Source organism: Barbus barbus (assembly GCF_936440315.1).
Source record: "Barbus barbus genome assembly, chromosome: 20".
Lineage (NCBI taxonomy): Eukaryota > Metazoa > Chordata > Actinopteri > Cypriniformes > Cyprinidae > Barbus > Barbus barbus.
The window spans coordinates 4,459,983-4,587,328 of NC_136748.1; the positions used below are offsets into that span (position 1 = coordinate 4,459,983).

At 38.8% G+C, this 127,346-nt stretch overlaps 4 protein-coding genes across 16 annotated transcripts; 2 read left to right on the forward strand and 2 right to left on the reverse strand.

Moving 5' to 3' along the window:
- Nucleotides 1-396: 396 nt before the first annotated feature.
- On the forward strand, nt 397-72,178 carry LOC306886697 (protein numb homolog). Of its 9 annotated transcripts, none has more exons than XM_079444016.1 (11): nt 397-631; nt 33,252-33,391; nt 45,802-45,876; nt 54,466-54,498; nt 56,166-56,240; nt 57,238-57,378; nt 58,319-58,523; nt 60,793-61,098; nt 63,880-64,023; nt 65,123-65,269; nt 69,698-72,178. In XM_079444016.1, exons 2-11 carry the CDS (start codon nt 33,266-33,268, stop codon nt 70,483-70,485), a joined length of 2,040 nt encoding a protein of 679 aa, XP_079300142.1. In that variant the 5' UTR covers nt 397-631; nt 33,252-33,265; the 3' UTR covers nt 70,486-72,178. The 9 variants fall into 9 exon arrangements, with proteins under 9 accessions (XP_079300142.1, XP_079300140.1, XP_079300145.1 ...); XM_079444014.1 differs by having other exon boundaries at nt 60,790-61,098; nt 69,698-72,172; XM_079444015.1 differs by lacking the exon at nt 397-631 and adding an exon at nt 17,280-17,306 and having other exon boundaries at nt 33,164-33,391; nt 60,790-61,098; nt 69,698-72,172.
- A 971-nt stretch (nt 72,179-73,149) lies between these two features.
- LOC306885932 (exonuclease 3'-5' domain-containing protein 2-like) lies at nt 73,150-82,437 on the forward strand. Of its 2 annotated transcripts, none has more exons than XM_079442756.1 (9): nt 73,150-73,257; nt 74,515-74,892; nt 74,974-75,230; nt 76,823-76,949; nt 77,631-77,929; nt 78,128-78,234; nt 78,861-78,996; nt 79,094-79,459; nt 81,154-82,437. In XM_079442756.1, exons 2-9 carry the CDS (start codon nt 74,545-74,547, stop codon nt 81,368-81,370), a joined length of 1,857 nt encoding a protein of 618 aa, XP_079298882.1. In that variant the 5' UTR covers nt 73,150-73,257; nt 74,515-74,544; the 3' UTR covers nt 81,371-82,437. The 2 variants fall into 2 exon arrangements, with proteins under 2 accessions (XP_079298882.1, XP_079298883.1); XM_079442757.1 differs by having other exon boundaries at nt 73,164-73,257; nt 74,515-74,877.
- Nucleotides 82,438-84,946: 2,509 nt separating this feature from the next.
- LOC306886354 (BRD4-interacting chromatin-remodeling complex-associated protein-like) lies at nt 84,947-100,524 on the reverse strand (the record flags this gene model as incomplete). Its single annotated transcript, XM_079443394.1, has 12 exons — nt 84,947-85,668; nt 86,031-86,133; nt 86,256-86,350; nt 86,463-86,611; nt 96,743-96,804; nt 96,944-97,071; nt 97,317-97,806; nt 97,913-98,143; nt 98,293-99,750; nt 99,970-100,035; nt 100,317-100,359; nt 100,484-100,524. 12 exons carry the CDS (start codon nt 100,522-100,524, stop codon nt 84,947-84,949), a joined length of 3,588 nt encoding a protein of 1,195 aa, XP_079299520.1.
- Nucleotides 100,525-108,209: 7,685 nt separating this feature from the next.
- LOC306886096 (ornithine decarboxylase-like) lies at nt 108,210-114,008 on the reverse strand. Of its 4 annotated transcripts, none has more exons than XM_079442974.1 (11): nt 113,804-114,008; nt 112,944-113,078; nt 112,035-112,168; nt 111,725-111,898; nt 111,402-111,574; nt 110,643-110,859; nt 110,472-110,555; nt 110,224-110,386; nt 109,912-110,027; nt 109,613-109,827; nt 108,210-109,059 (listed from the first exon to the last, which is right to left on the reverse strand). In XM_079442974.1, the coding sequence occupies exons 3-11, from the start codon at nt 112,134-112,136 to the stop codon at nt 108,921-108,923; spliced, it is 1,383 nt and encodes a 460-aa protein (XP_079299100.1). In that variant the 5' UTR covers nt 112,137-112,168; nt 112,944-113,078; nt 113,804-114,008; the 3' UTR covers nt 108,210-108,920. The 4 variants fall into 4 exon arrangements, with proteins under 4 accessions (XP_079299100.1, XP_079299101.1, XP_079299102.1 ...); XM_079442975.1 differs by lacking the exon at nt 113,804-114,008 and adding an exon at nt 113,190-113,303; XM_079442976.1 differs by lacking the exon at nt 113,804-114,008 and adding an exon at nt 113,176-113,266.
- Between the last annotated feature and the right edge of the window lie 13,338 nt (nt 114,009-127,346).

The following is a 127,346-nucleotide window of genomic DNA, read 5'->3' on the forward strand; positions in this document are numbered from 1 at the left end:
ATTTAAATCAATAAACAACATACATTTTTTTAAAATTATTGTTTAAATAGCATGCATGCAGTTTTTATCACTTCTTTCATATTCATGGTGAATCTTCTCCTGTTCATTAAGGTTGTAGAAATTGTCACTATAGGGTTTCATCATAAGTCAAATTTTTTTAGAGCTATACTGTCTGCCTTATAATATGCTTAACTGTACTTTTGTACAAACAAACACACACACACACACACACACACACACACACATATATATATGTGTGTGTGTACATATACACATAATTAATATGCATATAAATCTATTCAATTATCTGTGTCTCTCGCTCTATATTAATTGGCTGGTGTTGTGAATGCTCCTCCCAGACAGATTGTGGATGTTGTGAATAATTAATGAGCGCTCGTGTCAGACTGTGACCCCGCCCAGCGCAGATCAGCGGCGGACGGCTGCTTGAACCCGGCGAACAGTCACTCAGGAGCGGGACACACACACACAGCCCGCTGAAGAGCTGCAGCGGGATCCAGTCATATCTTGGGGAATATAATATTTTATTTTCCTGATCGTGTAAATCTCCGCATCTCTCTGATCGGGTTCACTCACTTCATCTGTGGATATCTGAGCCGCCGCCGCTGAACAGGTGAGTCGGTTCACCTTTACCTTTCCATCTGAACGAGACGCCGATGAGGATGACGATCGGGTTCATGATTTTACAAACATAATAGTAATAATTATTATAACGACGGTTGATGATGTTGTTGTTAGCCAGCTAACGAGCTAACTGACTGTTTGACTTTGAGTTCATAACGTAGCATCCGGCTAAGTCAGCTGCTAACCAGAACCTAGCGAGATAACGTGACTCAAACGGATGTTTTGTGTGAGGTAAACAGTTTGCTGACTCTCGTGTGTTTCGTGTCCAGGGTCAAGCTTTGGTTAAGCGGTTTGTTGGCTCGGGCAGTTTTCTGAAGAGTTGCTAGCTCAGCTAGCCGGTTAGCAGCTCACCTGCCACTGGTTCACAACACTCAAACACTAAATACTCCACAACACTGTCGTGTATTCTGTTATTATGAGCAGCAGACTACAGGAATGTCTTTACGTTAGGAGTTCACGACTGGGCTATTGACATGTACCGCGCTGTAATTTCTTCTGCACAAGCTGCTTGTTCATGATTAGTGCTGCTGATGTTAAAGCTGGAGTTACTCAGCTTAGAGTGACATAAATCAGAAACTTAATGTCATTTTATGACTTTGTAATCCTCAGTTTGCTGCTACACCACAGCATCCCAGTGACTCTAAACAAGCAGTGTTTGCAGGTGTCACACTCCAGAATGATGGTCTGATTAGTGATGATTATATCTACAACAAATTAGTCACTTATATCTCCTACCAGCATCATGGGTCAGCCTGTCATTAACCCTGACATATGAAACAACACTCAGAAGATTTAAGTGTTTTTTTTTTTAATGGAACTGTTTATTGAATCTTTAGTGTCCTGCAGAGTTTAGCTCCAATTGCCTCAACACACCTGCTGGGAAGTTTCTAGTATGCCTAGTAAGAGCTTGATTAGCTGATTCAGGTGTGTTTAATTGGGGTTGGAGCTAAACTCTGCAGGACACCGGCCCTCCAGGACCGAGTTTGGACATAATATAAAATAAAAATGCATATGTGGTTTGTTATTGTTTAATATTTGAAACATTAGGCTTTTATGGCTCATATAGTAAGATGCATTAAGAATAAGTTGGAAAAAAACTAAATATGCAATTTGGTGCAGATGCTGATATTTTAGTAATATAAATCAGTGAGATCTTTATAACAGTATAGAAGATACTTAGCCTACATTAAATCATGTAAATATTGGTCGTCACTCTATCTCCAATAGTATGTCTCGGTCAGTAGGATGATATTCAGATGCTTAGTTTAATGATCAAAAGATGAAATGCAATGAAGATTGAGAGATGAACAATTAAATGTTCCTCCAAAGCCTGATGATCATATTTGAAACTCACTGATTCATCTAGAAAATGACGTCTGGATAATCAATTAAAGCAGACTTGCTTCCGTCTAGTAAGTGTTTGAAATATTACTAACAATATCAAAGTTATTCTTCAAGCTGTAAAAATCAGTAAAGGTTTCACAGCAAAAAAGGCACGAGCTGAAGATTTAAATTAACGTTTGTACAAGTATATTAAAAGATCTTTTACTTGCTAATAAAGTTTAAACTATAAATCAGACGAAAGAAGGCATGTAGTAGATCATGTTGATCATTTAGAGGCATTGGTGGACCAGTGTTGGATTTCCATTTGAAAACGAGCAGGTTTTGTTGTACCATACATGTTCACCTAGACTGGCATGAGGGTTTGGCTTTTCTTAAAAGTGTGGTGACAATCGGAAACGAATGCATCCGGTTGATGAGTCAGCAGAATGGGAGTCGCTGTCAAACTACACGCTTATGAAGGGGTTTCTTGCAAGATGAAGTCATTTGTCATTTCCTTATAGTGCTAGGCTTTGCCAAGATAGAAATCAAGAGGCAGCTCTTATCTGTTTACTCAGCTACCTTTGGTTCCAGCTCAGCGGTTAATCATTATTATGTCCAAAACTCTGTACCCTGACCGGCCTGGTTCATTCGGGTTATGTTTTGATATGATTGTGCTCAAGGTTGTACAGTTTTGCATGTGTAACCCTAATAAAATATGACACTGCAACTCATTTATTTAGTTATAAGGCTTTTTGAAGAAGGCCGTACACCGCTCTCTCTGTTGTGGATGATTAGGTTTTCCCTCCATTCCTGTAATTTATGAGAACTGCGTCCGCTCCGTTTCAGATTCTCTGTTTTATAGCTGCGTGTAAAGAGAGTGACGTGAGATATTACTGCTGTTTCTGCACATGGACTTTGGCCTGGTATGTGTCCAGTTCTCTTACTTAGTGCTGACATCACTTTCAATGACCGCACATTCATGAAATGTTATCTGGGAATCCAGCCATAGCCCTTTTTCACCAAAATGGTGCTGGTGCTTGGCCAGGGATCTGCGAATCTCCTTCAGAAGCAGCTCGCTTCAACTTTTGAGTAGTTTAATTCAGTGTATTTGAAGTCAAAAGTTATTTAAAATCAGGATGAAACCATGACAGATGGTTACTTCCATAGTGTGATGCAAAAAAATGTTGGTTTGAACATCGGTTGTTGATTGGATGGAGGTAGATGTGAATGTGAGCATACAGTCGATTGTAAGAAAGGGTGGAGTTTAAGTGAGCTAAATGATTGGAGAGGTCTGGTGTACGTCACCAGAGAGAAGTCTGCCATTTTGCAGGAAGATCCAGTTATGAAAGACAAAAAAAGACAAGGTCCAAAACAATAAGGCATGGATAAATTGTGCACAATACAATCAATGATTAAAAAAAAACAGAAAAGTGAATTTTCATTTAATGCCGACTTAAAATACTGTACATATTCACTAAAAAACCCACAAGGGTTTACATTAAACTTTTTCAGCTATGACAGCTTTTAATTAATTTATATTCAACCAGAGGAACTTATTTTGTTGCATAAACATGATTTATTTTGTAATGTACAAAAAATATAATGTAATATTATGTCAACAGAACAGAAAATAATGTTTGCAATGCATTTTCCCCGTAGTTGCATGAATGTCTATTTGAGAGGACTCATGTTGTAGCTTTGAAATGAACCATCACTGCACTTGGAGCCTTATCAAATTGCAGAATAATGCAATGAAGTCTCAAGCATCGTTAATGCTTATGCTAATAGAGACATTTTTTTCTTAAGGTATTATGCAGATCATCTGCATTCAGACCCAGGATTTGGCTTTACAGGAACACTATGCTGGTGTTAATGAGAACTCTTGACTTGAACGGTGTGTTGAAATCCCTGCCAGCCTCACCCATCAGCATGTCGCAAGAGCAAGAACGATCCACTCGCACACTGAAGAAATTCACATTCCTGTGAAGCTCGTCACTGCTGATGTCATTACTAACCAATTCATGTTACTAAAACTACACCTGACGGCAGTCCTGCTGCTTTTTGAATTTGAAGATCAAGGTCAATTTAACTTCATTTGTCTTCTGGAAATCATGTAAGTATCTTCTGTAGCTTCTGAAGGGCAGTACTAAATGAAAAAATATGATATTTAGGCTAAACATTTCAGAGACATGTTCTTAATGTAACTCATAACATATTACATGCACGCACAGTTTTAAGGCAGCTTTAATCGCCTTTTTGGTAACTTCATGCCTTAACTTGTAGTTCATTTATTAGTTAATTATCATTTTGACTTAATCCTTTTCTTTATTTGAAGGCTGAAATGTGAGGTTAGGGTTAGTGATATCTTCTCAATAACCTGCACACGTAACGTCCTGTGGCAAGGCTTTGACGCTGGTTTCCTGGTAAGAGCGGCGGGGAAGCCGCTCACATTTTGGCTCCGTGTCAGAAGCAGGCTTGATCCTGACGGAGGCCAGAGAGCTTACCGAAGGCTCCTCGCTGTCATGAAATCTGTTCTGTTTGCTGCATCACGGTTCGCTTGGAATTTCAGCAGGACTGGTTGTGTAACACGAGGCTTGCTAGTGTTGCTTTTGACGTTACTGCAGAGCGTTGCTTTTGCAACTGAGGTGAAGTCAGGATGTTTCCTGTGGTTTGTTTACTGGCAGAGTGTTTCTATTTACAGGTTTTGTCGTTTGAGCTTCATTTGGTCTTTTCCTGCCTGTAGTCACTAGCAATTTTGTCAGATTTGTTGCAAAACATGCTTATTTTTTTTATTCTTGGCTACATTGTAAAAATGCAGCTCTGCGTTGTTGGCTGAAGATTGCTGATGCAGACGTTTGTTTCAACACTGATGACTCAAATGTGAACGCGCGCACAAGCACATATTGTACTTTCCAAGAACTCGCTCCCTCTCTCCCTCCCTCATATAAGACTAGAGTAACGTGGGAAGAATGTGCATTCCTTTCCTGAGGAGGTGGAGAAGTAGGAAGAGGAGGGGATGGCAGTCTGGAGACGAGTGTGTTTCCTCTGCCTCGCATCAGTGGACTGTCTTCAGCCGTTCAGTCTTTTATCAGAGATCCAGGCCTGTGAGATGAGTCACATCGCTTCTCTCACACCCTTTCCACTGAAATGGTGATGGTGCAGAACTTTCCCAGGAACGGCCAGTGTTTAAACTAATACTTTTAAAAGTATTTTACTTTATAAATTGACCACAAACTAGTTTTGAGAACAGCCAAAGTAATTGAATTCAATGAATTTGTGATTTTAGCTGGCTTTGATCTCAAGTGGTAGTTTAAATAAATTAGAATCTGTTTTGCTCACCAAGGCTGGACTTATTTGATTTAAAAATACAGTAAAATATATATTAATATTTTGAAATATTATTACGGTTTAAAATAAGTGTGTTGTGTTTGAATGCATTTTAAATGTAATTTATTTCATGTGATCAAAACTGAATTTCGGCATCATTACTCCAGTCTTCAATGCCACATAATCCTTCATAAATCAGTCTATCAGACCTGCCAACCTTTACACATTATGCGTATCGGCTACACATTTTGACCTCAAAGTACACGATTTGTCACTCTAAACTACGCAAAAACCTGGTGACGCCTCTGTCCACGCACAGTATTCAGAACAAGCAACAGAAAAAGATGGAGTATACAGAAGTGTACTGGAGTTAAAAAAAAAAAAATAGCATTTAAAAATAGCAAAAAAAAAAATAAACTGTGGTTAAAAAAACTGCGATATTTATTGAACTGTGTGCTAACTGTATTGTTGCCTCCCTACTGTTTACTCTAAAATACTGTATAGCTGGAATATCACAAAGCCTGCATAGCACTTCATTTTTTATAACAAGGGATTTTTGACCAAATATATTTCATCTTGATTTTTGTAAAATGTTTCAAGATGTAAAAAAAAATTTTTTTGTGTGAAAAATTACAGTTTTGGACCTATAAGGCAAAACAATTTATTTTAACTACAAATGAGCATGTAAAACAAATATCTTTTAAAAGAAATTCCGCATGGAGCATGCCCCTGATTCGTGCAATATTCGTGCACGGGGAAGTCGTGGCCTAATGGTTAGAGAATTGGACTCGTAATCGAAAGGTTGCGGGTTCGAGTCCCCGGAGTGAATGTCCAGCGCTCTCTCCACCCTCAATACCACGACTGAGGTGCCCTTGAGCAAGGCACCGAACCCCCAACTGCTCCCCGGGCGCAGTAGCATAAATGGCTGCCCACTGCTCCGGGTGTGTGTTCACGGTGTGTGTGTGTGTGTGTGCATTTGTTCACTACTCACTGCTGTGTGTGTGCACTTGGATGGGTTAAACGCAGAGCACCAATTTCGAGTATGGGTCACCATACTTGACAATACGTCACGACTTTTCTTTTTTACTTCTCACCTTTCTCCCCTTTACCTGTTTGCATCTCTGACTAAATCTCGCAACCTTGCAACAATAGAAATGTCATTTACCATCACTTTTGATTAGCTAATTTAATGGAATGCATTTTTTTTTTCTCTCAAATAAAATCATACTGACCCCAAATTTTTTACGTAGTGAAAAAAAAAAAAAGTCTTGGCATTCAATTCACACGTGTGATATTTGAAATGTTTTTAGATGTGGATGGAGTAAATGCAGTCAGTAATAGAAACAGGGCATCGATTAACTGAATGCATGTGACCTCAGGCTGCTGCAGTGTAAACAGTTACACCGATTATACTGGGAGTGATCGAATTTAGCTTTACATTTGTTTTAGTATTTATTAACTTTTTTCATTTTTTTATTTTAAGTAATGTTGCTATGTGCATTTTTGTTTTTTAAATATTTCTATTTAGCTATTTCTTTTTTATTTCAGGTTCAGTAGTTTTTAGTACTCCAGCTTATTTCATTTCAGCTAGTTGCCAAGCCAATATTTTCTCAATTAAGTTTTTCCCATCTTTCAGTTTTATTTTAATTAAAGAAAACAATTTCCGTGAGGAAATTATTCCCACACCCATTTGGTGGGAATGGGGCCAGCTTGGGCACTCTGCCGGTAGAAAAGGGTGCACGGGACCTGATAGAGGCATTGTGAGCTCGCTGCATTCTTCAGTCGACTGAACACAAGCCCTCGCTGTGCTTCAGCAGCAATCACCTGCCCTCGGTAAGCGATCGGTGTCGGGCGGCTGCAGCTCTTCTGGAGTCCTGATCAGAGCTGCTATTTACGGAGCGCACTGCTTCAAAGCAATCAAACCTCTGCGGTCTGTGCTGCTGGGTAATTTTCCATTATTTGGACTTCTTTTGCTCTGCTGGACGCATTTGTCCGTGGAACGGCGATCTCTCCGTGGCTTCTCATGCAATACAGTCTCCATTGTTTTGGATGACAGACAATGAGTTCTTTCAGTTTGTTCAATTGAAGTTGTGAGCCTAGAGGGAGAGAGATGGCTGGATTGGTGGCTTCAGGTGTCACTCAGGCGCAGCGCAGTCACCCAGAAGGAGAATGTTAAATCCCACAGGCCTCGCCGGGCCTCCTTGAGTGGACGGACTGGTCGGACGGGGTGTGATGAAATCTTCTCTCTGGTTTGAACCGGCACACTATGAGTCACACAGGCTCCGGTTACCTGTTCTTTCAATATTGTCTGTCTGTCTTGCACCCCAGAGCATTTCCTATCTGTTTTGGTTGAGTTTGATTTGGACACTTTAAAATAACCTAAACTCTTTGAGGAACCGAACGAGGCTTTAACAAACGCTTAGTGCTTACATCAAATAGGACTTTGTGAAGCTGTTGCTGTTGAAGTCGTAGGACAATCTTAATACTATTACTATTAATAAAATGATTAAAACTAGATTTTTTTAAAGATTTATCACGTTTTTTCATCCATGCTTTAACTGTAAACCTCTGTCATGCAGCGCTTTGTTTGCCTAACTAAAAGAAATGGTTAAATTTTCACTTGATTAACAATTTAATCTTTTAAAATGTAATGTTTTTGAAAATAAATTTGTATTAAATCATAAATCCATAAACGTCAGGGAAAAAAAATAAAAGATTTTGACCCAATTGTTGTAAAATGTTCATTAAATTGTTAAAACGTGAAAATGTGAATTGAATGGATTAAAAAAAATGCTTTTTGATTTTTTAAATATAATTAAATCATTAAAATGGAATCCAGAAATATTAAAAGATTAAAAAAATTGTTAATTCCTAAAATTAAATAAATTTAGGGAAAAAAAAGTCCCTATAAAAATTAATTTTTTTGGTTAAACATTTAATAAATTCTTGCTAAATTGTAAGTCTAATTATTGAAATAAATTAGGCATGCTTTTTGATGAATAAAATCCTGAAAAATTAAATTGTGAAAAACTGAATTTGGGGAAAAAAATAATATGAAGGAAAAAGAAGCATGTTTAAAAAATATATTAAAGTTTTTTCATTATGACATTATTTTAATTGACAGTTATACATGTTTCCCCCCCAAAAATGTTTTTTTTTTACTTCCCAATGGTACAAAATATATAGTGTATTTCCTTAATTGTATTTTGTGAAATATGACCCAAACATGTTCCTTACATTTGTGTAATATTCAGAAATGTAGGTTTTTCAGTCTGGTGAATGGTCTTAAGGCTTGTTGGTTTCATTCGGGATGGATGGGTTGTGTGATTTTAGTCTCAGGTTTGAGATGTATTTGTTGCTGGACTGGCAGAGCCTGAATTAAACATGAGTACAGCCTTCAGAGAGGCTCTGGTTTCAGTAGGGCATTTAACAAACACAGTTTACTCTGACAAGACCTGCTTGAGCTCCCTTAAGATAATCAACATAACTTTTGTAAAATGACCTGCCTCTGACTAGCACTATCAACAGCAGACACAGGCTTGGTGTGTACCGGCCACTGTAACAATTAAAAAAAAAATAGTTTATATGCATTCAAATAATTAGACATGCTAAAACACAGAATTTGGTAACAATAAAACGTAAGGTGAGAATTTCATATGACCCTAAACTTAATTTTTGTTACATGTATACAATTTAACATTAATTTAGTAAAAGCTTCATGATTTTAATTAATTACATTTTGATTAATAAAATTTAATTTGACCATTAAAAAGGAGTCCAGAAAAATTAAAACTAAAAATAAAAAACGGAATCCAGAAAAATTTTAACGGAAAATCTAAAATCTACTGAATTTGGGGAAAAATAAAACTGATTTCAAAGGGCCCTATTTTACTGCAATTCTTTTTTTATTGATGTCAACACAACGAGGATGTAAGAAAATTGTACAAGACTGTAAGAACATTAGACTAATGTGACTCATTCACACATACTGATATAAACTTAACAGCATTTTTCTATTTCCAGACATTAGGGAGTTTCAACTGTATGTGTGACTGGCTGTGAGAGGATTCAGTCGTATTAGATCTCGGCTGCTGTTACCCCAGAGTCATGTCAGATACTCATTATTAATTTATAGGAAGATTCCATCATCTGATAAAACCAAAAAACTATCAGTCTCATTTACGAGTTTGTATGTGTGTTTAAGCCATGCTTCCTGAACAGAGTCTGTGTCAGCTTTTTAAAGTATCAGGAGTGAGGAAACTGGCTCATCTACGTGAGTTCCTGATGGAATGGGGATCAACCAGACCGTCTGGTTATATTTTTGAGAATACTGAATTTGACTCTTTTTGTCTGTTTTCTTAACAACTTAATTTCATAATGCGCTCAGTTGAATGATTAAGTGATTCGTTTAGATTTATTATTTCATATTAGAGTTGACTATTTTTTTTAAAGAAAAATCTCATAGCGTTAATTGAAAATCAGTTAATTGCTGTGTAATAGTATGTAGGGGCCTATGGTTTTCATGATGTGGAGAACACAGACAGAATCGCAAAATATATTCATAAAAACGGAGCTTAGTGCACAACAAAGAATATCATAATTTGGTAAAATTTTATAATAAACATAAAAATCAGTTGGTGATATGGACTAGTTTCTATGAATATGAAAGCACAAAAAGACTGTTATTGAAATCTGAAACCTGCATGCATGTAGGACTAGGTAAAAAATATTGATTTCTCGATTTTTTTTTTTTTTAATGGATTCTCGTATTTACTAAATTTATATTGATTCTTAAATCCCTCAGAATCGATTAGTCCAGCTTGTTTTCAGTTAACCCCGTTGGGTCTGAGGGTGTTTTGGGGGCCTGGAGAAGTTTTGACATGCCCTGACATTTGTGCTTTTTTCAGTTGCTTATAAAAAATATAAATGGCTAAAGTCTAATAACACTGTAAACAGCACAAACTGGGCTACAATAATATGTTAGCAGCATTTATGTACATCATTGTGTTTTTGAGAAATCAACGTTTATGCGTGGTTAGTGAAAAACTAAAATTTTGAAGTCACTGAAATAAGACCATAAAACACATACAGAACAATTGTTCACAAGAACTGGATCTTGTAGCCTAGAATTTTTGCTTCAAAATTATGTGAAAATCATCTCATTTGCTCACAGAAAACAATACATTGATTTAAATTTTTAAAGACATGTTTTGTGATTGAAAGCCAATATGCGAGGGAGTGGTAATGGTCTTGAATATTAAGTGGTTTTCACCTGAGAGACAAAGGGCCCTCCCCTAAAGGCTAGGGGCCCATCAGTGTGACTGTGACTTTGAGGCAGGCAAGAGAGAATGTGAGGAGATTGAAAAAATGGGTTTTTAAAATTATTTGTATTTTATTTACAACACAGTATAATCAAAGCATACATAATGAAGGTCAAAGACCCATTATTGTGCACACTGATCTAACCACAGAGATGTGAACAGACTTTGAGTCATTCCTGCAACAGATTCTGTTCAACAAGTGAAACAAATAACACAAATATCAGGTATGATTTATTTAAGTGTTTCTGCTACTTTCCATTGATTCAAGAAGAAAAAAACATTATCAGTAGTCAAGGATCTTGTTTTACCAAAGAATATCAGTGTAGTTGAACTTCTGATGTTGGTGCAGCGCTCTCAGAGGAAAACTGTTGGAAGAGACTGAAAGTCAGCAGGATTCATCATCTGTGGTGAAGGTGTCTGATTCAATAAAATACAAACAACCAAAAAAAGAGAAAAAAACATTTGTGAGCATGTTTATATCAGGAGCATATACATATATATACAGTGGGTACGGAAAGTATTCAGACCCCCTTAAATTTTTCACTCTGTTACATTGCAGCCATTTCCTCATTAATGTACACACAGCACCCCATATTGACAGAATTGTTGACATTTTTGCAGATTTATTAAAATAGAAAAACTGAAATATCACATGGTCCTAAGTATTCAGACCCTTTGCTGTGACACTCATATATTTAACTCAGGTGCTGTCCATTTCTTCTGATCATCCTTGAGATGGTTCTACACCTTCATTTGAGTCCAGCTGTGTTTGATTATACTGACTGGACTTGATTAGGAAAGCCACACACCTGTCTATATAAGACCTTACAGCTCACAGTGCATGTCAGAGCAAATGAGAATCATGAGGTCAAAGGAACTGCCTGAAGAGCTCAGAGACAGAATTGTGGCAAGGCACAGATCTGGCCAAGGTTACAAAAAAATTTCTGCTGCACTTAAGGTTCCTAAGAGCACAGTGGCCTCTATAATCCTTAAATGGAAGACGTTTGGAATGACCAGAACCCTTCCTAGAGCTGGCCGTCCGGCCAAACTGCGCTATCGGGGGAGAAGAGCCTTGGTGAGAGAGGTAAAGAAGAACCCAAAGATCACTGTGGCTGAGCTCCAGAGATGCAGTCGGGAGATGGGAGAAAGTTGTAGAAAGTCAACCATCACTGCAGCCCTCCACCAGTCGGGGCTTTATGGCAGAGTGGCCCGACGGAAGCCTCTCCTCAGTGCAAGACACATGAAAGCCCGCATGGAGTTTGCTAAAAAACACCTGAAGATTCTCTGGTCTGATGAGACCAAGATAGAACTTTTTGGCTTTAATTCTAAGCGGTATGTGTGGAGAAAACCAGGCACTGCTCATCACCTGTCCAATACAGTCCCAACAGTGAAGCATGGTGGTGGCAGCATCATGCTGTGGGGGTGTTTTTCAGCTGCAGGGACAGGACGACCGGTTGTAATCGAGGGAAAGAGGAATGCGGCCAAGTACAGGGATATCCTGGACGAAAACCTTCTCCAGAGTGCTCAGGACCTCAGACTGGGCCGAAGGTTTACCTTCCAACAAGACAATGACCCTAAGCACACAGCTAAAATAACGAAGGAGTGGCTTCACAACAACTCCGTGACTGTTCTTGAATGGCCCAGCCAGAGCCCTGACTTAAACCCAATTGAGCATCTCTGGAGAGACCTAAAAATGGCTGTCCACCAACGTTTACCATCCAACCTGACAGAACTGGAGAGGATCTGCAAGGAGGAATGGCAGAGGATCCCCAAATCCAGGTGTGAAAAACTTGTTGCATCTTTCCCAAAAGACTCATGGCTGTATTAGATCAAAAGGGTGCTTCTACTAAATACTGAGCAAAGGGTCTGAATACTTAGGACCATGTGATATTTCAGTTTTTCTTTTTTAATAAATCTGCAAAAATGTCAACAATTCTGTGTTTTTCTGTCAATATGGGGTGCTGTGTGTACATTTAATGAGGGAAAAAAAATGAACTTAAATGATTTTAGCAAATGGCTGCAATATAACAAAGAGTGAAAAATTTAAGGGGGTCTGAATACTTTCCGTACCCACTATATATATGTATATGTTTTGTAGCCATAGACTCATGCATGCTTTATATTATCGTAAAAAAAAGGCATTTTATTTTTGAGAAACTAATTATTATTGTTTAGCACACTTAAAATCAATTTTTGAAAAGAGTAGGCTATTAATAATAAATATGTTCTAAACATACTTAGACTCGTAGCATTCATCATGTTACAATGTACTCTCATATTACTTTTATTGTTTTATATGGAGCAAGAAAACATACTCGTGCCGTAAGAAATTTAAATACAATTAATTGCCCATCATATTCAAAATGGTTTACTGGATTTCAAACATTTTAGTCAGGAATTATAGTTTGGGGAAAACCCAACTATGATTTTGTAGACGCATAGCCATCCTGAACATAATGTATGATTTTATAGTAAAGAAGATATGATTCTGCAGTCATAGACTCACGCATGCTTTGTACTATAAAAGGATGTACTTCGTACTATAAAAAATATATTTTATATCTGAGAACTAATTGTTATCGTTTAGCATGCTAATAAAATATATTTGTGAACAGATTATTAATAATAAACATGGTCTAAACTTTCTTAGATGCGTAGCATTCATCCTGTTGTAGTTTGGGAAAACCCCAACTAGTAATGTTCAAGTTTGTCACAATAATACGTTAACTAATGCAAAACATAAACATCGATCTTCTCTACTTGATGAACTCTTGTTCTTATTTTGAGGGAAATCCAGTCTTTACTCAGCGCGTCTTCTTCCAGAAACGAACAGTATTGCAGAACTCTTCACTCCTGACTCTTTGTTTATGTTGGGCGTCTCCATGCGCGCGCGGATCACGTGGTTATTTACTAAAAATCTTTGTAAAAATTATTTGATTATCTATTAATATTAATTAATGTGTTTATTATTATTAATGTTTTATTTATTGATTTTTTTAAGTCTACCAAGGGGTGGGTTTTACATTTGTACAGCTGATTTTTGTTTTGCACTACTGTTCGACAAAATAAAACTCAATAAACAGTTGTTAACAAAAAAAAGAAAACAGTTTCAGCACGAAATAAACATGAATGAACATCCGAAGGAATGTTAAAAGAAAGAGTGCAGCTTACCGAAATCCGTATCCTGTCTCATGTAATCGCTCAATCAGTGATTCAACCGCGGAAATGCATCAATGTAGCAGCTTGTAAACAATGTCACGTAACGTCGGCAATCAAATCGAAATCTTGTGAGATGGAATCGTGAATTTGTCTCAATCTAGCGGATCAGATCTGTCTTATTCTAACTAAATTTTTCATTAAAAGTAAGAATTTGATAGAAAAGATGTTGCATGCATAAATGCACTTATAAAGGTAAAATATTGCCCTGGAAATCAATTAAAAGGGACAGATATCACCCCTTAATTAAAAAAAATAAATAAAAAATCACTGTGGGGAATTGACCACTGCACAGAATATGAAGATCTTTGGGAGTCAGCTGTCCACGACAGGCCTAAACCAGCCAACATACCAGCACAAAAACACACTCCGCTAAACACTGTCCAATAATCTGTATCAACAAAATTTCAGAAAAATATATCGCACAGCCCTACTGTGATCTAGACCCTAATCTGCTGATACAGAGAGTGTGCAGGAACACTTTCATCACACCTCCCACAACACCAGAGTACAGCAATGTTACTGTATGGATCAACCTAAATTCAGAGTCTAAAGTCAGAAATCACAAAGCGGGAAATCACAAAGCGGGGTTTATATATTGTCAGGCCATTATTATTATTGATGCATGCATACATGGTCGACTTTTTAGGAAGAAACCTTTAGCAATCCTGCGATTTCTTCAGGCTGTGTTTTCTATCCCAAATGCTTCCTCTTTCTGTTTCCTTCTCTCTGACTCTCTTCATGAATGTCTTTCCTGTCAGCATTGAGGAACTGGCAGTGACTGGATAGTAGGGCTGTGCGATAAATCAAATAGCAATTGCGATTTGAGACGTTGCGATTTGCTAATCACAAAGCCTGTGATGTGGACGCGATATTACTCTGTTCCATAGCATATGACTGCCAGCCTTGAGTGACAGACTTATTAACCAATAGAATGAGCGCACCTCTGTTCTCCCCAATCAGCACTGCTCTAGCCAACTGCGTAAACACCCACCATTTAAAAAGGGTCAGATCGAAAGTTAGGCAAATTAAAACGAAAGAAAAACGTATGTAACTACAGCTTCGAAATGACAGAGAACAAACAAAAAAGGTAATTTACAAGAGCTCCCTTATCGGTTCTGCGTTCAGTACTGGAGAATAAAAGATACATTTTTATATGTTTTTATTAGTAGGCTACATGAACCTTATCTTACACATTTTATCTCCCCAACAGATTCATTTGAAATAAGTTTATAATGCATTTTCTCTGAATGCTTCTCATACTCGCTCCGCTCTGCCCCACGCTGCGCGTCTCACGGACGAGCCGTTTACACGCAGCCTGTCTCGTAATGCTCTTTTATACTTTTATACTCGCGGTCTCGCGCCCGGTTCTATGGAAAGCCAAAGTGGTCATAAACGCCTGCTCGGGCATCTGATTGCACACTGACACGTCAAAAGTATACGATTTGACCACAAACCGTGCGTTCTTAGCACGTGCTTTGGGTTTTGTGTATCAAAACGTGTGTCCTCGACGTGTGATTTCCTATAAAACGCACGTTCTTGACGCGCGCTTTGGAGTCACCAAAAATTCGTGTTTTTGACGTGCGTTTATCATAACAGGAAATGGGTGTCAAAAATGCCCGTTTTTGGTGACTTCAAACCGTGCGTCTACACCGTCGCTTTTGACGTGTCAGTGTGCAATCATACGCCCGAGCAGGCGTTTATGACCACTTTGGTTCTGCTCCGCAAGTCTCTCACGAGCGCATCTGGCAATATGGACGAGGCCTGACGCACGCGCGCAACCTGAGTCAACTCGCGCCTGGCTCCGCGTTTAAAATTAATGTAAATTAATTCTAACTGCTTGCCAATTTCACTCGGATCAAATTAAACTTTCAGCACATTTCCCACTTGTTCTTAAAATCCCAAATACTTAAAAATGAATGAATCAGCCCGTGTAACATGTAATACTTTAGTAATTGACTAAAGAAATACAGTTCTTTATTTATAAAACATAAACAAATCTTTCCTGTGAAATTCAGTAATTCTGTAAAAGTAGTAATACCATTATAATCTTCCCTGCAGGACAAACAAAACAAACAAAAAAACAGTAGAATCCCTCCCAAAACACAATAGAAAATGTAAAGGATTTAAGGGTTATAATGGGAATTGTATTGGTTTTAATGTAAACTATAATGCATTCTATTGGTGGGATGTAATCAAAGTCTCTTTATATAGTCTTTCATGTAATCTAGCAGATGGCAACCAATAGAACAACAGTAATTCCTATTGGAATAATGCCCAAAACAAAAAGGAATTTTGTATTGGTTTTTATGGAAACTGTAAGAATTTCTGTGATGGTTTCTATTGTTTTGGGGTTTTTTTCAGCAGGGTAACGATACTCATACTGTCCTGCACATTATTGACAATATTGAGCTGAAGCTTGACTTTGCAAATTTAAAATCGCAAATCAAATCGTAATATCTGTCAAAAGAAATGCAATTAGATATTTTCCCCAAATCGCACAGCCCTACTGGATAGGCTTGTGCATGTTTTAAATGAGATCAAATTCACTGTACTCTTTCTCTCATACAAACACATTAGGCCGACCTTTCCAATACATCACTTATTAACTACAGTGTTTTGCTTCTTTAACAGGAATGTCCTGCGGCCTTGTGCTTCAAAGTTTGCATTTCTACCAAACATTTACATATTGCATGGTTTTAATGAAACTGTACATATATCATGTTTTCTGCTCAAGTTGAGCAGAAAAAGCATATTACATTCAAATTGAGTTGTAGAACAAGAACTGCAAATCCTTGATTTCATTAGATATCAAAGTCTACTTTCTATTATTTGATGTTGTCCTGAGGAGTTCAAGTTTATTTGTATAGTGCTTTTTACGATACAAATCGTTGCAAAGCAGCTCTACAGGAAATTAAGTTTCCACAATATATTTATATATTGCAGAACCTTAATATATTTATCTTATGGCAAAATTTGGTAATTCTGTATGTTGTCTGAGCATTGGCATCCTCTGACGTCCTCTGAGGGGTTGGCATTATCTTTTCTCAGGTGTTCGGTCATCTCAGATCATGTAATGGTTAGATCCAGACTGAAGCTTCTATAATTCCTAGTTACCACGGGATGTTAATCCCGTGACAGAAACAGAGAAACAAATAGAGACATAAATAGCGTAGCTGCTGTTCCATCTAAGCAAAAATGATTTGTTCAACCCAAGCTAAAGAATAATAATAATGCACATTTGATCAGATATAACTGCAGTACAAGATTATAAGAATGCTTGGCTAAAGAGATGTGTCTTTAAACTAGATTTAAACCGAGAGAGTGTGTCTGAACCCCGAATGTTATCAGGAAGGCTATTCCAGAGTTTGGGAGCCAAATGTGAAAAAGCTCTACCTCCTTTAGTGGACTTTGCTATCCTAGGTACTGCGACCTTAGGGAGCGGGTTGGATTGTAGCGTGGTAGAAGACAAGTTAGGTACGTAGGAGCTAAACCAATTTGGGGCCTTATAGGCAAGTAATAATATTTTGTAAATGATACGTAACTTAATAGGTAGCCAGTGCAGAGACTGTAAAATTGGGGTAATATGATCATATTTTCTTGACCTGGTAAGAACTCTAGCCGCTGCATTCTGGACTATCTGTAGCTTGTTTATTGAAGATGCAGGACAACCAGCTAGCAGTGCATTACAATAGTCCAGTCTAGAGGTCATGAATGCATGAACTAGCTTTTCTGCATCAGAAACAGGTAGCATGTTTCGAAGCTTGGCAATGTTTCTTAGATGGAAGAATGCTGTTTTTGTAACATGGGAAATATGATTTTCAAAGGACAAGTTGCTGTCTAATATAACACCCAGATTTTTTACTTTAGAGGATGTAACAGTGTATCCGTCTAGTTGCAAATTATAATCCAAGAGATTCTGTGTACTGTTTTTTTTTTTTTTTTTTTTTTTTTTTTTTTTGGTCCAATAAGTAATATCTCTGTCTTATCTGAATTTAATAGGAGGAAATTATTGTCTTATTAATCTTTTATATTTTTTACACAATCTATTAGCTTAGTTTAGAAGTTTCATCTGGTCTTGTTAAGATATATAGTTGAGTATCATCAGCATAACAATGAAAACTAATCCCGTATTTTCTCATAATATTACCAAGAGGCAACATGTATATTGAAAATAGCAGAGGACCTAGGACAGATCCTTGTGGTATTCCATACTTTACTGGTGATAATTGAGATGACTCCCCATTTAAATGAACAAAGTGGTAGCGATCGGACAGGTAGGATCTAAACCACCTTAAAGCCTGCCCTTGAATACCAGTATAGTTTTGTAATCGATCTATGAGTGTGTCATGGTCTATAGTGTCGAATGCAGCACTAAGATCAAGTAATACTAGCAATGAGATGCAGCCTTGATCTGAAGCAAGAAGCAAGTCATTTGTAATTTCAACAAGTGCAGTTTCTGTACTATGGTGAGGCCTGAAACCTGACTGAAATTCTTCATACAGATAATTTTTTGCAAGAAGGAGCACAATTGAGCAGACACAACTTTTTCTAAAATTTTTTTACATAAACGGAAGATTTGAAATGGGTCTGTAATTTGCCAGGTCATTAGAATCTAGTTGTGGTTTCTTAATAAGAGGCTTAATAACCGCCAGCTTGAATGGTTTTGGGACGTGACCTAAAGATAACGATGAGTGAATAATATTGAGAAGCGGTTCTTCTGCTACAGGTAACAACTCTTTCAGTAGTTTAGTGGGTACAGGATCTAATAAACATGTTGTTGGTTTAGATGCACTGATAAGTTTATTTAGCTCTTCCTGTCCTATAGTTGTAAAGCACTGCAGTTTTTCTTTGGGTGCGATGAGTGAAGCTGAAATACTAGACGCAGTAGAATTTACATTTGTTATTGTATTTCTGATGTTATCTATTTTATCAGTAAAGAAATTCATAAATTCATTGAGGGAATATTTAGATCGAGTGGCGTCTGTTTATTTGTTAATCTAGCCACTGTGCTAAATAAGAACCTTGGACTGTTTTGGTTATTATCTATGAGTTTGCGGATATGCTCTGCCCTGGCAGCTTTCAGAGCCTGTCTATAGCTGGACATACTGTTTTTCCACGCAATTCTAAAAACTTCCAAGTTAGTTTTTCTGCATTTGCGCTCAAGATTACGAGTTTCTTTCTTGAGAGAATGGGTATAACTGTTGTACCATGGCGCAGTACGTTTTTCTCTAACCTTTTTCAATTTGAGGGGGGCAACAGCTTCTAATGTATTAGAGAAGATAGTGCCCATGTTGCTAGTCATTTCGTCTAGTTCATGTGTATTTATGGGTACACAGAGCAGTTGAGATAAATCAGGCAGGTTATTTGTGAATCTGTCTTTGGTGGCTGGAACAATAGTTCTGCTCGGACGATAACGCAGAGCCATATAATTAATATAAGTAATGCGCAGCATGCACGATACAAGGAAATGATCAGTAACATCATCACTTTGAGGTACGATATCTATATCGGTAAAATCAATTCCATGCGATATAATTAAATCTAGTGTTAAAATGAAAGAGTTAAACCCCTCGAATGATTCAATGACAAATAAAATTTTTACAGTCACTTGTCACCACCTAGTGGCGAAACGATGCAATCGACACAAACGTTATTTAAAGCGCCACTTACTTTCAAAAGATGAGTGGCTCTATTTTGATCGCTACCATAGACATCAATGTTTGTAGCCGAACTATAAACTTTTATCCCACTATTTCTATGAATGACTGTAAGACAGAAATAATACTGTGTAGTTGAAAAGACTGTCTGTGAAACCTAAACACGTTAACTGTCTGCTCTCTGGATCCGCAGCAGCACGAATGCAGATTTAAATGTTCCGGTATGATTTTTCCATGTTTTAATAGACACGGGCGAATCGTTGTCATTTAGAAATTAGATCGTGTGGGTATTTGAATCGAGATCACGATCTTTTAACGATTAATCGTGCAGCTCCTAAAAGGTAGACACAAATCTGCCATTTAAGCAAGTAACAGTGAAACAATGGTAATGTGTGTGTGAATAGAGTATTAGCAAGCTAAGCGAGATTAGCGGCAGCCATGCTGCCGATGCTAATGGGCTATAAGCTAATAGCAGACTCGAGAAATCAAAATAAAATTTGTGATAACAAGGCGCTCTGATTGGTTTTGTTTTAGACTGCTATAGGGGATATATTCACACGTTATAGAAACGGAAACGATAGTGTATAAAATTGTTTTTAAGATAGAAAATAGACGATAAAGAATCAACTTGGAGCTCAAACTCAAAACAGGCAGTCACAAATCAGCGCATGCGTAGTATTGACTTAAGCCTTGGTGTCTGTCCGAGGGCTTTGTCAAGTGAAGGTATGCAGACCTGCCCTTCACAGATAACACGGAACCGTGACAGAGCCATAAACACGTGCTTACTTTCATTTAGATATGCAAATGGTGGTGCCTTTGTGTGCATTTCTTGCTCTGCTCTCATAAATGGTTTATCTGTGGTACCGTATACTTCACAGTGGTCATTGATGATGGTGGATACACAGTGGTCAAGCATCTGGACTGTCTCCTGTAGAGACTCCAGTACTGTTAGTGGTGACCTGTGAAGTACGGAGATATACTTTCATCGGCGCTTTTCATCCTTACAATGAAGCAGATAAGTTAAGCAGAGTACTCGATGGCAAAACCAGCTAAATCTCGTGATTCCCACAGCAAAATACTTTTAATTTCATAATACTTTTATTCCACTTGGACTTAAATTGATCAAAAGTGACAGCAAATGCATTTATGTGATTACAAAAAAAATCTTAAATGTTGTTCTTTTGCACTTTCTATTCATCAGATAATCCTAAAATATACCACGGTATGAAGCAGCGCATGGTTCAACAGTGATAATAACAAATGTTTCTTGAGTTTCATGAGAGAAGAGACTGGACTGAACAGCTGCTACCATTAATATTGTTTGCTCAGGAATTTTTTAATATAGATATTGGCATTCTAAACCACCTTGCAACCTGTGCTGTTATTTTACTTGCCTGATGGAGACTCAAGCTTTTCATATTTGTGTTTTCCTTAATGGTTATTCTCTAATATGAGGTAGGAATTTTTAGGCACCTCACATTTTTATCCAGTTTTGTTTCAGTGAGCCGCAATCTGATTCCAGAATAATCTAGAAATAGTTTCTTTTAGACGTTTGACTGTTGTTGACATCCACTGAATGTTCAGCATTCGAAATATAACATCTATGTAATACTGCACTTTCTTTCACGCTTCTTGATGTCCAGTAATGTTATGTCAGGAGGCACCTCAGCGGGTTTTGGTTGCCAGCCAAAGCTCAGTGATCAGTTTCAGCAGCTTACAGAGCGTTATTCCATCGTGAGACTGACGGCACCAGAGAGATCTGCCTCTGCACCTGTCTGTGTGTGATTCTGTCTCATGCAGCGGTGACTGCACACAGACACACAGTTTATTAACAAGAAGTGTCAGTTAGTTTCTTTGCATTTGCCAGAGTCATTAAAGGAATTAACCATGCCCAGAGCCCCACTGATTCTCCCTCCCTTTTTGTCCATCCCTCCTGCTCTTTCACTTGCTCCTGTTCTTTCTCCATTCTGGTATGCAGTTTTTCAGGGTGAAGGGCATATCTGAACTCCGGGAGTCATCAACTTTTGGACAACTAATAGCTCATCTAGTCATTTCTAGTACTACATTCATCTTTTTGGACTGTTTGATTTAGATCTTGGATAAGACTTTGGTCATGACTGGCAGCACTTCAATTTTGAACTTAAATAGTGCCAAAACACCTCAAACTGTCTCTGAAATATATATCTATGCAATATGAAATATTAGGGCTGGGTAAAAAATCTCGAATCTTAATCGATTCTCATTTTTACGAAAGATATCGATTCTTAAATCCCAAGAATCGATTAGTCTAGCTTGTTTTCATTTTTCAGTTAATCTATGGAACATTGAAGCGCACCTCCCATCCAAAAATCGCAATAAGCATTGTGCGTTGGAACTTTTAATATGAAACAAAGTCTTAGATTTCAATTTATGTCCAATGTATTGCAGTATTCAAACAATAAATGCCGTTTTGGTGCTGTTTAATGTGGAGTGACCGATCGCTGTAGCGCTTTAGTGAACTGATCATCTCCTCCGATTTAATACCAGTTACAGCACAAAATAAACATGACTAAACATCCTAAGGTAAGTTAAAAGAAAGAGTACAACTTTACAATCCGTATCCTGTCTCATCTTATCGCTCAATCGGTGTTTCACAGAAAAATAAACTGTAGAGAGGGGCATTTTGTTTTTATGACAACCACTATTTAAATGTGTATATTTAAAAAAAAAAAAAAAAAAACTAACTGAAATAATTGTAACTTAATAATTATAAAAACTTCATTAAATGCAATTCGAGCAGTTGTACAGCACAAATCAGTCAATTTTATTTTTCATACAGAAGCGCGCGTGAAGCTTGCAGTGATATTAACATCTGCCGCCTCACTAAATGAGGACATAAATACATGAACTGCTCAGAGTCACTTCATGAGCATTTGTCCGTTTCATTTGAGTAAAACTATCCTCATCATATACACACAGAAATGTAAAGGCATTTACGGCAACCTGTCAAAATAAAACTTCGGGTTTCAATTGTAGACATTGCGGCCTTCTAAAATGATTAAAACCTTATTTTTAAGGAATACTCATAAAATGTCTTCAATGTTTTAATTGTAATATTAAATCACCTTTATTTTCCAAAAAAATAAGATTTAATTTTCATTCATTAAAAGATAAATGAAATGAATGTTTTTATGCCGGGAAAAAAACGGAACAACTTGTTTCTTGAGACATTCGCTGAATCCAGGTGCCACTTTGGAAACTTTAGTGTAATGGCACTAGGGTTGGGCATCGAGAACCGGTTCCAACTTGGAACCGTTAAAAAAATAACGATGCCATTGGAATTGTTTATAAAATTTGTTTTCGATTCCGATCATATGTGGTAATTTTCTCCTAACTTACATGGGCTGCAGCTCCTAAAACTAAAACTCATATTGAATCAAAATAAAATTATCCTCTGTGAAATCAAATGAGCCTGTGACATGTTTTGACTCCAGCCCACAAAGAATCGGAATTGAGAATCGAAAAGAACCGAAATCGAAAGGAAGAATCGGAATCCGAATCGTTCAAATCAAAACGATGCCCAACCCTAAATGGCACTTTACAGTCGTAGTGCAGATCACCACCTAGTAGTGTTATCTAAAGTACAGGTACATTGGCACTAAATTGATACTTCAATTTGAAATTTGTAACAATACCAGCCTTTCCGCAGGATGGTAGTCCCAAGTACCTGCTCAATTCTTGATTTATGAATTGCTTTGCTATAACCAACAAATTATAAACACAATGTAAAGAGCAATAGACCTGCCTCATATTCTGTTTCCTGTAATGCATTTCTATGTTTTTCAGTTTTCTTACCCTTACATTTACCTCATAGAACCGAAAGTTGAGGTTCTCTGTTTACTGAGCAAGGTGTGTCACATTATCTGCTTTCTGGAAGTTTGATTATAAACAATGAGGACAACCACATCTGAATTTTTAGGACCATTCAATTGACAGAGTTTAGAAAGCTTGTGTGTGTCAGGCCTGCACATACACTGCTCTTCTGTGTGTGTGTGTGTGTGTGTGTTAATGTGGGTTGTTGGTTACTGATATGAGCAGCGTGTCATCTGAAGGCTTTGGATGAGATCCCTGTCTGACAGCAGAGCTGATCCCATCAGTTTTGTGGTCTGTGTTTTAGGGGAAGTGGTGTGTGGCCAAGTATGGTGACCCATACTTGGAATTTGTGCTCTGCATTTAACCCGTCCAAGTACACACAGTAGTGAACATACACCCGGAGCAGAGGGCAGCCGATGCTGTGGCACCCGGGGAGCAGTTGGGGGTTCGGTGCCTTGCTCAAGGGTCTCACCTCAGTCGTGGTATTGAGGGTGGAAAGAGTATTGGTTATTCACTCCCCCACCTACAATCCCTGCCGGACCTGAGACTCGAACCCATGACCCATGACCCAGATGTCCTACACACACAGAAACAAAAGAGCTGTCAGTTCAGTCAGATACTTAGACAATTAGAGACCTTTCACTCTTTTAATCTATATGATGATAAACTGTTTAATTTATTTAAAGATAGGCTATTTTAACTCAAGCCATATAATGATTGTAACATGCTAAAACATATTAATATAATAAACGTCACAGAATGACTGCACTTATTAACATAGCAGTCCATTCATTAGCATAAATCAGCTGCTCATAAGGTATTAAACTGCTCAAAAATATATTCCAATACTTTCTCTCGCAATTATATCGTTGGATAATTATACTGTATATTAACTGTGGGCATCAGTGAGCCGCTATTAATATGCGGGTCATTGAAAACGCTTTTGAATTCGTGTGCACGCGACCGTTTTACTTTCACTTTGGAGATTCGCTTTCACATATTTATACTATGGAGCGGCAGTATTTACCACACATTTTACAAGATTAGATGTTTGTCAGTGGTGCTCAGGATCTGCAAAGCATTCGCCATAATTCTACTCTGTTGCTGGTAAGTGAAACCGCATGTACTGTAATGTAACAGACTATCTCTAGCATGCGGCTAACCATATGTCCCTTTAGTGGCCCCATAGAACACGTTATTAATTTTCCGTGCATTTCCCAGTACGGATTCAGCGCACCTCTAACCCAGTCGGGGATATTTGTGGTCCACACAGAACTCTTATTTGACATCATTCTTAGTTGCAAGTCTACAGCGTTCACGTAAGATAGTGTGTTCTTCTGTTGTCTTTGACAGCTTTTAGGTGCGTTATTGGTAACGCTTGAGCATCACCACCGCATCAGCACCGAAAACATGGGGAATTTTTAGACCAATATAATCGCACAACCTATTCGATATTCTATGAATAAATTGACTAATCGAATATTCTAAAATCGTGACCCATCCCTAAAGTCAACTATGACAAGCCTTTCTGTGGTATGGACACTGCCAACTTTGATATTTACCTTGATTTTTACTGTTGCTGCCACTATGGTTGCAGGCAATAGAAAAGCGCTTAAAAGAGCTTAAAATTATTAAGTAAATTGAATTAAATTAGAACTTTTTTTTTTATGAAAATGAAACTTCTAAATGTAGTAGTAGTAGTAGTAGTAGTAGTAGTAGTAATAATAATAAAAACAACATTTTAGAAATTAATTTGATTTACCACAGTTTGGGGAAAATTTCATAGACCCCTACAGACCAAAGATTGTGGCAGCAGAAGTAGTTTGTTAGTGGTTTGTTCAATTGTTTAATTACTTTATACTTGGATCAAAAAGTCGTATGTTATGCATAAGACTTGTCAGTGACATTCTGTGTGGTCTTCAATGTGATGAGATGAAAATATTTGCTTAAATATTGCCAGTAATATCATCTGTGTTAAGGGCATTTTGGATTTTTATTTTTTTTTTCTTTTGTTTTGAGTGATATTTCTAGTGAAGGTTATCGTTCTGTCCTCTGTTCTGGCTGCTCTTCTGTGCAACGCTCTGTTCGTTTCAATAGATTTGCTTTGCTTGGCTGTAATCGGCTGTTTCTAAAACTGTCTGTTTGTCACGGCTGGGAAAGAAATGAACCAGCAGTTACACCACATTCTAGATCCAGAAGAGGGTTCCCTTCCTTCCCAGCCCCTTTTCGCTTCCCGTTGAACTGTGTCCTGTTATGTAAGATCATTGACTCACTATAGTCATTGACTCAGGCATTATGCAGCAATAAGCATCTCATGACCTCATAACATTGCATAAAACTAAAAAAAAAATCATTAAAAATAATGAAAAGTTAAACTTTATTTTATAGTGTCCTTGTTTAGGGCCCTATTAAATCTTTACGTTAACTATTGTAGTTAACTAACTAATGTAAGCAAATGGAACCTTACTGTAAAGTGTTACCATTATTATTTTTATTAAAGGGGTTACACCATTATAGTTTTGTATTGTTTGTAGTGTGATCAACGTTTGCACAAGTAGTAGATGTGTTATTGAAGTAAAACGTAACATTTTAATTATATTTTGTTAAAATGAACGAAATGACTCTGTCATGAAATTGCTGAACGAGACTCAAAGGTCAGAGTCAGTAAAATGATCCGAAATTCCCATCACTATTAGCAAGTTCTGCAGCTAAATGCGGCTAAAGTTTACAGTTTTAGAGAACGGCTCGTCACCCCATGGAAGAGAGGGGCGGGGTCAGCAGAGCTCATTAGCATTTAAAGGGACATTCACTGAAACGGTTCACTGTGAACAAAGCTGTTTTTGACAGGGTAAAAACGTTTTTGTTTTGAGAAATTTTAACCAGAGTTTATGGACTTTTCATTAAGACCCTAAAGAATCATAACTTGTGGAAAATGGGCATCCGATGACCCCTTTAATAATAAGTGTTAGCCGCTCAATGGCTGGGAAAGCATGTAGCCCCACCCCTAAAGCATGGCTTTGGCTGAGTCAGTGTGGCTGAGTCAGTGTTGCTGTGTCGGGCTGGTCAAGATCTCCAAACAAAGCAAGTGTATTTTCAGTACAGAGCCCACAGTCTTATTCTTTTGGAGAGATCAGCCTTATTTATGGTTGTCTCTAATCAGTGCTGTCTGATTGATAGTAACTTCTCAGTATTTCAGGCTTTATGTAAAGATCTTTTCCCATCATTACATAAGCAGACAGTGACGCCTGAAATTGCTTTTTCCAGCTTAAATGCATATCTTAGAGATTTTATATTCATGTGGCGTCTGACATGGAGCAGAGCCACGTGGTGTTGTGTGGAATGAGAGCTTTTCTGAGAGCGTCTCTCTCTCTCTCTCTCTCTCTCTCTCTCTGTCTCTGTGTCTGTCTGTCTGTCTGAAAGCGCTTTTGTCTTCCTCTCCAGGTTCCTTTTGCAGGAATTAATAAGTGTTTTCCGTTCCTGGAGAGATGATTTAAATAGGTTCTCTCGGAGGCCAGCACTCATGTGTGTTCTGTGAGCCGCGTGACTGAGGCAGCGAGTGGCTTGTGTCTGGCCAGAGCTCAGCTAAATGCTCTTCTACTGCACTAATGGCCTCATTAACACACACAGAGACAACAGGCTGAGTAAGAGAGGCTCGTCCTTCATTCACTCACACTGTTTACTCATTCATTCAGTCAGTCCTTCTCTTTCTATTTTATTCACTTACTCATTTATTTACTTCATGGACGCACATGTCTTTTGACACTTAATTGAACTGATTTTTTTATTGTTTAAAACAAGCAAGTGTGAGCAATAGTTAACTCCTTGGTTAACTCCCCCTTTGGAGTCCGTTTCATTCATTGCTTCATTTAATTAGTTTTATTTTATTTTTCTGGTTTCTGTTGTATCCACCTTATTCCTAAACGCAGAAGTAAGCCTATGGTCGAGACTTCCGGTTCATTAGCCGCTATATGGAAATAACGAGAAGAATAACAATGTGCAGTAAATGGTAAATCTGTTTGCATTATCTGTTTGCTGCTGTGTAAATGTAATTTCTGATTGTATGTGCGAGAAGATTTCTTGCAAATTACTTCAGAGTTGTAAGAGCATATTGATAATGGTGTGTGAATGAAAGAAACTTATGAAAAACACTGTTTCTTGTGAATAACAGATGAATCTTTTAAATAAATAAATCCATCAATTTAACGGCAATTAGAGCTGAAAAGAGTGAAGGTTGTTAGTGGCTGTGCTTTGAAGTTGAGCCTCCTCACATGACTCGGTGTGCTGTGTTTCTGTTTCCCACCGGCTCTCACACTCACTTTCTCTTTCATTGGCTTTTATTTCACCCCCTTGACACCAGACTCACTTTCCCACACACTGCACAGAGAGACACGAAATGGGTAAAAAAAAGACAATTCACTGACAACCGATTGCAGTGGCAAAGCAACAGGAAGTCTGTCATAATGTGCAAGAGAGACTGATGCAGCTTCAGTCATCATCCAGTATGATTTCACCAGTGTTTCACCAATTCGTTTGAGAAAAACTACCGTCAGATACACACAAACTCAAAGCTCTTTACTACAACATGCCAACAGCATTAATACTGTTTAGTAGAATGTACTTTCCAAAGTAATGATGATAATCTTTCATTCAAATTTTTAGGATTTATTGCATAAATCATATTTTTCGGGGGTTTTTTGCCTTCATTCAATTACCACTGTAATGATAGTAAATTTGTATTAAATCATGGGATGTAACGATTCGCTCAACTCACGATTCGATTGACAATTTTCTTTTACAAAATGAGATTTAAGACAAATAATAAATTAAATGTCCTGTCGTTATTGCTTGGACAAAATGCTGCACATTTCTTTGTGAAATTGAAATATAACACTATTATAATATACTAATATAGCACTTGCATATTATTGCTCTTTTGTTGTTTTTGATTGCGTCTATTTTCCTCATTTGCAAGTCGCTTTGGATAAAAGCGCCTGCAAAATAAACGAAGGCTTTGTCTGTGTTATTTGAGTGTTTAATCTTATTATTATACATTAGACACTCTATCCTCCAATTTGATACTGTTAAGTGCTTTGACACAATCTGTATTGTTAAAAGCGCTATAAAGGTGACTTGACTTATTTCCATTTAAAATTAGGCAGACAACCACTGCATTTTAATCATGATCCAAACAAAGATGCTGCATACATGCAACATGAGCAGGTTTTGATCTAAATTAGATTGTATCATTTCGATATTTGAAGCAAAAACAGAATGGTCTGACTTCAGTTTTCTGAAACTATACATAAAAAATATCTGCATGAACCGAAACGGCAGACGAGCTGAATGAGACGCAGATTCACTCTCTGCCAGCACGTGGCGCTTTAAGCGTTTCGTTGGTTTCCGCTGTAAACAAAGCAGCGCTGCACTTATGAACTTTAATATGCATTATACAGAGTCAAGATGAAAAGAAAAAATACCATCTAAACTTTTCTAAAGACAGTCAGTTCCCCTCAGACATGCTTTCATATAGTGTTGCTTTCGTCAACGAAAATTGTGACTAAATATCGTCAACAAACCTTTATCACGTGACGAAAACGAGACGCAACGTAAATGCTGGTCATGTGACAATGACGATAATTAAATATATAATGCAATATTGTTGACGAATAAAAATGAGACTAAATGTTTTGCAAAATAAAAACTATGCTAAAATGTCTAATTTTCGTTGACTAAAACGAGACGAAACTAAATATTATAACGTTATTTCATCTCGTTTAGTCGCATTATTATTATATTATTATTATTATGATTATTTTGCAGTATTTTTGTTTCCTGTGTCACTTCTGGGGCTGCATCAGGTCGCACTGCGCAGACGCAGGTGATGTCACTTCCTCAAGCCCCACTCGTGGCATTATTTAGAAGACGACAACAAATATGTTAACATGTTTGGTTGGTAAAATAAATGTTGTAAATTCAAATCAGAGCGTCTTCCTTGTCTGGCATGGATGTATTCTTAAGTCTATAAGGTAACAATAATATAATAAGATAACCTTGTTTGAAATGGGTTTGGCTAAAAAAATGTTGGTTTCGTCTATACTACTAGCGCAGTGGTGGGCCGTCAGGGGAAGCAGGGCTTTCTCTGCTGGACCTATAAATAACAAAATTGTGTGAAAAATGTTTTTATTGATTATTTAGGTATCATTTTCATTTGTGTAATGTCCACTAAATTGCCTATGATTAGTTTAGTTGAGGTTGAACTGGAATATCCTACATAAAAAAAAGTCAGAGGCCAGCACTACAGATAGTGCTACCCTTTTGTTGAAAGACGTCACATCTGATTTGTTACGAGCATTAGTGACCGAATCATCAGCCAATCAAATTTTGACTTTCAATGACAGCCCGCCCTCTGGGTCCAGCTGCGTGCCCAGTGCTACCCCCAGCTTTAGACCGCCCCTTTAATAAGGGATTTCCAAGGTACGAACATGAAAGTAAACGAAAAGAAAATGACAGCTGCAGTCATCGGCGCCTACACCAGATCTTGTTGCCGATCTACTAAAATCGTCTTTTTCAAGGCGCTTTTTTGCAGACAAAAGAGAATAACTGAGAAAGGAAGACCTACACCCAAAGTGAATTCGCTAACAAAGGCCAGCAAAGGTTTTATGCGCCATTTCAACGATTGCAATTATGAGTGCTATCAGTGGCTAACAGCTAGCACCGAGCACAAGTTATTTTATTGGCTGTGTTTACTTTTAAATCCGAGTAAAGGGGCATTGAATGACAGACCCATGGACTTTATTTACGAGTGACAGGTGAGTGCTTTATTATTTGAGGAGTATTGTATCATGCACATTGTTATGGAGGTGTGTTGATAATACTGTGGTGTGGTGTGTGGATGTCCAGAGTTTGTACAGTTTTGCTGCTTTGGGCGCGTCGTCGTTTTAGAGTGACATGAATGTGCATAGTGACCCGTGTATTGGCGGATTACTTTTACTGACCATGTAGGGAAATTTACTCTGCATTTAACCCACCCCAATCTAGCCTACTATTAAAATAGTTGATCAGCCGTCATTGTTTGTTGAGAGCCTGTGTGCGGCATAATATGTGCATTATATACATATAGCTGCGTTAGCTGTAACAGAGAGGTGTAAGATGGTTGAAGTTGAGCTTTATTGTCATTCTGCTACATACAGTGGAACGAAATACTGTGCCTCGCAGGACCACGGTGCTACATAAATACAGACATACAACAATGAAGTAAAAAACACTATAAACCTATACACAACTAACCTTGCTTACTGAAGGCCCTGACTAAAACCCCACGGTATGCCACTGCCACTAGGTACTTATACTATATTGACTGGGTTAAATAGAATTACTAAAAAGAGACTAAAATGCAGTTTTCGTCGACTAAAACTAGACGAAAATAGTCATGGATAATTCTGACTAAAATAAGACTAAAATGCTCAGATTTTTAGTTGACTGAAACTAGACTAGACTAAAAAGAGAATAAACCAGACTAAAACTAATAAAAACTAAAATGAGCGCTTCACACAAAGACTAGACTAAAACTAAAATTTAAAAAGGCTGCCGAAAACAACACTACTTTCATATAAACTCCTACCCCTAACTGAATCGCCATTTGTTTAGCGTCTCAACCGATATGAATCGATTTTCAACCGGCTCGCGGTTAATCGTTACATCCCTAGTTAAATCATAAATTCAGAAAAAACAACATAGGACCCTATTACTGTAAAAAAAACAAAAAAACATTTTCAGTTCAATTGATTAGACATGATTTACTTATGAAAATTTAATTAACCCATTCGAATGGAATCCAGACAAAAAGTGAAAAATGAAACCGATAACAGAGCTGTGAACAGAGCTTTAGACTGAACCAGAACGGAGAGAGTGATGTCAGAGATGAGTGCTGGCAGAAATCTGTGGAGTGGTGTTTTTCAGTGACAGAGCTTCGCCCGTGGCCTGCAGTCACTCTGACCTAAATACAGACGAGCAGAGGAAAGCTTTATGAAGGACTCTCTCTCTCCTCTTCCTCTGGGCTGCTTTCTTCTGTGTTTCTCAGTTTCTGTCCTCTGACAGTAGATGAACTCATTGGCCGTTTGATGTCCCACACTCGCGCGCTAAGCTTTTCCTCTGCATTTTCTTCTGCTACTCTGTGATGAAAGAGGAACGGCTGCTCATGAAGTGTCGAGGTTTATATACAATACCATTCAAAAGGCTGCATTCAGTTTTTGAAAGACTTCTGCTCACCAAGACTTAGATTTAGTTACAAATACAGTAAAAAGAGTGAAATATTATTACAATTTAAAATAACGGTTTTCTATTGTAACATATTTTAAAATGTAATTTATTCCTGTGATTTAAAGCTGTATTTTCAGCATCATTACTGCAGTCTTCAGTGTCACATGATCCTTCAGAAATCAGTCTAATATGCTGATTTGCAGCTAAAGAAACATTTTTTACCAGTTTCAGTGTTGAAGACAGTTGTGCTGCCAAATGTTTTGTTGAAAACATGATACATTTTCTTTTTCACGGTTCTTTGAGGAGTAGGAGTCTGCAGCATTTAGTTAAAATAAATATATTTAATGTTAATAATGTTAAATTATATTTAATTTTGATCAATTTATGCAACCTTGCTGAATAAAATAATTCTATTAATCTCATATGGCATGTGGGTAGTTACTGTATGTTTGGTTACAGTTGCAAACCTGTGTGTGGTTTTTGTTTCTGTCACTCACACATCACACACAAGCTGGGCTCGTCTAATGTGCTATTGTGTCTTCCTCCTTTGAAGACAAGCTGTTTCTCACTGCCTGCCTGTGTGTGTGTGTGTGTGTGTGTGTGTGTGTGTGGTTAAGCGTCTCTCCTGGCTCATTCAAATGAGCGTCACGTTATGCTGTTGAAATCTGAGCTTCTGTGGAGTGTAAAAGGCAATGAATCTTAAGCCTGTTTCTGTGCTGCTCTCTCTGAAACTTGTGTGTGTGAGAGTCTGTCTGCTGTCTGGCTCTGCAGGTGACTGACTGACTGCAGTGGCTCTGATGTGACTCAGCGCTGCGTGACTCCACACACGTGTGTATGTGTGTGTGTGCATTCAGGGGTGAACGCCACTCGGATTATTTGTGAAAAATACTATCAATTCCTTAAAGGGATTGTTCACCCAAAGATGAAAATTTGGTAATTTACTTAACTCATGTTGTTCCAAACCTGTGTGAATTTCTTTCAGCTGTTGAACACACACAAAAAAATATATTTTTAAAGAATGTTGTGTATGTTGGTAACGAAACAGCTGATGGTAGCCATTGATGCATTGTGTAGATAAAAATACTATGGAAGTCAATGGCTACAGTCAACTTTTTGGTTACCAACATTCTTCAAAATCATACAGGTTTGGGACAACATAAGTGTGAGTAAAATGTTCATTTTTGGGTGAATAATCTGTTTATGTTGCTGTTTTTTATCCTATTGATTCATTTTCAAATGATCTTTTTCTAATTTAGTAGTAATGTATCAAATAAATGTAATTTTAATTTTAATGCAGCATTTAAATAGTCAGCATATAAGCCATCACCCAACTTTCTCTCCAAAATATCAGCATTAGCCATCAAAAAAATCCATATCAGTTGACCGCAATCCAGTATCAAGTAGATGCTAAAAATTCTAGGTAGCGATGCCAGTGTTTTTACCGTTTCTAGTAATCGCTCAATATGGTATCTGAGCGCTATACTGGTGCTGGTATTGACTTCTGAAGTTTTGATACTATGTCTGTGAAATCATCTTAATTTATTGTTTTACTTTTTCCAATAGTTTTGGAATTTTCAATCATCAGTGGAGCAGATAATCAGATGTCTGTCTGTTTGATCTGTCTGAAACGTCTCCGTCTGTCTGTCTGCAGGAGGAGGTTGAGCGATGAATAAGCTACGGCAGAGTTTCCGGCGAAAGAAAGACGTTTACGTGCCAGAGTCCAGCCGGCCGCACCAGTGGCAGACAGACGAGGAGGCCGTTCGCGGGGGCAAATGCAGCTTCGCAGTCAAGGTAATGGACACACACACACCTGTGCTGCTGAGGCACCTGCTTCTGTCAATCATTCTCATGTGCTTAATGCTAGAGATTACTAGAGCTTTGAGGGACTGTCGACTGCTGTTGTGTCTTGACTCTGACACGGATCACCCCATGCCAGGAACCTCACAGTGTGTGTGACCCATTTTGGAAAATTCTCGATATGGAAACCAGGCATTGTGACAAGAATAGCTCAACAAAAATAATAAAAGCACAGCATTAAGATTCAAGATTCAAGATTCTTTATTCGTCACATACACAATTATACAGAGTGTAACCAGCAGTGAAATGTAAGTCAGGTCCACTCCAAGGACAGTGCAATTGTATACAACACAAATATTAAGAAAAAGAAAAGTAGAAAAAAATAAAATAAAAGATAAAAAAATATAAATGTGCTGGTCAGTATGTTGTTGACATAAATACTAATATAACAGGAATGTGCAAAAAAGTTGTACAGGGTATTTAAATAGCAGCAATATGAGGTAGAAAAAATTATGAATAGCTTATAGATATTGATATTTACATGGAGTCAAGTGATGTTATGACACAGAGTTAGAGTTTAGGAGCCTGATGGCCTGGTCTCTCAGTCTCTCAGTTTTTGCCATCAGGCTACGGAAGCGCTTACCAGATGGAAGCAAAGTGAATAGACGGTTACCAGGGTGATTAGAGTCCTTGATGATTTTGACAGCTCTATTTTTGCAGCGTTTGAGGTAGGGATGCAACGATACCATTTTTTCAGAACCGATCCGATCTGAAAATTCTGAGTATCTGCCGATACCGATCCAATCCGATACCAGCGCAGTTTTTTTTGTTTTAAATCGATGTAGAATTTCTATACTTCTGTGTGTGTTACTCTTTTGTGTGTTAAACACAATCTACTACATATCAATAACTTCATTTTAATGAAAAATAACAAATGAAAAAATATATAATCATAATCTATGACAAAAATAATATTATAAACTTGGTTTATAATATAGCTAGGGCTGCAACAACTAATCGATAAAATCGATTATTATCGATTATGAAAATCATCGACAACGATTCTCATTATCGATTAATCGGGTCTGCCCACAGTGTACGTCCAACTTCAGCTGGTTAGTCAAATTACGGCACTGAATAATGCATTTCTATGGACAAAATGCATCTAAAAATAGTGGAGGAAACAGAATGAGATTCTGCCGGAGAAGCACGTGATCCAAGCTGCCCAAAACATGATAATTCTTTATTTTAAGCTTTAAGTTAATGCATAAGAGTAATGGCTTGCCCTGTCAGGCGCTTTGACAGATGCGTGTGCGTCCTCAGCGCAAAAACGTTCAGTTTACGGTCATATCCTTATCTATAAATGCCAAATTCACGCGAGCATTTCCATTTTTGCATAAAGGTCCGTCCTGACAGTCTGTGTTAAGTTTAAAATACCGAATGAGCGCCGGCGCGGCGGGCGCGCGCACGCGCGTCAGACGGACAGAACACAGTAGAGGGAGACAATTAATAGGCTTTTCAGCGCAAACATATCCACTGTGCTGAATTATCTGTTGTTGAAAGTTAATTTAAGGTTTAAAAGTCAACATGCAGTGCGAATATTTTATGAGAGTAGGAACTTTAAAGGGATAACAGCGTGTAATTGTCTGTCTGAATATAAACATGAGACGCTCCATAACGGCCTTTTACAGGATAAAGAAATGACGAGGTGACTGTGATCAAAGTAGTTCCTGCAGAACATTACTCTTACCTGTTGGTTAACACTGAGTTTGTGTTTTTATTCGTCTTTATTATTAGGCTTTATTATTATCTTTATTAATTAAATTTTTAATAGAGGTTTAAACTATGTTCAATTTTTACAATGCTTAACAAATTTATGTAAGTTTAACAATGTGTTTATGTAAGGTTTGTGCCACTGCTGCTCTAAAGTAACAGTATTGGTGATAACCAAAATCATTTTTCGGCTTTCTGTACTGGTTAGTACTCCAATATGTGTAAGCTCTTTAGTAAAAGTAGTAGGCTATTTTTAATGCTATAATATCATTATTGCTGTTATATATGAAAGAAAACCAGAGCACTTATTTTTTTTTGTATTTTTTATTTGAGTATTTTTTTTTCGCGATACCCAATTGCAGTCAAAAAGTACATAAACAATACCAGCAAGAATGCAAGCTGTTATGAGGCCATTTTTTATTATTATGTCCAATAAATGACAATAACATTTTTAAATTTAAACAAATTTTTGACAAATTTCTAAAATATGTTTTCTCTTTATTATGATAAGTGGTCTAATAAATTAAGCACTGTATGTTTTCATAGCATTCAGTTGTCACGTTTGTTTGTAGAACATTGGGCAGAATGTGAAATAGTGTTTTTTTTGGTCAATATTTTTTAATCCGATTAATCGATTAATCGAAAGAATAATCGGCCAACTAATCGATTATCAAAATAATCGTTAGTTGCAGCCCTAAATATAGCAAAAGATACTCTAGAAAAATCATGGATGCACAATAATTTTATAAAACCTAGTGAAACATTTTTATTTACAAATAAAAGTGAATGTGTAGGACTAAATCTGGTGAAATAATACATATTGCTCTTTGAATTGTTGTAAAATATATTCATGAAAAAACAAGCAAATACATTTATATATAAATATATAGGCTACTATAAAATTAAAATGCATTTCTTTTAAATCTGTAGCACAGTAATGAAGGCAGCAACATATGATAGATAGGACAGAACAAGAAAGACTGTTAATAATCTTTCATTGCGCAAAAGTAAGGCTCCAATATAGAGCAGCAGAAAGCGCTTATGTGCATCCCGTGTGCAGAATGATGCACTTGAAGCGACACGGAGTCACAGCGCACAGCCCTCTGAGTCCGCATAGAAACGTTCAAAGTACAAAGGGAAGAGATATTGATGCGTAGCGTATTAAATCTGTGCGTAAGTTTAAGCCTTTTCTTTTAACAGTTTTAAACCTCAGTAACTGTGCGCTCTTGAAGAGAGTTTGACTGTAGTAACCGAACGCGACACACAGTTTGAACGCTGAATGGAGGATGACAGACAGCCGCGGCGGAGAGAAGAGTTTACCTGAACTTGAATTTAAAGACTTAAATATTCATCTGTACCTCAGATTAAACTATGGAACAGCTTCAGAACACTTGAAATATAGTGCACGAAAACTTTATTGTGCTTTATAATGTTTTTGTGCCTTTCGTGGGGCTCAACAATAACACAGAATATTATACGCACAATATCGGATTTAGATCGGTCTCGTCTGACCGATACCCGATCCGCAGAAAATGACCGTATCGGAGTCGATACCGATCCTGAGTATCGGATCGATGCATCCCTAGTTTTAGGTAGATGTCCTGCAGAGAGGGGAGAGCAGACCCTGAGATGCGCTCAGCTAAGCGCACAACTCTCTGTAGTGCTTTGCAGTCCTGATTGGAGCTGTTTCCATACCGCACTGAGTCAATACACTTTCTATGGTCCCTGGATAGAAAGTTTTCAGGATTGCTGGTGAGACCCTGAATTTCCTCAGCTGTCGCAGATGGTACAGTCTTTGCTTGGCTTTCTTAACCTGTGTTTGGATGTGTGTAGTCCAAGTCAGGTTCTCGGAGATGTTTACACCGAGGTACTTGAAGCTACTCACTTTCTCCACAGGGGTCCCACTGATCATAAGAGGAGTGTAGGGCTGCTGCTGTCTCTTCCTAAAGTCCATGATCAGCTCTTTAGTTTTGCTCACATTCAGAGAGAGACAGTTGTCCTGGCACCATGATGTGAGTCTCTCTACCTCGTCCAAGTATGCGGTCTCATCGTTGTTGGAGATGAGGCCCAGAACCACAGTATCATCAGCGAATTTGATAATAGATGTGGAGCTGTGAGAGGACACGCAGTCGTGCGTGTAGAGAGAGTAGAGCAGGGGACTCAGGACACAGCCCTGTGGGGCTCCTATGTTCAGGGTGATGGAGTTTGAGGTGAACTGGCCAACTTTCACCACTTGAGGTCTGCTGGTGAGGAAGTCTTGAATCCAGTCACAGAGTGAGGGGTTTAGGCCGAGGTCTGTGAGTTTAGAGGCCAGCTTGATGGGGACTATAGTGTTGAAAGCTGAGCTATAGTCAATGAATAGCAGCCTTACATAATTCCCATTGTTGCTGTGCAAGTGTGTGAGGGAAGAGTGGAGGACGTGAGAGATGGCATCGTCAGTGGATCTATTTGGGCGATAGGCAAACTGAAGAGGGTCCAAAGTATCAGGTGTGGAGGAGCAAATGTGGCTCTTTACAAGTCTCTCAAAAACCTTCATGACTATAGATGTGAGGGCAACTGGGCGATAGTCATTCAGGCAAGAGGGTTTATTGTTCTTAGGCACAGGGATTATTACGGATTTTTTAAATAAAGTGGGAACCACGGAGGTAGCAAGGGACTCATTAAAGATAGACGTGAACTAATCAGTGAGCTGATCAGCGCAGGACCTCAGAACACGGCCGGTTATCCCATCAGGTCCGGCTGCTTTCCTGATGTTCACTTTCTTTAGTACCCTCTGAACCTCATCCTCCAACACGGTGATTACAGGATCACCGCTGCTCTGCCCGCTGCTTCCTGACGCGCTGGTCAGCAGAGATGCGCCGCCACCGTTGCAATCGAAGCGGCCGTAGATGATGTTTAACTCGTCGGCCAGCAACGGATCTGCTCTCACCTCCGCGGAGGATTTGTTTCCGAAGGCACAGATGGTCCTCAGTCCCTGCCACATCCGTCGAGAGTCATTGCGCTGAAAATGAGACTCAATTCTCTCTCTGTATCGGTGTTTACTCTTACTGCGTGTCGGAGAGCATAGCACGATGCATTGTACTCGCTCATATTCCCGGTCAGAAGAGCCTCGTTGTAAGCGACAGTGCGTGTGTTAACCGTAGCACGGATTGTTCTGTCCACCCACGGTTTCTGGTTGGAGAATGTCCTTATCGTTATTGTTTCTGTAACTTGCTCGGTTAGCGTGTTTACAAAGCTTAAACGCGCTAAAATAAGAGTTAAAATTAAAAACGCATTAAAATAAGAGTTCTTCTGTTATCTTTGCAGGTCACATGTGACCTTTGCTATAAATATGATTTTAACCTGAAAGTATTTTACATTTTCTAAGAACTGGCTCCTCGCACACGGTTCTCTATGTAAAAATGTAAAAAAAAGGGCTAAATGTGCCACCAGGGATTCTGCAGGTCCTTAAAAAGTCTTAGGCCCGGTTTCACAGACAGGGCTTAGACTAAGCCAGGATTAGATCATAGTTCTATTAGGACATTTAAACAATTAGAAAATTATAAACGTGCTTAGAAAAAAACATCACTGGGTGCATCTCGAGACAAAACAAAGGCACTGTTATATTTTAAGATCAGTCAGTGCAAGTTTCTTTGTCGAAACAGCTCAGACTTACAATTTAGTCTAGGACCAGGCTTAAGCCTTGTCTGTGAAACCGGGGGTCAATGTCTTAAATGTAGTTTTATCAAAAAAACTAATTGTCAATCTTAAATATCTTAAATGGTATAACAAAAACCTTAATATTTTCATTCAAGAAGTCCTAAAATTGTAGATGGGAAAAGCACAAATTGCAATAGGGCCTAATGTATTTTTTTTTTACTTGAAAACAGTGCCCTCCAAATGTATTGGAACAGTGAAACAATTCCTTTATTTTTGCTATAGACTGTAAACATTTGGGTTTGACATCAAAAGATGAATATGAGATGAGAGATTAACATTTCAGCTTTTATTTCATCTGGATCTGATACACAACTTAGAAGATAGCACCTTTTGTTTGAACCCACCCATCCTTCATGTCAAACCCAAAAGTTTACAGTCTACAGCAAAAATAAAGGAATTGTTTCACTGTTCCAATACTTTTGGAGGGCACTGGATATATATGTATGTCATTGTTTAATGTGTGCCTGATAAGTAAAATAATTTGTTACATGATTTATTTTGAGATTGTATGGGTTTGTTATATATAGACATGCAGTGTTAATTTATTTGTGAAATTAAAATAAGTTGAGTCAAGTTGTCTCAAATGTTATTAAACTAGACACGGGTCAGAATGGTTGATTTAGCAAGTTTAGTTTTCAGTTATTTTTGATTTTATAGAAGTTGCAAAGAGATGCAAAAAAAAAAAAGTAAATAAAAATAAAAGTACCGTATTGACCCGAATATAAGACGACCCTGATTATAAGACGACCCCCCCTTTTTCCAGATGATTTTTCCTTTTGGAAAAAGGCTTTTTGAAAACAAAATCTATTTTTTTTTTTTTTTTTTTGTCTGTCTGTCTGTCTGTCTGTCTGTCTGTCTGTCTGTCTGTGTGTGTGTGTGTGTAAAACACATTTTTTCTTAAATTATTTTCATAATGCATATTTTTCCTATTTTTGTTTTGAAAGCATTGTAAATAAATACTGGTAAAATGTACCAACAATGGCATTTAAAAATAAACACTCTTTGATATACCATAAAAATAACAGGTAGCCCATCTGAATTATATAACATTCAGTCGATCCATCTCATAGTAGCCTGCCAAAATTTTATTAGCAGTAGAAGTGAAATCTTATTGTAGTCTTCAAATCTGGGTACTGTCTTATATTTGAGAATCACTTACAGAGGAAGTTTGGTCCCAGCAGGCTAACATAAGTCACGACTCATGCTGCTGTAAGCTTTTCTTTTTCTTGTGTTTTCACTAGCGATCTTTACTAAATGACACATTACATATTCCATGGCACACTCATTTTATGCGTATTTGGCTCCACCTATTGTTGTGGGTGTATTATTGACATGTCAAAGTCGAGACCCTGAATATAAGACGACTGCAATAACCGTCAATACGGTTATTGATATTCAACTTTGTTGAGAGCGTTTGTTTGTTTTGTTGGCAAATGACTGGCTGCAATCTTTAGTGGTTCTGCACAGTCCACGCCGTCCTTAACCTGCTTTTGATGTGTACCCGATTTACCACATTTACCCACAATCCCACAGAGGGAGCAGCCTGAAACCAAAGACTCCTCTTCATTCTGACCATCAGCGCTCCTCTCCTGCTGTAGAGCTCTGTGCTTTTAGTCTGCTTTATCGTATCATAGTGTAGGTCACAGTAAATTGGTGGCCTGTGGCGGGTTGGTGTCTTTATGTGTGTGTGCATGCGCGTGTGTGTCTCTGTGTCTTTTGTGTGCGTGTTTGTTTTGTGTTGTGTCCTAGATTCACTCACATCATCTGAGCTCTTATTTCTCCTCCTGCTGATCATAAATATACTCCATACAGCTCAGTATGAGAAGTGTGTGCGTGTGTGTACAGTGAGTCAGTGTTTTGTATGGTTTGTGCTTTTGTTACATGAGGTGCTTTTTAAGGTGTATGACATCAGAGAAATTGGTTGTTTTGATCATTAGCTATCACTTTACTCTTTTTACATGCAATAGAAAAGTTTTAGTGCAGTAATTATGCTTTGTAAAGCACCTTGTATTATAATAATAATTATCATTATTGTGATCTTGTGAATAATTGTAACCAGAAATATAAAACATTATAATACTTATCTGTTCCATCAGAAAGAATAATGCATTGAAACAAACAACCAGTTTCAGATAAAACAAGGAAGCTGTAAATAGTATGCTTTTTGACTTTGATTACAGTTATTTGTGAAAAGATCAAATGTTGCAATGTACATTATGAATAATTATAATGCATTATATGTAAAGTGTTAGCGTTTTGGTGAATAAAAGTGTATAATTATTTAGTCTATTTGTTGAATATACAGTTCTACCATTAAAAGACCGCATGAAGTGTTCATATGTCCCTATGAAGTATGTCTGATCAGGGTCTGGTGGACATGATATAGCCATTATACAGGACTTTCTTCATAATTCAAGTATTAGTTAAAAGTAGTTCTGCATATTGCTAGTGTTAATCAGTTCATCTTTGTATGGCTGGTCACTGATGTCTCTGATGAATAGATGTGTGTTAGAAGCAGATGGAGGTAAAGCCAAAATCTAATAAACACTAACCCCAGAATGTGTGTTGTAAAGCCTTGCAAAAAATGTTTGCCAAAACCAAATGAATTCTGTACAAAATATATGCAGGGCTTGATAATATGGACTGCCGGATGGCCCGTGGTCAGTGTGAACGACACTCGGGACAGTTGACCGAACTATCCTGACAGAACTACTGTCTTGATCGGGCCACTAAAGTTTGCCATTTGCACAATTTTAATCCTTGCCAATTGAAACATTCAAGTGCAAGAAGTGAGATCTGGAGCGTGTGAACTCTGCATTGAGCTCTCTCTCACGTCTTTCACTCGAACAGACACATTTTTTTGGTAAGTTTCACACTTACAGCCAGTTATCATTAACTAAAATAGTCTGAACTCTGAAGATCGAGTTTTTGATACCTGGCTTTGTTTTAACATTAGGCCTACATTTATGAACGTATGTGATGAGCAGTTGACACAGAGGTTTGGTAGTGTTGAGGACACACTCATGTAAGCGGTGACTGCTGAAGAAGAGCAGCTCTATGAATAACTCTGTGCCCATTTCCCAGCTAAATCACTGCTCTGTTCTATTACAGGCTAAGGCTATTACGGCTGCTCTGGTGGTTATAGACAGCTGCTTTTCTCATTCATGCTCCATAAACTACTTCAGAGCCAGGTTAGAAGCCATGTCAGATGGAGACCAGACCTTAAAACCTCATTTGCCAGCTCTCTACATGAATGTCAAACTCCAGATCATCACACAATCATCTGAACACTGGATAAATCTAAATCATTTCTGATCCATTCTAATAGTCACGTTTTTAAAGTGACAGTGTGTTAAAATAACCTTTTATGTACTTGTTTTGATGTACAGAGCTGATGTCACGACAGAGTTAGAACCGGTGAATGCGGTTTACAGGTTTCATAGAAAGAGAACCATGTGCACGGGACGTCGGGCTAGCGATTTTGCGAGCCCTGATTTACTTTTTTGATTGTAAAAATATCTCCTTATACGTTTCCCCAGACAAAAGTCATAGAGGTTTGAAACTACATGACGGAATTGTAATTTTTTGGTTAATCTAATGCTTTAGCGCTATCTTATATAGTCAGATTACAGCAGTCCATGTAAACTAAGCCTTTGCCAACATAACTAGATTTAACCCTATATATCCTACTGTATCATATTTGATACACAAATTTCTAAGGCCTTTTAATGATCGAACCTCTTAATGAGCTTCGCTGTACGTAAAAATCATATTCAAATGTCAGTCTCAAGTATGATCACCAGGCTTTTGAGGAGCATTTATTTTATATTATTTTTTGATCATGAAACTAAGCATTTAAATATCATCTTACTAAGACATATTAATGGAGATATAGAGTGACGACTGATATTTATATCATTTTATGTAAGTGTCAGCAATAATGTGATAAAGATCTCATTGATTTACATTACAAGCTATCAGAATTTCATCTTACTGTTTGGCCATATAAATATATAATCATCTGCACCAAATTGCATATTTTTGCTTTGTTTTTACCCCCGAGTAAAATTAAGATGCATTTCCTCTATATTCTCACTATATTATCCTATATGAGCCATATAAACTCAATATATTTTTTGTTTGTTTTTGGTTAAATATTTATTTTGGTTTCAAATATTTTTACATTTTATTTAAAGTTTCAAACTTTTCCATTTTACAAAATTAGACTTTACAGTAGTATCGTCCTATCGGCAGCCTGTGAGATCGCCGATACATAATATTATTGTTCAAATGTTTTTCGTTATTTATGAGTAAAGTGAACCAACTCCAACGTAAGGCTGAATTTGTATTTAACGTAACAATTTAATAGAAACATTGTAAGCTACTAATTATAATGCTTACATTTCCTCAGTTATTCGAAAAGGAGCAAAGAACATTTACATTACCGAAGAACACCATAACTGACTTCAGTTAGCCCTTCAAAAAACACTTCCGTTATAATCAGTGCATGATGAATACATCTGTTATACTCTCATCGCACGCACATCTGTCCTTTGTTGTTAATGATGAGAACTCATCACACCGTGTCCTAACTACACACGACGTGACAAGATTCCAGCGAGAAGCAATTTGGGTTTCCACACCAGACGCGACGCGACAATCAAATATCACAGCCAATCAGAAGCGTGTGTGGGTGGGCTCTCTCTGGAAGTGCACTTCATATTTCATATTTCACTAATTCATAAATATTAAACTTTTTAACATCATTAAATGTACATATTGAGTGACTGATAACATCTTCGTCATGGAATACACTTGCTGGTTCACAGTTTTAACGACATCTTTGCTTTAATTTATTTTCAAGATCTTAGATACACTGTCTGTTGTTGCTTTCAGTATGGCTATAAGGTCACACAATATGATATTTAAACTCGTATTATAAAACGGATAGTTCCGGTCCTTGATTCTGATTGGTTGAGCCGCGTTCGAAACTGTTGTAAATTACAAACCTACACCTTTGTTTACTTTGTGTGTTGCAACCACAACTGTTTCTGAGGAACTACATTGTTTGGTGGAAGAATACTGTTTTTATTAATATCATTACACTTTATTTTGTGAAACCTTACTACGTTTATGGAATAACCGTTTTGATAATAAGCGCAGTGAAGCCGTGGTTTACAATAAGCCCCGTGAAGCCGTAGTTTACAGTGAATTTATAACCGCTATAAGGGGGTTTTAGGCACTACACTTCACGTCGTGCCTAACAACGCCCCTTAGCTGTTATAAATTCACTGTAAACCACGGCTTCACGGGGCTTATTGCTTTATTAGATACGTTTAACTTTGAATAAAGCACAATCTCTTTAGATTATCTACTGTCATAGTTTGTTTATTGTTGTTCCAGTCATGACGTCATGGAAATAGAAACCGTTTCTGTATTAGAAATTTCGCACGTCGCCGTCGTGGCTAGTTAGGACAAAAACTCTGATTAACATGGAAAAGAAACCTTTTATCGCGTGTCGTGGCGTCACGTGTAGTTAGGACACGTACAAGGGTAAATAGGGGTGTAACCCCGGTGTCCTGGCCAAATTCCCTCTACTGGCCCTTGTCTATCATGGCCTCCTAATAATCCCCATATACTTGATTGGTTATATCTCTCTCTCCTCTCCACCTGTAGCTGGTGTGTGGTGAGCACACTGGTGTCGTTGTGCTGTGGCTGCCGTCGCATCATCCAAGTGGATGCTGCACACTGGTGGTGGTTGAGGAGAGACCCCCACATGATTGTAAAGCGCTTTGGGTGTACAGCAATATACAATAAAGCGCTATATAAATGCATCATTCATTCATTTAAATAAAAAAACTGGTTGTTTCAATAAGTTTTGAATAGTATTTTCTTTATTCTTTAATTCAAAACCTATGTCTAAAAAGTGTAATATTTCATGTTTTTGAGGTCTGAGATGTGGGAACGGTGAAGCGAGAGACGGCAAACATTTAGCTAATCAGCTAATATTGTCTTAAATAGCCTGCATAGCACTTCATCTTTTATAACATGGGATTTTGACCAAATGTATTCAGTGATTTTTGTAAAATGTTGCAAGATGATGTTAAAAATGTTTTTTGGGTGAAACATTTATGTTTTGGACATATAAGGTAATAAAAAATATTTTTTAAATTCCTTATCAAACTACAAAGCATGTACAGAAAATATCTTTAATAGAAATTCTGTGTGGAGCATGGCCCCGATCCGTGCAACGTTCTCGCCTTTTCCTCCCTTACCTGTTTGCATCTCTGATTGATAAACTCAACGGAATTGTGTGCAATTGGATAGAACGCGCATCATTGTAAAAACACGGAAAAAGAAATATGATGGAACAAATAAGCCTTAATTAGATGGTATTACTAGCCTGATAATAATAATCATCTTGCTATTGTCAGAGGCATCAGCCACAGGCGAGATCTCTGACTATCATCGATACACAATACTATGTCGGTCTAACCCTACTTTACAGGCTCTTAATTCATATGTCAGGCTTTACAGGGTTAATAAGCAGGTGCACACATGACTCGTGGTTCTCTAGCCGCTCTTATATGTGACTCTGCTGATGTCACAAACTGACAATAGTAGCTCCTGAGGTCTGTGTGTTTTACTAGGGGAAGGGGAAGGACTTCCTGTCAGTACAATAGCTGCCCGCCTCTTGGTCTGACCTCAGTCCCAGGAGTTTTTAGGGGTGAGACGCAGTGATGTCTTCTACCGGAGCGCTCTGCAATGGGTAGAGGAGGGCGTCGCTGTTTCCGCACATTGAGTGTCAGCGGCCACCGCTCCAGTAGTTCCAGCAGGAATAGATGGGACTGCATGACCTCTTCCTGTTGAAACAGGATACCCTGAGTCACGGTTTCAAAGCTAAACTGCTGTTTTTCTGTGTGTGTCTGTAGTATCTGGGGCACGTGGAGGTCGACGAGTCTCGTGGCATGCACATCTGTGAAGATGCCGTCAAAAGATTGAAGACGGTAGGTGCACAAACGCACACAGACTCCCTTCATCGGTCACATCTCCAGTGCTGGGACGACATCTCCTGTTCTTCACCTGAACAGTCTCCTCAGTCTGTGTCTTCCTCCGCTCACACCACAACTCCTCTTTCCTGCAGTCGACACCAAGTGATCTATTTAAAGCGTGTCTGCCTCCTGCTGCTGCTCTCTTCCTCTTCCGCTGGCCTTGCTCATGCTGTCATGCATCAAAACTAAAGCTTCATGTTTAATAGAAGTTGAGCTCAGTCGACAGCATTTGTCATAATGTTGATTACACAGAAAACTATTGTCAGCCTGTCCCTTAACAAATCTTACTGTAACATTAGGCACTGTGATGCTTTTTTTCAGGATTCTTTGAATAGAAAGTTAAAAGATCAGCGTTTTATTTAAAATCCAAATCTTTTGAAACAATATATGCTACTGTTCAAACTTTGGGGTCAGTCATTTTTTTCCCTTTAATTTTGTGAAAGACATTACTACTTTTATTTGGTAAGGATGTGTTAAATGCATAAAAGTGATAGTCTCTTTACTATCTAAATATTGTTAGAAAAGTTTTATATTTTGAGTAAATGCGGTTCTTTTTAACTTCATATTCATCAGGATGTTTATTCAAGGATCCTGAAAAAAAGTATCACAGGTTCCCAAAAAATATTAAGCTGCACAACAGTTTCCAAAATTGATAATAAATCAGGATCATGTGACACTGAAGACTGGAGTAATGATGCTGAAAATACAGCTTGGGTCACAGGAATAAATTGCAATTTAAAATGTATTAAAATAGAAAACCATTTTAAAATGTAATATTACAAAATATTACTTTTTTTTTTGTATATTTGATCAAATAAACTCTTGATGAGCATAAAAGACTTCCTTAAAAATCTTACTCGTCCCAAACTGAGCGTAACTTTCTTTTGAACCTGATATATTCTTTTATTTTTACATTTTTTTTTTTTCTGAGATCATCTTCTGAGATGTAGAGCCCTGTATCACTTTCCTCCTATCCCTCCACTGCACTCTCATCTGATTTCCACCCAAATGCTGCTGGTTCTTTTGCCAGAGCCGGTTCTCGGTCAGGAGGATTTGTGACGCTCTCTCAGAATCACTCCTGATTGTGTTACTACATAACCTGCCCACAAACCAACATGCAACAGCAGTCTCTGTATACAAGTGTTTCTAGGTTTGATAACATTGATAATATCCAAAGCTAATTAATAAGCATCACATTTGGGCTGAAATGCCAGCACAGCTTTTTGGTGATTGTTTTGAAAACTTTATTCTTTATGAAGACATTATTCTGAATGCAGAGAACAGGTACATTATTGAGTAACTTATCATTTGTCCAAACCTCGACACGTAAGCGCACAGTCCGCTCGGAGAGGGACAGGCGTGAGCTTCCTGTCTCGACAGCGTCCAGCGGAAGACATTCCATTCTTCAGGGAAAAGGAAGTCCAGTGCGCGGTCTATTTTCCACGCTGACAAGGCCTCGCATGCCTCCACCCAGGTTAAGCTGTGGAGAAAATAGATTTGTCTGTGTGCTCTGTGAATGAACTCCCACCTGCTTTCACAGAGAGTAATAAAACAAGAATTCACCTACAAATGAAAATTGCATCATTTAAATTTGTGTTTAAGTGTCTAAGCTGCTCTTATCTATGCAGTGACTGAACTGGCAAGCTTTGCGAAGCATGATTTTCAGTGATTTCCCATCCACTGTCATTTCATGGAAAAGCTGCATTTAGCTAAATTTAGCGAAAATTTCGCTCTATAAAAAAAAAGAACATAAATAATAAAAATAACCCTAACAGCTCATTTTTGATAATCTAGTACATTCTCATTACTAGAATGTCATAATTTTGGCATTTGTTTTTTCAAATGCACATTAAAGCAACTCAAACTCAGAGTAGATGCAGGTGGGGTTCATGTGGAGCAGCATTTACTGTGAACCGAGGCTCTGAGATGCTGAAAACACCAACTCTTGAGTTGTGCACGTGTAATTGAACACAGCTCACTCGGAAACATTTAGCACATAGGTTGTTTTTTTTATTATTTTTTTTATATAATATTTATAATAATGTTAATAAAACGGCTTATTTGATCATAAAAATTAAGCCAAATCAGGATTTTGTTTTTATTTTGAATAATCGTGCAGCTCTAGTCAGAGTCATATGGCTCTTGCATGAAGACACAAACACACTGAACGTAACTAATGACATACGAGCTTTAAAGAGGCAGCTTTAACAGATAAGTCCTCTCTCATGACCCTGCAACCCATTCAAACCATCGCTCAGACAGTCCAAACCTCGTTATTTCCAGAACTTATCAGCACTAATTAAGTTACCACCACTGTAACCCAGAGCACCAAATCAAGTGGCTGGACCCCGTGTGTGTGAGGAGCGTTCTCTAACGTAATGAGATTTCCTGTCACTGGAAGCTTGCCATCCGTGTCCAGGAAGTCCATGTCTCTGCAGAGGCTCATCTTTATTGATGTCATCCACTTGTGTTTGTTGTTTATTGTTACTGTGCTAGCTGTACCTAACATGATAAATGTGATTATGAAGTGTGTTTCTGGAATCTAATGCACTTCAGTCCCTCACTTTTTTTTTTTTTCTTTCCTCCACTGCACTCATCATGGTGCATGTTGGGATTATGTATCCATGAAGAATATAACGGGGGGGGGGCTTTTCGTGAGGTTCCAGTATGTTAGTTTAACCTTCAGAGCACACATGTACTTCCCAAGTCACGCACAGGCTGTTTGTGTTTGCTGATGATCTTTGACCTCTAACGGTTGGAATTTAGGAGGCCACAGACTACCTTGTTACTTCCTGTTTTCCAGTGCCAGTCTGAAAAAAATATGGAACCTTTTACCAATTAAAATTGAAGAGCTCCAAGCGTTCACATTTTTAAAAAGCAAGTGAAGACAAAACTTTTAAGTGAGGATTTTAAGATATTGAAAATGTTGTTATTTTTATATACATTTATTTTTAAGTTTTAATTTGATATTTGAATTAGGTTATTACTATTTTTTTTTTAATCTGATCTTAGAAGCACTTTAAGCTGTTTTATGTGTGAGCCTACAGTAATGCACAGTTATCTTTTTGTTTTATTTTCATTTTAGTTCAAGTTTTAGTCATGTTGTTTTTCACATTTTCATTAGTTTTTTCGTTAACTAAATGAAAATGATAAATGTTGCTATGGCAACTAGCTGAAATAAAATCCATTTAAATAGTAACTTCTTCAAACATTCTGCTATAGGCTGAGCCAAAACATTTATAAGAAACTTGTTTGCAGTCAGTTCAGTACGTGCATAATGTGCATTCGGTTTACACAGCCTTATTTTGTCATGCTGCATGGCTACTTCAAATACTTCATTTTCCATGTTCTTCTGAAATGAAATAATTTACAAATGCCAGATGTGAATCATGCTCGTTTATTATTATCTTCTGAATGTTCCTTCACAGCCAGCTCATGATGGCGTGAAGAAATTAATTAAATTACTTGGAAAGTTACAACATATTCACAGAACTAATCAAGACTGGTGAAGACCACACTGCACTGTGTTTGTGGGTCGGTTATGTAGTAACCGTTATGACAACACTAGCTCTCAAACACTGGAAATGCGGCTAATTCTGAGAGAAAGAAGAGCAACAGGATATTTCAGTGTATTTCCTCTAGTCTTTCCTGTTTCTATTTACCTCCAGTTCCTGTATTTCTATCTGTCTACAGTCAGTTCTTTCCACCCTGCTCAAGATGTCTAGCATCAGTGGCAGTTATTACCCATGAAACCCCTGTCCTCCTCCATCTGTTTGCATATGTACTGAAGTGAATGCATTATGATGTTCTCTTTTTCTAAGCAGGTTTGTTGACATGAGCCATTAAAAGCACCTCGATCCTCTCTGACCCCTTAAACCTCTTTTCTAACCCAATGAGCATCGCTTTCCTTCTACTGCTGTGTGTGAGCTTACACGTGTGGAAACAAACAGTAACTTTAACTCGTAACATGTAACCTCCACCTCTTTCTGTGCCTTAACTGAAGATGTGGGCTCAGTAAATAATGGTTTTGCTGGTCATGATTACTTGAACTGAAACCCAAACCTCAGTTAAGGGACGTGAAGCCAGTGTAGATGAGAGTAAGTGAGTCTCAGGCTTGGTGAACGGTGCACTTCTTGTTTTACAAAGGCCACATACACACTGTAAGGTTTAGAGAATGACGATGCATTTCTGCAGTTATCAATACAGCAGTCAGACCCCCCCCCACACACACACACACACACACACTCGATGGTTGACAGTGAATAACTGCTGCAACGCTTTGGAGTCACGTAGCTGTAAACACGAAACATGATGCGGGTGGTTTGTGAATTCAGTAGTGGATTGCATCATCATACCCATAAATAACCAAACACTGTGTACACTCTTAAAAAGAAAGGTCTTCGCAGCAAGACGTACAATTTTTTGTTCCCCAAATAACCTTTGAGCGAACAGTTCTTACAAGAACTTTTTTTTTGAGTCATGAATGTTTTAAAATCTAAAGAACTTTTTTTTATTATTATTATAAAGAACATTTTGTGGAATGGAAATATTCCACGGATGTTACAAGTTCTTCATGGAGCAATTAATACTAATAAAGAACCTTTATTTTGAAGCGTGTACAGCAGGGTTTCCCAAAGTGGGGTTTGCGAACCCCTGGTGGTTCGTGAGGGAATTGCAGGGGGTTCGTGAGTTGGTACAGGGCATGCCTACGAGTGTTTTTCATTAGTGAATTAATAAAAATAATTCATGTTTTTGCAAATAAATGTTTCAGGTTTATACAATTGAGTAAATGTTAAATCTTAAATGTATTAAAAAAAAAATTTTTTTTTTTTTTGGAAAACCTTGTATTTAAAAAAATATTTTGGAAAAAAATGTAATATTGTAAATTAAAGTAATATTATTTTTTTTTATAATTTTCTGAGTGTAATAATAACAATAGTTCTATAAATATTACTGCAATTTAAAACTGATAAAAATAAATGTTTTTAAAGTTAAGCATGCAAATGTGCCATTAAATGATTTAAATGTAAGTAAATAACTTGTCAAAGGGGTTCGGCTGACGAAAAAGTTTGTAAACCCCTGGTGTACAGAATGGATTGCTTTTTAGCTGCAGTGTGTGTCAGTGTTACTTTAGTATGATTGAAAATTATTATAGTTTGAAATTAGTTTTTAATGTAAATTTTAGTTTTTTTAAAGTTATTTTTGTGTTTTTTAGAAGCTAAATTTTTTATATATTTTTTTTATCAACTAAATGAAAATGAGACGTTGCTTTTTCATTTTAGTTCAGTTAACATTTATTTCCTTTCAAGTAACACAAATGTTTTATTTTTTTTATGGTTTAAGCTTAAGTTGACTATAATAAGCCTGGTGTGTATGTGGCTGAAGAGTGATTTTGAGATCATCGCACTCTTCTTCTCTCAGCTGTGGTGTGTGTTTGTAGTGAACACCGGAGCTGAGATCAGTTCTTTCCTTGTGACTCTTTTGATGCCATGTGAGGTCATCAGAAGCACTCCTAATGAACTACTACTCAAAACTGCTGTCATCACTAACATCATAACACCATTCATTTAAAAGAATAGTTCACCCAAAAATCAAATTCTGCCATGATTTACTCACCCTCACCAAAACCTGTATGGCCTTTTTCTTATATGAAACACAAAAGAGGAAATTTAGTAGAGTGTCGAGGCTGCTCTCTTCCATACAAAGAAAGTGAACCGAGACAGAAGCTGTAGAGCTCAGAAAAAGAAAATTGAAAAAGCACCATGAAAGTAATCAGTGGGACATGTATGCTGCACAATAATGGTTAAACTAATCATGACCTTTTTGCTGGAACATTAGAAGCGCTATTATAACATTTCATCAGAATTATTGCACTTTGATGTGAGCATGAATCAAGAAAATGTTAACTCATATCGCAAGGTTTATTGTGCCTCTGCTAGTTTTCTGATTGATTATATTCAACAAATACATTAACACACTCTCTACATCAGGGCTGCACGATTAATCGAATGTGATAGTCATGCGTATCTCGTCAGTAAAGCCGGTTCTGTGATTAGTAGTAAATCTCATCACCTGCTTTCAGATGGAGCAGCATTTACTACACAGAGCCGTAGATCATTGACAAACTACGCAAAATCACAGAACGATATAATCGCGTGATAATGAAATCGACGATATCGTTCTGCGATTATGAAAGCTGTTTGCGTAGTTTGTCAGTGAACTACATCTCTGTGTAGTAAATGCTGCTCCATCTGAAAGCATGTGAAAATACCACATTTAATAACATGCTTTTACTCCATACTCGCTTCATAACGTCAGTCGAGTGTTTGAAATGCATCCATCTGTGAGATGATGTGGCTTCTTACACAGAATAATTAAGACACACAATATTTCATAGTATTCTAAGCAGTAAAGGCTATGTTGATTAGCATTTCATTATAGATATACTTTATTGTGATGAAAATTATAATATATTGTTGTGTTTATAAGTCATGTTTAATCAATGAAAGCAGTTAAATCTTCTGTTTATTCAGCTACAGCGATCGGTATTTCCTGAGTTTCTTCTGTGGGGTGTATTTGGAGTTTCTTCGGATGGAGATTTACTACTGATCACAGAACTGTGCTTTACTGATGGTGCGTTCACACCAGACGCGAATGAAGCGTTATGGTGCGTTCACACCAGACGCGAATGAAGCGTTATGGTGCGTTCACACCAGACGCGAATGAAGCGTTAAGCGCGAATGATTTACATGTTAAGTCAATGCAAAGACGCAAATAGACATCCTGCGGCGCGATCCTGCGGCGCGGATATTCGCGCCGCGCTAACCAATCAGGAGCTTGCTCTAGTAGTGACGTGATTACGAGCGAGGCAGAAATCAAAACAACAATAGAGGACTAAATCATCATAGCTGTATCCGGAGCTGTACTATAGACCAAAGATTACCTGTTAGATTTACCCAAAACAAATTATATCTTATGTTTATCCACTACAGAGACATCAGAGCCAGCGGCAAATGTCAGAAGGACTAGCCGAGGTTATGCTCCTCTCTTCGGGACACATGAGCACGAGCACCCGGTGATCGCCTGGAGCTCACGGCTCCGAAATCGGCGAAGCACATTTTCAAATAGGGGCTGTTTTTATAAATAAACCGCAGATTTGAGTTTTAAACAACTACATTCTCGGCTGAAATGCATGCGTCCAGTGTTTCCATAGCACATAAAGGGCTGATTTTATTTGCCAAATTCTATACATATGCTCTCTGTGGCAGTCATTGTGCCCCCTGGCGAATTCGCGTCTGTTGTGCAGTGAATTTCACGCGCGAATGAAGCGAATTTCACGCGCGAATGAAGCGAATTTCACGCGCGAATGAAGCGAGTAAACCCAAAATGTTCACGCGTCCAAATACGCACGAATAGCGCGATTTATTCGCGCAAGTCGCGTCCGGTGTGAACGCACCATTAAGCGCAAGTGATTTAAGTCAATGCATGTTAAGTCAATGCAAAGACGCGAATAGACATCCTGCGGCGAGATTCGCGCAAATGATGCGGCGCGAATGACGCCGTGCGAATTGAGCGTTTCGGGCGTTTGACGCGCATAACGTGTGATTCGCGCGAATCGCGCAAGTTGAAAAATCTGAACTTTGGCGGATATTCGCGCTGCGTTAACCAATCAGGAGCTTGCTCTAGTAGTGACGTGATTACGATGTAGTGAGAGGAGGGAGAAATCCGAAACAACAATGGAGGACAAAATAATCGTCGCTGTATGTGGTCACCCGGAGCGGTTATATCCTATTGCAAATACACTCACAATAGTATAGTAAAAAATTTTACTTTAATTTAGATTAATCGTGCAGCCCTACTCTACATTTATAAAAACTGGTAAAACCATAAGAAGCTCATCAAAAGTTAACGTGCAATTCCAAATATTAATTACAATAATTCCCAAATTATGTTTGTTTTTCTACAATCAGTCATAGACATATCATACTCGGCACTATTCGTGATAAATAATAGAGGTTAGATGATCAAAAAAACTGTTGCAGCCTCATGAGTTGCATGGTCTACTTCTTCTATGATTCCTCATTTTTGTAGCTCAGCAGCATCCAACTACCTTTATTGAATGGAAAAGAGCAGCGTACACATTTCGCCTAACATCTGTCAGAGCGTCATATGGGTTTGGAGCAACATGAGGATGTGAGCGATTATTCATCATGGGTGAGCTATTCCTTCAAGAGTAGTGAAGCAATCAAACTCACATAGTGGAGTAATAATCCTAGAACTGTAACAGCACCAATAACATTGACACACACACATCAACCTTAAACTGCACACGTGGTGAGTCTGACGGCTGATTGGTGAGCTAGAGGTGTGATCTCCCCCTCCTCTCCTCTCCATACTTCACCACTTTGTCATTCCTAACCACCAAAACCCATCAAACCAGAGTCCGTCCTGACACGCACTCACAGGACATTGTGTCTGAGTTCATTTGTAACCCTCTCCTGCCTTTTCCTCCCACCAACATCCCCTTACCAACCTCCATTCCAGGACAGAAAGTTCTTCAAGGGCTTCTTTGCAAAAGTAAGTTCTGCTGTGTGCATTTATGTACCGTCCAGAAAATACTCTATGCAAGTACATGAGCTCAAGTGCTTCTAGCTACTGAAGTCGTTGCTTCAGTCCTCTGTTTATAATCTTAATGCCAAATCATGAAGCATTCAGTGTAGCTGCAAGGGCGCTATAGCAGTCTTTAGAGTCAACTTCTTCTGCAGTCGATTTTCTCTTTCAGTTTAGCTACTGTCTTGATGGAAGACGTGAATGAATAACAGCACATCTGACATTTGACCGAAACATCACCACCCGCTTGAGAAGAGGTCGACTGATTTTGCAGATACCCGTTTACTAAAATTGTCAAATATGTCCAATAACTGATTGAAATAAATTAAACTTCTGTCAACTCTTTCAGTCTTTATTTATACATAGGGGTGGCCAAAATGATTAGAACACTATTATTTTCAGCAGCTAAAAAAACGCGAAGGATGCTCACACCAAATGTTGATTTTAATTTTTAATAAAGTTAATTGAAAATCTACTTATGACATGAGTTGTGACTGCATCATCATTTTACAGCATTTATACACAAAACAGTGCCTAAAACAGTACTGTAGCTTTGCAGGTAGGTTTCTAGAAGCATCTTGGAGCCGTTGTTCTCCAGTTCATCTCAATTTAGTCTGTCTCAGTTTGTTCTGTTTCTCATTGGCTTCAGGACGATGGACACAGAAGTGCTAAAGTCCAAATTGTTTCCAGGTTTTGGCCTATAAAAATACGTCATCACTTCAGCACTCTATTATTAATTTAATAGTGCTAAATGGTTGATTTTATTGTACCATGACTTTATGTAATGATTACTCGTACTGTATACAAACCTTGGCTTTTCCCTAATGCAAAGTGTAGGCACTTGTCATAGCAATCCGCAGCTGGTTTAATTTCATCTCTAGAGGGCGCTGTTATACTGTACAACTTGCAGTCATTGTTTATTTAACCAGTTTTCCCCACTTTGCCAGTTCATCTGTAAAATCAGCATATTGGTAAACCTCTGCTCTCGAGTCCTGAGATCTGGTACCACCACAGCTATAAAATATTGAATGTTAAGTGTGCGCTATGGGATTGCACGAATGCGATGCATTGCCCAAGCATTCAAATGTGCGTTTGTGTACTTGCATAGAGTATGTTTGTGGCTCAAACGTGTGTGAGTGTGTAAACTTCTTCCCCCCCCCCCCCTACTGATAGATTAGTTTGCTCCTAAAACATGCCTGGAGCAATAGAAGAGTGTGTGCAAAAGGGCAAATTGAGTTTCAGAACTCATCTTGTCGTCTTTCACGTGTGTGTGTGTGTGTGTGTGTGTGTGTGAGAAACAGCTAATTTCTACACTTGGGTAAGTATGAACACTCAAAGCTCCCCGAATCAGGATGTGTGTTTGTTTGAGCGGTTCACTTCTATTGTTTGTTTCTTTCTTTCTCGCGTTATACAACATGCAGCCTTCTCCTAACACTACTGTAACCTTCTCAAAACTCAATGTTTTTAACTTTTCTCTATTTTCAGGTGTTGTTGATAGATGAAAGTGCATTTGTGTGAAAGTCGAAGAGGGTGAAGGGCCTCAACAAGGGGAACTTATGGGAAAATCAACTCTCTTTTTGTGCATCTCTCTTCCCGTCCGTCTCTCACTGTGTGTTGTGTGTGTGTCTACACAGGCGGGTAAGAAGGCTGTGCGAGCGGTGCTCTGGGTGTCTGCGGATGGCCTGAGGGTCGTAGATGACAAGACAAAGGTACTCTGAACTGATCCACCAGATACTGATACATACAGTACAGTAGATCATAATGAAGGGTTCGCTGTTGACCATTTACAAATAGTGCACTTCAAGTGAATTCAGATGAAAATTTACTTGCATCTGTGACCTTCAGTGGAATGATCGCTGTCTGATTTGTGAACAAATCATTCAAAATGGTTATGTGAATCAGAGCCAGAAATATGTGACCATACTGACCACGTTCATGATGCTTTTTTAATGCTCTTGTGTCACTGAAAGCTTCAGTCCCATTCATTGCAAATGCATAGAAAAGAGCTTCTCTTCCAAATGTCTTTTTTTTTTGTGTGTTCGTGAGAGGTTTGGATCTGCATGCACTGCAGGAGGATCAATCAGTACTGGTATATTCATGCACAGTTGTCATGTTCAGCGTTTTCTGCCACCTGCTGGTGAGAGTCAGTTATTGCTCACTGGTGCATGAAGGCCTTCTGGATTTTAGTCTGGTAGATGGGCCACTTAGCTGCGTATGAATGCTGATGATTTTTTTTTTATGTACAAGCTCTTACTGATGCAGATCTTCTCAAGTTTGGAATGAAAATAGTTTATAAATCTGTTGTTAACAAGTCTCCCACGTGCAGATTTCCATCAAAAATATTTGAAAGTTATTCATAGCCACAAATATTTGTATCACAATTTTAGTATCATTATTTTCTTGCTCTATAAAAGTTATTAGTATTATTGTTGTTATTAAATACTCTTTTCATATTCTCAGGACAGTAGTATAACTACTTTAGTCATATTTTTATTTTTAGAATTTAATCAGATAAAAATAGTACTTCAGTCCACATTTTCTCAGTTTTTGCCCCTAGACTCTCCTAGGGGTTTACATTTTGTCTCCTTTTTCACCTTTTTTGCTCCTTTTGAATACAGATGAGTTGGTGTATGAAACTGAAACACTGTTTTGGGAAAATATAAATAACAGTTGGAATGACATGCATTTTGCCTGTTTTGTACCCAGGATCTCATTCTGGACCAGACGATAGAGAAGGTTTCCTTCTGTGCGCCGGATCGTAACTTCGAGCATGCCTTCTCCTACATCTGCAGAGACGGGACCACGCGCCGCTGGATCTGCCACTGCTTCATGGCCATCAAGGACTCGGTGAGATGCTCATATCTGTCATACGCTCTCATGGACACACTATGGTCCTGAAGTGGAGAGACTTATGACCTTATTCTTATTTGCCTCTTTATATAAAATTTAGTTTGGAAGACTAAGACTGTCTCAGAATTACTTTACATCTTTCATATGCATTTTGTCAAGCAACAAGTAAAAATCGAATTGTTCTACATCACATGATCTGTGTTGTTCATTACAGACAATATATTATTATTGCCAAGTTGTCATTTTTTAGAAAGATAACATTTTGTCCAAACAGCCACATATAATATCACATTTTTATGAATGTCACACCTGCAAAGTGTCCAAGAAAGAAAAGTAATAAAACAGATATAAGAAGTTGAGGTAAAATTTTAAGACATTAAGTCATAATTACAAGAATAAACAACAATATAGACTAGAATACAACATGAAAACTGGACTCAAAAGTTCAGATTATTTCTTATATCACATATATACATGTGATATACATGTTACATCTGCATCTGTCTGAAAAAACCCATCAGTGGTTGAATTTTATTATTGCCATTTATTATTGTTATTTTCAAAGTTCTCAACTTTCATTATACTCTCATTATAAAAATAACTTTATTCATGTTTATTTAGTTCTAAGAAGCAACCTTTTGGTAAGGAGACCTCAAAACTGTGAAACTGGAATAAAAAAATATATATATTTTTTTGCTCAAAACTAACCAAAATGGAAAATAGTTTATAATCATTGCACAAAAGAGACTTGGTGTTGTTTCCAAACGTGTATATCAGCCAAAATTAGTTGAAATATATCGCCTTATCAGATATATGATTTACTTAATGCTGTGAAAATGTATAATATATAATATAATTAAACCCACCAGCCTTCATGTCATATGAAGGAAGACTTTGACAGTTTTTTTGTATTTGTAATGTTTGGTGTTGGTCACAGGGCGAGCGTCTGAGCCATGCGGTGGGCTGTGCGTTTGCAGCCTGTCTGGAGCGCAAACAGAAGAGGGAGAAGGAGTGCGGGGTCACGGCCACTTTCGATGCTAACCGCACCACTTTCACACGGGAGGGATCCTTCCGCGTCACCACAGCCACGGAGCAGGCCGAGCGAGAGGAGGTCATGAGACAACTGCAGGATGACAAGAAAGGTGTGTGTGTGTGAGAGAGATTTAATACAGTGCCCCCGAATACTTCTGGATCCTAAAATCCAAAGAAAACTCTGAATGCTGACGTATTAGATACAGGGTTTATATGGGTTTTATAAAAAAAAAAAAAGATAGATTGATTACCATTCAAAAGTTTGGGGTCAATAAGCTTTTTTAATGTAGAAGGTCTTGTGCTCACCCAGCCTGCATTTATGTAATCAAAAATACAATAAAAAAACAGTAATGTTGTTATTATTACAATTTAAAATAACTGTTTTCAATTGTAATATATTGTAAAATGTCATTTATTCCTGTGATCAAAGCTAATTTTCAGCATCATTACTCCAGTCTTCAGTGTCACATGATCCTTCAGAAATCAGTCTAATATGCTGATTTGCTCCTCAAGAAACATTTCTGATTATTGTCAATGTTAAAGGGTTACTCCGCCCCAAAATGAAAATTTTGTCATTAATAACTTACCCCATGTCTTTCCAAACCCGTAAAAGCTTTGTTCGTCTTCGGATCACAATTTAAGATGAAAGAATGAATGATGCATTTATATAGCGCTTTATTGTGTATTGCTGTACACCCAAAGTGCTTTACAATCATGTGGGGGGTCTCTCCTCAACCACCACCAGTGTGCAGCATCCACTTGGATGATGCGACGGCAGCCACAGCACAGCGGCGCCAGTGCTCTCACCACACACCAGCTACAGGTGGAGAGGAGAGAGAGTGATAGAGCCAATCAAGTGTATGGGGATTATTGGGAGGCCATGATTGATAAGGGCCAGTGGAGGGAATTTGGCCAGGACACCGGGGTTACACCCCTACTCTTTACGAGAAGTGCCATGGGATTTTTAATGACCACAAAGAGTCAGGACCTCGGTTTAACGTCTCATCCGAAAGGCAGTGCTTTTTGACAGTATAGTGTCCCCGTCACTATACCAGGGCGTTAGGACCCACACAGACCACAGGGTGAGCACCCTCTGCTGGCCTCACGAACACCTCTTCTGACAGCAACCTAGTTTTCACCGGAGGTCTCCCATCCAGGTACTGACCAGGCTCAACCCTGCTTAGCTTCAGTAGGCAACCAGTCTTGGGCTGCAGGGTGATATGGCTCTGGCCAATATCAAAAAAGATATTTTGGGTGAAAACCGGTAGGCTTGTTACTGTCCCATTGACTACCAAACAATTACAAACGAAGACGAACAAAGCTTTTACAGGTTTGGAACGAGATGGGGCTAAGTGATTAATGACAATTTTGGGTGGAGTAACCCTTTAAAAACAGTTGTGCTGCTTCATATTTTTGTGGAAAATGTGATGCATTATTGTAAACGGTCACTTTTGATTAATTTAATTCAGCCTTAATGGATAGAAGAATTCACTTCTTAAACCCAATATGGTTTCATCTTCTCTTAGTCACTTGCGTGTGTAGAGCACTGTTCTCTGTAAAACTGCATGTGATAATTTATTATTTATTAAATGTCATAATATACATTTGAATTTGTTTTTTATTTTTTAGATGAAAGTTTTGAAGGAAGTCGGTCCTCAGAGAATATCCATATTTGTGATTCCTTTAGTGTCAAAATGTTTCAAATCCACTGCTTTAGTAAACAAAATATTAAACCAAATGTACCTTTTTTCTGGTGCATTTTTGTTATGACTTTCAAATAATCTGTCGAGTGGTTTTTAGTGGATCAGTCATAAGATCTGTTTTTATGATCAAGCATACATTGTATTTAAAAAATTTGGGGTCATATAACATTTTTTTTTTAAAGAAATTCATATTTTTATTTATCAAGAATGCATTAAATTGATCAAAAGTGACAGTGAGTGATATTTATAATGTTACAGAATATTATATTTCAAATAAGTTCAAGTTCTTTTGAACTTTCTATTCATCAAAGAATCCTGAAAAATGTATCATGGTTTCCACAAAAAATGAAGCATCCCAACTGTTTACAGCACTGATAATAATCAGAAATGTTTCTTGAGCAGCAAATTAGTATATTATAATGATTTCTGAAGGATCATTTGACACCAAACGCTGTAATATGTTAATTTTAACATACATTACAATAGAAAACAGTTCTTTTAAATTGTAATAATATTTTACAATATTACTGTATTGTGTGATCAATTAAATCCAGGCTTGGGTGAGCTTAAGAGACTATTTTCAAAAACATTAAAAAATCTTTCGGAGTCCAATCACAAGTAACATGCATTTTGATGATCACTGCATGAGGCGGTCTAACCCTTCCTCTGTTAGCAGACTCTGAGGGTGTGTTGGGCAGCTCCTCTGTCAGCGTGTCTAACCCTGTGGTCACCCTCGCTGGACCCAATGGCTCGTCACCCTCCCCTCCTCTGCCCATGGCCACACTGGCCCCTCAGGAAGCCAATCGTCATGCCATCCCGCGACGCCATGCACCCGTTGAAGCTCTCGCGCGCCAGGGCTCGTTCAGGGGCTTCCCTGCACTCAGTCAGAAGACCTCTCCCTTCAAACGGCAGATGTCGCTGCGCATGAACGAGCTGCCCTCCACCATGCAGCGCAAGTCAGACTTCCCCATCAAAAACACTGGTGAGGCTCTTCAGTCTGGCATTACATCTTCTTTTGAAAATTGATTTTCACTGTTCCAGAGTTTTATCTTCTTTTATGCCTGTATATATCCATATTGTAAGGCTGGATATTGACATTTCATGATTCAATTCAGTTTAGATTCTCAAGCTTATAATTTTAATTTAATTTTATTCAATATTGAATTATTTGTGTGTGTGTGTGTGTGTATATCAGGTACAGTACAAGTAAAATTTTCTCAAGGAAAAAGAAATCTCTCAACTAATCCTGTATACAGGGAAGCCTGTCTGTTGGTACAAATAACACTATAATATTAAAGGTTAAAAGTTAACAGCTGATTTGAATACAAACATTTAAATTGCACATTGAGGCAGTTTTTAGAATAAATATTAAAACTTGAAGTAGTGCTGGGCTGTATGACCAAAACTTTATATCACTGTATTTTTCAAAATTATACCGGTTTCATGGTATATGACGGTATTTCTTTGTCATGCATAACCAGGTGTTAACCACATTTTCTACTGATTGAGAAAGGAAATACTGCAGTAGATTGACTGAGAAGGCCCTATTTTACTGTTATGATGAGTGAATATTGTAACACTAAATAGTGACTAAACACAACCCATTAATATGTTAACCAGGAGTCGCTGTCACTTTACTCCTTAAATCTTGATTTATAATCGTGACATCGTCTGATAAATTCAACATGCGTCTGCACTAAAGAGCGGCTATGAGGTGGTTTTGGCTATATTACTTTTTGTCTCATGCAGCACACTGCCTGCATCGGAGTAACAAACTAAGTGCATATTAACAGACTAACTATGCTCATATTTATAATTCAAACAGTCAATTTCATTTCATTTCATTTATTTAATCAGGGACAATGCACATTAATAACACAATATGTAAAATGCACCAGATTTAGCCAACACTGGTTAATTTTCATCCGTAGTCCCTTTTGGCGACAGGAGCTTGGAAATGCTGTTTTGTACTCATTTACTGACAAGTTGGCTGAGGTACGGTTAACTGAAAGGGCTGCTTCTCTGCCGCTCACTGCACAGAACAGACGCCAAGAGAGGCAACACTGCGCCAGGACAGTCAGACCTCAAGCTCGCGGGACAGTACTGGCGACATCTTCCAACTGAACGATAGCTAAGGTTTATCCAAAAAGTCGCTATGTTTGTCAGTACGTACCTTTCATGGGGGAAAAAAGCAGCTAAAAGTGTCTGAAAGTTCCTAAATATAGGCCTAGTGCTATATTCGCGCTTGTGTGTGTGTGAGACGCGGGAGCTGATGGCAGGGGGCGGTGGATATTTGTGGCGGTCAACGTGGATATTGTGTATGAGTTCTTCTGTGTCATCATGTTCTACTAGTCTATCCATCTTAACGGTCACGCTTTTCATAGACGATTTTCAAATCTTAACCAATTTTAAAACCATGGGAGACCACAGACAAGACAGTTTCAACCGATTTTTAGCCTTATTTGACCAGACCACGAGACCACACACTTGTCGATTGTAGGGATGATTTCTCAGTGACACGATCTCACGGAGACTCGCGAGATCAAACATGATGGAGAACAACCGACGTTGTCAGCTGGCTCTCCTAGCGTGCGTTCTGTTTCGCAGTGTAAAAAAAAATTAAACACAGAATATGGGTGACGTATTCTGCTTTCGTGGCGTGTTTGTGACTGCCAAGCTTCAGCTATAGAAGCACGTAACATCTAGTAGGTGACGCTTACTCGCTCTCATTGGCTATCGCGGTTTGATATTTACGATTTGATTTCGGGGATGCTCCGTCTCGATCGGGAGCAGATAAATAATCGTAATGACACCACACAATAGAGGATTTCTGGGACACAAAATCGCTTGCGACAAGCTGTGAATCGGGCCACACACCAACCCCCCCACCCCCCCCCCCCCCCACCCCCCCCACCCCCCCCCCGGTCGTTAGGGGGTGCAAATCGGCCTTAAAATCCTCTAGTGTGCGGCCAGCTTTAGTAACGTATACAGCTGTGTCCTCGCAACAGTGGAAAGGGACCCCTCTCAAATAGTGTCGCATTCCGAACGTTGTTTAAGCATATTAATATTGCGTTATTTTAAAAATTCATATCATAACAAAAATAAACACCGGTATTCAGTATGAACAGGTATACTGCAAAGCACCAACTTGAAGAATACAAGTTTTTGAAACAAACGTACGAACAGTAGCTGTAGCAAAAACATTGTTTACAAGCTGTTTATTTGAAGTCTTTCAGCGGTTGAAACTCTGATTAAGTGATTACATGAGACATGATACATTGCAGTAAGCTCTGTTTATTTCAACACCTTCTGATGTGCATTCATGTTTATTTCATGCTATAACTAGTAGTAAAGAGAGAGATGATCTGCCACTTGAACTGAGGTACTACAGCGATCTGTCATTCCACGTTGAACGAGTTTCATAATAAAATTTACAGTATTTGAAAGTCGAGACTTTGTTTCCTATCAAAAATAGTGAACTACAGCACTTAATGTGATCATTGGATGGTAAGCGCTCTACAAATGTTTGGAGAAATTTTGTTCATGCATCCAACTAAAACAGCACAGACTGAAAGATTGATTCTTGGTATGTAAGAGTTGATATCAGTTAATCAGCCCTGCTATATTAGATGTCCTCCTCTCTTTCTCCTTCCCTTTTTGTACCTAAAACTTAAACGGTATTCTTCTGTCACCTTCAGAGCACCAGAGTTTCCTGCGGCAGATGTAAATAGTGAATATTGTTCTGTGTGTTTGTGTTTGTCAGTGGTGGAGGTGGAGGGTGAGAGCGACAGCATCAGCTCTCTGTGCACTCAGATCACATCCACCTTCAGTGGGCCTCCAGAGGACCCGTTCTCCTCAGCGCCGATGCCCAAACCCACCTCCTCACCGCAGTCACCCTCTGCTCCAGGTCAGCTACACCCTCACACTCGCAGTAGTTTGCAAAGGAGTAGATGTTTGTGTTATGACTTGCACCACTAGGCAGTTTTACTAGTCAGCTGGTCAGTGTTTACCTAATGTAAAAGACTCAACACACACTATGCAGCATCTGTATCAGAATGAATGTAAACATGTTTTTTTTTTTTTATCAGAACTTGATATATATTACCATTCAAAAGTTTGATTTATTTAAAAAGTTTTGATGTTTTTGAAAGAAGTCTCTTATGCTCACCAAGGCTGAATTTATTTAATCAAAAACATAATTGAACAGTACAATTGTGAAATATTACTACAATTTAAAATGACTGTCTATTTGAATATGTTAAAATGTAATTGACTGCTGTGATCATTAGTCCAGTCTTCAGTGTCACATGATCCTTCAGAAATCATCCTGATGCTGATTTGCTGCTCAAGAAACATTTCTTATTATTTCAATGTTGAAAACAGTTGTGCTGCTTCATAATTTTGTGGAAAGCGGGATGCATATAGTACATAAACTCATTGACAACTAGCTAGTAAATTTGTCCGCTATCTCCATTACTAATACAAAGCTTATGTTGTATATATTGATGACAGAGGAATTTTCCTCCTGCTGTCACCATGTGATTCAGGACTAGTCATTACAGACCCAGAACCCTGATTAGCGACAGAACTAATCTAATCATCTTCGCAGCCCTTAATGTGTGTGTGTGTGTGTGTGTGTGTGTGCATGTTTATGTGGTTTATGAGGGCACAAATTTGTATAATGACATGGGTATGACAGAGGTATTACAATATGAAGGTGGGTTATGAGGACACTGCCTATGTCCCCGTAATTCAAAAGGCTTAAAAACATACTAAATTGTGTTTTTTTTGAAAATCTAAAAATGCACAAAGTCTCCTGTGAGGGCTAAGTTTAGGTGTAGGGTTGGTGTAGGGTAATAGCACACACAGTTTGTTCAGTATAAAAACCATTACGCCTATGGAGAGTCCCCATAAACCACAAAAACCAACATCTGTGTATGTATATGTGCGTGCATTCCTGTGTTAGCACTCTGTCTCTAATCTTCACGTCCTGTCTGCTGCTGTAGTTAACGGTGCAGTTCCTGCCTTCCCGCCACCTAGTGTCAGTGTAACTGCTGCAGCTAACTCACCCGTGCTGCCGCCCCCGCTGCCTGTCCGAGAGACTAACCCCTGGGCCAAGACCCCAAACACAGCCCCCACCACAGCACACATAGGTAAGAGGTGGGCTTCCTGCCATAGGAAGTGCTGACCATGCAGAATAGTTGCTGAGAAACTCATTTTAGCTGTAATGAAAGGCTATACCGCTGTGAGCAGCTGTTGCCTAAACCTGCTTTTCAGTGACTTTACAAGTGTAAGCATGCATCAGTATTTTATTTTCGATGCAAACTTACAGTTTGCAACTAAGCAGACAGTCATGGTCATACAGTAGTCTATTTATGCTGTAGGGTCATTCCTTGTCAACTCAACCAGAGGTCCCCGGCTCAAATTTTTGATTTTGTCAATATTTTTTCTGAAGATAAACATGTATGGTAATGAAAGCCAAAATATTAATTGCTATTGATGTGTATTTACTGAGTAATCCACATTTAATCCACATACCTAAATTTGGTTATTGACTATTGAAAATGGGTAAAATTAAAAAAAATTGGAACTGGAGTCAACCATATAGGGCCTTATAAATAAGATTTCAAAAGGAAAGTTTATTTACAATGAGAATCTAAAAGGATATTAAAATATCATGAATACTTTTAGAGTTACAGGCATGTAAACTTTATGAAAATAATATTTATGGCACTCAGACAGGTATGTTCTATGCAATTGTATTGAAAGAAAATCACTGAATTTCTAGTTTCAACATCATCTGTTCTTTTAGATATTCATCTTTAAAAAAAAAAAAAAAAAAAAAATTATCAGCTGTATGTAAAATGACCCAAATTTGATTTTTGAAAATGTGAACAATTTAACAATTCACTCATGGAGCTGCATTAAGATCTTCATATCTCTGGGTATAAATCATTGAGGGCCTTAAAAATGAAGATACCAAAAGGAAAGTTTGTTAAGAACCTGAAATCTAATATCTAAAAGGATATACTTCGAGTTACAGACATGCAAACTTGAGGCAACAAGCACAAGTAGGCCTATTGCTTTTTGCCATTTTTTTTAATCGTCAACGTTGGCATATAATGAAACAAAGATTTCTAAAGTCAACAGTTTTTACTAATAGACCTACCAATCTCTGCGTAAAAATAATAAATAATAATCTTTCTAAAGTCATTTTTATCCTCCTGTAATTTGGCTCCAAAGCTCAGGTGAAAATTGTCATTTAAAAAAAAAAAAAAAGGGGATTACTTGGTAAATATACATCTGTGACATTTAATATTTTGGCTTTCATCATTATACATGTTTATCTTTCTACAGAAAACTATTAACAAAATTAAAAAAATGAGCTTGGGAAGTTTCCAAAGTTTGGTTGATTTGACATGAAATGACCCTATAGTATTTGAAAATGTATGATTAAACAATTATATATGGCTAAAAAAACTATTCAGCACTCACCTTCCTGTTGAAATCATTGTATAAGAATCAAAGAATGTCTTGTCTATAAAAGAATGTCTTATAAGAAAGGACTAGGTATTAAGAAGAGTTACATAAAGAGAGAGTTATATGTAGTGCAGTAAACTGTGAAAGAGAACTCAACGAGGGACTCACGCTGTCTGACAGGAGGCTTTGTGTGTGTGGCATTTCAAGATGTGGGCAACCAAAGTAAAGAAAAAAAAACTTGAAACTGGTGCACTGCTAAACTGTCAAAAATATGAGAAAATATGAAATAATTCTTTGCTTTTCCGCACCGCGAATGATCGCGCCTGGCGTGAATAGCCCCATAGGGATGTATTGTTTTGATTCAAAATCGTCACTGCGACGAATTTTCCCGTTCAGTGTGAAAAGTCCTTAAGTCCACTTCGCAGGGTTCTTAAGGTAAAATGGAATGCACCTCAGTTTCAAGCCTGCTCCAGCACACCTGGCTGTTGTTTTCAGGTTATCCTGAACACCTTGATTAACTGGTTCAGGTGTGTTTGGTGGAGCTAAACTCTCCAGGACTCTAGCCCTCCTGGTGCAGGGTTGGGGGCCCTTGGGCTAGACCAGGGATCCTCAAATCTGGCCCACTCCTGCAGAGTTTAGCTCTAACCCTAATCAAACACACCTGAGCTGCTAATCAGAGTCTTCAAGATCATTAGAAAATCACAGGTAGGTGAGTTTGATCAGGGTTAGAGCTAAACTCTGCAGCAGATTGGACCTCCAGGGTAAGATTTGAGGAACCCTGGGCTAGACCAAGGGTTACAAATCCCTGGTCCTGGAGAACCACCAACACTGCAAAATTTTTATGTCTGTCAAGTCAATATTATTTGTATAGCCCATTTAACAATGCAAATTGTGTCAAAGCAGCTTTACATCGGCTTGATATAAAGCTGGGTGGCTTTATATCAGCTTTACAGTATTTAGACGGGGAAATAGTTTGTCAAAATAGTGTCATTCTCCTCTGGCCAGACAAAATCAGCAGTTAAAATCTAGGCTAAAGCAGAATCAGATTGTGCAAAGGACTCATCTGGTTCCTGTGGTCTTGTCCCGATGGCCGTCTAGGAGACAGGGTCTTCACTGGGGATCAGTCTCTGGGGCTCATCTAGGTGTCCTGGCTGTAGATTGGCTGTTGGTTCCGTTTTTTTCCGTTTTAATTTTTCTGGGCTCCTTTTTAATTGTTAGATTAAATTTTATTAATCAAAATGCATGTCTAGCTAATTAAAGTAATGAAACTTAAACTTTTAATAAATTGATGTTAAATTGTTCAACAAAAATGACATGTTTAGGGCCCTATGAAATTTTTTTCAACCTTATGTTTTGTTACCAAATTCTGTGTTTTGCATGTCTAATTATTTGAACGCATAAAAACAAGTTTGATTTATTCTTACAATAGCCCTATGATTTTTTTTCCTCAGAAATTCTGTGTTCATTGCAATTTTTAAGGCATAAAACATTCATTTAATTTATCTTTTAATTAATGAAAATTAAACCAATTAGATTTTTTGGGGAAAATAAAGGGGATTTAATATTACAATTAAAAACATTGAAGAAATATTGTATGATTATCCCTAAACATAAACATCTTTTGCGGCTTAATATTTACAAATACGAGTGGGAGTGTGCTCACTTGTGTGTGCGTGTGCATCGGGCCGGAACTTCGCTGTGCGCGATACAGAGAGCGTGAATGCCATCGTGGAAATAAGATAAATAACATAAGGCTATTTAGTTTGTTTAATAAAAGAACAAGGTATTGACCTGTTCTATAGGAAAGGTAACTTTAAATGACTTCTGTTGTGATCTAGCGCTATAGAGAAAATAAAATAAAATAAAAATAACTTGACCTTCAAGGGGGGCGGCCCAGTTTAAGAGATGGGTCTTTAATCTAGATTTAAACTGACAGTGTGTCTGCTTCCCGAACAGTGTTAGGTAGATTGTTCCAGAGTTTAGGCGCTAAATAGGAAAACGATCTCCCGCCCGCAGTTGATTTTGATATTCTATGGTATTATCAAATGGCCAGAGTTTTGAGATCGCAGCGGACGTGAAGGACTATAATGCGATAAGAACTCATTCAAATACTGAGGTGCCAAACCATTCAGGGCTTTATAGGTAATTAGCAAGATCTTAAAATGTATATGATGTTTAATAGGGAGCCAGTGCAGTGTTGACAGAACCGGGCTAATGTGGTCATACTTCCTGGTTCTAGTAAGAACTCTAGCTGCTGCATTTTGAACCAGCTGGAATTTGTTTATTAAACGTGCAGAGCAACCACCCAATAAAGCATTACAATAATCTAGCCTCGAGGTCGTGAATGCAATTTTCTGTCTTATCCTATACACCCATTTGAGGTCTTGAAGTCTTTGAAGATCTGATGAGTTGATTCGGGTGTGTTTAGGGAGGGACACATCTAAAATGTGCTGTGGGTAATCCAGGACTAGTACTGGGAACCACTGGGATAGATGGAACTTGTTGACCATTGGCCACTTTAACACTTAAAAATGCATAAGAGTGCATTCTGTATGAAAACATATGTATGGATTAACTTTTTGGGATAGGAAATTAGCTGTTGTTGCATTGAATAAGGCTCCATGGAGCAGAATCAATTAAAAAATTCAGAATCAGCTCTCAAGTCCCAGCCCTAGTGAGAGACTCTCTTAACCAGGGGTGTCCAAACTCCGTCTTGGAGGGCCACTGTCCTGCAGAGTCAACACACCTGCCTGGAAGTTTCTAGAATGCCTAGTAAGAGCTTGATGAGCTGGTTCAGGTGTGTTTAATTAGGGTTGGAGCTAAACTCAGCAGGACCAAGTTTGGACACCGCCGCTCTACTCTAACCTTGAGATCCACTTTCCTGCAGAGTTTAGCTCCAATCCTAATCAAACACACCTGAACAAGCTAATTAAGGTCTTCAGGATCACTACAAAGTTGCAGGAAGGTGTGTTTAATCCAGGTTGGAGCTAAGCTCTGCAGGAAAGTGGTTCTCGAGGTCCACAGTTGAGGATCCCTGCTCTAAACTGTTTACCAGAATAAATGAGATGCTTACCAAAAACTCTTCTTCTTGTGTCCTGTAGGGAGCGAGTGGCCAAATCCTGCACCTGCAGCTGGAGCCCTACCCACGGTCAATGCAAATCTTTCTACACCTGCCTCCTCTCACAAACGTACACCATCAGAAGCCGACCGCTGGCTGGAGGAGGTGTCCAAGTCTGTGCGAGCCCACCAACCCACCGCCGTCGCGAGAACCAACACGCCTCCCGCTCAACAGCCCTTCTCTGCCCCCGCCCCCGTCCCTATGGCACCCGGCCCTTCTGCACCCTTCATGCCAGGCATCCCTCCATCTGCGGTCCCTACCGTACCCCCACGCCAGCCAGCTTTCCACGCTCAGGCGCCGGTGTCCTTCCCAGTGTCCAATGGAGTCCCGTTTATGCAACAGGGCTTTCCGGTGGTTGGCATTACACCTTCGCAGATGGTGGCCAACGTGTTCGGTTCTGCCACGCAAACTCAGCCCATCCCAGTACCTGTTCAAGTGCCCCAGGCGCAGCTCCAGTCTTCACCCTTCTCCACACCACCAACAGGCCAGTTTGACACCCAGGTGGTGTGCAGCCCCTTCGGCAAACCGCTCCTACCTCCGGTGACAAACGCCACAGCACTGCAGCCACCGAAAGTCAATGCCACATATAATGGGGCTAACAGCTGGGCGGCAGTGTCGTCACCCGCGCAGTCTGTGGCAACGCACCAACAGGCTGATGCCTTCGAGGCCCAGTGGGCCGCACTGGAGAGCCGCTCGCAGCAACGCACCGCTCCATCACCCACAAACCCCTTTTCCACCGAGCTCCACAAGACTTTTGAGATCCAACTCTAAGGACACACTGTGCACACAAAGCGACTATGAAGGACAATGCAATGGACATTCATGGACGACTATAGAGGGAACGACCCCGCAAACCACTTCATCTCCATATCTCCATCTTTCGATTTCTTTGTCTGTTCATCTGTGTCTGGTTTTTGCTTGTGACATGAACAAATGGAGACAAGGGGGTTAATGAAGGTGCCCCCCAGAAACAAAGCGAGTACAACAACTGGCATTTATGGCGCATTTATGTCCAGGATTAATTAGAGTGACAAGATGATGGTAAAAGAAATCTTTAGATGCTCTAACGTTGACCCCATATTGTTCAGTACTCCCTCTACCCTGACTAACCCTTCTCACAGCGCCCCCTAGCAGGCTGAATGACTGCTCCCTACCTGAAGGACGAGGCACTTCACAGGCCTTCCGGGTTCACGAGGTTCTTGTAGAGCTTCGCAATCAGAAGAGGAAGAAGCGAGAGAATGCCAAAATCTTTATTTTTATGCATTAAGTATATTTTAAATAGCTTTGAAATTTAACTGAAGAGCTGTAAATAATCTTTCCAAAGGTGCAGGCTTATTTTGTGTGCATACAGGAACAGAGCGCATGTATACGGTTTTCATTTCTCATCTCTATTCAGTTTTAGTCTTCTGGCCACCATTTGGATGTTCATCTTTTGTAAATAGATAATCCCTACGGACCCAGACTGGGTTCTAGGATCTTTAAATCACACAGGTCCCAGACAATGTTATCTGTCTTTCATGCTGTCATTTTAACCTTATTTTTTGTACTATAGTATGAGTACTTTGATTTCTATTGCCTACATATCATCATTTTTAGCTAACTTTTTTATGAATTTTAACACTAATGATAGTGTCAACTGTCAAGCCACTTTTATTTTATTTCGATAAGAAGATACTCATTTTAGCACAAGCACTGTACTAATCGATCATGTGGCCACTTACGGTTGATGTGGCATTAGTGAACTATGATGTTCATGTCTTGAAATTACCTGTTTCCAACTCTACAATGATTGTAGTGAATTTTTTTTTCCTGCTTTTCATGCAATCCCATCAACCCTTTTGTTTTATCAGACGTAAAGATGATTGGTCCTGTTTTTAGGTTATGATTCCATTTTGTAAATATTGCATTGTATTATTCCAATTCTTTACGGAAAATTGAATCTAAAAGATTGAATAAAACGGTGGTGGTAGAGGAAAGCGGTTCTGTGTGCTTCTGTTCCACATACAGGAATCATGATTTTCTGTGTATTCTTGTATCTGATGTCTGTGATTGAACTGAGGTTTCTAAATAAACATCATCGTAAGGTGTTTGGCCCATGAACTGCAAGCTCTTGCGTGCTCAAGGATCTCACAGTGAGCTCAAAGGAGGCAAATGAGATGCTGCAGCCTTCTGAAACCATCCACAGGTGTCGCCGTCGAACATCACCTTGAAAAATGTTTGATTTATGAAATATTCTATTGTATGATTGAATGTATTTCACCTGCACTTGCACAGGGACGGCAGCATCGCTTGGAACAGGGACTGTTACAATATCAATATACCTGCATATGAAATGGGTAAAGGGAGGGACTTAATGAATTAATTATCCATAATTGGTCAAGTATGATGAATTGGAATAATAATTATTCTGTTTTCTGTTGTGCATTTTCAGTTTAATGACTATTAAATTTTTTCCAGTGTCATTATTCAGGTGTAAATTATTGTTCAGTGCTGTTGAAGCAGGCATGCCTGTGTGGTACCTGGTACTTTTAGCAGCTTTAAAAAAAAAAATCATTTTAAAGAAGTTGCTGGTCCAGATATCTAGTTTCAAAGCATGTGGTAATCCTTGGCATCAGGGTTATTATCGTTAACTAAAAAAAATTAATAAATAAATTGAATACTTGAAATAATTTTAATATTAACATATAAAATGTGAATTTTTTTTGTTTTTCTAAGTTTATAATTTCTAATTGTTGTTGTTTTTTTTACTGAAAGTAACTAAAACAGAAATAAACATCAATAATAACTATATATATATTTCATTACAGTATACCAGTGATACATTAGGTTTTAAATTCAGCTTAGCTGATGATTTGTGTTTCTGGAAAACGTGTCCCTGGAGCACAAAAGCAGTCAGAAGTATAGCACGGGGATATTTGTAGCAGTAGCTAACAATACTTTGTATGGGTCAAAATTACCGGGTTTTCTTTTATGCCAAAAATCATTAAGTAAAGATCATGTTCCATGATGTTTTGTAAATTTCATACCGTACATATATCAAAACTTCATTTTTAATTAGTAATATGCATTGCTAAGGACTTTAAGGAGGTGATTTTCTCAATATTTAGATTTTTTTTTTTTTTGCACCCTCAGATTCCTGTCCTATCCTAACAAGCCATATATCAGTAGAAAAGCTTATTTATTCAGATGTATAAATCTCAGACTGGTTTTGTGGTCCCAAATACTTTAACGTTTCATTCTTCAACAGATATTCAAATAAAACATTCACACCAAATGCTCTTTTCTGAAACCTGATGTAAGTTTCACACAATCTAGAAGCGTTACAGTAATGAGCACTGTGTTTAATTATCTGCAAAATAATAATAATGTTTATAAAAGTGAGATTGGCGTAGTCGCGCGCTTCCGGCAGAAGTGTCGCTGTGGCGCGAGCGCTGAGGAGATAAACCCGCAGAAGAAGACGCGCTGCAGCTGTTCATCAGAAGCGTGCGAGAGAGAGACTACAGTAGTATTCGCTCGTTACTCTGACATCTATTGAGCTTCCAGGTGTGTATATCCACAGCGACACTCACACGAGAACGACACGTTAGATAGCGATTCATTTGGACGAGCGAGTCCGCTGCATCTCTCACATGAACACAAACACACTGGGATTTAATTAGATGTTGATTTATTTCTGAACTCTACATCAAAATGTTGTTTCAGTTTTGTATTTAAATAGTGACAATGTTCTGACGAAAGCACAGTAGAGTATATGAACACAACATACTTTGTGGAGTATATAGTTATGTGGTAGCCTTGGCTTCTGCTACAATCTCACAGTCATTACAATAAAACTGCTGGAGCTTTGTGTTAATAAGTACTGTTAACACAAAACACGATGTCAAATGACAATTCAGTATAGCTTTCCTGTAGTAAAGCATGCTAGACTGATATGTTGTTTAGAGCCCATATTCACACCATTTTCAGCATCAAATGATATAAACGAGGCTTGAAAAAAGCAAGATTTTTAGTTTCTTCTTTTATATTTATGGTTTAGACTCGAGCCAGAGTGATGGTTTTTCTGAATATCAGCACAATTGTGAATGTTTATTGATTTGAGGTTTCATTTCATTTTAACATCTCTGCATTGTCTTAATAATCTAATCGAATTTGGTTAAATGTAAGAATTTGTCATAAAAGATGGTGCATGCATTTAATAAGATTGGAGAAGTACTCCTGGACATCAATGTTACACCAGCACACATTCTCCAGTGTCACATGATCTTCAGAAATCATTCTCATATGCTGATTTACTGCTCAAGAAACATTTATTATTATAATCTGCCTCATATTTTTGTAGAAACTGTGATGCACTACTAAATAAGTAAATAAAAAAATGAATTAATATTTAATTCAGACACATTAAACTGATCAAAACTGACAGTGAGCGCATTTATGATGTTATGAAAGATTTCTATTTCCAACAAATGCTGTTCTTTTTAAACTTTCTCTTCGTCAAGGAATCCTGAAAATAATAATGTATCAGTTTCTGCAAAAACATGAAGCAGCACAACTGTTTTCAGCATTGATGATGATCAGAAATGTTTCTTGAGCAGGAAATCAGTATATTAGACTGATTCCTGAAGAATCATGTGACGCTGAAGACTGGAGTAATACAGCTTTGTAACCAGGAATAAATTACATTTTTAAAAGTATACAGTAAACAGCATTTAAAATGGCAATAATAGTTCACAAATGACTGTATTTTCATCAAATAAACCCATCCTCGGTGAGTATTTAATAATGCGTATTCGTTTTCAGTTTCAGTGTGGAGTTGGTGCAGCTGCAGCGATGTCCAAGCAGAGCACGTTCACCGCGGCTCTGGCCACTATGTTAGGAGCCACTCTCGGCGGCCTGTTCCTGTGGCGCAGCATCCGCACACAGAAGAGAAAGGTCCTCAAGGGCCCCGCTTCAGCTGAGCCCGTCCAAGCCCAGCTCGAAGCGGACGTCACGGCCTCACAGCCAGCAAGACAAGAGCCGCAAACCCAGAAGCTTCTGCGTGCGCGTTCGCCGTTAGACGTGCCGCCCGTGATCGTCAGCTCGCCAGAAGAGTGGGAGACGCTCTGGCCTGGTTTCCAGAAGGAACTGTCCGTCTATCCGGTTCTGGGACTGGACTGTGAATGGGTAAAAAGCATGCGTGTAAGCATGGCTCTGTGAGTGGCTCAGTTTAAACATTGCATGCGTAGCGGCAGCACTAGACGATGTTGTCTGCTTTCACAGGTGTCTGTCAAAGGCAAGCCCTCTGCGGTTTCCTTACTCCAGCTGGCCACATTCTCCGGCCGCTGTATGCTGGTCAGACTGCTGGCGTTTCGTGATGCACAGCTTCCTCTCCCTGAGGGTCTCGTCAGGGTCCTCTCTGACCCCCGTGTGCTGAAGGTCGGGGTGGGATGTTATGAGGATGGGAAACGGCTGACTCATGATCATGGTCTGACTCTGATTTGCACCGTGGACCTGCGCTACCTGGCCCTCAGACAGAGGTAATGCCCCAGTTTGATCCAAGACTGCATAGTATATTTTTAAATGTTACTATATCTCTTAGAGCTGCACAGTTTATCGAAATAAACCCAGTAGAGCTGCACTATTAATCATTAAAAGATAGTGATCTTGATTCAAACACCCACGCGATCTAATTTCAACATGACAACGATTCGCCCGTGTCTATTAAACCTTTGCAAAACATTCAAATCAACGACACAGTATTATTTCTGTCTTACAGTCACAGAAATACTGGGATGAAAGTTCGGATATAAACATGGTCAGTGGCAGCGATCAAAATAGTCATCTTTTGAAAACAGGCGCTTCGTATAATGTTTGTCGATAACATTGTTTTGTCACTAGGTGGCGACAAGTGACTGTTAAAAAATGCATCATTGAATCATTCATTCAAACCACTTTTTCATGATTTTAATATTCAAATTTGTATTAAATGGCGTCTATTATATATTAGGCATGTAACGATTATCGGTTTGGAGATAAATCATGATAAAATTACCCACGGTTAGTATTACAGTTTCAGATTTTAATTATCATTATTCGATTACCATGATTTGAACAACTGAGGACAAATCAATTCTGTCCAGCATAAACCATTCACAGTTTTAAGTAACGTGTGCACAGCACACCTGGGAGGTTTTAAAAGGGTGCTAAGGGAATTATACAACTGAATATATGAATGAATTAATTATGAATCTACCTCTGAAGGTTCTGACTGTCTTCAGAAAAGATTTGATGGCATCTTCGCTCCATGTAATACCTAATAAAGTAGTGTTCTGAATGACAATGCTGCTTTGTTCAGGAGTTTACGGGAAACAGCTGTAATTCTGCTGCTCCACAAGCGCCACCTGCTGTCAGTGAGTGGATTTACAGAGACTTACATTCACATTCAGCTTGTGTGCAGCAGGTTCTGTCTGGCCAAAAAACAGACCCAATTTGCATGCCCTGCTGTAAATTAAAAAACAAGCTTATTTGGATTCTACACATTTAAACAATTCGAATAAGTTAGCTAGAATTATTTATGGAGCTGATAAAATACATATAACAAATTATTAATCAATTACAAAATTTTCTTTGTTTAAAGGCTGAAATGTGAGGTTTACCTTTTTATGAAACTTTCAAAGCTTTATTTTAATATTTTGAACATGCTATTAGATAAACTGTTGTCAGTATTGCAGTTAGATTTTTCCACTAAATCATGCAACCCTTCAATCAAAAAATGATCATGTCAAGTCACATTTACATACAATATAGATTGTTTCAGAACAGCTCACAAAGGAAAATAAATGTTAATTCTGTAAAATTCAGGAATTATGTAACTAATTCAACTTTGAAAAGCAGCTCTACAGAAGAATAGTGTAAATATTCTGCTCAGTTGTTGATTGAATTCAGTTCAATAACACTGTCATTAGTGTCATTATCAGCTCAATCAGTTCTGAATGTGTTCAAGTAAATAAGGTAGGCAGTTATAGTTGCCACCAGGTGTCTCTAAATGTCATAAATTCAAATCTTAGTAAGTCAGTAAGACTTTAAAGAACTTGTGGAGTGACCTGAGGTGACCTGGATTGTGTTGAAGGCAAGCGGTGCTGAATAACGGCTTGAGTCTGAAGTCTCTGGCTGCGGATCTGCTGAACGTCTCACTGGACAAATCGCTGGAGCTGCGCTGCAGTGACTGGGAGGCGGATGTGTTGACCCAAGAACAGGTGAGGATTCTAATGGAGCTTCAGATTTACAACAGCATCTCTCCATTTGACCGTGTTCAAAAAGAGTCGCAGCTTGGCTCATTTCAGGTCATTTTTGACCGGGAACACAAGAGTTTAACTTTTTGTTGTTGTTTAACGTTATAGCTTACTGAAGTAGTAATAACACAGTTATGCAGTTGATTTAGGATTTTAGGCTATTTATACACTGTATGACCAATACAGTATTGCCCTGCCCAGTATTGGCCTTTCCCATTTATTTGGCTAAAAAACATCCAAGGTGTGACTTTTTCACCACTTAGATTCATCAAATGAATTGTTTTGTTCAGATTGCATATCTAAAAAAAGTTAAAAGTGAGTTTTGAACCACTCAAATTGAGGAAACCATTTTTATCATTATTAAAATACAGAAATTTAATTGCTAAATTACTAAAAAAGCTTATAAACATTACTTTTTTGTTCTCCAACCAAACTAAAACTAAACTAAAATACATAATTAATCTAGTTACAAATAAGGCATGCAGTTAAATCTTTTGCACAACAAAATCATTGTGATATTCACTGTTGATTTGAATTTTATGTTGTCAGTAATGCCTTATAAATATTCTGTAATGCCCAGCTGGAATAGACTCTGTGTAGTGAAACTTGTCATCGTTTAACACTCTGTCATACTGTATCCACCAGATGGCCTATGCAGCACATGATGCCCAGATCTCTGTTGCCCTGTTTTTTCACCTGCTGGGGATGAAGACAGAGCCCCGGCTCCCCGCCGAGGGTGAAAGCACGTTTGTCCAGCTGGCATCATGCTGCCAGGGGCTGGTAGACGTGCCCTTCAGGGTGCGCTATAACGGAGAGGGGGAAGACGGGGAGAGGAGGAGGCGAAGCCGAAAGTCCACCGTGGAGAGTCCCGAGTCTGGAGACCAGCAAGTTCCAGACCCGCGACGGAACAAACGCAAACCACTGGGAGTTGGTTACTCGGCCAGGTAATGAAGAAGGTGTTTGACTTTTCCTGTAATTAGCTGTTGCATTAGTCACAGTGAAAATATATCTGATTAAAGGTAATAAAATGCATGACTAATCTTTCAAGAAATCTCTTGCACAAAGTATTAAAATTTGACATGCTTTGGATATTCGGATCTGAACTCCTTTATGTGACTGTTGTGCTGTTTGTCTTGATTCAGGAAATCACCCCTTTATGATAACTGTTTCCTTCATGCTCCCGATGGCCAGCCGCTCTGCACATGTGACAAGAAGAAAGCAAAATGGTACCTGGAGAAGGGTATAGGAGGTACACAACGACTTCATATTGCTGACCAAATGAGGAAGTTTTCAACGCGTATTTGAAATGCATTTTCCCCTTGTTGTGCAGTGCATGTGTGAATGTTACAAAGCCGTTTACTTTAAGTTCAAGATGCAGTTTGCTCATGATGGCAGTAACACCTTTATGTACAATAATATAATACTGAAGGGGGTGAGGACCCCAAAAAATCATTACCAGGGTTCTTATAAAGTTAGTTTTCATTAACTGAAATAAAATATAAACTTTTTTTTCTTCAGCTAGTTGCCAAGGTAACATATCAGTTTTTAGTTTAACTTGATTTACTAAAAAACTAAAACTGATATAAAAAATTAATAAACCCTGAATAGATCTAAAAAAAAAAATTACTTAAAAAATAACAAAGCACAACAAAATTAAAACATGAATGCAAACTTAAATTAAAACAAAAGCCTAAATATAAATTTAAAATATACTATGAAAAACTATCAAACTAAAAAAAAACTAAAACATTGAATTAAATATTAACAAACTATAATAGTATGTCAGTGATACTGATATTAAAATAACACTTATTATTATTGAATAAAATCAAATACAACAATTGCAAGTAAAATATGATCTGTACATAATCTCAGAATTGGTCAGCGAAGATCCATTCGTTGTCCGGCTGCTGTTTGAGCCGTCAGGCCGTCCAGACTCCCAGAAAGACTACTACCTCACAGCCAAAGAGAACGTGTGCGTGGTGTGCGGGAAAGCCGACTCTTACATCAGGTGTGTCTCGTGCTTCCTGACATTTATTTGAGATTGTTTGCAAAGTGGGACTCGCCAAACTCGTCACCTCAACTACTGTCTGTCCATGTTAACCTAGGAAGAACATTGTCCCACACGAGTACAGGCGCCACTTCCCGCCAGAGATGAAGGACCACAACTCGCATGACATCCTGCTGCTGTGCACCTCCTGTCACGCGGCCTCAAACGTGCACGACGGGGTCCTGAAGCAGCGGCTGGCCGAGGAGCACTCTGCTCCACAGGGCTGCGAGGAGGGCATTCGGCTGCTGGAGGACGCAGACCGCCGGCGGGTGCGATCGGCCGCAAGGGCTCTCCTCAGCGCCAGCGACGGGATGCCACAGTCCAGGAAGGAGGAGCTCCTGTCAGTCATCCAGAGCTTCTTCTGCAACGCACAGCAGGAGGTCACGCAAGAGATGCTTCAGAAAGCTGCCGCGCTGGAAACCAGGTAGCTTATTTTGACCAAAGCCACCCGTGGAGACAGGAAGGGGCTGAGAGAAATGTTAACCAAACTATAACTATTATTTTCATATTACATAAAGCAGCGTTTCCCAACCATAGTGAGCCCTGACAGGTTGTCGGGTGTGCCGTGAAAAATGATCAAAACCTTCCTTTTCTCTATTATATTTTATTATTATTTTAAATCAGTGCTATTGGTCATCAGGCTAATGTTTTTGTGTGTTTATAGTGCAGAGAAGAGTCTTAGCATTTGCTGTCTAGTTGTAGCCAATACACTTATAGGCCTACATTTTAAATATCCTGTGCATAGCGGTTCGACTTTTTATATTGTGAGATTTTGGCCAAATGTATTAAACAACAAGAAAAACTGCGCCCATATAGCTACAATAAACTTTATAACCTGCAAACTGATGAAAATGTGATGCTATTAATTAACTGCCTAACATATTTTGTACATATCAAAACTGTGCCACAACAGAAAAAAGGTTGGGAAACACTAACGTAAAGTATAGTTATAGTGGCAAGGATGGTGCACTAGTTTTCACCCAATAACTGGTTGATGTCAACTAGTGTGTTTAATATATGGTTGTGTTGCATTTAGGGCTGTGATTATTTTCGAAAAAAAAATAAAAATCTCTATGTTCTGGGGTTTTGACGATAACAATAATTAGACAATATTTTGCTAAGTGTGTTTTTGAGCTGCTATTTTTGGTTTAGGCCTGTCTGACTGTCCGCTTTTCATATTCTTTGTATTCTTAATGGCCAATATTTGCCACCTTGAATTGATTTTGAGAGTATTTTTACCTTTTATAAAGTGCAGTTTTTTTTTTCCGTCTAAATTGATCTAATATTAAGGATGTAACGATGAAAATCGGTTCAAATATGTGACTATTCAAATCAGTTGAGATGCCAAACAAATTGCAATACAACTGGAGTGGGAGTTTATATGAATGTATAATGATAGTGTTTCCTGGGTTACTGCTGTAAACGAAAATAGAGCTGCGCTTATAAACTACGTTAATACACGTCCTTCAGAGGCGAGATGAAACGAAAATACCACTAAACTTTTCTAAAAACTTTAATTATTAAGTTTAATTAGAGACACTGTAGTTTCCAATCAAATGAAATCAGTTTGAACAAATTTTAACAGTATTGTTTATTAAAACCATAAGATTACTTATTTTTTATGCTTTATTGATCCAATCTTTTATTTAAAAAAAAGAAGAAAATAATCTGATTATTTTGAATAATAAACAATAATTGATTGATTTAATCCGTTACCAAAATTCCCCTTAAGGTTTTTCTTAACTTATGGGGTTTATTAGAACCAAAGACTGCTCTCTAGACGTGAATCGGTCCCTCCTTTATTGCAAAACTGTGGAATATATGTCCAAATGAAGTTCATAGCAATGCATATTACTAATCAAAAATTAAGTTTTGATATATGTTCGGTAGGAAATTTACAAAATATCTTCATTACTTAATATCCTACTGATTTTTGGCATTAAAGAGATGTATAATTTTGATCCATACAATGTATTGTTGGCTACTGCTACAAATATACCTGTGCTACTGATGACTGGTTTTGTGCTCCAGGGTCACATTTGTTAGCATACTTGCAGGATGTGAAGATGCAGTTCTGAGTTGTTAGGTTGTGAAAGTCGATGTCTTCTACCTTTGCAGGATCTTTAAAGAGAGTTATGTGCCGCATGGACTGAAGGTAGTGCAGGTGTATGCAGAGCACGGTCTGCGGGGCCTGATGGACTTGGAGCGCTGCTGGCGACAACACTTTCTGACCAGCATGCAGCCCCGCCATTTGCCCCCTCTCTGGTCCGTCAACCACAACCATGACAAATATCTGCGCAAGTACGGTGAGGACCTGCAAATCCAGCTCAACTGATCTCCTCGTGACACAAACAGAAAGAGACTTTGTGCAACAACTGCTGGGATAGGAAGGTTTCCACTGCGTGTGCAACACTCCTCGTCCTGTCGTTTGAGTGTGTACCAGAGACTGACTCGCCTCGGCTACAGGTAAGCTCCGGTGATGACTTCCAAATGAGAAAAAAAACAACAACCTAAGACTAGACTGTGGCCCCAGTTTGACTGGGCCCTAAGGGACCAGATGGAGATTGGGTAAGAGACTCTTTGGCGATCGAAAGCCTCTGTGGTGAACCGCAGAACGCTAAACTCAAGGATAGTGCAAGAACAGAAGTGGTGATAGGTAAAATATAAAAAAGCGTAATGTGCACACTTTTTAATGTTTAAAATGTTGAAACGCATTCTCATTTCCCTGTGAAAAGTAGAATCTACTGTATTTTAACCAGCCCAAACCTGCTCTTCTTAATTCCTAATCATGAATTGAATAAAAGATTCATAGCTTACAATTCTTGCAGGTTTGAGGCCATATTAAATGTGTTTGTGTTAAATCAGTTTGTCTTTTGAGGCTAAACAAAATGGCCATTTTTACTTATAATGGAGCTCTATTTAATTTCAGGTGTTTTTTTTTTGTTTGTTTTGTTTTTGTGGGTTTTGAGGGAAACTCCGTTTATCTTTGTAAGTCTGGACCAAATTGAGCACTACTCAGCACATGATGTCTGTACAATGAATCATCATTCTTAGAGTCAGGACACCTCCAAAACACACCAGCATAACATCTTTCGGTGTGTGTATATATACCCCTGGCACACTGAAGACAGGCTAAAATGATGGATGAAATTCATTCTCACCTCGATCAAGAGTGCTAGTTTGTGTTGTATTTGCAGTTTCAGCCTGAGAGATTGAGCTCCATGGGATGGAAACAAATATAAATGGCCAAATCAAGGACACTGAAGTCTGAGCCTAACATAATTTAACTTAAGAAACACTACAGCTGTCCTTTTTTATTTACATTTGTCCAGATGTAACCTATTAAAAGCTTGTGTTTCCATAATGTCAATTTAAAAAAAATAAAATTTCATATAAGACTGGATGAGTTGTCTGGAGGTTGTCTGTTCTTTCTTTTTTTACCTTGTAGATACTGTATAATATACTACTTTTTCACATCCTGAAGTATAGCAGTTCATAAAACAGTCCAACACTCATGCAGTTTTACTGTTTATTGCTCAGAAAATCAAGATTTAATAAATAATCTTGATTTTAATCTTTATAGACATGTAGTAAAAAAAGGGTCTAAAAGTGGGGGTTAACATTAGTAGACTTATCTAGTGATTCTGACAATCTTGTACTGCAGCTTTAAGGCCTCTTTGATTGTGGTGTCGGAACAATCTTTGTGTCATATGTCTGTTTTGGATCAGTGCCAAATATGCTACATTTCCCAGTATAGTATATAAGTTTAAATCAAACAAAATAATTTATTACAAACATCTTGTCGCATTTAGGGCCAGTCACAGTATTCAGTTTGGCGGCTAAGTGTTCTGCAGTAGTGCATTGCATTTGTCAGGGAAGCAATACATAAAAAGTTAACATGAACACATAACTTGAGCACAATATTTATGTATATCAAGTGACGAAACTAACAGGACAAAGAAACACTTATAAAATGCCTCACCATACTACTGTTATATAATAATGAAGTAATCATCGCTGGCATAACATGAGCATGACATTGTAGTAGATTGTAAAGAAAAAATATTAACAATTCTAGAGCCTATAATCCTATAGCTAACTATAGACTGGATGTCTCTAGTTACTGTTTTAGGTTTTGGTGAACAGATACTGGAATTTTTAAGAGTTATGCAAGATCTGTATTCTAACCATATTAAGTGTGTGTTGAACATCAGGAGTGACTCAAATACTTTTCAAACAGCTGCATGATCTATAGCAACGGAAATGCAAAAGAATGTTGAATTTTGATTGAGGCACAACCATATTTTATCAACCATCTGTTACTTATTGCTTTTGCATTTATGCATCTGGTCTTAAACCACAACTGGAATAGTACAGTTCATTACAGAATAAGGCGTACTTTACCGCCAGATTATCAATGGCGATTCTGTTACGTTTACATTTTCAGTCTGTGTCAGGATAACACATTCATGAAATCTCACTGGTGGTTTTGCTGGTGACTTTAGGATGAAATGGGGTATATTTTCTTTGGGGGTAAACAAGCAGGAACTGACATCATTCTCTGAACTGTCTGTGCTTCCAACACGTGGGCTGCTTTCACACTACAGTTTATACTGCAGACCCAAGTCTGCTTGACATCAGTTTGGTTCATTTGGCTGGTGTTTTCTTAACTTGAGTTATGATCAAGCAGTTTGCCTTGGTACATTCTCACAATTGCTGTATTAGGCAGTTTTCACAGGTTAAGGCTGTTAGGCCAGTTTACGTCCACATGAACTGTACCCCAAGCTGCCGTTTTTCAAATGTACTCTGGTTTGCTTCCTCAGGAGCCCCGGAGTTTGGTAAAAAGCTATTAAAGTTGGGGTATGTATTTTTTCAAAAAACGCTTTGGAAAACTGAGTCGGCCGAGTACCAAAACAAACTTGTAGCCAATCAGCAGTGAGGGGTGTGTCTACTCATGATGCAGAAGAGAGAGTTCAGCGCACATGAGCCGAGCGAACAAAAGAAGGCTTGTCTACACCAGATGCAACAAAGCGACCATTGAAAATCATTTGAAATTTGTGTCAATATGTCATAAATAGAACGCAGCAGCAGTTTACTGTCGGGGAATTGTCATGTCCCATCCAGTGTAGACAGCATCACTGATTATGAATTCTGTAGTATTTTGTTGTGCCGTGCCATTTTCGGCACCAAAAAGTCAAAAAAAATGTTGTTCTTGTCTTAGGACAACTTTGAACTTTTTTGATCCACTTCAAATGTTAACTACTGTAGGTACGGTGTTATGATAAGGCAAGAAGTAGGACCCAAATATCGGATCAGCTTTTCAGCGTTGGAGAGAACTGAAGGAGCGGGAAGGCCTGCGATCCGATGCCAAGGTTGCTTTGTTTCTTCTCGATAGGTGAGTAACACTGGGTTTTCTTTGTTTCACAGAACTAATCGTTGCCTGGGTTGCGTATGTATGTGTGGGGTGGATCTATCAAAATAGGGACGAGACCCTTTTGGGGTAGGGGCGTGTTTGTTTTGGTAATTTGAAATATGAACATTGGCTATCCCACTTTTAAAAACAGCCAAACAGTGTCAAGCAAACCGAAGTCCCCATTAAAAGAGAAATAACGTTGTTATAGACACATTCACATCAAAATGGCATATACATATAGACAAACTGCACTTGTGTTTTAAAGTTGTCTTAAACTGATAGAAGACTATAAATTAGTATAATGTATCTCCACAAAAAGGTTTCAAAGATTCAAGAAACTTTCCAGATTCTATTTACTCTATTTACATAATAAATAAGACTTTCTTTCTCAGGAAAATTAATTAATAAAAATGAGTCTGCTGGATGTGGATCGCAGGATGTGAAAGCCAAATATCCTGAATCTTCAGGCTTTTCCTTTCATCATCTAGCTCTTCCGTCTTATAGTTGTCCTTCTAGCATGCTGCTGACGGCCTGATCCAGTGCACGAGGCTGTTGGATCTTGGGTTTAACCCCCGCTACAGATCCCTGCAACCTTTGCAGCTCCAGGATGCTGTCTAAAGCACTTTGCAGGTGTTCACTCAGTTCCCCGTCTTCCACTAAAGCAGGCAAACTGAGAGACTCTGCTGCCGAAGCAGTCAGCTTGTTCCTTTTATGCATTGGAGTGCACTGCTCTGGAAGTAAGCCTTGCACCCTTGGGGCTACATAGTCTTGAGTGGCCACAGAATCAGAGAGGTTCTGCGAATCACTACCTGTCCTAATTGTCTCCATGTCAAGGTGCAATTTCATCTCGTTTAGCTGATCTGGCCTCTGATCATTTTTGTCCTCTGCAACATTTGACAAAGGATGCTTGAGAGATTCATCTCTCCCCTGCATGGCTCCTCCCTTAGTTAGCTGCCCTCTGTAGTTTCGTTTAAACCCAGAGATCACATGTGAGGCATCACATGAGTTGTGGATAACTTTGCTGGATCCTGACTCTTGTTTGATAGTGAGGCGTATTGCTCCTTTGCTGCTGGAGCGATATGTCTTGAGGCCAGGAGGTCTGTCAGATTGCAAGGTCCATGATGGTGGAGATGGAGGACAACTGGTAAGGCCAGTCTGGACTGATGACAAATGACTGTGCTGAGATGAGTTCTTGGCTCGGGAAATGAGGAAGGTCTCTGCTGAACCACCAAAACAATGAAACCTGTTCACATTTCACTGTTTCAGGTCAGAGTGCATGTAATCTGTGGCTGTAATTGCAACACTTTATAACGGAGTTTCTCAAATCTGACCCAGAGGGTCACTGCCCTGCAGATTTTAGCTCTAACCCTAATCAAAGCCACTTTCGACTTTTACGACAATACGTCACGACTTAAACAAGCCAATCAATATCTTCCGTTGTTAAAAAAAATGGCAGGCTCCTGAGTTTGAACAGGGTTTGAACTAAATTCTGCAGGGCAGTGGTCCTCCAGGGTTGTATTTAAGGAACCCTGCTTTACTAGTAAGAAACAAAGGCACTCAAAAGAATCTTGTGCCTTGTTACCTGGATCTCTTCTGGTTTTGCGTCTGTCCTCCGCCAGTGAGACTCTCTCTGACTGGAGAAACAAACGCTCCAGCATCACCATCTCTGCTGATGGGCTCTCCTGCTGAAGAAAGCAATAAAAACTCAGACCTGCCACCTCTTTTATTCCAGAGAACCAAAATAATGTTTAGAGTTTCAGAACAATTACTTTGGTCAGTGATTTTAATCAATTATGCCATTTATTACCTGTGATTCAGTCAGAAGAAGTTTCCTGTACTTGTTCAGCATGTCTTTGATTCGTTTCAACAGAATGGCTGAAACGCTCTCAAACTGCTTGTCCACTGCATAAAGAATGACCGATATTTTCTCATGTTTATTTTACTGTTGAGTCCATTACAGTACTACAAGTTTATAAAATATTGTTAAATTCAAACTTCATGATTGGAGTCAAACCTGAAATAAAGTCAGCCTGGTTCGGTAGTGCTCTAGCACAAGTATGGTACGGCAACAAATGTCTCAGAGCATCCTCCACTGAAACAAATGGAGCTGAAGTGTTTGGGTTGAGAACAGCACTGTGATCCAAAAACAGCTGCTGTTTGAACCTGCAAATGCACATATAAAATATTTCTATATTAAATTAATTTATGTAAACATTAAATAGCAACTTTGTGGATGGCCATATTTTTTAAAAATGTTATTCTTTTTGTCTTTCAAAACATGTTTGGTATCTCACATATGGTGTCCTAGACAAAGCAAAAGAATGCCATATCTTGGTCTTTCTTCACTGCTAGTGGAGTCTCATCTTACATGAAGATGATGATGCAATCCTTTCCAACAGACATTCAGGCCAGCTAGCATTCAAAGTTGTTTGACCCCTTTTTCAATCTTATTAACCCTGTTCCCGGAGACACACAAACAGTACAGATTTTCTCTTCCTAACGCTTCCTAAACAAACAGACCTGATTCAACTCATCTGCTTACCTTTGTCTGACACACCCATTACAAGAATTGGAGTCTTTACTAAAGAGTCGATGAGCTGCAAAATTAGCAGTGTCGGAGTTCTCTGGGAATGTGGTTGGGAACAATTGATTGAGGACTCATATTCCCACTATACCTGTCAGAGAGTCACCGCAGTCTCCACCAACGACACTCATCAGATCCCAATCCCCTGATTTCTGATCATCGCCACCTGTCAGCACTAATCAGCCGCACTATATCCCTGCACTCCTCCCGTTCACTCACTGTCTGGTCTCAAACATTCTGTTGACTAACCTGGCCCACTTACCCTTTGTCTACCTACCAGTTGCTCCTGTGTTCCTATCCCCGTTCTCCATCGCTCCTGTGCTCCACCATCTCCACGCTCCGCTGTTCCCTCTGGATCCACTGGATTAGGAAGCAAGGACATTTATACTCGGATAAGCCCCAAGAGACTTCCCATTCCCCGCCTGCTTACCCGGACTTACTGCTCATCTCATTCCCCTCTGCTGCTTTTCAATAAACCTGTTGTTTTTATTGCACTTACATCTGTGTACCGTGCCTATCTGCTGACAGAAGACCAGGCCAGAACCGTCGACCGGAGATGGAGTTCCCGAACCCCGCCGCTGCGGATCCTCTCGAAAAGCTGGTCAACACTCTTCGAACAGCTCTCTCCGGTCACACACCCTCCCTCTGCCTCTGCCAGTCCCATGGCCATCCCTGCAAACTATTCGAGTGAGGCGGTTGAATGTAGCGTTTTTTTACTGCAAGTTTCACTCTACATAGAGATGCAATCCCATAAATTTTCCAGCGAATGGGCTAAAGTTGCCTTCCTGATCTCCCTGCTAACCGGACGGGCATTGTTCTGGGCATGAGCCATCTGGACCTCACAGACCACTATAATTAACTTTTTCGACGCTTCTTCAAACTCCTCGATGTCACTGTCAGTCTCTCCTCAGGGTATCACCCCCAGACCAACGGCCAGACTGAGCGGAAGATTCAGGAGATTGGGGGAGATCTCCGGGCCTACTGTCATGACAACCAGCACGCCGCTTCCTCCCGTGGGCCGAGTATGCACAAAATTCCCTCAAGCAAACCACCACCGGCCTCACCCCGGCTACAATCTCCCTCTGTTTCCCTGGACAGAAGAGCCTTCCGACGTACCAGCTGTCAACCACTGGTTCTGAGTGAGTGAGAGAGTTTGGGACTCAGCTCATGTCCAACTCCAGCAGGCAGTGTGGAGACACAAGACCTATGCAGATGCTCGTCGGTCTGCCACCCCCGTCTATCGTCCTGGAGATAAGGTCTGGCTCTCCACTCGGGATCTGCATCTCCACCTGCCCTGCCGGAAGCTGAGTCCCTGCTATATCGGTCCCTTTATCATCGAGAGGCAAATAAATGAGGTCACCTTCCGTCTCCAACTCCCTGCACGGTATCGTATCCATCCAGCATTCCATGTCTCACTCCTCAAGCCTGTCTCTCCCTCTGTCACAGAACCCGATGAGCCTGCAGTACCTCCTCCTCCCAAGATCATCGAGGAGCCCCTAGTCTACAGGGTACAGGACATCTTGGACTCTCGGTGATGGGGTGGTCGCCTGGAATATCTTATTGACTGGGATGGATACAGGCCGGAGGAAAGATCCTGGGTGGCCCGGGACGATGTGCTGGTACCCTCTCTCCTGGCCGAGTATCACCAGAACCACCCTGACCGTCCCACACCCATAGGCTGTGGCCGACCCCGTCACCTTAATAGGGCGTCAGGAGCCGCCCCTGGAGGAGGGGGTACTGTCAGAGAGTCACCGCAGTCTCCACCAGTGACACTCACCTGATCCCAATCCCCTGATTTCTGATCACCGCCACCTGTCAGCACTAATCAGCAGCACTATATCCCTGCACTCCTCCCGTTCACTCACTGTCAGGTCTCAAACATTCTATGTTGACTAACCTGACCCACTTACCTTTTGTCTACCTACCAGTTGCTCCTGTGTTCCTATCCCCGTTCTCCATCGCTCCTGTGCTCAACCGTCTCCACGCTCCACTGTTCCCTCTGGATCCCCTGGATTAGGAAACAAGGACATTTACACTCAGATAAACCCCAAGAGACTTTCCCATTCCCTGCCTGCTTACCCGGACTTACTGCTCATCTCATTCCCCTCTGCTGCTTTTCAATAAACCTGTTGTTTGTATTGCACTTAACTCTGTGTCCCGTGTCTATCTGCTGAAAATACCCTTGTCCCCTAAAGGTGTGGCCTAATGTTGTTTGAACTTAAATGTGTATTGACAGTGTGTACACAACTACCCTATAATGATAAAAATCCACCCAGTGTGTTTTTTTTTTAAATCCCTATAAATCATAACCCCTTTCTTAAATCGAGCCATTCACAGATTTTTGGTAAAATGACGTAGTTTTGGCAGGCCGGTCCCACTACTGTTGATTGACACTAGCGTTTTATCATAGACCCAACCTGAATGAGCTGTCATTGGTCCGCTAATTGTTTCGACGCGGGGCAGGTGTAGACAAGAACGTCTACAACGATTAAGGAGTACAGTTGTTGGATGTAATAATGAACTTGGCAATTGTCATTAACTCCCCACTTCTGAGCTGCTGAAGACGCAGTGGATTTTTTTGAAGGGAATGTGCCCCCTGATCTACCTAAATGCCTCTATTTATGCAAATCATTCCTGATACATTTTTTTTTTTTTTTTTTAATCTTTGCAAATCGCCTTTCTTAATAATTTGCTAGTTAGCAAGTTCTCAGAGAGCTGCTCACCCCACGGAAGAGAGGGGCAAGGGTCAGCAGAGCTCATTAGCATTTAAAGGGACAAATGTTGTTTATGAAAGTGGGTTGCACCTGAAGAAAAGTTAAGAACCACTGTTATAGACTTTTCATTAAGACCCTACAGAATCATATCAACTTGTGGCATCCGATGACCCCTTTAAGTTGAAAACAGTCATTCAGCAGATACTTCTATTCAAAGCGACTGAAAGTATATTTGAGTAACCATATTGCTCCTTACAAAGACTGCCACGTCAACCTCCTTGAGATTGTCAGCCCTGAGCTTTATTCATAGAAATTTATGTTGCTCATAGTTAACATCTCTAGTTTGTGTCTTAAAACAAAATGTACAAGAGTCTCATGGTGCCATTTGGACTCCGTGTCGCACCCTATAGTCAATGAATGTATAAAAGCTACTGTAACTGAGCAGTCTCAGAAAACCTGCATACAGAAGTGACATCCTCTTTTCTCCAACAAGTTAACAGGCAGAATGAGACACTGTCTGTCGATTGCTGGATCGCTTGCTTCTGTCTGTCGTGCTGCTGTGAGAGGTTTGCGATTGTAGCTCCGTGTAGCTTCGCTTTTCTGTTGCATTTCAATCACGGTGAGTAATGGCTTCTTCTCCTGCTATTGTTGTTTGCAACGTTTGCCACGTACAGTTCATCTCTCTCTGTCGGCGACGAGGGATTCACATGTGATAAATGCAGGGAAATAGTTAGGCTGACAGAGAAGATTTCAGAATTAGAGACACGCATCCAAACTTTAGTTGAGGACAGTAAGAATGTGAGGGCTGTAGATACTGCTTTGGATGCGATTAGCTCAGAGAGTCCAGTACATTGTTCGGTTCCGGTAGAGCCCGTGCAGCAGGGCAACTGGGTGACTGTGATGTGGCCTAGTCGCGGGTCAAAACACCACTCTTCCGTTCTGATCAAAACATCAAACAGGTTCTCCCCACTCAGTGCACTCCCCACGCACCCACTGAGAGACCTGATGAAAGCGCTCTAGTTATTGGCGATTCTATTGTACGGAACGTGAAAATAGAGACACCAGCCACCATAGTCCAATGTTTACCGGGAGCCAGAGCGCCCGACATCTTGGCAAATTTAAAAGTGCTGGCTAATGCTAAACGTAAATTCAGTAATATTATTGTTATTCACGTCGGCGCTAATGATGTTCGACAGATAAAGTCCTAATTGCTGGTGATTTTAATATCCATGTTGATAATGAAAGAAATTTGTTGGGATCAGCATTTATAGACATTCTAAGCTCCATTGGTGTTAAACAACACGTTTCAGGACCTACTCATTGTCGAAATCATACTCTAGATTTAATACTGTCATATGGAATTGATGTCAGTGGCGTTGAAATATTGCAGCAGAGTTGATCTGTGAAATCAAATTGATGATAATTGCTAGAAATTAAGTGTTCCCAACTGAGCAAGCCAAAGGCGACGGCGGCAAGGAACCAAAACTCCCTCTGTGACAGAATGGAGAAAAAAAACCTTGGGAGAAACCAGGCTCAGTCGGGAGCAATGATATCTCAGATCATTAACTAGTTTCGTGTATATTCCATATTGCTAAAGCTGTAAAGCCAACTCCTTGTTACAAATATGGTAGAACCATCACTTCTACCACAAAAGACTACTTTATAAATAATCTTCCTGATTTATCTCAATTCCTCAGCATGTCCAATAGCTCAGAACAACTTGATGATGTAACAGAAACTATTGACTCTTACTTTTCTTTCCTTTTACGCTTAAGGAAGATTAAGGAAAAGAGTCCAACACAGTGGTATAATGAGCACACTCTGGCCCTAAAGAGAGCAGCCTGGAAAATGGAGCGCAGCTGGAGAAAAAGAAAATTAGAGGTATTTCGTATTGCTTGGTGGGAAAGTACCCTATCCTACAGAAAAGCATTAAAAACTGCTAGATCTGCTTACTTTACGTCTCTTTTAGAAGAAAACACAACCCCAAGTATTTATTTAATACAGTGGCTAAATTAACAAAATATATAACATCAGCAGGTGCAGACAATACCCAGCAGCACAGTAGTAATGACTTTATGAACTACTTCCAGGATCGAAACTATTAGAGATAAAATTGTAACCATGCAGCTGTCAGCCACAGTATCGCATCAGAGTGCACTATAGATTCCCTGAGGAACAATTCCACTCATTCTCTTCTATTGGAAATGAAGGATTGTATAAACTTGTTAAATCTAAACCAACAACCTGTATTTTAGACCCTGTTCCATCTAAGCTCCTAAAAGAGGTGCTTCCAGAAGTAATAGATCCTCTACTGAATATTATTAACTCATCATTGTCATTAGGATTATGTTCTAAAAACCTTCAAACTGGCTGTTATTAAGCCTCTCATTAAAAACCCACAACTTGACCCCAAAGAATTAATTAATTACAGACCGATCTCGAATCTCCCTTTTCTGTCAAAGATATTAGAAAAGGTAGTATCATCACAACTATGTTCCTTCTTAGAGACAAATTATATATGTGAGGATTTCCAGTCAGGTTTTAGACTATATCATAGTACACTGAGACTGCTCTCATTAGAGTTACAAACAACCTGCTTTTATCATCTGATCGTGGTTGTATCTCTCTATTAGTGCTACTGGATCTTAGTGCCATGTTTGACACTATCGACCACAGCATTCTTTTAAATAGACTAGAAAATTATGTTGGCATTTGAGGAAGTGCACTGGCATGGTTCAAATCGTACTTATCTGACCGCCATCAATTTGTGGCAGTAAATGAAGAGGTATCATACCAATCACAAGTACAGTATGGAGTACCTCAAGGATCAGTACTTGGCCCCTTTACTTTTCACGCTTTACATGTTTCCCTTGGGAGATATCATTAGGAAACATGGTGTTAGCGTTCACTGTTATGCTGATGATACCCAGCTCTATATTTCTTCACGACTTGATGAAACTGACCAATTTGCAAAACTAACGGAATGTATAGTTGATATCAAAAACTGGATGACTAGCAATTTCTTACTGCTAAATTCTGAAAAAACAGAGGTGTTAATTATTGGACCAAAAACCTTTGCATGTAATAACTTAGATCACTGTATAATACTTGATGGCTGCTCTGGAAATTATTCGTCATCAGTTAGGAACCTAGGCATACTTTTTAATTGCAATCTTTCCTTCGAAAAACATGTTTCTAGCATTTGTAAAACTGCATTTTTCCGTCTTAGAAATATATCTAAATTACGACCTATGCTCTCAATGTCAAATGCAGAAACATTAATTTATGCATTCATGACCTCAAGGCTAGATTATTGTAATGCTTTATTGGGTGGTTCCTCTGCACGTTTAATAAACTCCAGCTTGTTCAAAATGCAGCAGCTAGAGTTCTTACTAGAACCAGGAAGTATGACCACATTAGCCCGGTTCTGTCAACACTGCACTGGCTCCCTAGTCAAGTCACCTTTATTTATATAGCGCTTTTAACAATGTAAATTGTGTTAAAGCAACTGCACAATATCAAAAAAGGAACATAGTGTGTCAATAATGTAAAATGAGAAGATTAAAAAAAGATTTTCAGTTAAAGGCATTCCATTATTCAATTCAGTGATGTCATCATCCAGCTCAGATCAGTTTAAATAGTGTCTTTGCAATCAAGTCGACGATATAGCTGGAAATGAAGTGTCCCCAACTAAGCAAGCCAGAGGCGACAGCGGCAAGGAAACAAAACTCCATCGGTGACAGAATGGAGAAAAAAAACCTTGGGAGAAACCAGGCTCAGTCGGGGGGCCAGTTCTCCTCTGGCCAAACGAACCAGCAGTTCAATTCCAACTGCAGTAAAGTCAGATTGTAAGGGCTCAACTGGTTCCAGTGGTCTTTTCCCGCTCATCTAGGTGTCCTGGTCGCCGCTGACGTTCAGGGCTGTAGAGGTCGTCTCTGGGTGCTGATCCACCTTCTGATCTGGATACGGACTGGATCGGGTGGCTATGGTGACTGGGGATATTCATATTATCCCTATTAAACATCATATACATTTTAAGATCTTGCTAATTACCTATAAAGCCCTGAATGGTTTGACACCTCAGTATTTGAGTGAGCTCTTATCGCATTATAGTCCTTCACGTCCGCTGTGATCTCAAAACTCTGGCCATTTGATAATACCTAGAATATCAAAATCAACTGCGGGCGGGAGATCCTTTTCCTATTTAGCGCCCAAACTCTGGAACAATCTACCTAACACTGTTCAGGAAGTAGACACACTCTGTCAGTTTAAATCTAGTTTAAAGACCCATCTCTTTAACCTGGCTTACACATAATACACTATCTCATTTCTATAATTCAAATCCGTTAAAGGATTGTTAGGCTGCATTAATTAGGTCAACCGGAACTGAGAACACTTCCCAAAACACCTGATGTACCTGTTACATTGTTAAAAGAATGGCATCTATGCTAATATTAGTCTGTTTCTTTCTTATTCCGAGGTCACCTTAGCCACCCAGATCCAGACTGCATCCAGATCAGATGGTGGATCAGCACCTAGAGATGACCTCTACAGCCAGGACACCTAGATGAGCCCCAGAGACTGAACCCCAGTGAAGACCCTGTCTCCAAGATGGCCATCGGGACAAGACCACAGGAACCAGATGAGTCCTTTCCACAATCTGATTCAGCTTTAGCCTAGATTTAAACTGATGATTTTGTCTGGCCAGAGGAGAATGACACTATTTCGACAAACTATTTCCCCATCTAAATACTGTAAAGCTGATATAAAGCCAGCCAGCTTTATATCAAGCCGATGTAAAGCTGCTTTGCCACAATTTGCATTGTTAAAAGCGCTATACAAATAATCTTGACTTGACTTGACTTGGATTCTGGTTGTCCACCTATCTAGTGTAGGGTTCAGATTTAGCAATGCCTCTCAATGTACCACAGAAAAATATCGGTCTTGTTCAGGACTTGCCTCCACCTATTAGGCCTAATGGCCTTGCGCTTGGCAGTGGTTCCGTTGTACTATCTAAAAGTTTGTCTTTCATTATTGGGAGTTGTACTGGACAGATGTAAGTGGTATTGATGAAATGAATTCAGGCATCCTTTGGTAGAGGTATCCAGTTGTTTTCGAAACTGGCATAAAACACTAACAATAGATGCATCTAACAAGGTTTGGGGTAGGACTCAAAGGACCAAATAGTTACTTTTGTGTGAAAAGAACAAAATAGTTCCTGAAACAGGGGTTAGTTCCTGCAGTGGGATCTATACACAGATGTTCTCTTCTCTCTAGGGCAGGGGTGTCAAACTCGGCTTCAGTAGACCTGTGTGTAGTTTATAAATAATCCCAAAGGGCTTGATTAGTTGGATCAGGTGTGTTAAATTAGGGTTGAATTTAAGCTCCGCAAGACTGTGGTCCTCCAGGAGCTGAGTTTGGCAACCCTGCTCTAGAGAAAAGCCTTTGTGAACTTACTTTGTTGCAGGGATCTCCAACCGAGATACCAGGCGAGCTACCATCCTGCAGAATTCAGTTCCAACCCTGCTGCAACAAATCTGTCTGTAATTAAGTAATCCTAAATACCTTGATTAACTGGTTCAGTTGTGTTTGATTGGGGTTAAAGTTTAAATCTACAGGACAGTAGGTCTCTCCAAGAGCGGGGTTGGAGAACCCTGCTATGTTTTGTTTAGAAGTGTTGCTTTTTATGTATTTCTGTCCTAGAAAGCATTACAATGCAAAGCATTTATTTGAGAGTCGTGTTTTGACCTCTGCCCATTCTCCCTGGGTGCAAAAGGCTTTTATACCTAAGACAGGGGTCTTTACACCTGTTCCTTGAGATTGATCTTCCTGTAAATTTCTACCCCAACCCTAATCAAAAACATGTGAATCAGATATTCAGGAACGTGAGAATTACAGAAAGGTGTGTTGGTGCAGGGCTGGAACTGAATTCTGCAGAATAGTAGCTATCTACAATCAGGATTGGTCATTCAAAGTCAACTTTATTATCAATTCTATAACCAAGGCTTTCTGAAGCGTTTGAGGCTTTCATCAAATTGTGCTGAAAAGAGCTTCATTACTCAAAGCTTTGAACACAATGTGCATCAGCGACATCTGGACGTCAGACTTGTTTTCTCCACCCTAAGTGTGGAATCAATCTGGGATCAACACAGTGCTTTCTAATCTGATCTAAAGTCATCTAAATCAATTTGTGACACTGAGACCACAACTCGTGTCGTGTAGTCTGGTCAACGGATTCACATATTGATCAATAAAATATACAAGTGTGTGATCATAATAATTAATGTAAGTAGGTTTGGGTGAGCTTGTTGGGATTTTAGAACATAGTTAAATGAAAATCCACAAATGAGGTGTGATGTATTTAAATTTCTGTCTGGTGTTGAGGTTACAGTTGATGCAAAACTATTCTGCTGAATTACAAATAAGTGTATACACACACAACTAAGTCATTCTTTTTTTCTTTTCAAACCAGCTGTCCCGACCTTCCCATACTGCATTGGAGGCCCAGTATCAAGCCATCCCATCACTACCTCAAGCCCGCAGTGTAAGACGCCAATATGAGTTTAAATATATTTACATTGTAGTCCGAACAATATGCAAATTATGCCGTCATGTTTACAACTGTGACAAAGGGCACTTAGGATCAGCTCATCAACTAACTAAACACTGGATTTTCAAAAGTATGTGAAATATTTAAAGTTTGCAGCATAGAATCTTTAAAATATGTCCAAGAGTTTTACATACCGGTCTGTTATTGTGGGGACATTTCCATGCCCCTAAACATTACGCGGCACAAAAACAAACATAATTGTTGCTTTACCTGTCAGTCAAATGGCCTTTTGGGCAGGCCTTGGTCATTCAAAGCGGCCAAGGTTCTCAGATGTTTCTTGCTAGCCACAGCCCTACCTATGGCATTTTCCATCTTAAATATTTTTGAATTCATACTGATATTTACATAGAATTAGTATGCAAATGAATAAATCTATTTTTACTTGCCTGTGTTGCCTCTTTGTTAGTCTCAGCTTCTCCTCTTTTGGATCCACACTCGCAGTTGAAGTCTGTGACATGGAGGGAATTTTGATTTACTTGCATCAAATTCAGAATGACTTTGAAATTCTGAATCCATTCGAAATGTCACATCTTCCTGAAATCTAGCATTATTTGACTAAGACTTCATGTTTCTTTTTGCACCTTTACCTGGTTCTTCTGAAGTATTGAGTAGGTCTCCTTGTCCTGGGCAAGCAGCCTGGGCCGGAGATGTACCTTCTCCTGTAACTCACGCCGATCCAAAGAGATTATCCCATTGTTCCTAGGGACTGTGATCTCTAATTAGGGGAGGTATAAATTTGAAGCCAAAAATTATGATAGAATGATTATAACAATTTTTTGTTGTTGTTGTTATAAAGAATGTATTTGTATGTACAGCAAATACAAAAAGAAAATGTTCCAAAGAAGCACTATGTTCTATTGCATAAGTTCCTGTCTACTGTTGCTTTCTAACACAGACTGTGTTTAGTTCTTTCATAGCTACAGCAATCTGATGGAAAGTTAGTCTCATTTAAGAATTTACCTGTGTCATGTTCACCGTATTGCTGCTTGTACTCATGGTCGGTTGACACTGAGGTTCTGCTAAGCTCAGTTAACACATGACTTTGGCCCAATTGCTCCAGATACATAAACAACTTCTCTGAGGAAGAGGAAGGGCTCTTATTCATTACTGGCCTCTCCTGACACTTGGGGTCAGCACTAAGAGCAATCAACACAGAGGAATCCTGCTCGTCTGAGACTGGAGTTGTTGAGCCCTTCATGGAGTCTATGTCTGTGGTCTTTACAGAGCACTGCCCAATAGGAGACTGCAACATAATATCTGTGTGCTCTGAACCATGGTATGCTGGCATAAGAATCTCTTCACTCTCATACAAGGAAGAGAAAGTCTCAGATGCAGTCAAGGATGTGAGCAAGTCCTCAGCTTTACCTACAGCAGCAGAGATATGGTTGTCCATTTGCACAAGCAGAGTTGCAGCTAAGAAATCTTGGCTGGCTGACGGTTTTTGTGAATACTGCAGAGAAAGACATATATTTTGTATTTATTGAAGAAGTAGAGGATACTTTCCTAATACGCTGTTAAAGTTCACATGCAATTTACAGAGCACAGTTTTAATTTACCTGTTGGGGAGGATGCACTAAAGCCTGATTGTGATTCAATGGGTTATGCTCTCCTTCAGTAAAATGTTGCTCTCCTGTCTGGGTAATCATCTGGGGGGATAATGACAACACAGTCTCAGGGATACAACTAATATCTGGTGATGACTGTAGTAGAGTTGATACTGGAGAGGGCAGAGGGTGAATCTCTGCAACAGGTGTTTCCACTGAAGCTGGAGGAAGCAATCCGCTCTCCTGAAGTGAATAGAAACAGTGAACAAATGTAATACGCCACAAAAAAGTGCTTTTAAAATTGAACGATAACACATCAGATTCTGAAACATAAAATAATATGGTTTAAGAAAATAAAGACCATTCCTAACATAGTTACAAAAGAAACTCACTTGTTTGTTGATTTTCTCCTTTTGATCTTCTGTTGTTTTCTCGGGCAAGAGAAGAACTGTATTCTGGTTTAGACGCACCTTTCCCTCTGGTCCCCCTATAAAAGCACCTTGGGCTTGAGGCACCAAAGGCAGACTTTGTATCATAGACTGACCATTTTCTATTGGTATGGTGGTCATATCAGGAATAAGCATATTGGCGTTATTAATCACTGTGATCTGGTTTCCAAGAGTGTTTTGGATTATGGCATGCTGCCCCTGCACTTGAGGTGCATAGGTCCCTGCTAGCTGTGTTGGCATCTGGAAGACTGTAGGTGTTGTTGACCGAATTGGTAAGGACCCTGACAGAAGAGCCCCTTCTTTTAGGGTGAGCTGTCCAGTTGGGGAGGTGAAAATAGGGCTGAAGTCGATTTGCCTTGGCCGTACAGTCACAATATGAGAACCGTCAACATTGGGTTTGTTAAACACCTGAGTGCTTGGTGTACTAAGAATGCACCTTGGGATGCTGGTAGACTGGGACAAAGTTGCAGGTGTTTGGCTCGGCAGAAAGAACTGTCTCTGGCCCTGAAAAGGATCCTGGGGCTGAATGACAATGGGGCCTCCCTGACCAACCAGATTCAAGCTAACAGGTTTGCTGACACCTGGTGCGGACTGTGCTTGTAAGGACTGCTTTGAGCCAACAGAAGGGCGTAACAAGACACTCTGTGACATATTTGTTGATATGAAGGCAAATCCTGGCAATGGTTTCTGTCCTGATGGCCTGGGACTGATCTGCACGAGCCTAGGCTGGATGCTGACTGGTAACTTAGGCTGAATGGGTAGAGGGTTTTTTTGTAACATGACTCCTGATGGGGTAATTGTTCTAACGGTGGAGGCCAACATCTGGCGGGTTGGTAGGGTCTTTTGGCTAATCATGCTGGTGCTTTGTGCTGAATTAATAGAAAAGGATGCCTCGAGTGTAGGTGCGGGGAAGACATTCCCAGGAAGTAGACTCATTAACTGCGTTCCTGCAGGTTTGAGTGAGGGGCAGCCTGGGCCAACAGCTAATAAAGATGGCTGAGGAGGCTCCACTGCTGTTTGGGTGTCCTTTGGTAAAGAGCTCAAGCCAGGAAGGGTCAATGGTTTGGAGAAATATGGTGTTGAAGGCAAAGGAAGGGATGTGCCAGACAAACCAAACTGGAGCGTTTCTACTGTCTGGGCAAGTCCTGCCTCTAATGCGAGAGTGTCCTCGGTGATGTCAGCCTCCTGGAGACTCTGCTGGAGAATGTCACAGATCTCATCTGACTCTTTCTGCTGTTCCACTTTTTGGACATTGGGATCTTCTTGCACCTCTGGACCTCCACTTCCAAGTGAGGATCCTGGTGATGCCAGCAGTGCCTCCTCCAGAAAGGAGAGATCAACACAGCCAGAGACAGGAGTGTCCTGAGAACTAGCATCCTCTGCTAACAGAGACGCAGGGCTCTGCAAAACGGTCACAACAATCATGTTAATGGTTTGGTTAAACTGTTAAAAGTATTCAAACACTATTTTAAAGCTTAAAGTCACAAATCTATTCTATTGAAACTAAAAAAAGTGTTTTTTTTTTGTTTGTTTTTTTTTTAGACAGGCAAGTTCTGGGAGGTCCCAGCTGAAACAAATCTATATGCTCCCTCTTCCATGGGGAGAGCGGTCTAGACTCACTGGAGTGTCTGTGAAGAGTGACGGCTCTCCGGAGGATGAATTAATGAGTAAGTCTCCACTTGGCAGCTGTTTGAACAGAAGGGAGGATGGACAGTTAATTACATGGGATAATGTTATAGAACTTGTATTTGCACACACAAATGTATACACAAACACAAGATTTGACTTCTGTTTAAGGTTCTTCAAAGTTATCCATGTAAGATCTCTCTATATATGTCCTTAGAAGAGTGCACAGGTTCCAAAATTAATGCAACTGAAACAAGTTTTGGTGAAAGTACTGTAACAGGCACTAATGTTACTAGCATTAAAGATTAAAGCCACACCATAATATCATGATCCCTCCATACCTCATTTGTCCCATGGAGAAAATCATTCAGAGCTTGAGGGTCACTGTTTCACAGTAAAACATTAAAAGGTTAACATATGAGCAAAATAGCTTGCAAATCTTGTGTTATGAATGCTTTAAAATGCACACAAACTAAGAAAATTCATTTTAGAAGGATATAACACTTACCACAAAACATCAAATAAACAAGTGCCATCTTCATCCTCCATTTCAACTAAACAAAAAAGATGTTGGATTGGAAAATTTATAACAAATTAAATTATGTAATTATTATATAAGTGTGCAATTATTATTTGATATTAAATCTAATATGTCAGTATGGTGTTTTAATGTACTATATAAATTAACTCAAATCCACCTAAAATGTATACAATATTATGGTGCCAAATCTCTAGTAAATCGCTATTAATGTATTGAGGTAAAACCACATGGTGCATATGTAATAATCTGGGTTTTGTGAAGTAACCTAACCTTTTATTAGGGTGGCTCCATTCAGAGCAGGGAGAGAGAGTTTCTGTGGTCTTCATTGACTGGCAGTGAGGAAACTAGACATTTGGACACATGCTCTTCAGCAAGATCTGAGAAGGTAAAACATGAGGTGTACACAAAGTTATTAGTCTTTGCAAGTGTATGGATGTTAAAAATGAAATGGCTTGACTGAACTGAACTGGCAATCATATTTTATAAATGAAATCTTATTTCGCTGTTCTGTACATTTTTGGTCAATTAACCTACAAACATTTACTGAATATGACTGACTCAGCCTGACTATATTGAGTTACACCAATGCAAGTAGTTTTTAAAGGATTCGAATCAGATTAGAGTCCTTCCTGCAATGTGGTCAATAATAATGATAAATTTCAACAACAAAATCAATTACAAATTAAGTAGGCTGGTTGAAAAGACTGAATCATATTTATAATGTTGCACACTGCTGTGTCATAAGCCTAAAACAAGTAGTCTAGTCACTATTATTTGTATAGCGCTTTTAGCAACGCAAACTGTCAGCTTGATATAAAGCTGGGTGTCTTTATATCAGCTTTACATTATTTAGACGGGGAAATAGTTTGTCGAAATAGTGTCATTCTCCTCTGGCCAGACAAAATCAGCAGTTTAAATCTAGGCTGCAGCAGAGTCAGATTGTGCAAAGGACTCATCTGGTTCCTGTGGTCTTGTCCCGATGGTTGTCTAGGACCAACCATGTATGAACTGGCTTGGTTGCTATAGATTTTACTAGGTTCACTTTTCTAAAATATTTTACAGACAATAATTCAGTGTTAGACTGTCAGACTATCAACTTGAAATGCCACACATCACTGTTAATGTGAAGATAAATACATTTAATTAATTGTTATAAATAAAAAATTAATAATCGTGATTAAGTGATTGGGTTTTGTAGAGATAGACAGAAAGAATTAACTTTAGGAATGACCTTTAGGACAACAATATTGTTGAACATGTAACTTTAGGAATGACCAAATTACTTATTTATACTGTCTACAGTGCAACAGTTTCTTTAGAGCCAATGCTATAATGCATTTTATACAGACTCCAATAATATAACTGCATATATTAAAATTAAATATGCATTATGTATTTACACCTCTCATGGATTGTGGTCAAATGCACATCATGAACCGCATGCCATGCATGTTCAGTATCAGTTCATTGCGCAGAGTACAAATCAACACCGTTGCATGATCTTCAGTTAGAAATGTTCCCTTATTTTGTCTCGCTTTGATTTAAACGGAGGTCCAGACACCTAGATCTCCTCCAGTGACTTCTGTCTTATTTTTCTTTACCTACATCCGTATTTCCACAGCACACATTGTCATTTAATTTCAAAATTACAGGCTGGCTGTTTTAGAAATGATTTCTGAATAAATCCTTCTACCCAGTTCGTGCCCAGAAATGGCACGTGCGGTCACGTTTGCGTCTCAGTGTAAGAAGGAAACACTTGAGGGATGCTGCTCAGGACGCGGTTCGCAGGAGGTGATGCGCACACAAAAGCTCCTCATGTGAAACACAGATGCACATTTATCCCATCATATCTCCTGTGCCGCGCCATAACGCGGATATTCTAAATGCGACATGTCGCAGAGAAAAAAAACAACTCACCAGCGTCTTTGCGCTTTATTGTCCTTTCAGACGGGCCTGTGCGCCATCCATCCGTACCCACATGCTCAGGGAGGAGGGGGAGACGGGCTCGTGAGGGTGGGTGACACACACGGAGGTAGAAGAGACAGAAAGCGCGTGTGCATGTGCTGCTCTTCAGTCTCAGCGACACTGGAACCCAGAAGCGCGCTGCTTTTCACAGGCATTTGGAAACATTACATCATGGTAATATTGACCTTTACCGATCTTATTCTTAGATCAGCGGACAGAAAAGGTAAATGCAATATTTACTCTCTTTTTAATAATAGGCTGTTCTGCTTCAGATACTTATTGTTAATGTTAAGTGACAGCCGTGTCCACGCGCTCAATGTCCAAAAAACAAACAAAATAAAAAAGGGTTCTGTAACAGATCTTCAAAACTTCGTCTTTAAATAGATTTTTTTTTTAATGAAAAAAATATATATATGAATGGATGGGCTTAAGTGGAAAAAATAAATACACAGAGGATTAAAAAGAAAGGTTAAATTTAGGTTGTATTAAATATTTTTGGTGTTTTGAGTATTTAAAAAAAAATTTGCAGCGCTGGATGTCACATGCTTCATAAATTGTAATTTTACAGAATCATAAATGTTTTAGAATCGATTATTCCACCGAATAGGTGCCATTTGTGTCCCCAGGACATTATAGGTACAAACATGCATACAAATAAATTATAAAATACGTTTTATTATTAAGCAAAGTGTCCTGTACATTAATCTAACTGCAAATGTAAAATATATAATTTAAAAAGTTATTGAAAACTACCTAAAACACTGAAAATATAGCATTTGTACATGTCCCCAGTGTCTAACGCTACATTTCAACTTGAAATGAAATGTTTAAAATCCTTCAGAAAATATTTTTATTTTGCATTTTTGTGTACCTCCATATCCCATCTGTGCTTTAAATACCTTTATTACAAAATAAATGTATAATATTTTGGATAAAATACACATTTTAGTCGTGTCCCCAGGTTTTCGCTCAGTCCTGTTACCCTAACACATTCCCCCTCTAAAAAACTGGAAAAATTCCACAAGACACATTTTCAACAATATTGTAACATCTGGATCTTCTGAAGGCAATGAAATGATCGGAAGCATGTGGTCTTATTTTCTTTTCTTTATATTTGATGATATTGTAACATTGGCTGGGTGCGTTATTATAAATCTACTGTCCTGTTACCTAAATTATTTCTTAGATTATTTTACTTGTTTATTTAAAAAATACAAATCTTTGCTGAATCACTAATTTGCTGAATATTAGCATGTACTCCATTTGGCTAGATTATATGTATTTGCTAATTTCATCCTAAAATCTCAATCCTGTTACTTTCAGTCCTGTTACTCATATACTCATATAGCCTTATATATAGTATATACTTATAGTAACTGAGTAAAAGTAACAGGAGTGAGTAGTGTCATCAGATTTATTCATGTAAATATTAGGCTACATCCATACTAATCTAGATAAATTTGAAAATACATCTTTTTCTCAGAGAAAACCTAACATGATTTGGCCTTTTTTAGCAGTGAGGTCAGCTCACTAATCAGTGTTGAACACTTTCACTATATCGGTGCGGGCATTAATACCTCATATGTGTAGTCAAACCTGTATACTAATATAATGGATACTCCTTCCTGTTACCCATTTCATTCCTGTTACTAAATATTTTTTTCTTTAAAAAATAAAGTTAAACCACTATTTTTTTTAAATTAAGTTTGGTCCATAATTTATCCCATTGTTTAATAAATTGCATCATAGAAAATTGATAAGCTTGAGGTTTGAGTCACCTTTAAAATGAAAATATTCGGTGAAAAATACAACTTGTTATAGATAATTAGTGATTTTTAATGCTAAAAATATTTTTTGACCATGGAACCAACAACCAACAAATATATCTATAGAAAGCTTTAAATTATCACTTAACAAAATCAAAAAATCAAAAACAAAAACTCTTTTATTATAATCTTAATCATAATCAATAAAGATGCATTTCTCTCTAAAGGCGCGTCTAATGAGGAGACGGCGAGTCAGGATCAGCAACTTCATCCTTGCGACACGGACTCAGAAAACATTAGTTTATTAGTAAATAGTTCAAATATCTCCTTACTATTTCCTGCAGACACATTCATGGTTATGTTTGCTGGGGTTTTGCAGCAAGCTTTAGCCTATTGCGTGCATTTGAACGCAGAACTATTCCGCTGCGCTGAAGTCACCTGCTGCTGCTGCGGGACACTAAACACCATCGAGCTGCTCTCAGTCGCGGTAACACTGTCTTGTGTTGTTTCCACCAGCGCGGCAATTTTATTCATTACTAATCAATAGACGTCTACAATATAAAATAAGGAGAAACCCAAAACAGGCCTGATGCCCGGCCCACCTCTGAACTATGACGTGGAAATTGGCCCAAAGCCCGACCCTAGAGGCGTAAAAAAGTCGGGGCCTGTCGGGCCTGGGCCGAAATGCAGGGCTCTAGCAGGAAGTGCTTGACTGCAACCGGGACATCTTTGCTGCACGGGATGAGGACTGTAGACGAATGGGGCTAGTACAGCATGGCATTGATACCGGTGCAGCTCCATACAGACTGCAGCAGACCAAAGATCTGGGAAATGGAAAGGACTGGAGTAATTGAGCCATTTAACAACCCGTGGGCAGCCCCAGCTGTACTTGTCAAAAAGAAGGACTCCTCCTGACAGTTTTGTGGGGACTATCGTCACTTAAACATGGTCACAAGAAAAGACTCTCACCCACTACCATAAATCGATGACACCTTGGACTATCTTGCAGGGTCTAGCTGGTTCAGCTCCCTTGACCTCCAGAGAGGGTACTGGCTGGTGGATTTGGCTCCGGACGCCAAACCTTAGACTGCCTTCACCATCGGCCAGGGGCTGTGGCAGTTCCGGGTAATGCCATTTGGCCTCTGTAATGCTTCAGCCACCTTCTTCCATTTGATGGAGCAGGTCCTGTGGCAGGTGTCTCCCGTCGTTGCTGTGTGGTGTGTCTGGATGACCTGGATCACCAGACTTTGAGGTGGCATTGCAACACCTCCAGGTGGTCTTTGCTGCTATCTGCCGAGCTGGGTTACGACTCAATCCCAAAAAGTGCCACTTATTACGGAGAGAGACTGTCTTCCTGGGGCATGTGATGAGTGCTGCTGGAGTTACAACTGACCTAGCCAAGGTAGCAGCAGTGAAGAAATGGCCCGTCTCAAAGAACATTGCCGAACTGCGGAGCTTCCTGGGCGTGATGTCCTACTATCGATGCTTCATCCAGAACTTCTCCACCATCGCCAGTCCACTGCACCAGCTAACGGAAAACGGATACTCCTTCGTCTGGGATGAGGCATGTGAGGCCACCTTCAAACGCTTGTGTGAGGTACTGGCATACCCTGATGCAGGCCGGCCGTTCATCAATGACATCGATGCCAGCAATGTTGGTATTGGCACCATGTTGTTCCAGGAAGGGGATGACTTCAGCCAGGCCCTGAAGAAAGCAGAAAGAAACTACTGCATCACCCGCCAAGAGCTGCTAGCAGTGGTGTTGGCCCTTCGTCGTTTCAGGCCATACCTGCATGCGAGAATTCAGCTGCGGACAGACCATGCATCCATCACCTGGCTAAGTTTCCGAAACCCAGAGTGTCAGGTGGCTCGGAGGTTTGAGATCTTCCAGGAGATTTTGAGGAGCAGCATGGGAATGTGGATGCCCTGTACCTCCGCCCCTGTGAGGTGATCGACTGCCGCAATTGTCGAAGCAGCCCTTCTCAAAGTCTGGGAGGGAATTCAATCCGGACCTGGCTCCACTTCGTGATTCAAGTGCACTCGTATCACTCAGATTTCCGTGGCACACACATGCAGACACGCACACACACACACAGGGGCGCATGAAACCATGCTGCAGTGTTTACCAACTTTTTTGTAAGACAAAGCGCATAGCAGCCCAGTAGAATGTCACTTGTTTCGCCCCGCGAGCATGAGGTTTTGCCTTCCCGATGCAGCTCGTCTTTTTTGACCGGCAGACTTAGCAGCAGACTTATGAATGAATGAGTATAAAACAGCATTTCCAAAAACCTATCACTGTTGACTGTCTGGGCATATGAAGATGAATGTAGTTTGTCTGTAAATATGCACATAGTTTGTTACTCAGACGGACTTTTTTGCTGCATGATATATAAAATAAAGTAATATAGGCCTAATTCACTGCTGTATACAGCATATTGCAGTTATAATTTAAGATTTTAGCAATTCAGTTGAAGTGACTGCAGGTTACATTGAATTACTATTTCAGAAACATAAAATATGTAAATGAGAACTGCTTTATTGGGCATTTAGTTGTATAAAAATGCAGTAGGCTACTGTATGTAACATTTCAGAGAGTAAACGCAAGTATGACTTGATGTCATGGATATGATAATTAGCATATATAAATTTGAATTGTTATATAAAGTTCTAAGTATGTTTATTAAAAACTAGTTTTGTAATAACCGTTATTTCGAATCTTTTGACGTTGATAAGAATTCAGATTCGGACCTTTGAGTGTAAACTTTGTTAGTTAAACATCGATTCATGACACATCGAGCCACGAAGTGATGGTCCACTCCATCTTCTCCACAGTTGTTAATGGGACTTCATACACTGTGAGTGGCTGCATTGTGAGGAGGAGGAGTCCAAACTCTAGGCACCAGAGCTTCAGTTTCCCTGGCTGTAGCATCTTGTCGATGTTATTCAGGCTGTTAACAATCTCTTGCCTTAATTGCTGCATAATGATAATCTGTAATAATGATCTCTGGAATCACACACATTATTAAAAACAAATATATCATGTAAATATAAGCTGCAACTAATGAAAGGAGATTTTGTTTAATACTAATCTCAAAAATGGATCTAATGCGGCCCCTGCTTTGTTAAAATATAATGCAAAGTGCCATGTATATCTTCAAATATAATGCGTCTCTTTAAAGACATATTATACAATATATTTTATTGTCGTTTTCGTTCACTGTTCCTGGCTGGTGGAAGGAACTTCCCACCCCTATCCAGAATGCTGAATCCCTGATCATTTTTAGGGGACACCTGAAAACTCATCTCTTCCATCATTTGACTTCATCTTAAAACAAAAAAAAAACCTTTGCTTTCTTTCCATAACCTCTCCCTGTCTAGCTTGTATTACAATTCCTGAAACTTTGTATTGCAAGCACTTCCTGGTAAACCCTACGTTATGGGGACAAAATGTCCCCACAAACATGGCAATATCCAAAATCCTTCTGAGGACATTTTTAGGTCCCCTTATGTAAACAAGCTTATAAATCATGCTAAGTGTTTTGAAAAACTAAAAATGCAGAAAGTTTCCTGAGAGGGGTAGGTTTAGGTGTGGGGCAATGGAAAAACAGTTTGTACAGTACGAAAACCATTAAGCTAATGGAATGTCCCCATAAAACATGGAAACCCAACATGTGTCTGTCTGTGCTGGTGTGTGTGTCTCAGTGTCTGTCTGTGTGCGTGCGTCTGTCTGTCTGCATGCGTGTCTCTGTGTCTGCCTGTGTCTCTCTGTCTGGGTGTGTGTGTCTGTCTGTGTGCGTCTCGATGTCAAATTTCAGAAAATTCCCCCATTTCCTAAATAAAACTAAAATTCTGTCAAGTTGCTTTGAAGCATGCAGTGCCAAAGCGCAAGTTCTGATTTTTCAGAAAACACAAATCATGATCATTGCCAAAACATTAAATGAATGGAAATCAAAAGCAAATCACTCAACATTTTTACAGCTACATTTATTTATATAAAAATACAAAACTTAAAAAAAAAAAAAAGTTTCCATAGGAAAGCAATTCAGAAGCAATCCCATCTCTTTCAATTGCATCAGTGGCAACCATTTCAGGTCAATAATACAAATTTCAGGTCAAAAATAATATTAACTTCCTAATCAAGTACAAAATGGAAATGGTCACTGAGGAGGAAGAAATCCGTGTGAGTCTGTGTGAAGAGGAAGATCTCATTTTCAAAGATTGAAAAGTAGCCATTTCATGAAATGTTCTCCCAACAAACACTTAACACGCCTCAATAGAAAGTAGCATGAGCGTCCATTTTAATCTATAAGAGAGGGAGTCAGTTCAGGAATGAACCTTCCTCCAACACACAGAAAACTACACATACGATTAAACCTCTCATATTCTCCAGTCAAGTATCTAGCCTCATCATGATTTATACGTATATATAAAAAATTACTTAAAAAAAAAAAAGCCACAGGACTGGGAGCCTTTTTGTGCGTCTTTCAGGTTTGAGCATTTGCAACAAAGCGAAAAACAGCTGCATTTAGAACAGAAATTTAGCTATTGTTATTCAACAGCACATATTTGGATATGGTGGACCTCAAGACAGGGTTCGGGTGTAAATCACTGGAGAACTATGATAAACCGCTGCCTGAGTGAGAACTGGCTCTGGTAGTCTGCACTGAAGAGCATCACAGCACTTGAGTAGGGCACGGCTTGGCTGGCACATCCAATGTGCTCTCGCGTCCGCAGTGGGATGGCACGTTTCCAGCGCACTGCTCCTCAGCAGGAAGTGGAATCCCCTGAGCATGGATCTGCTGCATACGCTGCCTGCAATAAAAGTGTGGATTAATTCTGTCAGTCAAAACCATAAGTAATTTTTTCAGTTCAAGACTTTTGTTTGGATGGTAAATAATACTTCTTACCATTTTAAAGTGTAATAAAATATTTTAAGCATAATTTACTGAAGTTGCACATCAACAAATGTATTGTTATTCAATGTAATAGTTGATGAATTTATTTCTTGTATTTTACTTTACTGTAATTTATCTATCTGCTGTTTATTAGTAATATTGTTGTGTTTGTCATTATTAGTTTTGTTGAGCCTGCTTGTCTAGCTGTTTATTATAGCTTAACTTTATTTCAGTTTTAATACATCAAGATGCACTCCATTTTTTTTTTTTAGTTAACTATAAAAACTGAATCAGTTAAAAAGTGAATAAGGGTGTCAATCCAGTTTATTCGGAGTTTGACATCAGTAAGCCTTTCTGACAGATTCATTGAACAGAACCGGCTTATTTTAGTATGGTGTTTGGTCTACTTTGACAAAAGAACTGTTAACGAAGCTGAAAGTAATGAAAATGGGTTTCCACATCCTACTTACCAGGCTGTGCGGGACATGATGTAATGAATATCGGGTTTCTGGAAGCCATTGAAGGTGGAGGATGCAGCTACAGTGTAGGCACCCATGTTCTCAAACAGCAGCCAGTCACCCACCTGCATGTCAGGCAGGCTGCACTGCTCCACAATGCGGTCCAGCCCATCACAGGTCGGGCCCCAAATGCTGCATGGGTACATGCGCTCATCAGGCTTGGGTTTCTGTGAGAGATTATTGGTTACAGGTTAGTCTCTGGAAAGAAACACCATCTAACAAACAGGAATCTGATGGACTCATTTCCGTACCTTGTGCAGAGTTGGCAAGACATGCGCATGGTCATACAGAATGCAGTTGAAGGAACCATAAACGCCATCGTTCACGTAGTACATCAGGGTTCTGTCATTGGCCCCATCCTCTTCTTCTGAAAAAATTAACAAGAAATTAAGTCAGTTAAATCAAATCCTTTTTATGTAATGCTGTTATTCATTGCAGTTAAATTGATAATATTACTGATTATTAGTGTGTAGTTACTGAATATAGTCCTTTAATTTAAAGACTGAGAATAATCATTAAGAGGACATTAAAAACAAAACATGGTTTTGAATGTTTGCGTTTACCATCTGAGGCTGATTGCTCCTTCATGATGACCTTTTTGGCAATGATGTTGACAGCCAGTGTGTAAGCAGAGGCTACATAATAGCGGCCAGGTTCAGCAATGATCCTCACACCGCAGTCAACAGGGAAATATTTATCCAGTGCAGGGTTAATCACAGCAGCGATCTGCCAACCAAAAAACAGTTAATTTTGGTAGAACAAAAACATCTTTGGTCACTTGAAGTTAAGATGGTGATTAAGAATAAAATACCTCTTCAAATTTCAGTTTGGTGTCATCTGAGCCTGGAAAGCCTCCGCCAATATCAAGCAGGGTCATGTCATATCCCAGTTCCGCCTGGTGGACAATATAATTTTCAGACTAAGTATATTCTATTGCATAAATGAGTGTAGTTTGAATTTTTATAGCAATAAGGCCACTTACCCCCACATCAAAAACATAGCGCGCATCTGAGATTGCCTGGCTGTATGTCTCAGGATCAGTGCAACCGCTGCCCACATGGAAACTGACTCCAATCACGTCCAGCCCGAGCTCCTTCGCCCTCTCCAGCAACAGCCGACTGCTCTTTAACGTGGCGCCAAACTTCACACTTAACCTGCACACCGCCTTGGAGTCGTCGGTGGCAATACGGAGAACCAGTCTGCAGAAACAGAAAGTGTTTAAATGTCAGAAAAATCTTGTAATGATGCACAAAATCTTTTAATTATGTTTTAGTGCTTGTCAAAATATATCATTGTCAGCCGATAAATTGTTCTGTCTGTCAAGTATCATGAGCAGAAAAATGTTTAATTGTCACCAAAAATCTTGCCACAATGCACAAAAATTAAAAAAAATTATTTGAAGTGGTCAAACAATATATGAGCTTATATTTGGCATTTTTTTATTGCCTTAAACACTTTTACTTTAGAGAAAAGTTCTGTAAACCTATTATTTCACAGATTCAACATACATTTCCAAATAATAATTAATTTTACAAAATATATATGTAATAATTGTTATACTTGTTTTATTCACTGTTGCTAATTTATATGGTCTGATATCAAATATAATCTGCTTCATATCGGTCATTGGCCACCCAGTTATCAACCATCAAAAAAAAAAAAAAAAAAAAAAAAAAGAACATACTGGTTAATCACTATTTTGTGGTGAAATGTGACCTGGTTTTCTAGTAAAGTTACTCACTTGGCATTCTCATGGCTTCGTGCCACCTTCATGAGCTCAACTTCACTGTCAAACGTCATCATCTGCACCCCATGAGCAGAGGCGTATTTGATCTGAGACACCTGCTTGCAGGGGTTGGCGTAGATGATCCTGCTGGGCTCCACACCCACAGACTGCACGAGCTGGATCTCAGTCTAACAGAAGAGACAAGGATTAGAAGTCAGGTTAATACAGGATTAACGCTGCTACATTCTTACAGTTTGGTGCTGATGACATGAGACTCATTGAGACGCATGGAGAAGTCAAATTCATGATTTAAGGAACTTGAAAGATCTTGCTCATACCTTGCTTGCACAGTCAAATCCGGCTCCCAGAGACGCCAGTGTCGTGACGACAGCCCTGCTGTCATTGCACTTCACTGCGTAGAACGGTGTGACACGGGGTAAAACACGCAACCAACGGAGGTGCTTCTTCAGGACGTCACCCAGGTCTGCCACATAGAAGGCATCTTTGTCATCCTAAAAGAGATGTGATCAGAATGGTGAATGGCATTTAGAGAAAATTAAGATGATATTATAAATCGCAAAATCTAAATTTACATTAAAAAAAGCAACAATTAGGCAGACATGTAGGTATAACAACACGTTCACTTACTGATAGTAATGACTCATTGATATTCTGTTCCACGATATCACGTGCACAGAATCCCTCCTCCAGGAAGGCGAAGTCAAAGTCTGATCCACTCAAAGAGGTCATGGTGTTTGTTCAAGATTTGATTGCAAAAGAAACTGTAAAAGAAAATGACAGGGGTGTTATAAAATGTGACCGCTAAGATGACCGACTCCACTCAGTGGCCGTTCAAGATAAGGAAAGACTATCTGTGTATGTAAAGCAGTAGCTTATCTTTACACCAATGACCGCTTTAGAGACTGTTCAAAGGCAACTCACTGACAGCTTTCACAGGGAACTGCAGCTACTGTGCAGTGACGCATGCTACAAATCAATGTTAATTTAGTATTATGGAGATAGTTATTAAATATTACATTGACATATTCTGATGTCATTTTAATTTTAGTTATAATAATTTGTGTTAGTTTTAAATATATTTATAGATTAGTACTTTTTATTTTGGTTTTAATTATTTTAGTACAAGTGAAATTAAATGATAAATTTAACTTGGCAAGTAGCATTCGTTTTATTAACAAATGAATTTCACTTCAAGTAAAAAGTGTTTTCATTAACTATAATAATTGACAAATTTAAGGGAAGCACTCATATCACATCCACTGCTCTCATTTTACTCCGTCATCAGGGTTTCACAGCTACTGACCAATTTTTAATAGCGATTTCACTGACAAAGACCTCTAATATTTTAGATAAGTTAAACATTATTCAAAATCAAAATGTCTGCATTACAACATAAGATTGTACTATTACTTGCATACATTTCTATAGAATTATTAACCTCTCTCACTGGTGAAACTTGAATTTAAAAGGTACAAAATTGCAGAGAGATGTTTAAGGTTTTTTTACTGGATGCTCTCAAAAGGCAGAATAACTCACCAGATGAATGGAAGAGATGGAATTATAATGTGGCTAACAGATGTCAGACAGCCAAGGAGGTTCACCAGTGAAGTTGAATCCTTTCAGATAAGCCTCAAGGCCAGGGCCAGTGTGCACGTCTCCCAAGCAAGAATCCTGCAAGCATTAAAATCAGAAAATATTACCTCGAACAAATCAGGCCAATAAACCAGGTTTTCGGTAATTCACAAAGAATGTAAAACTCATTACACACAACTTGTTGTTTACCGTAACAGCCCATTTCGTGTAAAATTAGGAAATGGTTTCCCAATGAAGCTGGCAACCGCACACATTTAACACGGAGCAATTTCGCAAACTCGGTGAAATTAGTCCCTCCCCTGCGAAGCGCGCGACTGCATCAGTTACCCAATAAGGAGAAGCCCTGTTTGGACAAACTATAACAGACATTCCTGTCAGCCAATCACCGATCAAAGCCAGCCGGCTTCTGCTGTCGGCTCAGCCAATACAATGCGCTCAATTTCAGGCTAGCGAGGCTATGCAGCGTGAGGCTTCATTCATTGATCTCGATCCTGAAAATAACGGTTAGCATTAACTAAAGAATCTAGTATTAAACATACGAGCAACTCCACGTTTTTCAACACGGCTAAAGATAAAGATCTTCGTTATAACACCGATAAAAGTGGAAGTGAAACACGCACAGGGAAGTGTGACACGGCGGCCATAGCGTTATAACAAACGACACAACTAAACGAGTCTGCTTCGAAAAACACCTCAGCGAACCGTTAACCGGTTACTTTCTTTATCTTTGATTAGACTTTACCATACATGTAACATAACGGATATAAGACGTCCATTTCGCTCAATAATATCGTACAACTCACCTTAAAACGCATTTACAAAGAGTTTTCCCATTAGACCCGAGTGCTGTAATAATACCGGTATCGTCCCGCACACGAGCAGCTGTGGAGGTCTTCTGGCGCAGGCGCTGGCTCGCAGCTCTATATATAGTGAGGTGGTTGCCAGGGTGACGCACCAGCTCAAACTGCTTGAGCGAACCGGTTTGTTCTTGTTAGCGGCTTCGCGCGTGAGCTTTTGAGAACAGACTTCCGGGTCTGACTGAACCAAAGTTACCTATAGGTATCATTAAAATATATATTTTTTTCTTTCATTTGGGGATGGGAGGGAGAATAGAGTATAAATGGTTTGCTGTGTTACATGATTGTTATTCATTGTGTAATCTGTTATGATATGCAAACTGAAAAAGTAATATATTGTAAAAAAAAAAAAAAAAGGAATTGGGCCAATGCGGATGAGGTCACGTGGAGGAGCGCTTCTGTGCCTTTGTAACTTTTCCTTCCTTGTAATTGGGCCATCTGGCTCCAGTTAGCTCACTTTCACGACAGCAGCTGCAAGACCTTGCCGAAGACGCCAGGATGGATGTTTCCTCACCTTTTGCACAAACTTCCGTCTTTTATCTTTGCACTACACACTTTGTTGTCATCCTGCCAGATGTGGTGTAATTAGGAGCGGACACTACACCTAAATATATCAGTCCTAAAACTACCCATAATCAAAGGAGCAGACAAATTATATCCTGTGCACCTGGTGATGGAAACAAATACATTTTGCCTCCTTTAAAAAAAAAAAAAAGTTAAGGCATTTTACTGCATTACAAGTGCTGTAGACTTCATTGTAGACATGCATATTTCTCATTCGTGAAGTTGAGACGGATCAGTCTCCATCACCTTTTCTAACTTTATAACAGAGTCAGTTCATGATTATTTTATCTTAACAACCGACTGTCAGACAACAGTTCTCTCTGAATGTAGTGAACAGTTAATTACATTTCGCTAAAGTCTTTCAGTTGGCTACACACCAATTAAATTATCTTTACTACCACATATCATCAATTGCCATAAACTGTAGTCAAACAAATGTGGCTCATAGCATCAGCAATTATCTCAACATATGCAAATGTAAGTCTCATATGCTCCATGAATCTACAGTTTTAATATAGTCTTTGAAATTTCACGATTTGTAAAACCTTAGCAAAAAGAAGTTAACAGAGCAATTACAACACACACATTTTTATTTATAGCATTTTAAGTGCATGTGCAAGCCCATCTGAATTACTGTACTAATGAAAAATCACATATCAGGCTTGTGAATGTATACAAAACTGCACAAGTTAGAAGTGTTTCACAAATCATTTAAGAGCCATTCACAACTGAAAAAGCCTTAAACCTCTGTATTTCCATCTGAACTCTCATATACTCACTGTGGCTTTTACCCTGATCTTCGACTCGAGAAACTCTATGATCCATGACGACTACATTGCTGTGGTCAGGAATACGTTTCCCAGATGAAAATGAGCCCGAGCTTAATTCATCGTCTTGCAGGATCCAGACAGACCTTTCCAGAGTATGATTTTTCCTTCAGAGGTCAACTAGACCATGAGTTCATTGTTTATATCCTCAACCACCACAAACCACATCACTTTTTCATGAACGCAATAATATTTAATGGGTAAGAAGGTTCCTACGTCAGTTTTTCCCCTTCCTTTATATTAAGGCTCCATATAACACTTTTAATGTGGCAACATTTTCCACCCTTATCACGATTTCAGTCAGATTTCCTAATCTGTCAATCTTGCATTTTCCTCACAGTTCCATAGAGAGAGAGATCATGGAAAGGAATTAAGGATTGGCCTACTTCATGATATCTCTCTTTTAAATAAGGTTCTTCTATATATTAAACACTGTTGGACGTGCAGTTGACAATTATTGTAATACACTGGTGTTTACAACAGAGAAAAAATGGCACGTGCACAATATCATTCATGCATTTGTGTTTCCAAAATAAGGCTATTCTACCTTGTTCTGTGTACAGTACACACTTGAACTTATGACCTCAAAAGCTTTATTTCTAGCAACATGGATAGTTTTGGGTCAAAGCAGTTTGAAGGATGTGCCTTATTTCATCAAACATAAACACTGAGAACATGAGGGGTAAAACACTGGGTAAGTGACACAGTTGTATGAGTTTTTGTTTCACTTAGTTATCAATATAAAAACATCTCAAGAGTCCTCAAACATATCAACAAAACAAAATCTTCAGACAATGTTTTAGTGAAATATCTGTTATACATAGCAGCAGTTATCTAGCTGCTATGTATAACAGCTTAGCCACATGCTAACCACTTAGCCACATGCTGAAAACTTGAACTTTGGCATATCACAAACACAAAAAAATACAAAATAAATAAAATGCTGGATGTATTCGCTCAATTAAGGCAAATTATATATATTTTTTAAATTCGATAAGAAAACATACTAGTTTATAGAAACACATTTACCCAATACATTCCTGGGCGTGCAACTCGTGAGTTTGATTGAATAACTGGACTATAACCAGCTGACCAGTCTCATTGCACACCATCTCAAACATTGTTTTAGTCATTCTGAAATTTATTTGGCATAATCACCTCCCAGAAAACGCGACAGCGTTCCCAAACATCACGTACCCAAATGCTAACATGACAGTGTTTGTTATTGTGTTTCTTCTGTGTGCTCTGAGGTGCAGGTCATCTATTATGTAGCAAAAAAGAGTCACAGGCTTTATTGCAGCAACGTTTTAATATTTCTTTATTGATACTTTGCAGTAGTTTCCCAGGAACTGAAGATTATGTTCTCTGGAACATATGGAAAACGCAACAAATTTAATTCACAACTTTGGATGGAAACTTAGTGACAGGCTATCGTACCCCAAAAGATACCATCTTTCACAGTTTTCCTGAGACTGCATGATGTGTGGGGTGTGACTGTGATTAGAGGAAGGTTTCTAAGTCAGAGCCATCAGGAACGGTCAGCGATAAGCCAGCTTTATTTACCAGGGCTCACCTGTTTTCAGAGACAGCATCTGTGATGGATACAGACCTAAGAGCATTTAGACACATTATGTGTGTCACCATGAATGACACGTTCACACACATGCGCACGCAAACAAGAATCTACCCGTTTCGTTAATGTATGACTAGATTGATTAGCTCATATTAAAACTTTGCAATTTAAATCGATGGAAATTGTATTTGTAATTCAAATACATATATCTTAAATGTGGACCTTTTTTTTGTATAGCTCTTTTAGTTTTGCATTTTGTCATGTAACTTGCCTTAATGCATCCCACTGTACAATGTTATAGGGACAGTTCACCCAAAAATGAAAATGTATTTCCTTTGCTGAATACAAAAGAAGGCATTTTTTGAAGAATGTGGGTAAACAAATTATTGCTGGTAGCCATGGAAAATAAATACTATGGAAATCAATGGCTTCCAGCAACTGTTCGGTTACCTATATTCTTCAAAAAATATATATATTTTGTATTCAGCAGAAGAAATACATTTATTCAGGTTTGGAACAACATGAGGGCATAAATGATGACAAAATCTTTGTTTTTGGTTGAACTATCCCTTTCATATGAAGGATTTTTATTTGTTTTTATTGTTTTTTCCTCTGACTTTTCACAGGCATTTACCATACTTTGAATTATGGTTAAAGGAAATGTCCACAATTGTTTTTTTCTTACAGTATAGTTAATCTTACATCCTAATGTATTTTAGATACAAGGGGCAATGCAGGTGTAATGTCAGCACAGGTCATGACACAGTTTGACAGCAGTTTAATCCTCACAAGAGATTCTCTCCTCTTTGAGCCAGCAGAGTCTGGATTAAACTTGATCTTGATCCTGTTATGACTCACACATAAACAATGTGTACAGTGCTTTCAGAGCATGCTCTCTTTTTATGTATGAGATGACTGTTAGCTAAAACATTTGCATGATTCATCTGGCAGACGCACTTTTTCCAAAACGACTTATAGTATATTCTTTACACTTTATTAAGTGCATTGCCTAGAAACTGCAACATGACCTCTGCATTGCTTTGGGAACTCACACATAACCGCATTTCCAGGAGCAGCATCTGATCCTGACGCACTTACAGGTAGCTAAAAGTCACAAATACTGAAGCTATCTTTTTTGATGAAAACATACTGTAATCCTTGTTGAGCTGAAAATCCTTTACGCGCTTAAAAATAAAGGTGCTTCACCATGCCATAGAAGAACCTTTTTGTCTAAATGGTTGCATAAAGAACTTTTAACATCTGAAGAAACTTTCACAAAAGGTTATTTGTGGGGAAAGAAGGTTCTTCAGATTATAAAAAGGTAAGGAAGAGATGGCTCTTTAAAGAACCTTTGACTGAATGGTTCTTTGTGGAACCAAAAATGGTTCTTCTATGGCATCGCTGCGAAGAACCTTTAAGCACCTTTATTTTTAAGAGTGTACCTAATGTGGTATTCCCGGTCAAAAATATGCTATATACTGTAGGCTACCACCAAATTTTAGATTCAGTCTTTTTGTAAAGTTGTTTTTCCCCCAGTTAGCACAGGTATTGTATTTCCTTCTGGAACTGATTGGTCATAGGCATCATTGATCTGAGTTCATTTAAAGATTGAATCCATTATTTCATAATAATATAGCATCATGAAAAATGTATAAGCAATTTTTTGTAGGCCAGTCATTTTTGTATATGAACACATTAAAAGTGTAACAAGGTGGGGAAAAGTAGCCTACAAAAATATATATTTATGTGTAGTGTTTCACCCTGTGTGAGGAAAGTCCTTTTTGCCCCTTTTAGACTTGCCCCTTTCATTTGCTATCTTCATCTTTTTCCTCTATAAAAAAACAAAACAACAACTAACACTAGCTTCTCTATTCTTCTATCTGACACACTGTGTGTGTGTCCCCTTTAATGTTATCACATTGTACTAAATCTTCATTGTACTAAATTTCTGCCAATCTCGTATGTTCATCTTGAGAACCTATAGAGTCATACTGCATCCTTCATATCTCCAAAGAGTCTTTAGTTATAAAAGAAACATACAGCTGTACCACTTCTCTCCATCTCTCTGTGACATCGACATAAATAATTCCCTTAACGCTGGGTTCTTTGGGAAGCTGAACAAGGCTATCTTTCCCTCACAACCAAAAACACACTTCTTTGGTGACATCATTGATCCTTCTCGAGCAAGTCTTTCGTAACAGGAATGAAGCATGTTCAATGTTGTCAACTTCTTTCAATCGAAAGTAGGGTGGAGTGGTGGAGTGGTGGAGTGGGGGAACCGGGGGAACCCCCCCCCCAACCCCCCCCCAACCCCCCCCCCCAACCCCCCCCTTAAGGACTGTATAATTTTTTTTCTGTAAAACAAAGGTTAAGTGTGTTAAGAAAAGTTATCAGTTTTAGTGACACTGACATAAATTATAAAACAAGTATGGAAAATGTCCAGAGTTTTCATGTTGTTAGATTTTTAACAAAAATTACATTTGTACAAAGGGGGGCGTAAAATGCCCCCCAGTCAAACAAAGCAATTTGTTTTAAACATTTACAGCAAAATCAGAGTACATGCAGTTTTAGCTTAAAATGAAAAAGAATATAATCAATAATTATGTATTACAAAATTACAATAGCCTGATGCTAACTTGAGGTAATTTTGAAAAATAAAGTCCAAATATTTTGATTCAACTAACTAGATAGAATTTATTTAATGGAAAAACTAAATATTTGATGTTCAGAATAAAATAAATACAGTAATTGCCATTGCCCCATGGGGGCGTTTTATCCCATTTGAGAAAAAAAAAAAATGTAATTCTGAAAATATTACTATATTTTTATTAAATAACACGTACTCTCTATCTACAGGCACAATTGTTCTCATATCATATATAACTGATGTTCCACAAAACAAACTTTCAAACACTTTTTTTCTTACTGCTTAAAATGACAAAAGTAAAAAAGTAAAGAGTGTAAAGACCATCGACTCTACCGTGCGACTCCACCGGGCAGGGACACCGGCAAGGAAAAGTAGTAGCTTTTTATTTAATTTTTTCATTGATATGTTTATTATTGAAATGTTGTTGTTATATGCATGTGTTAATTTTATTTAATTTCTTTATTTTCTTAAATATGTGGGTAGATAGTATTTATAGAGTTGTAACTTTTTAATTTTAGTTACTTTTTCTTATTTGTAAGTCGCTTTGGACAAAAGCGTCTGCTAAATGACAAAAGTAAAAGTAAGTAAAAGTAAAAATGATATAATTTACTGTGAAATCTGTTTTACTCTCCGGTACCACCAGTGTGAGCTTCATCGTGAAACCTATCACTCTCGTCAATGTAGTCCATAGTTACAATAAAAATTGATCATGACTTTATCTTGTGGTTATTTTGGGAAAACAGAAGGGGGGCGTTTTCCCCCACTCTACCCTAACTAAAGCCTTCTCGAAAAGTCGCTAAATGTCGCTAGATGACTTCATACTCATTACTAACACAGCCCCTTTCTAATAAAACAGTTTTCATTGATATATTTTTTCTGTTTCTGTTGTCAGACAACGACATTAATATAAAATAGTGGCTTAAACCACAAAATACGTTTAATCTGCACTAAAATCCTGGTTTATAATCAAGACGTCGTCAGACAAAATCAAATCACATAAGATAGAGACAATGGCTGTGCTATAATTTCGGATATATTTACATGTAAAATGATCATTCAACAACAGATTATCTATTTTAACTTATCGAGTTCACAAAATCATGTTCTCGCTCTAGTGGATGTGCGCGCACACATACAAGAAATTCTGCTCTTTTTGACGTCATACAGGGCCATACTGGAAAAAGCAAACAAACAAACAAAAAAACTTTCCGACACTCATACAAACCCTGAAGGAGTGTAGCCTATTGGCTTTGACGACACCCTGGGGATGACTGACGGAGACTGAGCCGATGGACGAGGAGCCCAGGATGGAGCCGAGCAGACGGAGAGCCAGGGTGACGTCGAGGGTCCGGAGGGCCTAGGCGGAGCCAGCGGCTCAGGTGACTGAGGTGGAGGTGGGGATACGGAATGCCGCGGCGGAGCCGGAGTGATGGAGGACGAAGGTGGAGCTGAAGGGAAGGAGGAGCCTGACAGAGCCGGATGGACAGAGTGACGAGGCGTAGCCAGAGGAGTGGAGTCCCAAGGCGGCGGATGGTCGACGACTGACCAAGGCGGAGCCGGAGGGACGAGGGAGCCCGGTGGAGCTGGTGGGAGATGGAGTCCAGGGCTCGGAGGATGGAGGTGGAGACAGGGGATCCTCACACCTTTGCAGAGCTGGAGGCTGGAAGTCCAGAGGCAATGGATCAAAGCGCCCAGCTGGCGCAGACTGAGGGTGAGCTGAGGGGCTGAGAGACACCAGTGGGACTTGGGCTGAGGAACTGACTGGTTTAAGAGGAGGCGGGAGAGGGAGGCTGGGAGGGAACGCGGGAGGATTTGAGCTGGATGGAACCAGTGGAGACGCAGGAGTTTCAGGACTGCAGGAACCAGTGGAGACACAGGAGATTCAGGACAGGGTAATACCTTCCCAAACCAATCAATAAGATCCCTTTCAAAGATGTCCAAAAGTTCCTCAAAATGGTTCCCAGAAACCAGTTGCAGCTCACCCTCAGTCGCGGGAGTGTGGGCGGGGCTTCCCTCCAAGCCCTCGATCATCACCAAAACTCCCTCAGGAACGCACGATGTTGCCGGCTCACACACTTGGTCAGACCACTCCTGAGGCTCCTGAGGGCAGGTCCATAATGGGAGACGGAAGGGAGAAAAACGCAGCTAAAATACTCAACTGAGGGTCTGCTATTCTGTTAGGGGTGTCTGGTGTGTAAAAAAGAGCACAACGAAGGAATATAAAAGGAGTTATTTTAATTAATCACTGACTGAGAAGGGCACAACCAAACGTAAATCCAAAATAATAGCAGACAAAGGAACATGGGAGAACACAGGCTTTAAATACTAAACGTAATCATGGGGAAACAGAAACCGGTGAGGAGCTAATTAACTAATCAGGGCAACTAAGGAAAACTAGGTCAACGGAGGACATGGCAAAACACAACTAAAACAGAACAGCATGTAACAATCATAAGATTATGTAATAGGCGTACATGGATGTGTGCAAACACGTTGTGTGACGTAAGCCATTTACGTCTTACAGACAGATATGAGTCATTATTCACTCAATGCTGAAATTATAGATCAAGTAACATAAATCCACTGATTTGTACCCTCCCTCAAAACAAAAGCAAATCTTCTGGCTCACACCTGTTTGCACTTGATAAAATGTTTTTGAAAAAAAGTCTCATCAGAAAGGCTGGATTTATTACATCGAAAATACTGTAAAATTGTGAAATATTAAAATGTTAAATAATTGTTTTCTATTGTAAAATGTAATTTATTGCTGTGATCTGCAGCTGTATTTTCAGCATCATTACTCCAGTCTTCAGTGTCACATGATCCTTCAGAAATCATAATAATATGCTGATTTACTGCTCAAGAAACATTTCTGATTATTATGAGTGTAGAAAACACTTGTGCTGCTTCATATTTTTGTAGAAACCATGATAATTGTTTTTTAAGATTGTTTGATGAATAGAAAGTTCAAAAGAAAATCTTTTTTTTTTTAATAGAAATCTTTTGTAGGAGTGTTTTTTTAATATAAATATAATTAAAGATTAAAGAAAGGAATCATGGTTCACATTAGAGTAAATCTAGACACAAACTGCTTCTCACTGGTTGAAGGTTGTTCAGACCTCTGCTGATTAATCACACATCCTCATCACAGACTGAACTAGTCCTTTCTTTCGTTCTTTCTTTCTTTCTTTCTTTCTTTCGTTCTTTCTTTCTCTTTCTGTATTTGCTGCTTCCATTGGATGTGGGAATGCGAGGAGTGTTTCTGTAAAATACTTCAAGGTCCTGTCAAGGAAGACATTATTTGGCTTGCTTGTTGATAAGTTGCGCTAAAATGAGCTTTATTCAGCAGCACAAATACTTTTTAATTGCATTTGTAGTACTCATGTATTAAAATGAATGGCACAGACTAGGATTTTTGAAGATCTATTTGATGAGGATGAATAATGAAGTTTTGCAAACCCTGTTAAATAAAAAAAAAAAAACCTCATATGTTGGTTAGGTGTGTTTTGAAGCGTGGCAGTTGGTTTGAGCTGGTTATAGATGTTCCTGAGCAGGAGCTAGTTGCTTTGGACCAGCTTATAACCAGGGAATGAACCACCTGCTTGTGACAATACAGTGATTGAAAACTGTCTTATATTTGCTCTAGAGGTTGATGTTTAAGTAAACTATTAAATAATGTCTACTGCATATCTTTTCATTTAAGAAGTAGAAATGATTTAACAAATAAACCACTACTTTGGCTATAATTCCACTTTTGATGACTAGCCTGCTCTGTTTTGGCAACTTGTTTAATGAGTTAAAAGCATAATGCTTTTAACAACCAGTGTTATTAAGTTTAAGTGAAAAGAAGTGGATGGATTTGCACGGCTTTTCTCTCTTACATCATGTCTCAAGAGGTTTGTGACCACAATCTTCTGCGGTCGTACTTAAGCCCCAGTTCAAGACAAAATGCATTAGATTACATATTCCCCTGCTTTTGATCTTTATAGGCTATGGCTTTAGCAGGTGAGCGCTGACCGCAAAGTATAGGCCATTTATTTCAGACTTTTGCAACAAAGAGATACTGCTGATCTCAATAAATGTCATTTATGAGCTGTTGAGAATTGCGATGGCTGTCAGGTGCCTTCGTACTAGACAGACAGGCAGGACGAGCGCCAAGACCCAGTGTGGTGAGATCTCTGTCAGCACATTTCTCTTTTCAGTTCCTCCCGCAGAAAACCAGGGAGACAAAAGAGGGAGATCAGAAGGAAAGCACAAATGAGAGCAGGATCAAAAGAGGATAAACGAGGCCAGACGGAGTGCAAAGAAGAGAAGCTCTCCATGATCGAGACCACTTTTTCACACACATGAGAGGACACTTATAGAGAATGACAAAGCACTGCCAGGGATAGACTCATGGCCTTGTGAAAAAGAAGTGTGCTTAATTGTAGTGAATGTGCACTTGTAGTGTGCTTCAAATAGATAGCATATTTTTAAAAACTGTATTGCAGATAATGTAACAGCAATGAAAAAAGGCCACTTAAGTGGCTTTTCATGACACTTTAATGACCGTGTCAACACGCTTGTGCACTTTGCAATAATGCCAAATGAAAAGTTTTAACGTTTAAAGTACATTTTAACACTCTGGTGCTCCTTATTTGGGAGTCACACTTGTGATCTTTACGGTCAAAAGTGACCGGACACCTAAAATGTAACTTTTTTCCCTGCAGTAAAATCATATTTTTGTTTAATAATATTTTGTATTTTGAGAGAATTTCATGGTACTGATTAATATTTATGCAATAATTATGATCAAATTCTCCCATTGAAAATAATAATAAAAAAAATTCAAATATTTTCTGTTACTTTTCAGTTATGGCAGTGTTTCATGTTAAAATAGAGCCAATGCCTTTAAAATCCCATTTCTGAAGCCCGATTAGTGCTATCTGGTGGGAGTAAAATAAGAAAAACATAGCGATTCCTACATAGCGCTGTATAAAAGGCCTATAAATTCTCTAATTGTTCTTAGACATAAATATTAATTTTTATTAAGTTGTGGGTTTGGATATATATTTAGACATTTTCAAAGACAGCTTTTTGTAAAGGTTTAGATTTTTATTTGTTTGAAATGTTGATTTAAAGCATCAGTTTTTAAATTATTATTACTGCAGTCAAACCTGAACACAGAGAAAGCATTTTGTTACACAAAATATTGAAATTCTATAAAAAGTAACGAAAATGAACAGTAATGTTTTATCAGAGCTTAATCGTTCTGGGTCTGATCTGGTTTCAACCTCTTATTTCAGTTTTCTGAGTTGTTAGGGCTATATGGTTGTAAACATACCGATTCATTTGAATGTGTATATTTGTGTATGAGTGTGTATGTGTCTGTGAGTGTGTATGTGTCTGTGTGTGTATGTGTGTGTGTGTGTATGTGTGTGTGTGAGTAGATGTGTCTGTTTTGCACTCTTGATGTTTCAGAGTGTAACCCCTTCCTTGCTGTCCACTTGTTTTACTGCATTGTAGTTGAATTATTGCTTTTATTTTATATATTTGCTGTGTTACAGTCACACCAGTTCATAGGTGTGTTAGTGTATAAGTGTGTGCGTGAGTGGATGTGCTGGTTTTGCACTCTTGATGTTTTAGAGTTTCACCCCGTCATTGCTGTGTACTTTTTTCTGCATTGTGGCAGATTTGTAGATTGTACACGAAAATTTGCTGGATTTTTGAGTTTTTGTCAATTTCCCATTAATTTCCTATGGTTGGTCATTTTTGACCGAAGACCACAAGTGTGACTATTTTTTTCACGAGCCTGCTCGAATCAAGCCCTCAATTTTTGTGTGTGTTCACATTCCAAATCCCATAAATGTCACCAAATTTTGTGCCATTCCGATGAAGCTGTGATTTACAAAAATTCAAAAGTGACCGAAGAGCACCAGAGGGTTAAATCAGTTTTAAATAATCTTTTATGATAAGTGCACTTATTTTAATGTGTTGACTAACTCAATATTGTAATATTACAATTAAAGTCAATGTACTAAATTAAAATTTCATTACAAATGTGATTACAAATATATTTAAATAAATGACATACAAGTTTCAATATATTCTATAAAATGACATTTTAGTATATTTAAGTTAACCAAATGCTTGTCAGTACATTCAGCAGTTCACTTTAATCAGATTTTAGATCAAGTAGATATGACATTACATATAAAGTGTAGAAGTGAAAGTGAAATGTAGAAGTGAAAAAAAAACTTTAAATTCAACAAGTTGCATTTAATATAAATTATAAGGCATTTTCATTTTTCTAAACAGTTCCAGATTAATATTTTTCAGAATATTTTTTTAACAGAATAATAAAAGGTTCCATAAAGAAGCATGCTTTGAAAGTGCTATAGAACCTTAATGGTGTTGTTAAGAATGGACAATGTGAACTCTTCACAGTAAATAGGGTGAGCTTTGATTTCATGTTGACTTTAATAAGTGCTTGGGTTCTCTGGCATCGATTGATCAGTCTGAACACAAGCTGTGCAACAAATATGAGATCAAAAATGTGATGAAGTGGACAGACACGCACCTCCTTTTCCTAGAAATTCCCAACTTCCCACTGGACTCTCCAGCACTGAGCCTTTAAATCCCAGCATGGTCCTCAGACGGTCCTGGGCTCAGACAGTGATGTGTAGAGGGGCGGCTTTTTGACCCGGACCGCTGAGGGGGGATTATTCTGAATAAGCACACCCTCTTTTGTCTGGCTGTGTGAAACCCAACCAAAACTCTACAGTTCTTCCATTTCATCCACTAAAGACAAAAGAAAACTTTGTAAAATGTTTAAGTGAAACATTAATTTTGGTCATGTTTTTGTCAAATAATGAGCTCACATATAGTTTCCATGGAACTTTTTGGGACATTTACCCTGGACGGCTTAATTACTTTTATTTTTTTACATTTTATGTTGAGCCTAAAGGCGCAAAAATCAGTGCAGTAAACATTTTAATTTTATGTTAATGCATCTGTTAAGAACGACACAAATATTTACTTTTTTTTTTTTTTTTTGCCATTGCACTGTGAAGAAAACTGGCCAACCTATAAAGTGCTGCAAGGATGACAATTACATTGTCCTGAAATCAATGGATGAATGGGCTTTTGGATAAATGCCTAAAATAAGGTGAACACAAGCTCAAGAAATTTTCACGTTTTAATATATTACATAATACATTGGTAATACCCTCTTGTGATTTTTACATTTAACCATTTAGCAGACTCTTTTTATCAAAAGCGACTTACAAATGATAAGAACAATAAAAGCAATCAGATCAACAAGAGAACAAAGTCTCTGTTAGACAAGTCTCTGTTAGGCTAGCAAAGTACACATAGCAAGTTTTTCTTTTTAAATGAATCAGAAAAATAGAATAGAATAGAATAGAATAGAATAGAATAGAATAGAATAGAATAGAATAGGTAAGTGCTAGTTTTAATTAGTCCAGTGCTGACGAAAATGAAATTTTTTGAAAATGCTGCTGGAACCGAGATAGGCAGGTCGTTTCTCCAGCTGGGAACAGTCCAGGAAAAGGTCCCTGCGAGAGATTTTATGCCTCTTTGGGATGGCACCACTAGGCATCATTCACTTGCAGAATACAAGATTCTGGAGGGCGCTTAAGTCTGAACTAGCGATTTTAGTTATATTGGTGCAGAGCCAGTGGTTGTCTTGTAGGCAAACATCAGTACCTTGAATTTGATGCAGGTGGCGATTTCGATTGCAGCCAGAGCAAACTGATGAAGAGAGATGTGACGTGGCCTTTTTTGATCGGCTCGTTGAAGACCACTCTCGCTGCTGCATTCTTGTTCAGTTGCAGAGTCTTGATATGTCAGAAGATCCTCCAAGAGAGCATTAAAATA

Bases quoted from the DNA above. Each gene is read 5' to 3' on its own strand.
- LOC306885932 (XM_079442756.1), top strand. From the start codon at position 74,545: ATGTCCAAGCAGAGCACGTTCACCGCGGCTCTGGCCACTATGTTAGGA. The intron at 75,231-76,822 runs GTAATGCCCCAG...ATTGTGTTGAAG, and splicing joins TACCTGGCCCTCAGACAGAG to GCAAGCGGTGCTGAATAACG. The intron at 77,930-78,127 runs GTAATGAAGAAG...GTCTTGATTCAG, and splicing joins GGAGTTGGTTACTCGGCCAG to GAAATCACCCCTTTATGATA.
- LOC306886096 (XM_079442974.1), bottom strand. From the start codon at position 112,136: ATGACCTCTTTGAGTGGATCAGACTTTGACTTCGCCTTCCTGGAGGAG. The intron at 111,575-111,724 runs GTATGAGCAAGA...CTCTTCTGTTAG, and splicing joins GATTTGACTGTGCAAGCAAG to ACTGAGATCCAGCTCGTGCA. The intron at 110,556-110,642 runs GTAAGTGGCCTT...ATTGTCCACCAG, and splicing joins GCTATGTTTTTGATGTGGGG to GCGGAACTGGGATATGACAT.
- LOC306886697 (XM_079444014.1), top strand. From the start codon at position 33,266: ATGAATAAGCTACGGCAGAGTTTCCGGCGAAAGAAAGACGTTTACGTG. The intron at 56,241-57,237 runs GTACTCTGAACT...TTTTGTACCCAG, and splicing joins TCGTAGATGACAAGACAAAG to GATCTCATTCTGGACCAGAC. The intron at 61,099-63,879 runs GTGAGGCTCTTC...TGTGTTTGTCAG, and splicing joins CTTCCCCATCAAAAACACTG to TGGTGGAGGTGGAGGGTGAG.